This window comes from Neoarius graeffei, chromosome 17 (genome assembly GCF_027579695.1).
Source record: "Neoarius graeffei isolate fNeoGra1 chromosome 17, fNeoGra1.pri, whole genome shotgun sequence".
Taxonomy (NCBI): Eukaryota; Metazoa; Chordata; class Actinopteri; order Siluriformes; family Ariidae; genus Neoarius; species Neoarius graeffei.
The window spans coordinates 62,697,771-62,828,993 of NC_083585.1; the positions used below are offsets into that span (position 1 = coordinate 62,697,771).

General features: G+C 43.7%; 1 protein-coding gene and 1 long non-coding RNA gene across 2 annotated transcripts; both read left to right on the top strand.

Annotated features, from left to right (window-relative positions):
* The first annotated feature begins 42,323 nt into the window (after positions 1-42,323).
* LOC132864404 (uncharacterized) lies at positions 42,324-43,021 on the top strand. The gene is made up of 4 exons (XR_009650219.1): positions 42,324-42,355; positions 42,465-42,622; positions 42,713-42,800; positions 42,932-43,021. It is a non-coding gene; the product is annotated as an uncharacterized LOC132864404 (long non-coding RNA).
* Positions 43,022-45,321: 2,300 nt separating this feature from the next.
* Positions 45,322-106,458, top strand: LOC132864402 (tripartite motif-containing protein 16-like). Its single transcript, XM_060897824.1, has 6 exons — positions 45,322-45,921; positions 80,229-80,324; positions 83,748-83,981; positions 84,170-84,329; positions 84,819-84,878; positions 105,871-106,458. Exons 1-6 carry the CDS (start codon positions 45,322-45,324, stop codon positions 106,398-106,400), a joined length of 1,680 nt encoding a protein of 559 aa, XP_060753807.1. The 3' UTR covers positions 106,401-106,458.
* The last annotated feature ends 24,765 nt before the right edge of the window (positions 106,459-131,223 follow it).

A 131,223-nucleotide genomic window follows, 5' to 3' on the forward strand; every position in this document is an offset into this window, starting at 1 on the left:
CTGCGCTGAGCTGGACTCCGGTTAGCTGAAAGCCCGTGGAACGCTGCCTCTTGTTAATTAAACCTTATTTTGTTGGAAATCATCCCGTGTAGATACGACGGCATGTGAAATTGCCAGCTAGATAGAGTTTAATGTAACGAATGGGCTATAAATGGGGTGTTTTGAGGTTAGTCTGTTGCAAAACATTAAACTTTCGCTTAGACTGGATACTCTTCAAACAATTCCCTTGCTCAAGTGAAAAATGATAGGCCTGTATGAAAAGCGCAATTAATGAAAGTAGCCTAATAAGCCCTAAATGAATAAAACAACCTCTGTTTTATTGTTGTTGCTTACACGTTAAGATTTTGAAATCTTCTCGGTCCAGTTCTATATCCAGGGAACGTTGTAATCCTTTTGGTTTATCCGTAATAAACGTGTCAGCCCCCAGGTCAGATAGGCTAATGTTACGTGGTTGGGAGGGTGTCAATTTTTTTTGTAACATTCTAAATCGAGTACGGAAAGGACGTTTATGAAAAACAAGACAAAAAAATACACTGAAAAACTCACTGTACACATCACTAGTGGTGATGCTTCTATGTTCAGATTTTGGGAAAGCCATAACTCCGTTCTCATTGAGGCCCAGTTCCATCCCGTAAACAATCATTTTGGTTTATCAACTACCTGTGCTCAAACATGTCACAGGAGAGGCTCAATGGGCTGGCTATGCTCTCTATAGAGCGCAAACTTGCAAAGAAGCTGGACTTCAATGACCTTATTGACGACTTTGCCACAGCAAAAGTCCGGCGCATTGCATTTCGCACCTGAATAGCTGCAGACTAAGGAAATGTTCAAACTGTAAATATGTTGAAATGTTGAAATAAAATGGTTGACTGTTATAATGGGCTTGGAATACCTGTTATTTAAGGGTTGGAGTGAATGGAGACTATGAAAAGAGGGGTTGGGTGTGGGTGGTTGCTGTGTGGTGATGTGCGTGCGTGCGTATGTGTGTGTGTGTGTGGGGGGGCCCACTCAGATTATTTTGTCCCGGGCCCAGCCAAAGCTGTCAACGGCCCTGCTTCCAGATTCTGAAATTGCAGTAACTCAAAAGGAAGCACATGATGTATCAAATGTGTGAAAATAGTAAAAGTTGTGTGAAAATGAAGCAGTAGCACATAATTTTGATTGATTGTGTTGTTGTATTTTGGGTAGGTCATCCACTACAGCGAAATTCACAGCAACTTCAATGTCCGCTTTCTCTGTGTGATAATGTATTGCCCGTATACATACAGATGTTAGCCTAAGTCTAAGACTGAGTGTACCTGGTGCTAAAAATCAAAATAACACAAAGGAATGGACAACCAATCATTTGTACAGTGTAGGCCACATTTCGTGCGACAACCATGGCGCACTGGGGCGCTTGGCCAAATTATGTCCCCACCAATATCAACACCGTTTTTACGCCCTTGGAAGGACCAACGGGCTGACATTCGCCTTTTTTTCCAGACGAGTCAGACATGATGAGTCTGTCACAGAGAGTCACAGGCATGATGGAGGAAGGGAACAGACAGAGACCTGCTCTGAAGATGAACTGGTAAAGAGCATTGTATTACGAGTTCTTAAAACAACTTTATTTTTAACCTCATCATAGGCTGCATGTCATCAGTAGGCTAGTAATAAGAGCATACTGTCCTTTAATTAAATGTAAATAAATTAAATAAAATTATCATTTTGGTCAGTCATTATAGAGGGATTTCACTGATGTCACCCGAAACTGGAAGTAAACAGACCCTGCGCCATATTGGAAGACCAACAAACTCGTGATTAGGGGGAAATAACGGCAGCGGTATGTGAACCCACGAGAATAAAGTGGAGTGGCAAACGACTTAAACAAACAAATCTGAGCTGTTTTATTTATGATTTATTGGCCCAACAGTAGACTTGAAAGAAACCTGTGTGAGACTTGGCAAAAAACTGTAGATATAATGGATAAGTCTGTGCATGATCTGCGGACACTTTGAGGTAAGCAAACGCAAGAAATTCAGATTTAAAACATGCTAAACTGGCCCCAAGTTGATAACTGTATGAGGAGCAAGCCTCCCAGACTTCTACAATTTAATAATAATAATAATAATAATAATAATTTAGGATGGTTTGGGGCTTGCTCTCCCTCCTATTATATAAATAAAGCATAGTTGTTGTGTAGGCATATATCATAAATGCATATGTATAATTTGGATAAATTAACCTAAATTATGGATACCTTAATAGTAGCAAAAAGTATTAATTTTTCAACTGAAAAGATATATTATTAAAAGATAAATATCAACAAGATTACCTTGGCCATAACTATGTGTAGGTTATTCTTAACAACAGCTGTAATATCATGAACCAAGCCACTAACAACATAATTGTAAGCCTGTAGCCCTTTGTAGGCTTTCAAGTCATCAGCAGTGTAGGCACTGGGTGTAAACAACAAATAGTTTACAATGTCTGGGTAGCAAACAGATGGCAGAATTGGTGTCAGGTCCTCCTTATGTTTCCATTCTCCCTTGCCCCGAGTCTTATCATATGGGTCAAACCCATCAATCACAGCCAGTTTCTCCACATACCGTGCCCTTTCTGCAGCTGGTAATGTACTCACATAACCCGAATTATCAGCCATCGTGTCACTTCACTCTCGCTCATAGTTTGTTTTGTATGTATATACTTGAGGTCTTCCAATATGGCACCCTAACAAAATCTCGCGGTACGGTGACGTCATGCGGTAGCCCTCTATTCTTGAACACCTCCATATTTTTGGGCCATTTATTTAGATAAAGTCAATATATTTTCTACAAAGTTCTATGTTGTTTTGACCTATTAACCAGGGTAATGCTCCTTTCTATTGCTTTGGTAGCCATTTTTCTGTAGCAATTTGGCATTTCTGCATTTGTTTGAAATGTGTGTGTGCGCGTTTGTGTGTGTGTGTGTGACTAGCTCTGGTGTGACAGATTTTCATGCAATGTTTTACATGTTTTTTGTATGTTGTATTGCGTTACATGTTTTGCAGTTGCACATTCTGTTTTGTGTTTTGCCTGATACACAATAAAAAAAAAACAAGATATAAATGTTAACATGTTCATTGGTAATTGTATTCATCAAAACAATGTTCTAGATAAGCACATCTTTATCAATAGGCCCATATAAAAGTTGCGCTAAATGCACTTAAAAATATTTTGGGAAGGGCTCAAATTTGGACCCCCCCAATATTTATACCATGGTTACGCCCTTGAATGTTCCACAGTTCCATTCCTAGATGCCTGTGTCCACCAAACGCGCTTTAGCGCTGCAAGCGCCTATTCAATTCAAATCCTATGGGCTTCATTTATTAGACGCTGACAGAGCCGACTCAGCACTCAAGGCGTTGCGAGTTGATCCAAGAGCACAGAATCGACCCTTCCGGGAGCTCCGCCCTCCAGAGCAACTGTTGCTATGTCAGTCAAGCCAGCCGTCTGCACTTTTTTTTTTATTACAGATAACAAACAAGTACAGAATTGTATGAACGAAAGAAAGATACAATAACTTCACGCCAGGGGCTATACAGTATACACACATAAACAAAGCAAAAACACACATTTACAATACAATATTAAACTTCGCACACAGTTTCACAGTCTTGATAGCTTTTGTGTTAAGTGAGGCAGAAATGGTATTAATATAAATCTCTAGATCTTTAAAAAAATAAGTAAAGGATGGCTTAATTTTTATGACCTTGCACTTATGAATATGGAATTTAGCTAAAATAATAATTAAACTACAAAGAAAATATTCCTCCTCCAACTCCTTGCTATAAGTGGTAAAACCAAATAAAACATCTTGTAAACGTAACTGAAAAGTATCACAGATATGGTCAATTATAAAACGACAGATTTTACACCAAAAGTCTTTTGAGAAGTCACAAAACCAAAAGAGATGAATGAGTGATTCTGAATGTGTATTACAAAAGGTACAATTGGTATTAATATCTTTTCTGAACTTAGCTAAGTAGGATTTCACCGGGTAACAACTATGCACAATTTTTAAAAGAAACTTCTTTTACTTTATTAACTAGTAGAAATCTGCTGGGTAGCGTCCAAGTCTTGGCCCAAAATATATCTTGGGCAGTGCCATATTAAGCCAATGCGGTGCCCCTGGGCACTATACCTCAAGTGCCCCCCCACACACACACACCCTGCATGCACGCGTTCAGTAACCTCCTGCACACACTCACAAACCTTGCCCTTTGCTGTCAAAAATAGTAGCATGTACATAAACAATAGTACACACAAACAAGGTCATTCTTCCTCATTGAAAATGTATTAAGTAGGCTACATCAGCCCATCAAATTCACTGAAAACAACCAATGATATGCATGTAGGCATATTGAAATGTCTTATTCAAAAATGAGCAGCATATATTTGTGTGTCTCAAGGGGATCCTCGTCGTCGCCGACCCCTCGGCTAACACTGGCTGTGGTTGTAGCATCTCCCTGGCTAGTGCTAGCAGGGCATCTCCCTCACTAGCATCGCTGATTTCACTAGCTTCGGCTTCAGCGCTGGTAGTGACAGCAGTTGTCGATGTTTTTATAAAAAAAACGATCTAACACTGGAACATTTTTAATTGCAGCTACACGCCTGGAGTCTTTCTCTTTTTTAAATTTTCTCTTTGCACAACCACTCAATTGATGTCTGTCCATTTTTCATTTCTACCGCGGTTTTAAAAAAATTGATACATTCACCATAGGTGGACTGGCTCAACTGACAGGTTGAGGAAAGGGGGGTTAATGGTCACATAGGCCACTCTTGCTCAGAATTGATTATTGTTGTTGTTCTTATGAAATTAGTGTTCATAATGAATTATATATGACTATTTAACAATGTCAAGTGTATAACCATTTTAAGTGTACAAACATTCACGAAAAATATTTTTAAAGTTTCTGTCATGTGGTGCCCCCCCACTGGCTGTGAGTGGTTGGTGCCCCTGGGCACTGTGCCGCAGGCCCATATAGTTAATCTGGCCTTGATCTTGGGCATATCCACTCCAAGCTGAGATAGCACATGGTACTGAAATAAAGTCCTTTAGAAATAGATTGCGCACACATCGGTTATTATTACAGTTAGTGGACCTAAAGCATATTTCACCAACATATATGTTCTAAGAGGATCAAGTTGAGTAGTCACAAAAGAAGAAGAATATCCTTTCAAGAGCATGACCACTCCCACTGGAATTGCATCAAAAACAATGGCAAATTGTTTAGGAGTTACAGGTATTTTTACATTCTGAAGAAATTCTTAATAGCTGAAAAGATTACCCTGCTCATTAATAAGTTGGTTTACTAAAACAATTCCATTCCTAAACCAGTTATCAAAAAAATATAAATTTCTTTTTATAACATATATCCCTATTATTCCAAAGAAAGTAAGTATTTGGAGAGAAATTGTGCTTGTAAATAAGAGACCAAGACAAAAGAGCTTGCTTGTGAAAGTTTGACAACGATACAGGAAGCCTATCAATGTTGTAATTGCAAAGTAAAATAAACTTTAAGCCACCCAATTGAGAAAACACATGACAAGAGATAAAATTCCATATGGACGCAGGTTCTTTTAAGTGCTTTTTAATCCAATTAACTTTAAAGGTGTTATTCAGTATACTAAAGTCGATGAAGTTGAGGCCACCCTTGTTGTAGTCGTTCATCATAACAGATTTTTTAATATAATGTGTTTTGTTTTTCCAAACAAAATTATAGAGTAACTGGTCAATATGTTTACAAATTTTGCTATCCACACCCAACGCTATTGCTGCATATGTCAATCTGGATATGCCTTCTGCTTTTGAGAGTAGAATCCTACCCTTCAAAGACAAATCTCTCTGAAGCCACATATTAAGTCTTTTTTTGGTCTTATCAATTATGGGGTTAAAGTTAATGCTACACCTGAGATTCTGATCCTTAGTTATGACTATGCCCAAATAGGTAACTTGTTCCTTTACTGGTATATTAGAAATAGAAACAGCATTACAACCTTTTACTGCCATCAGTTCACATTTGTTCACATTCAAATAAAGACCTGACGCTAAAGAAAAAACCTGAATAACGTCTAACGCAACCGAGATCTGAGCTGAATCTTTTAAGAAGAGTGTAGTGTCATCAGCCAGTTGACTAATAATGATCTCTCTGTCTAACACAGACATTCCCTTTCAGGCTTGTGCAAAATTCAGAATTTCAGAATTTAATTCAATTCAGGAAGTGAATTTGAATTGAATTGGCTCCACCCCCAGAGGATATGGAATTGAATGTGAATTGGAATTACAGGAAGTGGAATTTTAAATTCATTGCAATTCAGAGAAATTCATTCTAACCACATATCAGTGAGAATGTGATACTTAGCATGTGTTTTTCTTCTAGATTGGAATAATTATATCTGAAACACAATAAATGCAATACAGAGACTATTATTAAGCATACATTCTTATATTGAAAAGCAATATTTTCATTTTAAAGTAATCAAATAACCAGCGCTCGAAACTAACGGTGTCCCGATGTCCCGGGGACCATAAAAAATGTCATCGGGACACAAAATTATCATATCTGGGACAATCCCGGGACAATGGAAAAAAAACAGATCTAGAAAAAAGTTCTACATTAATATTATTTACAAAGCCGTAACACATACGTAGACATTCACCTAATTTGTCAATTTTAATTTTAAAACGTTAACAGCGAAAATACATAGTAGCTACACTTTCGATGCACCTGCATCCGTAGGCTACAGAGCAGCGCATTCTGTTCTAGAATCTTCGGCCGGAGTCCGCGTTATATGGACTTGGAATGGAATTGCTACCGCACACGCTGCGCCGACTCTTGCCAGAACAAAAATGCTGAAGTGGTTGAAGCGGACCGACCGCGGGGAAGAAACTGAAAGCCCAGACATAACGTCTCCGGGACCTTCAGGATCCAAAGTGTCATCGCCTGGTCTGCAGGCAACGCTAGCAACTGAATGAACTGAATGAACACTGTTAGACACGTTATAAAATACAACAGGAATGCTGTGGATGATATTGACGGAAGATACCGTTCAACAGAATAAGTGAGTTTTCTTGGTGTCTTTCTAGTTCAGAAAGTTTAGTCAGTCAGCAGCACAACTAGGCTCGGACCTGCCACTATGCTGATGTTGCTAACATTTGCACCCACGCTTCGGCAGCGAAAGTTCATAAAAATGGATAACGGAAAGTTCATAAAAATGGATAACGGAAAGTTCATAAAAATGGATAACGGAAAGTTCATAAAAATGGATAACGGAAAGTTCATAAAAATGGATAACGGTAATGGTGAAAATTATAAGTTGGCCTTATAAGTACCAACAGATATTCAAGGTATAAGTAGATGAAATGAACATAAAAGGGGTCTTATTTTCAACTAAAGTGTACTGCAGATGTAGGGAGTTGAAACATTTTCTGAATGAGCTAGTTGGCCCCTTTAAATAAACGGGTATCTATTCATACAGTGAGATCGCCAAAGTTTAATAAACTGAAAATGCAATAACTGTAATTTTGAAGTAGATGATGTATAGGACATGTGTCGCTTGTGTCTTGTGACTTATTGTAAAAATGATATAAGGGGTTCAAAATCGCATAGTTACAAATATAATAGTAACTTCATATGATGGGCGGCACGGTGGTGTAGTGGTTAGCGCTGTCGCCTCACGGCAAGAAGGTCCGGGTTCGAGCCCCGGGGCCGGCGAGGGCCTTTCTGTGTGGAGTTTGCATGTTCTCCCCGTGTCCGCGTGGGTTTCCTCCGGGTGTTCCGGTTTCCCCCACAGTCCAAAGACATGCAGGTTAGGTTAACTGGTGACTCTAAATTGAGCGTAGGTGTGAATGTGAGTGTGAATGGTTGTCTGTGTCTATGTGTCAGCCCTGTGATGACCTGGCGACTTGTCCAGGGTGTACCCCGCCTTTCGCCCGTGGTCAGCTGGGATGGGCTCCAGCTTGCCTCGACCCTGTAGGGCAGGATAAAGCGGCTAGAGATAATGAGATGAGATGAGACTTCATATGATAATATTAACCACTGGTTATTTCAGAGAGGAAAAAAATGGGGACACTATTGCTTCCATTCGGGACAATACAACACAGAATTCGGGACCACTGGGGGACACAAAGAAAAAAAGTTAATTTCGAGCCCTGCAAATAACACAAAGCTGTGGTGAATGCAATTATTATTTTATTTACTTCATGGAGTAACAGTGTTGCATTTAATGATCATCAGCTCTTCAAACGTTTTATCATTGAGGCGGCATCACTCTGGTCGGAATATCTTTCCACCAACACTAAATACAGTGGGGCAAAAAAGTATTTAGTTAGCCACCAATTGTGCAGGTTCTCCCACTTAAAAACATGAGAGAGGCCTGTAATTTTCATCATAGGTACACTTCAACTATGAGGGACAGAATGGGGGAAAGAATCCAGGGAATCACATTGTAGGATTTTAATGAATTAATTGGTAAATTCCTTGGTAAAATAAGTATTTGGTCACCTACAAACAAGCAAGATTTCTTGCTCTCACAGACCTGTAACTTCTTTTTTAAGACGCTCCTCTGTCCTCCACTCGTTACCTGTATTAATGGCACCTGTTTGAACTCGTTATCAGTAGAAAAGACACCTGTCCACAACCTCAAGCAGTCACACTCCAAACTCCACTATGGCCAAGACCAAAGAGCTGTCAAAGGACACCAGAAACAAAATTGTAGACCTGCACCAGGCTGGGAAGACTGAATCTGCAATAGGTAAGCAGCTTGGTGTGAAGAAATCAACTATGGGAGCAATTATTAGAAAATGGAAGACATACAAGACCACTGATAATCTCCCTCGATCTGGGGCTCCATGCAAGATCTCACCCCGTGGGGTCAAAATGATCACAAGAACGGTGAGCAAAAATCCCAGAACCACACGGGGGGACCTAGTGAATGACCTGCAGAGAGCTGGGACCAAAGTAACAAAGGCTACCATCAGTAACACACTACGCCGCCAGGGACTCAAATCCTGCAGTGCCAGACATGTCCCCCTGCTTAAGCCAGTACATGTCCAGGCCCGTGTGAAGTTTGCTAGAAAGCATTTGGATGATCCAGAAGAGGATTGGGAGAATGTCATATGGTCAGATGAAACCAAAATAGAACTTTTTGGTAAAAACTCAACTTGTCGTGTTTGGAGGAGAAAGAATGCTGAGTTGCATCCAAAGAACACCATACCTACTGTGAAGCATGGGGGTGGAAACATCATGCTTTGGGGCTGTTTTTCTGCAAAGGGACCAGGACGACTGATCTGTGTAAAGGAAAGAATGAATGGGGCCATGTATCGTGAGATTTTGAGTGAAAACCTCCTTCCATCAGCAAGGGCATTGAAGATGAAACGTGGCTGGGTCTTTCAGCGTGACAATGATCCCAAACACACCGCCTGGGCAACAAAGGAGTGGCTTCGTAAGAAGCATTTCAAGGTCCTGGAGTGGCCTAGCCAGTCTCCAGATCTCAACCCCATAAACAAATCTTTGGAGGGAGTTGAAAGTCGGTGTTGCCCAGCGACAGCCCCAAAACATCACTGCTCTAGAGGAGATCTGCATGGAGGAATGGGCCAAAATACCAGCAACAGTGTGTGAAAACCTTGTGAAGACTTACAGAAAACATTTGACCTCTGTCATTGCCAACAAAGGGTATATAACAAAGTATTGAGATGAACTTTTGTTATTGACCAAATACTTATTTTCCACCATAATTTACAAATAAATTCTTTAAAAATCAGACAATGTGATTTTTTGGATTTTTTTTTTCTCATTTTGTCTCTCATAGTTGAAGTGTACCTATGATGAAAATTATAGGCCTCTCTCATCTTTTTAAGTGGGAGAACTTGCACAATTGGTGACTGACTAAATACTCTTTTGCCCCACTGTATCCTCTCAACAGGTGCAGAGGAAGCAGGTATGGCCAGATATTTGCATGCAAGTAGAGCAAGGTTTGGGAAACGATTTTGGTTTTCTTTCCAGAACAACAAAGGGTTGGTACCCTCTGCCAAACATGCGGCACTCAAGTAAACTGGGAGCTCATGTGAGGATGCATCAATTGGCATAGAAGGTGTTTGGGTATCCATGTAGGAAAAGAGTCTGGGGTGTTTGTGTGGTTGGGTATTCATGTCAGAAGTGGCTTTTGGACGTACAGAATCAACTTTTGCAGCGAGGAGGTTTCTTATTGTGTTCTGTTCTTCACTGTTACACCAGTCTAGCTTGAATCTTGGATCAAGAGTTGCAGCCATCTGGAAGCACTCCATATCTTCATATTTTCCAAGTCGCCTCTCGAGTGCGGTTTGTAAGGTGGACAGAAACTTCTTGTTCCCAGTCATTTTTGGCATCTTTAATGGCATGTCTCAGTCCTCTCACACAAGGAATAACATAGCTTGATGTTACAGCTTTCTCTGCCTGACAGCGGTCTGTGACCTCCTCAAAGGGTTCTAAAACCTCACAGAGTTCCTCAATGATTTTAAGTTCGTATGGTGATAGCTGAATTGGGCAGTGGAGCTCAGCAAGGACATCATTTGGAACTTTAAGAACTGACCTAAGCATCTTCAACTGGCTATTCCAGCATGTGGCATTGGCAGGCTGAAGTTTGTGCATTCCCTCCAGGGCCTCTGCAGCATGAGTGGATTTGTGGCAAAATGCAACAAACTTCTGAACCTTTCCTAGGAGTCTTTTTATGGAGGCAGCATCATCCAAAGCATCGCGCAGTACCAATTGGAGAGTGTGGGTAAAACATGGTAGTCTCTCAGGTGGAAAGTACATCATTTCCTCTTCTACATTGACCACCTCTACACTGGCATCATCATCCTCCTCATCTTCTCCATCACTCTCACTGTCACTCACATGCACTGGTGGAAAAAGACTGAAGGCCTTTACCATGTTGGACGCATTGTCCGTTATGATGAAAGACACTTTGCTCTGAATGTTGAAACTGCGCAGTACTTGATCATAAACCTGGCAAATATTTTCTGCAGTGTGCCTACCTTTAAATTGCTGACAGCTCAGCATCACACTTTGCAGGTTGTAATCATGAAAGAAATGGCCAGTCATTCCTAAAAATGACCTCATTGATCTGTTGGACCATAAATCAATTGTTAGGCAAATATGGCCAGCATTTGTCATGGCATTTGTGAGATGGTCTTTCACAGATTGTGCACGCTGTGGTATGAGGCTGTCTCTGAGAGCTCTTCAGGTAGGCACTGTAAATGCTGGTTGTGCAAGCTGGAATATGCCAATGAAGTCCTTATGCTCAACTGTAGAGAGGGGGAGGAGGCCACTGGAAATCAGACTAACAATGCTATCTGTCAGAGCCATTTGATTTGTATTGGTTGAGGACCACTTGGTTGATGTTGATGGACGGTCTTGATCTTAGGCCACATCCACACGACAACGGCAACGTGATGTTATTTAAAAAAAATATCGCCTCCAAATGGGCAACGATCAGTAGAAATCAGGTCCATATGGCAACGCAACGCAACGCTTGCTGAAAACGATGCAATACACATGCCACACCTCTAGGGGCGCTGTAAGACGGTCCCTTCGGACACACCAGAACAACCCATACGAAAAAGAACAGTAAAGAACTTACAAGAGTTTACCACTGTCTTAGTAGTAAATCCTTATAAATATAAATAAATATATATGCCATGTATGATTTACTCCTGAAAGTGGCCCATTTTGCATTTTCCTCATACAAATTTTTTATGAAAATCTAGTATGTATGAAGTGAATATTGTGCATGGTTTTTACAGATAATGTGTATGATGAATTACACTGTCTTTGTATGCTTCATGTAATGTTTGTAGTTTTAAATTATATTTTACAGTTTAAAATGTACATGCCTTTTATATGTAAATCCAACACAAACATATGTGGATTTACATATAAAAGGCATATACATTTTAAACTGTAAAATATAATTTAAAACTACAAACATTACATGAAGCATACACATTATCTGTAAAAACCATGCACAATGTTCACTTCATACATACTAGATTTTCATAAAAAATTTGTATGAGGAAAATGCAAAATGGGCCACTTTCAGGAGTAAATCATACATGGCATATATATTTATTTATAAATCCTTATAAGGATTTATCCTTATATTTATAAGGATTTACTACTAAGACAGTGGTAAACTCTTATAAGTTCTTCACTGTTCTTTTTCGTATGGGAATAGAAGTAAGGACGCATGCGCATAAACTATTATGCGCGAGACTTCATATTAGCCACAAAGTCAGGAAAATCTGTTCGTAAAATTACACTATAATGACCAAATACAATGAAAAGTATTTTTCCAGTCTCACCTGTAAGGTAATCCCATGTGATCTCGTTTGGACGGTAAACCTGTTGGTACAGTTAAACGCAGCTAATCTTTATTCTCCGCTTTGACCTTTCCAATATGGCGGCGAGGATGACGTACGCGGAAGGCGGCGTCTTTAATTGTCCGGAATAAATTGAATACTACACGTTGATGGATTAATTTGCTGTTTCTCACCTGTGAAAGGTAATCCCATGTGATCTCCTTTGGACGGTAAACCTGTTGGTACAGTTAAACGCAGCTAATCTTTATTCTCCGCTTTGACCTTTCCAAAATGGCGACGAGGATGACGTACGCGGAAGGCGGCGTCTTTAATTGTCCGGAATAAATTGAATGATACACGTTGATGGATTAATTTGCTTTTCTACGCCCTTTTTTGAGGAATGTATTGTAGGACTTAAACCATCATCTGAAGAGGTGAGATCGCTCCTTTTCCCCCCTTATTTTTGCTGGCGGGATTGACTCTGCCCTCAGGGCTATTCTCTCTCTCTCTCTCTCTCACTTTGCACCAGGCATTACACAATAAATATTCACAGTGAAAATATTTTGTAAGCGCGTTTCATGAACCAAGTTATAGGATTTCTTGACAACTCGCATCGCATCGCAATGAGATCATTGGCACTACTGGTGTTAAGAATCAGACCATTTTATAAATGAATATTTTGCTGTAGAGCTGCAGTGTTTGTACAATTGCATGTTTTTGCTTCACTATTACTGTCACTATTCTGCTTCTTGCATTACTACTGTGAACTAACACTGAACATAATAATAATAATAATAATAATAATATCCAAGCTCGTGTTTCACTCTCACTAGTGCTCTGTAAGGCTTTTTCCTGGTGATATTCGTTACACTTCTACCCAGCGTGAAGCACTCACAGTCATGTGGTTGTGACGTCATCGTAAACAAATCCGTTTTACTCATCCAGACGACTTCACAACGGCAACGTTGCCAGATCTTTCCACTCTGGAACCCGTTCTCAAAAAGATTGCGTTTTGGGCACCCAAAACGCCGGTGCCGTGTGGATGCCAGGCCTAAATGATAAGCAATTGTATCGGAGTCACCCGAATCCGTTGCCGTGTGGACAGGGCCTTAGTGTGTTTGACTCTGCCACTGCTGGATGCAGACCCCATCTCCAAGACTGCAGGGTGTTTCTTCTCAAAGCAGAAAAGCCAATGAATGTTTAAGAGTTTTTATTCTTTGGATCTGTATATTATGGTACAGTTCTGTATATTTCGCATAATTGTATCTGTATATATTGTAATCTGTATGCTGATAATTCCATATGTATAGTGCCATCTGTTGATCATCCTTCCCCCATTGTCCTGAGTGCATTCTGCTCACATAACTTATTTGTATATATGCTGCACACAATGACTTGCCATAATTATCCATACAAGCTGTAAAAATGTATCTATTCTGTAAATACTGCATTTGTTGGCAAATACTGTACATTCTGTACACATGCACTGTGACTTTTTGCACTTCTTATAAGATGGTTAACTGCATTTACTCTTGCTCTGCATCCTTAAATGTGGAATGACGGTAAAGTTGAATCTAATCTGAAAAAATCCAGTCAGCAAAATTGCAATACAATACTGTTACATCTATGTATTCTCTGCTTCTCTATAATGATGTGCCCAGACCCCTTATTATGTCATGGTCATAAAAATACATTAACAGATTACAAATCTGTTACTTTACCTGGAGGTGTCATTTGAAATTTGAGGCTGCCTTTATGGAACCACAGACTGGAGTACTGCAGTGATTGCAGATTGCTCTGTGGTTTCCATTTGTTGTAGGAATTGGCTCACCAAAATGAATGAGCACTGATGTCCTTTTAGTTGTGTTATCATTTTGCATGTTGCTGTCATCAGAAAACTCAAAAGTACAAACCAGCTATAGCCCTTAAATAGGGTAGTACACAACAGTCTACCCAAAACAAAATGTCCAAAATGTTTGGACAACCATTTTGAAGACTAGGATAAAGTAAAGCATTCTGGGAAACGAAGTCTTGTCTTTTCTAATTTCACACCATTTCAATGTTTACAATTTTAAGGATCAGTTTTATGGAGTATATATTTGTAGTGACAAATTGTGGTACAAATGGGCCTATTTTCTGTTAAAAAATATAAAAAATTGTGCTGTGGACATAAGGTAAGGCCCTATATTAATACACTGTATGTATTAAATACATGTTGCAATCATATAAGTCTGTACAGAATCATTGTTAACTGTACTTTCATTATCATGAATTTCTTTGAATTTCATGGAATTCCAATTCTACTTCCTGCAATTCGAATTTGAATTGCAATTCCACTTCCTGTTTTGAATTTAAATTCAAATTCATATTGAAATTCAAGAATTGAATTGGAATTTGGGGGTCATTCTCAATTCAATTCAGAATTTCGTACAAGCCTGTTCCCTTTAGACCACTGCTCTTAATATGATTAGTCAATAATTGGGTACACAGCAAAAATAAATACGGGGAAATGGGACAGCCTTGACGAATGCCACATTTTAATTCAAACCTGGAGGATGAGCCATTCTTTAATTTAATCGAGCTATTACCATTACAATATAGAGTTCTTATAGTTCTACAGAAAAAATCACTAAAGCCAAATTTGTTAAGTGTTTTAAAAATAAATTCGTGCTCAATTGAATCGAAAGCTTTGTAAAAATCCAGAAATAGAATGAAACTGTCATTCTGAATGTACTCAGGATAGTCTAGTATATCTAGCACTAGGTGAATGAATGTTATTTGAAATGTGTCTATTTTCCATAAAACCTGACTGAGTCTCATCTATGATATCAGGCAAGGTGGATTTTAGTCTTTTGGCAAATACAATGGCTAAAATCTTATCGTTATTCAATAGGCTAATCGGGCGCCAGTTGTCAATCATCAAATGGTCTTTTTTAGGTTTTGGCAATAGAGTTATTATGTGTCAGGGTTGCAGGAAGGGTGCCTTTATAAATACTTTCTTTAAACACTTGCAACAAAAAAGGGGCCAAGTCTTTGGCAAAGGCCTTATAGAATTCGGAGGTAATTCCGTCCACACCAGGTGATTTATTAACTTTTAGGCTTTTTATTGCATCTGTGATCTCCTTAATAGAAATTGGACAGTCACAAATGGCCCTTTTCCACTACCCTTTTTCAGCTCACTTCAGCTCGCTTCAGCTCACTTCATCCCGACACGGCTCGTGTTTCGACTATCCAAAAACAGCACGACTCAGCTCGCTTCAGCCCTGCTTAGCCCCCAAAACTCGCACGGTTTTGGAGTGGGGCTGAAGCGAGCCAAACCAAGCTGAGTGGGGCTAGGGGCGTGAGCAGACACTCCCCTGCGCGCTGATTGGTGAGGAGGAGTGTCCTCACATGCCCACACACACCCCGCGAGCATGCTGGGATCTGTAAACACCGTAAACCCGGAAGAAGGAGAGTTACAAATTACGAGAATTATGAAGCCTTATGCGCCTCGCCTCATCTATATGCTCTTGCCAGTATCTGTTGGCGTTGTCGGTGACAACAAGCCACAGCACCAAGACCAGCAACACTAACGACTCCATGTCCTCCATGTTTATTGTTTACTCTCCAGGTTGTGAGACTACCGCTTAAAAACTCACTGATCTCACTGTTTGCGCCGCCAAACAACATCACCTGACGTCCACCCACTTTCGCTAACTCCACCCAATGTGTCCACCCACTTCCAGCCAGCACGGTTCAGCGCGGTTGTAGTCGAAATGCAACTCAAACAGCCCCGCTCAGCTCGACTCAGCCCAACTCAGCACGGCACAGCTCAGCCGCGTTGGTAGTGGAAAAGCGGCAAAAGTTCTTTGTCAGTCTTGCTTATTGGGTTAACAACTAATGAATTCAGGAATGAGCTAGTACTGCACTCACAATATTGAGAACTATATAAATTTCTGTAGAAGTTAGAGCAAAAGTTTGCTATCTGTTTTGCATCATCACACACTGTATTCCCTATTCTAAGTTGGTGTATAGTGTTGTAAACTGATTGCGATTTTTCTAACCTGAAAAAATATGCTGAATTTTGCTCCCCTTCCTCTAACCAGCGCCTTCTAGATCTTACATAAGCCCCTTCAGCTTTAGCTTTATATAGATTATCAAGTTTACCTTGATAATCAAACAATGTCTCTTTGTCTTCAGGGGTTAGTTTATCAAGGCACAAAGAGGATAAGGCAGTAATTTTTGAAATTATATTTTCCTCTTCAATTCTTTTTGCTTTAACTAGAGAACTACAGTAACTTCTGAAAAAACTGCCCAACTTCAAATTTAAATAGTTCCCATTTAACTCCATACCTTTCCTCTACTACAGCTTCATTCCAAAAGACACGGATAAGTTCCTTAACCTTTGCTTTAACCCATGCATGACTCAGAACAGAGCTATTCATTTTCCAATATGAGCTTCTTGGGCAGTTCAAACTTGGGAGAAGAGAAATGTGAATCCTAATGGCCTTATGATCAGTAAGAGGAGTAGGGAGAATCTCCGTTTTTGTGTTGCTTTTAAGATTGCTAGATATTAAGCAGGGCGGCACGGTGGTGTAGTGGTTAGCGCTGTCGCCTCACAGCAAGAAGGTCCTGGGTTCGAGCCCCGGGGCCAGCGAGGGCCTTTCTGTGTGGAGTTTGCATGTTCTCCCCGTGTCCACGTGGGTTTCCTCCAGGTGCTCCGGTTTCCCCCACAGTCCAAAGACATGCAGGTTAGGTTAACTGGTGACTCTAAATTGAGCGTAGGTGTGAATGTGAGTGTGAATGGTTGTCTGTGTCTATGTGTCAGCCCTGTGATGACCTGGCGACTTGTCCAGGGTGTACCCCGCCTTTCGCCCGTAGTCAGCTGGGATAGGCTCCAGCTTGCCTGCGACCCTGTAGAAGGATAAAACGGCTAGAGATAATGAGATGAGATATTAAGCAAAAATCAATTCGTGATTGTCTAGATTTTGATGCATTACTCCATGTAAACAATATGTCAACAGGAAAATGTTCCCTCCATATATCTATTAAGTCAAACCTTTGCATGAGAGATTTTAATACTGCACTGGAGTTGCTTTGGGAACCTGGTGGCCATCTGTCAACTGCATTATCCAAAGTAATATTAAAGTCACCACCTATAAGCAGATGAGCATTAGGAAATTTAGACAGCCAATGCAGGATTCTACTCTCCACATCAGTGAGAAGATTATTGTTATCATTTACTGTGTTGTAACCATATATGCAAGGCGTTGCGAGTTGATCCAAGAGCAGAGAATTGACCCTTCCGGGAGCTCCGCCCCCCATAGCAACTGTTGCTATGTCAGTCAAGCCAGCCGTCTGCACTTGTCGTGTATGTAGCAGGGGCGATTCTAGCATCTGATCTTTGGGGGTGCTTAGCCCCCAGAGCTGACAGAGGCACCTGGCTTGAATGACAGTGTTTCCACGTTTATTCCGTATTTAGACTAGACTTAACTAGACAAGAAGACTAGACAAGACTAGACTTATGCAATGTTTTAACAGAAGCTGACCCAATAAACTATATCTACACATTTACAACCACTGACACAAATATTTACGTTATATTTTTAACTAAACAAGATCTACTACTGGGGCAGCACGGTGGTGTAGTGGTTAGCGCTGTCGCCTCACAGCAAGAAGGTCCGGGTTCGAGCCCCGTGGCCGGCGAGGGCCTTTCTGTGTGGAGTTTGCATGTTCTCCTCGTGTCCACGTGGGTTTCCTCCGGGTGCTCCGGTTTCCCCCACAGTCCAAAGACATGCAGGTTAGGTTAACTGGTGACTCTAAATTGAGCGTAGGTGTGAATGTGAGTGTGAATGGTTGTCTGTGTCTATGTGTCAGCCCTGTGATGACCTGGCGACTTGTCCAGGGTGTACCCCGCCTTTCGCCCGTAGTCAGCTGGGATAGGCTCCAGCTTGCCTGTGACCCTGTAGAACAGGATAAAGCAGCTACAGATAATGAGATGAGATGAGAAGACCTACTACTGCATTTGTAATGTTGGAGCTATTCATTTTGAACAGTGGTAATTGTTAATTAATGTGTTATTGTGTATTGTGTAATAATAGTGTGTATTATTATGATTTTACATTAGTTTATATTTTTTGTTATATTTGTTATATTTTGGTAGTGTTCTTTTGATAGTCATTTGTTTAAAATCCAAACCACACTCACTGTCCCCCCAGACAATGACCAGGGTTTGGATTTGTGAATGATAAGCAAACGTAAACGCTATGTTACATTAAATAAAATTGACTAACACACGGTGGTCTAGCACCGTAGCACTTGTACAGCTCTGCACAAAAGTATCTCGATATGGATGATAAATGTCGTTTTTATCATTCTGTTCATAGACCAGGGAACATCAATATTGCATTATGCATATTATTGTGTCGTGTTTAACAATTGTAACTCCAGTCCGTACCTTCACATCTCGCTATGCCAGTAATACTCAGGTGCTACTTCGAGTTCCTCATCGGCGTGGAATCCAGTTAAAAAAAACACCATGTCGTAGCAAGCACTCGCGCGGACAGGCAACCCAATCAGAGGGGACGCAAGGAGGAGAGGGATTTTACTGGTTATAGACTATCACGTAACAGGTGAATTCAAGAACACACACACGGCCGCGCACACATTCACTGCGCAGTGCGCAAGGGCACTTATTTCTGAAAATTATGTCCAAAAGCAGTGTTTTTTGGGGGTGCTTGAGCACCCCCAAAAATAGGCTAAACACGCCCCTGTCTCTAGCCGCTTTATCCTGTTCTACAGGGTCGCAGGCAAGCTGGAGCCTATCCCAGCTGACTACGGGCGAAAGGCGGGGTACACCCTGGACAAGTCGCCAGGTCATCACAGGGCTGACACATAGACACAGACAACCATTCACACTCACATTCACACCTACGGTCAATTTAGAGTCACCAGTTAACCTAACCTGCATGTCTTTGGACTGTGGGGGAAACCGGAGCACCCGGAGGAAACCCACGCGGACACGGGGAGAACATGCAAACTCCACACAGAAAGGCCCTCGCCGGCCCCGGGGCTCGAACCCAGGACCTTCTTGCTGTGAGGCGACAGCGCTAACCACTACACCACCGTGCCGCCAACAATAAAATATAACGGACAATAATAAACTGACAAAATTCTATAAACAATGATGAAAGTCAAAGACATAAATATGTGAACTGTAATTATCACAGAGTACAACTAGATTACAGAAATAGCACCAAAATGATTAAAAAAATTAGTTACTTACACACACACACACACCTGGGTTTGGAATTTACTCCATAAAAACTGTTTCACCTGTTTCTTAAAATTATCATGTGTTTGACGTCACTTACAATCCACGGTCGTATTCGATAAAATGGACCACAGCGCCAGCGACATTTCTTCACTGATTTCCTCGAGTATTTCGGACAATGACACGAATAATGATGAGGATCATGATAAACAACCATTACCGTATCAATTAGTTACACACAAGTGAACAATAGAGTTGTTTTAGTCAGTCATTACTGAGGCTTTTCTGAGAACACTGAATCAAAGCAAGACACCCAACAAACATCGAGCTGCTTAGCTACATCAGTAATTATTACATTTACACGCAAAGGAACTTAAAATAACATCACGCTTAATAAAAACTTAGGGAAGCCATAAAAAGTGTTTTCTTACCCTTTGAATTTCTCTTTTGCGGACTACTGACCGTGTTGTCTCGTTTGTAAGCTTCAAGTCTTACTCGCTATGCGGAGCTTCCATGTCTTGCACCCAAATGATGTCAGAATTGCCGGAAACGATCGGAGGGAATTTTCTGATTGGTTAAAATATTTTCAATGGCGGTATCCATGAACTCATCCATTCTGCATAACTGACTTTTGGAGATCTTTGTTGTGTGAGCTCCTAATTTTCAATTATTCACATGAATCGTTAGATTATAATATAAACTATCTTCATAGTTGTATTTTAAAAATGGATTTTCTTTTCTTTTAAACTACCACTGGCAAGATTGTTCAAGTTTATATGCCCTGCAGGAAACACACACTCACACACACTGTTTCAAATCTCTTCACACTGAATAGCAATTTGCTAACATAGCCAGGCCACGCCTTACACATTACAAAAAAGGAGCTCTCTCTCTCTAAAGCCACGCCCACTCTCTCTGCCACACAGCACCAGGAAGTTCATTTCAGGAAAGAGGAGGGAAGACATCTGAAGGGGGTGGGGTCATGGCATGCGGCTGGCTTGTGAATGGACATAGGATGGCAGAAGGTAGTGACGGATCAGGAAGTGAGCTGGGAGGAATGGATGAGGGTGGCGGGAAAGACGAAGGTTGGTGGACTGCAACTTTTAAAAACAGTTGTAAATGAAGGAACAGGAAGCAACGAGGGAAAATTTGAGTGTTGAAGACACGGACAGTGATGAAAGCATGGGAGCTGCAGGGAAACAAGTTGACGAGTATAAAGTGATAATTCAACTAACTCAAGAAGGAGCGGCATTCAGTGAGTGGAACCCGATTCAACTAACCAAAGCGATAAACAAACTGGTAGGTGATGTGAAGAGTGCCAAGATACTACGAAGTGGAGCACTTTTAGTTGTGTGCAGAGATAGTACTCAGCAAGGGAGGGCCATCAAACTGAATAAAATTGAAGACAAAAGAGTGCAAGGAACATTGGTCAAGGACAAGAAGTTTGTACGAGGAGTCATTTCAGGGGGACCCACAGCTGCATCAGTGGACCAGATTAAACAGAATATAGTAGGGACAAAAGCAATTGAGGCAAAACGACTGAGAACGACAAGAAACAGGGAGAAGTGTGATAGTTTAGCGGTAATGATAAAAATTGATGAGGAAAAGCTGCCAGCTAAAGTCTATTTAGGTTATATGATGTTAAGCCTTATGTTCCCCCGCCACCGAGGTGCTTCAAATGCCAGAAATATGGACACGTAGCAGCCATATGCAAAGGAAAACAGAGGTGTGGAAGATGTACAGGAGAACATGAATATAGAAAGTGTGAAAGTGGAGCCAAGTTAAAGTGCTGTAACTGTGGAGGGGAATAGAGCTCAGCCTCTCGCAGATGTGAGGCCAGTAAAAGAGCAGCAGAGGTGCAAAAAGTGAAAATCTCACAAGGGATAACACATGCAGAAGCAGTAAGGAGAGCGTTTGGTCAGACAGAGAAGCCAAAACAAAGTAACACAAAAAGCTACAAAACAAACCCATGTGAAGGCTGTGATAAAATAAAGGAGACGCTGATTGTAAGGAGAAATGATTTTGTGTTATTCATGGTGGAGGTGATCAACTGCTTAGCACAAACAGACAAGAAAACTGAGAAAATCAAAATAATAGTGAAGTCAGCAGAAAAATATCTTGGGGTTAAGGGTTTGTGTTGGGAATCGGTTGAGGAAGTGCTAAGTGGGGAAGGGTCCCCTAGTTCACAGGCCCCGAGGCTTGGTGATTCATGGCACTGATCATTCTGCAGTGGGATGCAAGAAGTCTCCTTGCTAATGGTCAGGAGTTTAAACATTTCTTAATAAATTTACAAGATAAACCAAACAATCTGCATACAGGAAACCTGGCTGAAACCAAAATGGGATTTTATTCTACATGGATACACTGCTATTAGAAATGACAGGAAATATGGTAAAGGTAGATGGGTGCTAATATTTGTACAGAATGGGATGAGGTACAAATGTAGTCATTAAAGGGAAAGAAGATGAATCAATAACAGTTAAGATCTGGACAGGACAAGAGGAGATTTCATTCATTAATTATTATAGCAGAGCTCCAGCGGAGCACCATACCTAAGAAAAAATGGTAAACCCATCAAGTCAATTTTTTGTGGTTTGTCCGTGTCCATGTACCACCAGTCATACACACCGCCTAGTGGCCAGTGTTAGTAATTACCAGTCACACACCGCCTAGTGGCCAGTGTTAGTAATTACCAGTCATACACACCGCCTAGTGGCCAGTGTTAGTAATTACCAGTCATACATACCACCTAGTGGCCAGTGTTAGTAATTACCAGTCACACACACCGCCTAGTGGCCAGTGTTAGTAATTACCAGTCATACACACCGCCTAGGCACGGTGGTGTAGTGGTTAGCGCTGTCGCCTCACAGCAAGAAGGTCCTGGGTTCGAGCCCCGGGGCCGGCGAGGGCCTTTCTGTGTGGAGTTTGCATGTTCTCCCCGTGTCCGCGTGGGTTTCCTCCGGGTGCTCCGGTTTCCCCCACAGTCCAAAGACATGCAGGTTAGGTTAACTGGTGACTCTAAATTGACCGTAGGTGTGAATGTGAGTGTGAATGGTTGTCTGTGTCTATGTGTCAGCCCTGTGATGACCTGGCGACTTGTCCAGGGTGTACCCCGCCTTTCGCCCGTAGTCAGCTGGGATAGGCTCCAGCTTGCCTGCGACCCTGTAGAAGGATAAAGCGGCTAGAGATAGTGAGATGAGAATGAGATGAGACACACCGCCTAGTGGCCAGTGCTAGCCAGGAAAGAAATAAAGCAAAAGCGACTGGCTATTAGTGATAGGGATCGACCGATATGTTTTTTTCAGGGCCGATACCGATTATTATGGAATTGGGATGCTGATAACCGATATGTGCAACCGATAAATGTAAACATTATAATTCACATGAAATTAAATATAGCACACACTGACACAGACCTTCATATCCATGAAATGTATGTTTAATTGTAAAATTGAACATGAAATTTTGTGCAGGGAGATGCCAGCAGCATTTGTACAATAAAGTCAAACATTAGTTAGAATAAAATGAGAAATAAAATAATAATAAAATAAATATTCACCAATAAAAAAAATAAATCACTCCCTACCAGGGGCGCCGCCAGAAATTTTGGGCCCCATGAAAGATTAGAATTTTGGGCCCCCCAACTTTGCCCACCCTCGTCACAATTGCACTATTGTCATTATTTGACTTTTGATAGCCCATGGACCTTGAGTTTGTGACTTTGTTATTACATTTTATGTATTAACCTACCAGGGACTCAGGGGCGTATCACCCGCGGGGGATGCGTATGTTTCATCCCCCCCCACTTTTGTTGAAACACAATTTCATCCCCCACACTTTTGTCAGATTAAAATGACATCATTATGGAAATTATACAGCTACTATAAAATGTGTAACAAGGAAGTAAACTATTGCCATAACGTTAGACAAAAAACAGCCACGCAACGGACTCAAAACAGTTTTTCTCACCCGACCAATCAGCAGTTGCGTGAATATAATAGCCAGTTTGTGTAGCGTGCCGAAAGCGCTCAATAATACAGTATCTGTCTGCAGCGCCAACACCAGTTTTACCGCTCCTGATTCACCGTTCCAGGTTTGACGTCGCATGCGGTGCTTACTGTGCCTGGCTCTGCGGCTCTGCACACAGACCCTTCTCAAAGCGCTTGCGATGCCATCGAGGCAAGTTTTTTATTACGAGTGTGTGTATTTTTGTACCAAGTCTACTTTTCATGCATTATAACTGCTTATCACTTTTTAGAAGAGTTTTTCAATTGAGATTTAAAGGCATTTCAAATCAAATGAATGTTCAATAATTGTTGTACAGTAATGTTATTTGGCCATTAAGTGTTTGTTGTATGTGTAGTCTATTGCATAATTTTCAAATTTTATGCATTAAACCTGATGTAATGCATGATGCAAACAAGTTTTGTACACGAGTTTGAATAATTAAAGGCATTAAAAGCAGGAACTGCCCCATCTTATTTGAATGCTATACTAAAGAGGTCCTTCCAAGATGCTGCGCTTCTCCAACATGAACTGATTAGCCATGCCTCCTGCTCACACAAAGCGATCCCAGTCCAAACTGTTATGCATGATGTATGATGTATGTATGTGTATGTATGATCTATACACTGTGTATGACTTCTTGGGCTATGTGAAGTTTTTGGTTTTGTTTATATCAGTGTATACCAGTGTAGGCAGCAATACTGACATCTCTGTTATAGAACAGTATCCTGTTACCTAGAATTATCACTCAATACTTTTTGCCTTCACTTACTGAATAATTACATAGCCCTGGCAGTAACAACACCAAAACCCAACATGATAGATCTCTGCATGAAATGCAGAACTTGGCTGGAGTCAACTGGATTTATAGGCTTTCTGCTGCTGTCCTCCCTTTCATTTGCATCCATGGACCATGGGTATGAAAAAGTTCAATATCGGTCATTGACAGTACATCACAGTGTACACGCCGGGCGTGTATATAGCCATAAACCGATTTCTAATGATATGGCTTCCACATTCCAGAACACCCCCACTTTTGGAAAGCTTGATACGCCCCTGAGCGTTGCAGTGATCAGGACACAGATTTAACGCATCGCGCTTCTACCAGAACTGGACCGTACCATTTCACAAAAGGGGGAGGGTTAAATGACAATATGTTGAAGAACTCGAGAAATAGACAACCTTGTTCAATTAGCTCATTTTACCAGATAGAATATTGTATTGTTGTTATTTCAAAAGTCTTATTAAAATCATTAAAAGCATATTATCAGCCCCTTAAAGGGCCCCATGGCAGTGCTGGGCCCCTAGAATTGTTCTAACCTTTCCCCCCCGGCGGCGCCCATGCTCCCTACTATATTACAGCTCACCATTTTCAGTAGAAAATAAATGAAAATACACTGGATTCTTTTACACTAAGAACTAAGTAAGACTTACCAACTTCAAGTAGTTTTTAAATAACAAATCAAGTGTAGGGAGCTGCCTGCAGCATTTTTTAAAAAGTAAAATCAAACATAAAGTAGGCTATCACTCCCTATTATGTAACAACTTAACAAGTAACCATCTACATTCTAATGCTTTTAATGCCCTCCCTACAGTATTACATAGCCTACTAACACCATATCACATCTGGCTTGTTTAAATGTTCAAATAGTACTTTATAAAGTTACCTAACATATACAAGTGCAATGCGCTTTTTGAGCACGAGTCATGTCATGAAGTTTACTCATCACCATAACAAATAGCCAATAGGCTTGCACTAGCCTACAGAACACAAACACTATGTTTTATTTTGTCTTCCCTTGACCACCTCTCTGTATGGCTGTCATTCTACTGTTCGAGTAGAACTACTGACACATTCACAACGTTTCCAGATGGGGATTTAAAAATGACTGCAGCCTACGTAATGCTGGGGACTGCTTACTATGGACAACATTACATGTAGTTTCAGCGAGACTAGTTGGTTGTAGGCTAATTCAAGTGCTTCCTTCCATAAGCTAAGTTTGCCTGGCTACACAAATGCAAATGGACAATTTTAACGAGTAGTAGATGAAGAATGTAAACATATAATGATGTTGTGCTTTTGCAACTTGTGTGTTTGTGACTTATTGCGGCAAAAGCAGCGTGTCCTTACCTTGAAGTGAGATCTGCTTCTGCCCGAGTGCCCATACGGCCACCTTGAAACAGTTCACAGCGTTTAGCTACACGTGTCGATTGGCTATATCTCTTGTGCCAAACAAATCAGATGTTGTGGTGGGCGGGACCGTGTTCTTGAACTCAGAGAGGCGAGTGCAGGAAAGGACTTGCAGTGACAGTCGCGTTAGGAACAAAATGGCTGCAAAAAGGCATGTTATCGGCATATAATTTACAACACCTGTGGACTGGTGTTGTAAATTAGCACTTGTGCTAAAACACTCAAACAATGCATCTGGTTTGTCCAATGTTATTGCTATGTCCATATCAAATAAACATTTAATAAATAAATATCGGTGGAAATTATGGCCGATACCGATAACCCTAAAAATGCAGAATATCGGCCCGATATATCGGCCAGGCCGATTATCGGTCGACCCCTAATTAGTGATGCACGGGTCAAGGATTTTTAAGACCCGCACCACCCCGACCCGTCATGACAGCCAAACCGAACTGCCTGACCCGCAAAATTATGCATCGATTTTTAACCCAACCCGACCCAACCCACTAAAACGGAGAGAGAAAAGAAAAAAAGAAGCCGGTGAGTCTACGTTGCGAGTTGCGATAGCCTAGAGAAAAAAATACATGGTAGCCTAGTCCTAGCCTACTTAATCAAATCAAGTTTATTTGTACAGTGCTTTTAACAATAAACATTGTCGCAAAGCACCTTTACAGAATTTGAACGACTTAAAACATGAGCTAATTTTATCCCTAATCTATCCCCAATGAGCAAGCCTGTGGCGACGGTGGCAAGGAAAAACTCCCTCAGACGACATGAGGAAGAAACCTCGAGAGGAACCAGACTCAAAAGGGAACCCATCCTCATTTGGGCAACAACAGACAGCCTGACTATAATATTAACAGTTTTAACAGGTATAACCCTCAACTGTCCTCATGGGGCCATCCTTCACAGGAGTGGGGCGATAAAACTCCGACCAGACACAGGGCACCAGGATGGATCAAGCAGGTCTGAGGGGCAGAAGAGGCCAGCATCTCAATCCCAGGATCAACATGTAACTCAGAGGGACAGATGGGGGGGGGGAGAGAGAGAGAGAGAGAAAGAAAACATGTTGTTAGGTATGCCCTAAAAATGACAAGTATTAAATCTGTGTGGTAGGCTCGCAGAGACGAGAGTCTTTACATCAGGCATGACACACAATGGCATGCCTGATTACAAGAGGAATTAGCTCACCTTGCATTGCTGTTTGGTGGTCATAATTTTTTATATGATGGGTGGATAGTCTACTCACGCAACTTCCACAATTCTATTGAATCTTAAATTAGTTATCAAGGAACGGCAAATGATCCAAAAAGATTGTTTTATTCTTGAAATACATAGGGGAACAAACTAAACATTTTAAACATAAGAATAAACGTACAGTATCTCTCCCTCTCCATCTCTCTCTCTCTCACTCACTCACACACAAACACATGAGCGCACACATGAACACCCCCAACACGCGCATGCACGCGCATAATAACGCCGGTCTGGACTTTTCATCCGTCATCACCGCCATCATAAACCACCATTTTTAGCACAAAGAACATTGACCAGTTGGCTGGCTGCACTCACTTTGTGAACACAAATACTAAAAAAAATGAATATGAAAGGGTTTACAATTTTGCTCCGCTATAGGACAGAAAACAAACTAGCCTAAGTTAGGCAGGCGCAAAATGTTTCACACAGAAGGAGCCGAATGCTCAGTTTTTCCCAAACAATCTCACAAACATTTGGCTAGACTATATCAGAACAGGTCAGTGGTGTAACATGGTAGCTTAAATTTCCCATTTGCGAACCAACAAAATAGACTCCCTCCCCATTATGTAGGCCTATTTTTGCCCGCACTATGGAAGAACAAAATGGAATCAACAGTGTCAGGGTTTAATCAGTTACGGCGTGCTTCCAGGACACAACCAGCCGAGCTGAAGGCCCGCTCGCTGGATGCGCTCGTTGCTGGAATGCAAAGGACCGCTTTAGCCAGTGTGGAGAGTAGAGGATATTCAAATTGGTGATCCCTCCAAAAATTAAGAACTCCGTTGTTTTTAACAGAGCAAAGCCCACTGGAAACGTCAGTCGTGTGTCTGCTGCAGAGGTTTAGAAAACTGTTCTAAAACCTGCGTGTCAAGCCCATAGAAATGACTTGGTTTTCTAACACATTCGTGTATATTTGCCATTTCCGACCATTTAGGCTGAAGCTAATAATACCGTTTATTTTAAATAATACTTTTCTTCCCTTAGCAGCTGTTGCCATCGGTAAACAAAAGTAACTAATGCAATATCAATGATCTAGCTCATATTTGGCTGATTAAAAATGGTGATTTAACTGCATAGTAACGTTCACAAAGCCAATGTATAGATATAAATAAATAAACATAGGACCAATTTAGCGCTACTTTAAGGCATAACAAATACATGGTACAACCCTGATTCCAAAAAAGTTGGGACAAAGTACAAATTATAAATAAAAACGGAAGGCAATGATGTGGAAGTTTCAAAATTCCATATTTTATTCAGAACAGAACATAGATGACATATCAAATGTTTAAACTGAGAAAATGTATAATTTTAAAGAGAAAAATTAGGTGATTTTAAATTTCATGACAAAAACACATCTCAAAAAAGTTGGGACAAGGCCATGTTTACCACTGTGAGACATCCCCTTTTCTCTTTACAACAGTCTGTAAACGTCTGGGGACTGAGGAGACAAGTTGCTCAAGTTTAGGGATAGGAAAGTTAACCCATTCTTGTCTAATGTAGGATTCTAGTTGCTCAACAGTCTTGGGTCTTTTTTGTCGTATCTTCCGTTTTATGATGCGCCAAATGTTTTCTATGGGTGAAAGATCTGGACTGCAGGCTGGCCAGTTCAGTACCCGGACCCTTCTTCTACGCAGCCATGATGCTGTAATTGATGCAGTATGTGGTTTGGCATTGTCATGTTGGAAAATGCAAGGTCTTCCCTGAAAGAGACGTCATCTGTGTAGGTACAGTCCGTCTAAGAACTACAACAGCCCGTCTCTTTAAGAAACTACATTTCCCATCAGCCAACTTCCGCGTTGACCTATGTCACGCGTGGGTGGGATCATCTACGTCACATCCTCCAGGAAGGCATAAGCCACCCAGAAACTCCTAGCTCCTCCTCTTTTGGTGCCGTGAATTCAACACGGACACAGGGAGGATCGCTCGCTCCGCCGAGCAAACCCAAGAACAGACGTCTTTTCTTTTCCTCAAAAACCAGAGTTTCGTGCTTTCCTCTCACCTTTGGCCATGGTAGATTCTCGGATCGCGGGATTTTAAACTCAGCTTGAGTTACAACCGGTTTTCAGTTATTCCTTATACGTACGTAAAGACTGCAGCCCAAACAGTTCAATTAAAAGTTGGGAGCGACCGGAATTCCTCCTAATTAAAAAAGCTGTGCACATTATTTTGATCAGAGACTCTCTTTTCATCACGAGCAACCACGTGTCGGACCAAGAAATCCTCTGCTTTCCACGGAATCAACTCACATGCTCCACAACGGTGAACCTCCAAAAGTCTCGGAACATCTCATAATCTCGCGTAGAGATGAGATACTGAAGTAAGACTGGCATTTTGGGCAAAACCTAGTCTTAGGAATTAGTTTTATGAAGCAGTGTGAATTTAAACTCAGGAACTGTTTAAGTGTGCACACTGATTTTGTGTTCCATAATTGTTCTATGTTCTCTCAATTGTTTAATAGATAGGCTTTGCATGCTCTCTCTCTCTATTCCTGGCTAACACTTTGATTTCATTATTACACGTATCTTGACCGCATCAAGATTTCAGTGGATTTAGTACTGTTATAAGCTAGTGAAATTAGCCTAATTCTTTTGTCCCATTAGCCTCTAGGGCTAAGTGTATTGTCTCAAGGGAACACGTGGCGGCCCTCCTCCACACTCACATACACACCTTTTGTTTTAACTCCACGAGGTAGGATCCTCGGGCCTTAACTAGCCACATACGGCTAATTCTTTTGTCTAATTAGCAATCCATGCTAACTCTGTTGTTCAGGCCACACATACATACCTACCTAGCACCCCACGCTAGCCTTTTGCTTAGGCCACAGGCCACACATTAGCAACACGTGCTAATTCTTTGTTTTACTTAGCAACACGTGGTCAACTCCACCACATGGCCACAGGCCTCACAAACACACCTTAGCTAGCTTTCCTTTGTCTTAGCTAGCAACACAAGGCTAATCTAGGCCTCCACCATGTGGACACACACAAACATATCTTAGCTAGCCACACAAGGCTAATCTTTGTCTCCACATGTGGTGACCCCCCCCCCCCACACACACACTACATGTTTCATGTTTAATTTCTTTTTAACACACACAAACACACACACACACTCATCAACCATATCATATTTGTATATATTTCAATTGACATTATTCATTTTTATCTTTGTTATAATAAATTCATTTATTATTGAAACTGTGTGTTTATTTTTGTTCCAATATTTTGAAGTAGCCCAATCTCAAAAGAATTCTAAAGGTGCATATGAGTTATGTAATACGGTAAGTGATCATAATAATTTGGAATATACCATAATTTAGCTGTTTGGTAATTTATTATTAAGCACCAAAATTAGTGGTACAATTCAGTGAGACTGATTCAATGAGAACGATTCAATGAGACTGATTCAATGAAAATGATTCAATGAGACTGATTCAATGATTTAATGATACTGATTTAATGAGGTTGATTACTAATTATCAACTGCACCTACATCTGGATGGGAGCATATGTTGCTCTAGAACCTGAATATACCTTTCAGCATTGATGGTGTCTTTCCAGATGTGTAAGCTGCCCATGCCACATGCACTAATGCAACCCCATACCATCAGAGATGCAGACTTCTGAACTGAGCGCTGATAACAACTTGGGTCGTCCTTCTCCTCTTTAGTCCAAATGACATGGCGTCCCTGATTTCCATAAAGAACTTCAAATTTTGATTCGTCTGACCACAGGACAGTTTTCCACTTTGCCACAGTCCATTTTAAATGAGCCTTGGCCCAGAGAAGACGTCTGCGCTTCTGGATCATGTTTAGATACGGCTTCTTCTTTGAACTATAGAGTTTTAGCTGGCAACGGCGGATGGCACGGTGAATTGTGTTCATAGATAATGTTCTCTGGAAATATTCCTGAGCCCATTTTGTGATTTCCAATACAGAAGCATGCCTGTATGTGATGCAGTGCCGTCTAAGGGCCCAAAGATCACGGGCACCCAGTATGGTTTTCCGGCCTTGACCGTTACGCACAGAGATTCTTCCAGATTCTCTGAATCTTTTGATGATATTATGCACTGTAGATGATGATATGTTCAAACTCTTTGCAATTTTACACTGTCGAACTCCTTTCTGATATTGCTCCCTTATTTGTCGGCGCAGAATTAGGGGGATTGGTGATCCTCTTCCCATCTTTCCTTCTGAGAGCCGCTGCCACTCCAAGATGCTCTTTTTATACCCAGTCATGTTAATGACCTATTGCCAGTTGACCTAATGAGTTGCAATTTGGTCCTCCAGCTGTTCCTTTTTTGTACCTTTAACTTTTCCAGCCTCTTATTGCCCCTGTCCCAACTTTTTTGAGATGTGTTGCTGTCATGAAATTTCAAATGAGCCCATATTTGGCATGAAATTTCAAAATGTCTCACTTTCAACATTTGATATGTTGTCCATGTTCTATTGTGAATTGTTACGACCCTGGTGCCAGGGGTCGTGTTTGTGGTTATGTGTGGGTGCGTGTTTTTTTTTTTCTCTCTTTCTCTCTCTCTCTCTCTCTCTCTCAGAGGTGGACGCCCCTCCCTCTTATACGCAGCTGTTCCCACTCACCTCATTGAGGGGCCATGTTAAAAGTGAGAGGGAGATGCCTTTCGAGGAGGTGTGAGAGCCGGTGGGCTGTGGCGGTGACAGTTAGGAGAGAGAGAGTTGTGAGCTGCATCTAGCGAGAGTGTGCTGCTCCTTTAAGGGGAAAGGAGCGTGCGTAATCCCGGAACTGTTTGGTTGTGGTTTGTTTATTGTAGTTTTGGTGAGAAAACCTGGCTCTTGTTTGTTTTTCCCTTGTTTGGAGACCAGTGACTTTAGTTGTTTTTTTTCCCTATTTTGTGAATAAAAACGGTTTCCATTTCGGCCCTGAGTCCACCTCCTTGTCCTCTTTTTCCTCCCGGGTCTTTTTGGTTTATCTCTGTTGCTTCCCCCCATCCCCTATTTGCCGCGGGGAACGTAACAAGTGGGGGCTTGTCCGGGAGTTTAACCCGGGACCTCTCACACCCGCAGCGAGAATCATACCCCTAGACCAATATCAGGCTACATCCACACGACAATGGCAACGAGATTTTTTTTTTTAAATATCGCATCCACATGGGCAACGGATCAGTAAAATATCAGGTACATATGGCAACGCAACACTTGCTGAAAACAATGCAATACACATGCCACACCACTACATGCGCTGTAAGACGGTCCCATCAGAGACACCAGAACAATAGAAGAAGTATGACGCATGCGCGGAAGATTCTTCCCTGTCACTGTCACATGCACACACCTTCTCACTCCCTATCCTATCCCTTTAAATCACATGCTCGTTTTTTAATGGAGACGCGGAAAGAGGAATGAATGGGGGTAGATGGAAGCCGCCAACATTCTGATATCCTCCAGAATTCTTTAAGGGTCCGGAATAAATTGAATGCTACACATTGATGGATTACTTTGTTCTTCTACGCCCCTTTTGAGGAATGTATTGTCAGACTTAAACCAACATCTGAAGAGGTGAGATCGCTCCTTTTTTTCCCTATTTTTGCTGGCGGGATTGTTTGATTTGTTGACAACTCGTACCGAGTTCGTTACACTTCTACCCGGCGTTAAGCACTCAGTCATGTGGTTGTGACGTTATCGTAAACAAATCCGTTCTACTCATCCAGACGACTTCGCAACGGTGCTGTTGCCAGATCTTTCCACTCTGGAACCCGTTCTCAAAAGATTTCGTTTTGGGGCACCCAAAATGCCGGTGCCATGTGGACGCCAGGCCGAAACGATAAACAATTTTTATCAGATTCACCTGAATCCGTTGCCGTGTGGACAGGGCCTCAGTTTTTACCTAGAACAATATCAGTTTTTGAGATTTGTAAATTTTTGCATTCTGTTTTTATTTACAATTTGTACTTTGTCCCAACTTTTTTGGAATCGGGGTTGTATTTGTAGTAAACTTATGTGTAGACATATGGATATACATATATAATTAATTAATTATATGATAAAGTCATAGAGAATTGATATCTGAATAGTTGAAGTAATAAATAATATACAGTGTGTATATATATATATATATATATATATATATATATATATATATATATAAGGAAGCTAAATAATCAATTTATATTAACTAAAGTAGAGGGGTGGGATTAAATAAGTTTTTACTTCAGCCCACTCCTTTTCGGACATGTAAACTCAAAACTGCTTAGCGTATTAGTGTATTTTTGTCTTGTTTTGATATATTATTATTACTTATTATTTAAGGTTTATTTTCTAATTTAGTGGCTTTTTACGTGTTCTTGTTGCAAATGTTGTTTTGCTTTTCTTGTTATTTGCTTATTTATTCATTGTTTATTTCGAACATGTAAACCAGGGCTTTTCAAAGTGTGGGGCGTGCCTCCCCTAGGGGGCGCCAGAGTCCTTCGGGGGGGGTGCAACATGAGGAAAAATAAACCAGAATAAGTTACTATTGCGGACATTTAGTGAACTTCAGCTAGCCTTTGCCAGAAACAAAATGGATCGATTTTTAGTACCTAAAGCTATAGTGAGTCAGGAGACAGAGTCTGGGCCAAGCAAAAAAAAAGAAGGAAGTATGACCACGATTATTTAAAGTTTGGATTTTCATGGACTGGAGCTGAAGATGCTCCACTGCCACAGTGTGTTGTCTGCCAAGAGGTGCTAGCTAACGATGCTATGAGATGTTTAAAATGTGTAAAACAAGATGTTTAAAAAAAAGCACAGATGTTTAAAATGTGTAAAAAAAAATGTTTTAAAAAGCACAGATGTTTAAAATCTCATCTCATCTCATTATCTGTACCTGATTTGTCCTGTTCTACAGGGTTGCAGGCAAGCTGGAGCCTATCCCAGCTGACTACAGGCGAAAGGCGGGGTACACCCTGGACAAGTCACCAGGTCATCACAGGGCTGACACATAGACACAGACAACCATTCACACTCACATTCACACCTACGCTCAATTTAGAGTCACCAGTTAACCTAACCTGCATGTCTTTGGACTGTGGGGGAAACCGGAGCACCCGGAGGAAACCCACGCGGACACGGGGAGAACATGCAAACTCCACACAGAAAGGCCCTCGCTGGCCACGGGGCTCGAACCCGGACCTTCTTGCTGTGAGGCGACAGCGCTAACCACTACACCACCGTGCCGCCCCAATGTTTAAAATGTGTTAAAAAAAAAAAGAGCTTTTAAAAAAGCACAGATGTTTAAAATGTGTAAAAAAGAGGTTTTAAAAAGCACAGTTGTTTAAAATGTGTAAAAAAGAGGTTTTAAAAAGCACAGTTGTTTAAAATGTGTAAAAAAGAGGTTTTAAAAAAGCACAGATGTTTAAAATGTGTAAAAGAAAAAAAAATGTGTACAACAACCATTTTTTTAAAATACAAATGGAACATTAAGTACAGCAGCAACAAAAATTGTAAGGGGAGGCACTGTTGTTTATTTGCTGTCTGAGGGGGGGGGGCTGACTCTCCCACACTTTGAAAACCCCTGATGTAAACAATCATCATCATCATCATCTTCTATCTTAATAGCATTAAAACAATGTGTTTCTGTCTTTGTTATGCCTTAAAGTAGTGCTAAATTGTGTCATTTTGCTACGTTTTGATGGCAGCACTGTGAATGGAAATATCAGAAGGTTAGCTGCATTCCATAGCTGCTATCTGAAGTGCTGTGTCCAGTGGGCGCCAGCCTTTATGGGCAGGAGATGCAGTCTCTTATGTGCGGCCTGCATGCATGTGAGACAGAGCAGGGAAGAGATGGGGAGAACATTTTCTCACACACCAATGAACTGATACATAACTCGAATAGGTAAAATGATTGAGATTTTGACCCAACCCGCCCGCAACCCGTGTTTTCCTCCTAAAAAACAACCCGGACAGCCTGACCCACGGGTTCTGGGTCAACCCGCGCAACACTACTGGCTAGGGTTGCCACCATTCAGAAATGAAAACAAGGGACGCCCACCACGGCTCCTTGGGGCCATGACCACCATGGGCACGACTCCCATGGGGTGGGGTGCCCGCAGCATTGCCCGTGGTGGTCATGGCCCCAAGGAGCCGTGGTGGGCGTCCCTTATTTTCATTTCTATTTTGTGTTTTTAGTAAAGGGGTGATCAATAATAATGATAATAATAATGTTGTGTGTTTTCTGATTGTCAGTGAATGTGTATAGTATGGGCAAGTACGTGGTTGGATGAGAAAGCGAGGGGCCGGGGTGAGTGTGGAAGACAGGGGTCCTGTGTGTGAGTGAGTGAGTGAGTGAGTGAGTGAGTGAGTGAGTGAGTGAGTGAGTGAGGTGCTGAGATTTAGTGAGAGCTTGATTTGTGGATCAACTCTGTCATCCTTTTTAACACGTCCAGTCGGACGGATGAATGATCATTAATTCAAACAAACAATCAATCAAACAAACGACAATCATAACATAATGTCCCATACCGTATCACTCTCAGGAGATGATTGGGGTATAAAGAACTGTGACACTGACGCTTGTGTCTTCTGTGTTCTTACATATCTGCAGTGTTGCTCTCCTGACGAATGCTGTCTAATGTCAGACAGCCCACCGTCCGCCACTGAAAACACTCGCCGACAGACTTTACAGTTTGCTCTGTAGTCGTCTCCACTCACGCTGTCCAGCCAAGGATGTGCCTCTTCCCACTCACGTCTGTACTTTTGTAAGCATTTACGCTTTTGAGGACGTGGTGGAGTCCCGGGTGCAGCAGATATTTTTAAAAGGCCTGGGTTTTTTGAGCAGCGCCGGTGTGTGTTGTCTGTCTCTAGGCAACCGTGACAGCGCCACACGCAGTGACGCAGGCAGCCAGGCACAGACGCACGAAGCGGGACACAGAGTGGAGGGGTTTGTGTCCTGGGTAGATCCCGCAACAGAGTATTTCCTGTTTTATTTTGTTCATTATTGTTAGATTTAGTGTTGATATGTGTGAGACAGACATCCCTAGTAACACAGAACGTTAATGTACCGTTAGCCTATGGTTCTCTAAAGGTTTGTTAGAACGTAACCAACAACTAACATTTAGAGAACGTTTCCTCATGGTTATGCATAAACCTAACGAAGCCAAACGTCCCCGAAACGTTGAGGTAACTAACCAACTGAAACGTTATCATTTGGTTACACTATAACCTCCACACAACGTTATGTTTGGTTGTTTTTTTGTTGTTCTGAGAACTATACTATCTGCTTTTCCTGATGCTGGCTAAATTATCTTTTAATCTTTTATTTCAACCTCTTTTGTACTTGTAGCCTATTTTTTTTTGCCATAGTAAACTGTCACATATAACTTTCCTTTTGTCATGCATTGTTATGTCGTGCCATTTTGGTTTGGAATCCAACCCTCACACATTGAAAACGCCATGGTCAACAGAACGTGTGCATACTAGGCCAGATAAATAGGCTAGTCTATGTTGAGTTGTGAGATATATTGCAAGGAAATTTTCACAAAAATAGGCGACAAACCCATGTACATTCCTGAGTAATGTGTTTTGACTGTCTAAAGCAGTGGTTGCCAACCTTTTTTGGCCTGGGACCCCATTTTTACATCACCAATTTCTCATGACCCCATACACATTTTTTAGATTTTATAGAGATTGCACAGTGTCACATATTCTATATTTTGATCAGCAGCCTAGCCTTCAGTTATGTGGATGTTTTCTTTTCAAAGCTGATATATAGCATTTTATTTGTAATATATAACATAATTAGTTGAACATTTTTATTTTCAGTATTTTCCTTCTATTGGTTATTTCAGGCGACTCCAATTCAATTCCAGGAGACCCCATTAAGAACGAAGGAAAGGAAGCATTTTGAGTGTTAAATGTAAAAGATATTTTACTGGGCAAGAAGGGAATGGTGAAAGCAAAATGGACAGGTTAAATGTTTTTCTAGTTAGTGCAATGTGGGTAGAGTGTGGCTGATTTGCAGAAATAAACTTATAGGCTAAATTTGTTTGGATTGTAAGTGGTGATGTTTTTTGTGGAATTCAAGTGATCTGTAATGAGCAGGCTGCAGCATATATCATATGAAGAGGGTGAACATGGTTTGGCAATGGGTCGTTGTGACTTGGTGCACAGTCTTGTGTGGTGCAAATTGGCTCCTGATAATATGGCAGAGCAGCAACAAAAGTTTGACCTTTAAGTTGTGGTCACACATTTCGCCCTCAAAACATGCTGCATTACAATAATGCCTACATTTTCTCATGCACATACTTCTGGTACATTATCCCTATTGTTGCCCCAACTCACTCACACCCAGCTCCATTGATCAACTTATTTGTACTTTGTCCCAACAACAACCAAATCCACCCTGTACCACTAACAAAATCTGCTGCAATACAAAAATCCACTTCTCTTCTCCTCTTATTTTCTAAAAATAAAAGTCCAGCTAGGTAGCTTCGATGCATCATCATCCTGCACATTACCCAGAATTCTCTGTGCTTTCAAACAGCTCTAAGGCAAATAACAAAATGGCGGACTTAATGGATGCTACGATAGCCCTTTTATTTAGCTATTTGAAAATTTCACTGAGTCTCCTTGTTGGATTTAGAACTACCAGCGCCAGTGTACGTTATCTGGATTTACAGTACGTGCGATCAGGTAATGTGTTATTTTATTCTGTATAAATGTGAATAGTATTCACCTAGCAGTTAGCTGCTATGCATGCAACCATCTCCATCTCCGGTCACATTATACGAAGTGAATCGTTGTTGGTATCTCTAAAACATGTCTTTTCCAGTCTCCCATCTGACAAAGAACTTGTACATAATTCTTTCACCTTTGTTGTGATTTAGCACGCTGATATAATGCTATGTAGCATACCTTAGCATGGCTAACACCATAGCGCCGAGGTTACGCATGATTACCCCATATCGATATACATGTCGTGTAGGTGACGGTGTTCTCTGTTAAAATGTCTGTGTATTTGTGCCTCAGAACGGCGGCATAACAGCAGTACGGATTTCCCCATGTATTATTTGACGAAATATAGTATGTTGAGTGAGGGCCTACTTTTGTAGGCTGCAAAGATCAGCAACACGTTTACTGCAGTACTCTGTTAGCCTAGCTCACTCAAACCACATTGCTTGGAGTTTAGAATATAGCACGAGACAAGCATTGTAGTTCAGAGGTTGCACAGAAAACGTAACGTAACTTTTACTGTCTGTTGAAAAACAACACTTTGTTGGTGTGAAGGGTTGTCATAAAAGTTAATAATCATCATGTATTAAATCCAATGGATAAGGGAATCTGAACTATAAAATAAGTAACTTATTTTATAGTTCAGATTCCCTTATCCATTGGATTTGTTCCCATGGGGTCTACAGGAAAAAACGAGACCTAGCCACTGTAAGTTGTTGATTGGTCAGGTTGCCTGACGCAACGGCATGTGACGCAAAACGAACACTCCTCATTGGCTGGACAGATGGATAAGAGGACGTAGGTGCGTGTAGTAAAGTCACTACCCGGAACTTGGATTTGGAAGCAAACGTCTCTGTTGGAAGTACTGAAGCCTGCTTCTGTTCAAGTACTCTACTTTCGAAAAGGTAATTTGTGATTTCTTTCTGGTTGTGGTTATACCTTAAAGGGGAATTCCGTCTGTTTTGCAAATATGTTTCAAACGTTTGTGGTCAAGGAAAGTTGCTAATGATGCCTTTGTTTTCACAGATGAGTTCACAGACAATGCTATTGAGGTTGTGCCATCTTCATGGCTTGGACACACTTCTGAGGTACGAGTCTTTTTTTTTTTTTGTCGATACATAGCAAATATGTATGCTTACATATATGCCTATATATTTTTGATAGCAAATATATATATATATATATATGCTTGTTATTTTTTTATATATATATATATATATATATAATATATATATATATATATATATATATATAATTATTTTTAAATTATATATATTTTTAGCATGGCATGGTCTGCTACTGGACGACACACAATGTGCGATTGCATGTTGTGAAGTGCCAAGCACCAAATACAACTTGGGCCAAACATCCCGTTAAGAAAACCTGGTACGAAACAGGTGAGCTATCGCTGCTATGCACTACATAGAATATACTGAATTGTTCTCTCTATGGCAGTACTTTTTTTTTTGTGCTACTGACTAAAAGTCATTTTCCATAGATTCATACGCCAAAGCTGAACAGAAGTGTTTGCAATTGATGGAGTCCTCAAGTGTTGAGACAGAGGATGATGTGAACACTTTTGCAATAAGGCAGCGTAAGCGCCCAAGGAGGTTTGTCTCCGAATCCTCTGATGATGGTAAGCTCTCTTCACTAATGACAACATTAGTTACTCAATTCAGTGTTCATTTTCAAGTCATTCATCTCATCTCATTATCTCTAGCCGCTTTATCCTTCTACAGGGTCGCAGGCAAGCTGGAGCCTATCCCAGCTGACTACGGGCGAAAGGCGGGGTACACCCTGGACAAGTCGCCAGGTCATCACAGGGCTGACACGTAGACACAGACAACCATTCACACTCACATTCACACCTACGGTCAATTTAGAGTCACCAGTTAACCTAACCTGCATGTCTTTGGACTGTGGGGGAAACCGGAGCACCCGGAGGAAACCCACGCGGACACGGGGAGAACATGCAAACTCCACACAGAAAGGCCCTCGCCGGCCCCGGGGCTCGAACCCAGGACCTTCTTGCTGTGAGGCGACAGCGCTAACCACTACACCACCGTGCCGCCCCCATTTTCAAGTCATTTACAAGAAATTTACATTGCACATTGTATGGTCTTTCCTTCCAGATGATTCTGCTCCAGTGGTAGCAGCAACCAAGAAGCAACCCAAGACTCTGACTGTGCCTGGAAGCCCTGTGTGTAAGTTAACAGTTCCCAAATCATCATTCATAGCTTGGAGCTAACATTCATGATGAATAACCGGTGCATATTACGTGACTGATCGGATGTTTGTGTGCTCTTTTCAGGTCAGCAGGACCCAATGCCCCTACCACCACAATGTAAGTGTTTTTCAATTTATTTGTAAATGTCTAATGTATTATCATAGGTTCTTCTTTTGTGAATACCATGTATAAGAACCCCCCCCAATAAATGACTTAACATCCATATGCACCATCTTTTCAGGGTCAACACCAGCCGGGACTGGAGCCAGTCCTCACCACCCTAGCCCAAGTCCTGTTGACCCTGTTCAAGGTACAGTTGCTTTCAAGTTCCCATTTACAGATGTTGGAATACAAAGTCACGAACAGGAAAACTAACATATTTTCTTTTTGAAAACTTCAGCCAGCAGCCGGGCACTACACCCAATTCAGTCAGCCAGGCACCTCCAAGAATCACTGGAAACCTCTTTTGACTCTGTTCAAGGTACAGTTGCTTTCAAGTTCCCATTTACAGATGTTGGAATACAAAATCATCTCATCTCATCTCATTATCTCTAGCCGCTTTATCCTTCTACAGGGTCGCAGGCAAGCTGGAGCCTATCCCAGCTGGCTACGGGCGAAAGGCGGGGTACACCCTGGACAAGTCGCCAGGTCATCACAGGGCTGACACATAGACACAGACAACCATTCACACTCACATTCACACCTACGGTCAATTTAGAGTCACCAGTTAACCTAACCTGCATGTCTTTGGACTGTGGGGGAAACCGGAGCACCCGGAGGAAACCCACGCGGACACGGGGAGAACATGCAAACTCCACACAGAAAGGCCCTCGCCGGCCCCGGGGCTCGAACCCAGGACCTTCTTGCTGTGAGGCGACAGCGCTAACCACTACACCACCGTGCCGCCCCCATTTTCAAGTCATTTACAAGAAATTTACATTGCACATTGTATGGTCTTTCCTTCCAGATGATTCTGCTCCAGTGGTAGCAGCAACCAAGAAGCAACCCAAGACTCTGACTGTGCCTGGAAGCCCTGTGTGTAAGTTAACAGTTCCCAAATCATCATTCATAGCTTGGAGCTAACATTCATGATGAATAACCGGTGCATATTACGTGACTGATCTGATGTTTGTGTGCTCTTTTCAGGTCAGCAGGACCCAATGCCCCTACCACCACAATGTAAGTGTTTTTCAATTTATTTGTAAATGTCTAATGTATTATCATAGGTTCTTCTTTTGTGAATACCATGTATAAGAACCCCCCCAATAAATGACTTAACATCCATATGCACCATCTTTTCAGGGTCAACACCAGCCGGGACTGGAGCCAGTCCTCACCACCCTAGCCCAAGTCCTGTTGACCCTGTTCAAGGTACAGTTGCTTTCAAGTTCCCATTTACAGATGTTGGAATACAAAGTCACGAACAGGAAAACTAACATATTTTCTTTTTGAAAACTTCAGCCAGCAGCCGGGCACTACACCCAATTCAGTCAGCCAGGCACCTCCAAGAATCACTGGAAACCTCTTTTGACTCTGTTCAAGGTACAGTTGCTTTCAAGTTCCCATTTACAGATGTTGGAATACAAAATCATCTCATCTCATCTCATTATCTCTAGCCGCTTTATCCTTCTACAGGGTCGCAGGCAAGCTGGAGCCTATCCCAGCTGGCTACGGGCGAAAGGCGGGGTACACCCTGGACAAGTTGCCAGGTCATCACAGGGCTGACACATAGACACAGACAACCATTCACACTCACATTCACACCTACGGTCAATTTAGAGTCACCAGTTAACCTAACCTGCATGTCTTTGGACTGTGGGGGAAACCGGAGCACCCGGAGGAAACCCACGCGGACACGGGGAGAACATGCAAACTCCACACAGAAAGGCCCTCGCCGGCCCCGGGGCTCGAACCCAGGACCTTCTTGCTGTGAGGCGACAGCGCTAACCACTACACCACCGTGCCGCCCCTGCAAAATCATGAACAGGAAAACTAATATTTTCTTTTTGAAAACTTCAGCCAGCAGCCGGGCGCTTCATGACGGACAGGGTGTCTCGGCTATCGCAGCCATGTTTGAGAGAAGTAAGTACTTTTATACACACTAACTAGTTCACTCACTCAGGAAAGTACATTATAAATTACAACTTCCATCACATTTGTCCCCATAGTCACAGAGGCCCACATGAGTCGCTGATGTGGAGGCTCGAGGCTAGGTTTGACAGGACCGAGGCTAGGTTTGACAAGATCGAGTCATTGGTGGAGACCAACGCCCCGACACACACGCCTCAACTCCAGCAAGAAGATGTGGTGTTGGCTAAATCATGCAGCATGGTGATGGAGCTGCTGGAGTTGGATAGGAGTCTGGAATAACCAGACAAGAGGAACAAGATGGTAATTCTATCTATCTATCTATCTATCTATCTATCTATCTATCTATCTATCTATCGTATAAGCTCGCTACAGTAATTTTCATTGTATAATTATTTTTTTTTTTTTACAGCAACATTTTCTTGAAACTGTCGGAGGGGCAGGTTTAGGGGCAGCCATTCACCGTATGCTACGCCGAGCGGCAAATAATGAGGTACTCGCCCAGTACAGCTTGCGGGGCAGACGGGCCAAAATGTCCTTTGATGTCCATTCTGTGCAAGATTATAAAGGGTAAGTGTTTATATATTGATCACATCACTTTTATGCCATGCTTGACTGACTAGGTTTTGATGTGTAACTTTCCTTTATTTTGCCTTCTAGCTGCATGTGTCAAAAAATTTCCCGGCCATACGGAAGCTGAAGTGGAGGAATGCCTTGGCCAGACTCTAAAATTTGCACCACACAGACGGTATACTTCTGCTCTCTAATTTGGTGCAATCACAGAAATTTCGTGGTTGGTAGTAGGGTGGTTTATCATGCTTTTGTGGACATGTGCTCATTGTTCTTGTTTTTAAACATTTTGTTCCTTTTTCTTTTCAGGTCAGCTGGTCAGCAGCAACGGGTGAACAGTGAATTTTTATTCTATTTTTGTGAACAGTGATTTTTATTCTATTTTTTTGTGAAGTGATTTTTTTTTATTCTATTTTGTTATTGAATGCACAGTTACACTTTAAAAAACTGTTATTTCTATTTTATTCTGTTTTGAATGTTTTATTGAATGCACCATTTCAGAAACTTTTCTATTTTATTCTGTTTTGTATATATGATTGTTTTATTGAATGCACTGTTACACTTTCAGAAACTTTTTTATTTTCAAACATTTTTTTATTCAAATTTGTTATTGATATTTTATCTCATTAAACTTTCAAGACCTGCCAAATTTGCCTGTTCATTCATCACTGAGTTTTCTCATGTAGATGTGCTAGCAGTTATGTGTTGATGTTGCTAATTAGTTGAAAGCAAAATCTAATCAAAACATAACATTCTACAACGTCAGGGGGACGTTAGGCTAACATTCAGGGAACCAAACATGCAACCAGCAAGGTTAGGGGAAGGGCAGGGGAAGGTTGTTGTTGTAACCAACAGGAAACGTTTGGGCAACGTCAGAAAAACTTTCCATGGCAACCACGTGGCAACCAAGTGGCAACCTAACGTATATGCACCATATAGGCAACCAAAGGCGTACGTGCCCAGAACGTTCTGGGAACATAAAATTGTTACTAGGGATGTGTATTGGACATTTATGAAAATACGGAACAAATCGCGTCCCGTATCGGTTCAATACGGGACACAAGATTTAATTGCCAAATAAAGGACGAATCCGTATTTTACGGGACGGGTGGCAACCCGACTACTGGCTATGATATAAGAAGATTCTACAACCCAGAAACAGATGGGAGCTCCGCTTTTAGGCAGTGCCTAAGTCTATTAGAATGTACTTACACACACACACACACACACTTTTCCCCTTCTGCTGTTTCATTTTATCCTTGGGCATTTTTTGATCATTTTATTTTTACTGCTTGACCATTTTGTAGTTTATTAGATTATTATGGTTTCAGAATGGGATCAGAAATTTAAACATAATGTAAGTAAACGATGTGCAGATATTACAACAAATTCAATATAAAAGATGTTTTTAATTACAGTTAGAGTAGAGTGGGGGGAAAAGCCCCCCTTAAGGAAAATTCAGTTTTTCTCCAAGTTGAAATGAACCATGTGTTTAGTTTTAATCATAGTTTTTGACAACAGTGACATGAACAATAATGCCACCTAAAGTTTGCTTAAAGTTAATACTTAATTTTTTTTTTTAACAAAAACAAACATTTTGCCAAGGGGGCCTTTTACCCCCCCACCCAGTGGGGTAAAAGGCCCCCTGAGGTGGGGCAATAGGCCCCCTCACTCAAAAAAAAGCTGTTTGGATAGCAAAAGTGTTTACTTAAGCCTATAATGTGAAAGAAACAAGAAAATATCCCTGAATTAATGAATAGATGCATTATTTTATTATATTTCGCATTTTAATTTCAATTTTTTTAATTTCAATTATTTTTAATATTAAGTTCAAATTACTTGCTTTACTCAACCAGGTAAGCGAGATGTTATTAAAAACTATGTATCTGCTATTCAGAAATGTATGAAATACAGTAATTATGATAAAAGGAAACGATGCCCCCTGGGGGCCATTTACCCCGCCATTAAGGGGGTGTTTTACCCCACAGACTACACTTTTACAAAAAAGGGTCTTACTTTCAAAATGTGATTCAACTTTTTATACCTAATGTATTTTTTTTAACGGACTGACTTGTCTACTCATACCACATACACAGCTGTGATATCTGACGAAATAGCAGCTATCTAAATACAGTTTTACTGATATCTGAAAATTATATCACTTACCATGAAATTTGATTTCTCTCCACTGCGTTGCTGATATGCAATCCACAGTGGATATTTGTATATCCCCGTTGTCAAGCCAGTCCATAGCAACAATAGAAATGTAACTTTGCACCATCTGGTGGTTATTTTGGGTAAAACAGGCCGGGGGCATATTACCCCACTCTACTATACAGATAATGGATGGATGGATGGATGGTCAGATCAATTAATCACTTCATAATCCTGTTCATGAGAGAGAGAGAGAGAGAGAGAGAGAGATGCATTCATTGTTCATTTAAACTATCACTGGTAAGATTGTTCAAGTCTATATGCCCTGTAGGAAATACACACACACTGTTTCAAATCTCTTCACACTGAATAGCAATTTGCTAACATAGCCAGGCCCCTACTTACACATTACAAAAAAGGAGCCCTCTCTTTAAAGCCACGCCCACTCTCTCTGCCACACAAAACACACAGAGAAACAGGAAGTTCATTTCAGAGAAAACGAAACTCAGCAGAAAGTTGTCTTTCTCTCTCTCAGTACAGGAAAAATGGCAGAGGCTGGTATTTCAGTAGATCATTTTTCTGTGGATCAGTTCAGCTGTCCAGTGTGTCTGGATCTCCTGAAGGATCCTGTAACTATTCACTGTGGACACAGTTTCTGTAAGGTGTGTATTAATGGATTCTGGAATCAGGAGGATGTGAAGGGCGTCTACAGCTGCCCCCAGTGCAGAGAGACTTTCACTCCAAGGCCTGTTCTGTGCAGGAACAACATGCTGGCTGAAGTGGTGGAGAAACTGAAGAAGACTGAACTCCAAGCTGCTTCTCCTGCTCACTGTTACGCTGGACCTGGAGATGTGGAGTGTGATTCCTGCACTGGGAGAAAACGCAAAGCCACTAACTCCTGTCTGGTGTGTCTGGCCTCCTATTGTGAAGATCATCTTAAACCTCACTACCTGTCTCCTGCCTTTAAGAAGCACAAGTTAGTTGAAGCCTGTGCAGAGCTCCAAGAGAAGATCTGCTCTGAACATGACAAACTGATCGAGATCTTCTGTCATACTGACCAAAGCTTCATCTGTTATTTGTGTATGATGGATGAACATAAAGGTCATGAAACAGTTTCAACTAAAGCAGAAAGAAATGAAAAACAGGTGAGAACTGGACATCATTCTTCTTTTCCAAATCATTTTATACAAATTCTATTTCTAATCTAATTTCTATTCAGTGGATTTAATTGGTTCTCTGAGTGTCATTCTCTGTGAAGTAAATTTTTATTTCCAAACAGTAATATGTAAAGAAATGTTAAAGAGGTCAGACCAGTTAGTCTGCTTTAAACAGCCAACACCCAACAACCTTCTTCCAGCATTTTACAGCTAAAGTGCTCACGTGACTGTGTTAAAAGCTCTGTAACTGGAGATCATATTTCATAACATTTAATGATCTACAGGTTAAAAAAAATTATTTTTCTGAATGTGAGTGGATTTGTGGTCCATTTCTGAAAACTTCTTTGGGATGAATGATCCCGATTCTGGAAAGTTCAAATCTCTGCAGAGATTTTGGTCAAAACTCGGTGTTAATGTGAACATTCACTAGATTGATGAAGTTCAATCCCAATGTTCACTGATGGTTCCTTTAATCCGGTGGAATTGAGTGTGGTTTTGAATGTACACACAGCACCTTAAAGAAGTAAACCTGAACAAATAAATAACTCCCATGAATCCAGATGTGCACTGTGCATGTCTCCCCCCTCTAAACTTACTGAGAAATAAAAGGGAACAGTGATGACGCACACTGCTCTCAGATCAGTCTTCTTCTGTCAGGTTTTATGGCAGTTTACAAGCAAAGTGTATTACCGCCATCTACTGGACTGAGGTGCAATCAAATGGATGTCATTTCAAAGAAAAATTGAATAAAAAGGAAAAACACCACAAAACAACAAACTAAATTCTATTTGCTAATTTTGTTTCTTTGATAAATGTTATCATAGCACAAGTGATGTTTTCTGATCTAGGCTCACCTAATAAGGTGTCTCATCTCATTATCTCTAGCCGCTTTATCCTTCTACAGGGTCGCAGGCAAGCTGGAGCCTATCCCAGCTGACTACGGGTGAAAGGCGGGGTACACCCTGGACAAGTCGCCAGGTCATCACAGGGCTGACACACAGACAACCATTCACACTCACATTCACACCTACGGTCAATTTAGAGTCACCAGTTAACCTAACCTGCATGTCTTTGGACTGTGGGGGAAACCGGAGCACCTGGAGGAAACCCACGCAGAGAACATGCAAACTCCACACAGAAAGGCCCTCGCCGGCCACGGGGCTCGAACCCGGACCTTCTTATTGTGAGGCGACAGCGCTAACCACTACACCACCGTGCCGCCCCCTAATAAGGTGTCTTAAAAAAAAAGGCTTTCTTGACTGCATTCACTTCCCTCTTCAGTTTTTCTCTTTGTCTGTAGAATTTTAAGCACCTTAAAAGAACATGATCTACATCCTCTCTCACTCCACAAAGTTCACATTTTCCAGATGGATGTTTGTTTACAAGGTATAAGCTGTTATTTAGACTTAAGTAAAGCCTTCAACACAGTTAATCATAATGTCCTCATGTCTAAACTTTCCAACTTTAACCTTTCCTCCAACACACTTGCATGGATATCATATCTATCCAATAGAAGGCAGTGTGTGAAAAGTAAAGATGCACGCTCCAGTTACCTGAGGAGCACAATGGGTGTACCTCAAGGATCTGTGTTAGGCCCACTACTTTTCAGCTTATACATTAATGACCTCCCACAGTACTGTCATGATGTAGAAGTGCAGCTCTACGCTGATGACACTGTCTTATATGTACATGCAAAATCAGCCCAGCAAGCTGCGACTAAATTAACCAATGCCCTGGTTGGAGTTGCTGAGTGGCTCGACCGATCCTGCCTTACCCTGAATGTAAGCAAAACAAAAGGCATGTTCTTCTCCAAAACTAACCTAAACATCTCAGATGTAAACATCTGCATCAATGGTGAACAGATTGAGACTGTCAGCGAATTTGAATATCTTGGTGTACTACTTGATCGAAACCTGAGTTTCAAAAAACACATCAAGAAGATGACAAAAACTATTAAATATAACTTGGCTAACTTCAGACAGATCACATCCTCTCTATCCACAGAGGCTGCAAAAATATTTCTGCATGCTCTTATTTTCTCACACATCTCATACTGTATCACCTGCTGGGGGCAGGCTAGTCAAACAACAATCAGGCCCTTAGAATCACTGTACAAACAGGCACTGAAAATATTTGACAAGAAGACACTTAGATACCACCACTGTGACATACTACATAGGCACAATTTCCTAACTTTTGATAATTTCAGATTTTTCTCAAACGTATGTAGTGTCTACAAAATCCTAAATGGCTTGGCTCCCACCTGTTTGCAAAAGTTTGTCTGTTACCGTGGCTCTGTAAGGTCCACTAGAATAGCTTCTGTACATAGCTGCACTGTACCCTTTCGCTAGTCAGCATTTGGACAGGCAGCCTTTTCTGTTAAAGCTATCACACAATGGAACACCATTTCAGACAACTTAAAAAACTGACATGCTTGGTGACTTTAAAGCAAACATAAACACCTAAAACTCTCGCAACAATGTACCCACTAACTGTGTGTGTGCGCGCGTGTATACATACCTGTGAGGGTACTTCCTTATTGTATTGTCTTCACTTGCTGAGTGACATTTTTTTTTTGTACTCTATGTCAATACTTGCTGAGTGATATTTGATGTTTTATCTGTATTGTTTTTATTTGTATTCTTCATGTCAACACTTGCTGAGTGATTTTTTCTGTGCCATTAAGTAGGGACTGCAGATGTAAATTAGCCTAAGGCTAACTCTGGTGCAATGCATCAAATGGCAACATTTATGTTTTTAATTGCACATGGACCCTTTCAAATAAAATGAAATGAAATTTAATCCAGTATGGCCTATTCTCAGTCTTGTAAACCAAACCTCCTCCTGTCTGTTTGGGTAACTAGGTTTGCTACTTGAGATATCTTTTTGTATATTATATAAGTGTCTACCTTTCTTTTCCTTATCCCATTCAGCTTGCCATGTTAACTTTATGTTTAATGAGTACCTTAAAGTGCATATCACGGGTAAATTCAGGAGCAAGATCAATGCAATTCTCCTATTTTATAATGTATAGATTTAGGCACTGCCAAAAAGCGGAGCTCCCATCTGTTTCTGGGTTGTAGAATCTTCTTATATCATAGCCAGTAGTGTTGCGCGGGTTGACCCAGAACCCGCGGGTCGGGCTGTCCGGGTTGTTTTTTAGGAGGAAAACGCGGGTTGGGTCAAAATCTCAATCATTTTACCTATTCAAGTTATGTATCAGTTCATTGGTGTGTGAGAAAATGTTCTCCCCATCTCTTCCCTGCTCCGTCTCACATGCATGCAGGCCGCACATAAGAGACTGCATCTCCTGCCCATAAAGGCTGGTGCCCACTGGACACAGTGCTTCAGATAGCGGCTATGGAATGCATCTAACCTTCTGATATTTCCATTCACAGTGCTGCCATCAAAACGTAGCAAAATGACACAATTTAGCGCTACTTTAAGGCATAACAAAGACAGAAACACATTGTTTTAATGCTATTAAGATAGACATTGATGATGATGATGATGATTGTTTACATGTTCGAAATAAACTAACAATGAATAAATAAGCAGATAACAAGAAAAGCAAAACAGCATTTGCAACAAGAACACGTAAAAAGCCACTAAATTAGAAAATAAACCTTAAATAATAAGTAATAATAATATATCAAAACAAAAGAAAACAAGGCAAAAATACAAACAAGGACACACTAAGCAGTTTTGAGTTTACATGTCCAAAAAGGAGTGGGCTGAAGTAAAAACTTATTTAATCCTACCCCTCTACTTTAGTCAATATAAATTGATTATTTAGCTTCCTTATATATATATATATATATATATATATATATATATATATATATATGTAACCCTGCTCTTCTGTCACTCCGCGCTCGCCTGCTGGCTCTCTGGCACTTCCACACGCCGATGGCTCTGCATTGTGTTATTGTGTAGTGGGCGGCTGACGGGGGCACAGCCGGTGGGAAGGACTCAGACACACACGGAGGGGTTCGGGATCGATGGGGTTAATTTATTGTTGCTTTTCTATAGGGTTGATTATCAATACTCGAATAAGTTTTCAAACAGTAAAAAAAAAAAAAGATGTTGCTACAAAAGGCTAATACAGCTCCATACAAATTCCCATTGCCATTAGCATTCATTTTCAGTCATAGTGTAAACCGTTTATAATACAAAAAATACAAGTGTTAGATTCACAAATCACTCAGCTCGTAAGAGCTTAATATTTCAACATACAAAATAACTCAACAAAACGAACTTTCATGGGGTCATATTTCAAATATTTTATAGTTTAAATCTGATGGAAAAGTACGTGGCTTACCTATAGGGTTGATTATCAATACTAAAGAAAATGGCGAATGAACTACAATCAGGTATCAACCCTACGGGGTAACAGAGGGACCAAAAAGCAATTCCAAAATATCGAACTCCTATCAAAACGTAATCCAACAGCGACACCTATTGGCGCCAGCAATACACTTACATACACTTAATACCTTACATCCACCCCTTCTTTAAGAGATGCCGTCCTCGCCATTAGACTCACCCAAACATATATATACCATACTCTCAGAGATTTAAACAAAAGATAAAAAACAAAATAAGTGTGTGGTGTGTGATGTGTGTAGTATTAAGTGCATACATGGGACTAGCAGTCATCTAGGTGTGTGCACTAGTGGTCCTAGATGTTTCCAGCCGCTCTTCTCGCTTTGGCTCTTTGCCACAATTTCCTTCCTCTCTCTATCTTCTCTTGGTCAGTCTCAGTTTTCACGATATGACACTTATATGACAGTTTCAGGGGGGCACGTCGATTCCTTCTCGGGTGCCTCCTTGGGATGTTACTCGTTTCAGAGGAAGCAGCTCCAGCACTGGTCACTGGGGTATCTGCCTGTGCCTCCACATTGGCCTGCTCCATACTTCACTGTTCCTCCACATCTGTCTCAGTTGCCACTCCATCTCTCACTGCTTGTATATTCCCACTCTCCATTTCCTCTTCTCCATCGGTCTCACACGGCTCACTATCTGACCGGCCCTCCTCCAAGACCACTCTGCTGCTTCGCTCCACCGGGAGGAACATGCACTGGGTAAGGAGGTTTTGGTGAACAACTCTCTCAGGACCTCCACTCTCAGGGCGCACCACGTAAACAGGTAAGTTGGGCTGCTTCTTCACAACAATGTATGGGCGTGACTCCCACCGGTCTCCCAACTTCTGCCTCCCCTCCACCTGACAAACCTTGACTAAGACTCTGTCCCCTGTGTCGAAGTCTTCACTCCTGGCCTTCCGGTCATAGTACTTTTTCTGATGTTCCTTGGCATGCTGAGATGTCTGGCTAGCCAGAGCATAGGCCTGCATCAGAGAGTCATGCAGCGTTTGGACGTAGTCACTGTACTCGCAGGGCTTATTAACGGTGGAGGACTGGAAGATCAGGTCAATTGGGAGTCTTGGATGTCTACCAAACATCAGGTAGTATGGGCTATACCCCGTGGAGTCGTGTTGTGAGCAATTGTAGGCATGGGTCATGGCATCCACATGTTTGTGCCAGCGGGGCTTCAAGTGAGGTTCTAGTGTTCCAAGCATGTTCATCAGGGTGCGGTTGAACCTTTCGGTTGTCCCATTGCCCTGGGGGTGGTAGAGTGTTGTGTGTGTTTTAGTGATGCCGGTACACTTGCATAGCTCCCTCACAATGGCACTTTCGAAGTTGAGCCCCTGATCTGCATGCAGCTTTGCGGGGAAGCCAAACAGTACTCTTGCCACTGTGCCCGTCTTTTGGTTTCTGGTGGGGTAGGCCTGCGCATAACGGGAAAAGTGGTCAGTGACAATGAGCACATTCTCCAGGCCACCTTTGGACTTCTCAACCGTCAGAAGGTCCATGCAGACCAGCTCCATGGGTGCACTTGTGTGGATACTGACTAGGGGAGCCCTGACGTTGGCCATGGGGGTCTTTCTCAGGCAACATCGCTCACACTGTTCACACCAGGCTTTGACCTCCTGGAACATTCTTGGCCAGTAGAATCTCTCCCGTATCATCTGCAGCGTTCTCTCGAATCCCAAGTGCCCAGAGTCATCATGAAGAGCGGTTTTTACAGCTGCACGCAGGCTCTCTGGCAGTATTAGCTGCTCCACCCATCCTCTATGGCAGTCCCGGACCCGGCGGTACATGACACCATTTCGCACCACCAATCTCCTCCACTCTTTTAAGAGAAGGCCCCCACTTGCGCTCACCTCCATCCTCTCACCACGGCTTGGTTTCTGGTTGCGGGTCTTGAAGTGCAGGACTGGGCCGATGGCTGGGTCTTCTTTTTGCGCTGCTCGGATCTCCTGTGTTGTCATGGCAGGCAGTGCCTCCATTCCCACCTCTGCATATAGCTCACTGGACTCTGGTGACTGACGGCTCTCAGGCTCCTCCATCACAGCAGCAATCTCCACAGTGGGGGACTCCACTCCCTGGACGACTTGTGCCGCATCATGCCTCTGCCCAGCGTTGATCACTTGCTGAGGACAGGTCTGCAGGATCTCAGTGACTTCCTGGTAAGACAGACGTGAGAAGGCATCGGCGTTGGAGTTGTCTTGTCCTCTCCAGTACTGGATGTCGAAGTCATATATTGACAGGTGAAAAACCCACCACTGGCCGGTGGCGTCGAGTTTGGCTGTGGTCATCACGTACTTCAGGGGATTGTTGTCTGTGAGAACCGAGAACTTGCGCCCATAAAGGTGGTCATGGAATTTGTCTGTGACTGCCCACTTAAGAGCGAGGAACTCAAGCTTGTGTGCAGGATACCTTGTCTCAGGAGGGGTCAAGCCTCTGCTGGCATATGCGATGACTCTCTCTGTTCCACCCTGGATCTGTGCGAGCACACCACTGAGCCCATCTCTGGATACGTCTGCATCCAGAACACAGCAGGAACGGTAGACTGCAGTCTGCAGCAGGAACGGTAGACTGTAGTCTGGATAGCCCAACACCAGTGCGTTGGTCAGCTTCACTTTCAGTGCCTGGAAGGCCTTCTCACATTCAACAGTCCACAGAAAGGGTTTTTCGGGGCGTGGACTTTTCTGGGCCCCTCTCTTCTTCATTCTGGGGTCCCCTGAGGTGAGGCGGTACAAGGGAGCAGCCAGACTGGAGTAGGACTTCACGTACCATCTGTAGTAGCCAGCAAACCTGAGGAACTGGAGTACTTCCTTTCGATCTGTTGGCCACGGCCAGTCCTTCACCCGGCTGATCTTCTCTGGGTCCGTCCTGATGCCATGTGCCGGCACCAGGTGACTGAGGTAGTTCACTTCCTTCCGAACAAACTGGCACTTTGAGGGCTTAAGCTTCAGGCCATGCTCCCTAAGTCTGTCAAAGACCCGTTGCAGTCTTTCCAAGTGTTCATCAAATGATGAGGAAAAAATTATCAAATCATCCAAATAAATAAGAAGTTGTGTGAAGTTCAAGTCACCGAAGCAGCAGGTCATCAGTCTTTGGAAGGTGGAGGGAGCATTTTGGAGGCCAAATGGCATTCTGTTCACCTCAAAAAGGCCCATGGGAGTGCTGAACGCGGTCTTGTGCTTATCATGTTCTGCAACTTCCACCTGCCAGTAACCGGAGGTAAGGTCAAGTGTGGAGAAGTACTTGGCTTGCCCCAATGACTTGAGGGCCTCCTCAATCCTTGGTAGAGGGAAGGCGTCTCTGGTGGTGCAGGAATTGAGTTTTCTGTAGTCAATGCACAGTCTCAGCGATCCATCTTTTTTGGTCACGACCACCACTGGTGAAGCATAAGGGCTCTTACTGGGACGGATGACCCCTGCTGCCTCCATCTCAGTCAGCATCTGCCGCACGTCTTGAAACTGGGATGGGGGTATCTTCCGGTACGGCAGTCGGAAGGGCCTGGAGTCCACCAGTGGAATCTCATGCTGTATGGTTGTGGTGTGACTGTAGTCCAGGGAATGCTGGGAGAACACATCTGCATTCTTGTCAAGCAGCTCTTGGAGGCAGGCACGCTGGTCTTTATTCTCCACAGCCGCTTCACTTACGTCCACTCCACAACTTGTCACGACTTGGCCCAAACTGAGGCATGCACCTTCATTGCCAGCTTCACCCTGTTTGTTCTCAGGAAACTCCATGACGCTTTGTACCAGGACTGCATTGGCCAGGTGAGTGTGGGGCTTGATGGTTATGACACGCTGGGAGAGATTCATCACTCTGACTGGAGCACACCCTCTCTGTACATCGGCAAGGACCTTGGCATCCAGGAGGTCCTGGGGAAGCCGCACCGAAGCCTGGCTTTCGATCAGGGCGGTGTAGGTCTTTCTCTGGGGGCCAGCTTGAATCTTGCACCTCAAATCCATCTCTTTCCCTGCAGGTATATGCACTTTGCGACCGGTGTACACAGCAGGACCTACGATGTCATGCATTTCACTCTGCTCAGCACTCCCCACCTTCAGCAGTGCTGTATACCACTCTGAGTGCTTCTCCTTCACCAGGTGTAGGAACTGCTGGCCATAGAACGCTTGGAGGTGACTGCGGGAGGCTCGAATGACATTTGTGCCAACAAGAAGGGGGACTGAAGAGCGGTAGTCAGAGTCAGGAACGACAAAGGTAGGCACAGCTTTATGCTCTTTTCCAAGGACATTCAGGTCAATATGTACAACACCATGGTAGGGAACAGCCTGGCCTGCTGCACCTTCGATGGGTAACTTGGATGGCTTTAATCGCAGCCCCTTTAAGACAGGGTGGCTCTGCCAGTAGCTGTGCATGATACTGGTTATCTGAGAACCAGAGTCAACGAGAGCCCTGCACTTCATGCCATTAACTTCAACCTCTCCCTCATTCCTAGGTCTGACTATGGGTGTTCCATTGTCTCCAGTGCTTTCGTTTCTTTGTGGTGAGTGGGGCTCTTGCTGGATGCCCATGGTTGCCCCGGCGACCACGGGCTTTAAGCGTTTAACGACTGGGCAGACTGGGGTGTGGGCCTCTCGGCAGGGGTGGTAGGTTGGGGAGTCCCAGCCGAGCTGAGAGGGGGGAGCACGGCTCTACAAACTCGGGCGGTGTGGCCAGGCTTACCATAATGGTGACAGATGAAGTTTGGGCGTGGGGCTGCTCTCACCGGTGCTGGCTGGGCTGCTGGTAGGGGGGCAGGGGGTGGTGAAGCTATTCTTAGCTCAAGGTGGGACAACTTTGCCATTTGTTCCTCCTGATTGCGAGCTAGCCTCTATATCATCTCTGTCAGCTCAGACAATTGAGAACTTTCCACATTTTCTCTTTCCTCTGACATGACATGAACTTGTGTTCCTGCCTTCTTTGTTCTGTTTTGGGGCTGGAACCTTTTGCTTTCTCTTACCATGTCGCGAAGCTCAGACTGCAGCTCTCGAAAATTCATAAGACGGGGTGTCATGGGTGCTATTCTCATATACACTTCTTCATCAGTGAGGCCTCTCATGAACTGTCGGACGAGTTTGCTGTTACGATCAGGGAAGGGCCTGCCACCCCTCTGCTTCTCTTCCACATCCCGCAATTTCAACTCTAGAGCTATGGCAAAGGAGCAGGCAGACTCACCGGGGTTCTGGCTCCACTCATAGAAGTCAGCCAATGGGTCTAGTGAACCTTGCGTGCCACCATACTCTGCTTTCAGTTCCTCAAAGGCTTTCTCTGGGGTCTGGGTATGGGCAGGCAGGTTTAGAACCAACTTTCGAGCCTCACCACTCAGGTGCCTCACCACCGTGGAAAAATGCAAGTGCAGAGGGAGCTCTATCACTTCTAGAAGGTATTGCATGTCACGTATCCAGTCCTCCACTAGGATCTTACAGTCAGGGCTTCCGGTGAAAACTGGGACATTTTTCACTTGATGAGTTTGCATGAAGCCACCATAGGCTGACACTGGGGGGACTTGGCTGGCCATGGCTTGAACAGGGATGACTGACTGCGGCACATGTGGATAAGTGTACAGACTGGGCAATGTGGTGGGGCCAGGATGTACACCAGCAGTGGTATGCTCTGACACTACTTGGGGGCTATAGGTGTTTGTGTTCAGGGCGCTCACATGAGGAGTGGGTAGAGGCAATGGACTCAGAGCAGTGTAAGAAAAATGCACTTGGTGGGCCGGCGTTGTAGTGGCGGGACTGCTGGTTGTGCTCACTGACAGTAGTGGTTGAAAACGTGGCTCGGCACCTGGGTAGCAGGGGTGGAGTGTGGGTAGCTTAGAAGCACCTGAGGGGTTGGTCTAATTGACTGGTGTGCATAAGGGTGAGCAACTGGGAAGGGCTTAGTAAACAGGTATGGAGCTACTGGTATGGTGCTGACACTAGAGGAGGTTATTTGCAGAGGCAGGGGGCCTGTGGAGCCATGTACACTGGGGTTGGGAAGAGTAGCACCTGCCAATTGCTCTGTTAAACTGCTGGGATTAGTGACAGGGCTGGTGTCAAGGCAGAGTGGGGGTACCAGTCCTGGAGCCCTGGAGCCGAGCAGCCTGGATGGAAGGGCTGAGGTGATGTGCTGATCCATGTAAGACGGGCGCATGAGGGGCGGGGTAGTGTGTCGCTCAAGGGGTGGCAGCACATCAGCAGCTGGAGGTAAGAGGCTGGACATCACAGTGGAGGGGGACTGCAACTCAAGTGCTGGGTTAGTGTAATTCTGTGTCATCTTGTTTATATGTAGAATGTGGAGAGCAAATGAAATGTCATAGCAATGTAATATGAATGTGGATATGTACTGTGTGCACAGAAAAAAAAGTTTCAAAACTTTTAGTGTGTGATTCAATACTAATAGAGTAAGCAATTATATCAGTTCCTTAAAGCAAGTAAAGTAAGTAAAATAAGTAATAAAAGGATGCTCAGCTAAATACTATCAGTTCACTTCAGTTTTAAGCTCAAAATGTCACTAAATACCAGTTAGCTGCATTAACAAGCATAGATAAACTCCAAAAGTTGTCATATATCATAAAAATTCAGTAATACCACTTAAATGTCACTCATAAATACTCAAAATACGCAGAAAAATTCTCAAATTGCAATAGAAAAATGATTTAGATTCATAAAAGTCATTAAAGGATATAAAGGGATGAAGATCACAAAATCACTGGCAAAAGTCCATTCATCAGATAAACAGTTCACAGTTCAATATTCGATACCAGTCTGGATGTATGATATCCTCCTCAGAATGCAACGCCACCATCCGGGTCACAGCACCAAGATGTAACCCTGCTCTTCTGTCACTCTGCGCTCGCCTGCCGGCTCTCTGGCACTTCCACACGCCGATGGCTCTGCATTGTGTTATTGTGTAGTGGGCGGCTGACGGGGGCACAGCTGGTTGGAAGGACTCAGACGCACACGGAGGGGTTCGGGATCGATGGGGTTGATTTATTGTTGCTTTTCTATAGGGTTGATTATCAATACTCGAATAAGTTTTCAAACAGTAAAAAAAAAAGACGTTGCTAGAAAAGGCTAATACAGCTCCATACAAATTCCCATTGCCGTTAGCATTCATTTTCAGTCATAGTGTAAACCGTTTATAATACAAAAAATACAAGTGTTAGATTCACAAATCACTCAGCTCGTAAGAGCTTAATATTTCAACATACAAAATAACTCAACAAAACGAACTTTCATGGGGTCATATTTCAAATATTTTATAGTTTAAATCTGAGGGAAAAGTACGTGGCTTACCTATAGGGTTGATTATCAATACTAAAGAAAATGGCGAACGAACTACAATCAGGTATCAACCCTACGGGGTAACAGAGGGACCAAAAAGCAATTCCAAAATATCGAACTCCTATCAAAACGTAATCCAACAGCGACACCTATTGGCGCCAGCAATACACTTACATACACTTAATACCTTATATATATATATATATATATATATATATATATATATATATATATATATATATATATATGCTGTATATTATTTATTACTTCAACTATTCAGATATCAATTCTCTATGACTATATCATATAATTAATTAATTATATATGTATATCCATATGTCTACATATAAGTTTACTACAAATACAACCCCGATTCCAAAAAAAGTTGGGACAAAGTACAAATTGTAAATAAAAACGGAATGCAATAATTTACAAATCTCAAAAACTGATATTGTATTCACAATAGAACATAGACAACATATCAAATGTTGAAAGTGAGACATTTTGAAATTTCATGCCAAATATTGGCTCATTTGAAATTTCATGACAGCAACACATCTCAAAAAAGTTGGGACAAGGGCAATAAGAGGCTGGAAAAGTTAAAGGTACAAAAAAGGAACAGCTGGAGGACCAAATTGCAACTCATTAGGTTAATTGGCAATAGGTCATTAACATGACTGGGTATAAAAAGAGCATCTTGAAGTGGCAGCGGCTCTCAGAAGGAAAGATGGGAAGAGGATCACCAATCCCCCTAATTCTGCACTGACAAATAGTGGAGCAATATCAGAAAGGAGTTCAACAGTGTAAAATTGCAAAGAGTTTGAACATATCATCATCTACAGTGCATAATATCATCAAAAGATTCAGAGAATCTGGAAGAATCTCTGTGCGTAAGGGTCAAGGCCGGAAAACCATACTGGGTGCCCGTGATCTTCAGGCCCTTAGACAGCACTGCATCACATACAGGCATGCTTCTGTATTGGAAATCACAAAATGAATCTCATCTCATTATCTCTAGCCGCTTTATCCTTCTACAGGGTTGCAGGCAAGCTGGAGCCTATCCCAGCTGACTATGGGCAAAAGGCGGGGTACACCCTGGACAAGTCGCCAGGTCATCACAGGGCTGACACATAGACACAGACAACCATTCACACTCACATTCACACCTACGGTCAATTTTAGAGTCACCAGTTAACCTAACCTGCATGTCTTTGGACTGTGGGGGAAACCGGAGCACCCAGAGGAAACCCACGCGGACACGGGGAGAACATGCAAACTCCGCACAGAAAGGCCCTCGCCGGCCATGGGGCTCGAACCCAGGACCTTCTTGCTGTGAGGCGACAGCGCTAACCACTACACCACCGTGCCGCCCGGAAATCACAAAATGGGCTCAGGAATATTTCCAGAGAACATTATCTGTGAACACAATTCACCGTGCCATCCGCCGTTGCCAGCTAAAACTCTATAGTTCAAAGAAGAAGCCGTATCTAAACATGATCCAGAAGTGCAGACGTCTTCTCTGGGCCAAGGCTCATTTAAAATGGACTGTGGCAAAGTGGAAAACTGTTCTGTGGTCAGACGAATCAAAATTTGAAGTTCTTTATGGAAATCAGGGACGCCGTGTCATTCGGACTAAAGAGGAGAAGGACGACCCAAGTTGTTATCAGCGCTCAGTTCAGAAGCCTGCATCTCTGATGGTATGACGGTTGCATTAGTGCGTGTGGCATGGGCAGCTTACACATCTGGAAAGACACCATCAATGCTGAAAGGTATATCCAGGTTCTAGAGCAACATATGCTCCCATCCAGATGACATCTCTTTCAGGGAAGACCTTGGAGGATGTGACGTAGATGATCCCATCCACGCGTGACATAGGTCAACGCGGAAGTTGGCTGATGGGAAATGTAGTTTCTTAAAGAGACGGGTTGTTGTAGTTCTTAGACGGACTGTACCTACACAGATGACGTCTCTTTCAGGGAAGACCTTGCATTTTCCAACATGACAATGCCAAACCACATACTGCATCAATTACAGCATCATGGCTGCGTAGAAGAAGGGTCCGGGTACTGAACTGGCCAGCCTGCAGTCCAGATCTTTCACCCATAGAAAACATTTGGCGCATCATAAAACGGAAGTGTGGCAGCGGGGGCGTGGTCTAGCATCGGTCTGTGACAGGAGGGTGGAGTCAGGGAAGTTAAGTGGCAGAATCACTACACCTGTTGTTAATTGATGTGTTTGTGTGTCTTCCCAGTGACCGCGCCCTTCTTAAGGAGAGAGAGTGAGAGCAGAGGGAGTCTCTCCACAACCAGACAGCTGATGTGTGTGCGTGTGTCTGAGTGTGTGTTTGCAGCTGAAAAGCTGAATAAAGAAAGTTTTTGTGAACTCAGTTCTGTCCTGCCGTCCTTCTGTGCTCCACCCATTTACACGAACTGCCACAGTGGTGCCGAAACCTGGAAATGAGCAGAGAAGACAACAGCCCCATGGAGTCCTCCACCTTCGCCGACCTGATCCACGCCCTCGCCACGGCCCAACAGAGCCAGCACCAGGTGCTGCTCGCCCTCCAAACGGAGCAAGAACAACGGTTCGAGGCCCTGGTGCTGGCGCAACAGGAAGATTGTCGGGCGTTCCGGCACCTCCTCGCGTCGGCGGGGTCCACCAACTCCACCGCCGCGGGCCCTTCCCCCCTCACCCTCACGAAGATGGGCCCGCAGGACGACCCCGAGGCATTCTTCACGCTCTTTGAGCAGGTAGCAGAGACCTCGGGGTGGCCGGTGGAACAGCGCGCGGCGCGCCTCCTCCCCCTGCTAATGGGAGAGGCGCAGCTGGCCGCGCTACAGCTCCCCGCCGACCGCCGGCTGGCCTACGCGGACCTTCGCCGGGCCGTCCTCCAGCAGGTGGGACGCACCCCGGAGCAACATCATCAGCATTTCTGCGCTCTGAGCTTGGAGGAAGTCGGCCGGCCGTTCGCGTTTGGCCAGCAACTCCGGGACGCCTGCTGGCAGTGGTTGAGGGCCGACAGCTGCGACGCTGAGGGACTCATCGACCAGGTGGTACTGGAACAGTTCGTCGCGCGTCTACCAGCGGGAACCACAGAGTGGGTCCAGTGCCACCGCCCGGCGTCGCTGGATCAGGCAATCGAGCTGGCGGAGGATCATCTGGCGGCTGTCCCGACGGCAGGACAGCAGACGACCTCTTCTCTTCTCTCCTCTCTCTCTCTCTCTCTCTCTCTCTCTCTCTCTCCCCTCCTCCTGTGTCTTCTCCTTGCCCCATTCCCCCACCGCGGAGACGGGGGCCGGCGCCACCTCAGCCGGCCCGCAGCACCTGCAGTGCCCTTCCGTGTCTCCCTTCTGTGTCTGTCTCTCCCCCCCCTCAGGTGAGTGAGCCCCAGAGCACTAGTGCAGAGAGGAAGCCCGGGCCGGTTTGCTGGCGCTGCGGGGAACCGGGCCACCTCCAACAGCAGTGCTCGATAATGGAGGTGGGCGCAGTGGTTCGGATCCCCAACGCGCCAGGAGCCGCCCTCGATCGGGCCGGAGCATATCGCATACCGGTGAGTATCCAAGGGGATACATATCAGGCGTTGGTGGATTCGGGCTGTAATCAGACCTCAATCCACCAAAACCTGGTGCAAGACGAAGCATTGGGGGGAGCACAATTGGTGAAGGTGTTGTGTGTGCACGGGGATGTTCACAACTACCCTTTAGTGTCGGTCCACATTATTTTCAGAGGGGAAAAATTTATAGTGAAGGCGGCGGTTAATCCTCGCCTTACCCACTCTTTAATTTTGGGGACTGATTGGCCGGGATTTCAGGGTTTAATGACACACTTAGTCAAGAGTGGGTCCTGCCATTTGATAGGGGGAGGTCCCGGTGTCGCTTTGGCAGGAGCAGCTGTCACAGAGCCGTCTACATCATCTCCGCGCCAGAGTGAGGAGCCGCCGGCTCCTCCTCTCTCTATTGGGGAATCCCTCGCGGATTTCCCATTAGAGCAATTGTGAGATGAGACTCTGCGGCATGCTTTTGACCAAGTGAGAGTAATCGATGGTCAAATGCTCCAGCCGAACGCCACCCCGTCCTTCCCCTACTTCGCGATTATGAAGGATAGATTATACCGAGTGACGCAGGACACTCAAACTAAAGAGCGAGTCACGCAGCTTTTAATTCCAAAGAGCCGCCGGGAATTGGTATTCCAGGCGGCTCACTTTAATCCCATGGCTGGACACTTAGGGCAGGATAAAACACTAGCCCGAATAATGGCCCAATTCTACTGGCCGGGGATTCGCGGTGATGTCCGTAGGTGGTGTACGGCATGCCGCGAATGCCAGTTAGTAAATCCAGCGGCCATTCCAAAAGCGCCTTTGCACCCTCTACCATTAATCGAGACCCCGTTCGAAAGAATTGGGATGGATCTCGTTGGGCCATTAGATCGGTCAACACGAGGGTACCGCTTTATATTAGTTCTGGTGGACTATGCAACGCGATACCCGGAAGCAGTGCCTCTTCGCAATATCTCAGCACGCAGTATTGCAGAGGTGCTCTTCCGCGTCATCTCCCGAGTTGGAATCCCGAAAGAGATTCTGACTGATCAAGGCACCTCGTTTATGTCACGAACACTGAATGAACTGTATGGGTTATTAGGTATTAAGCCGATCCGCACCAGCGTTTATCACCCACAAACTGACGGCTTAGTGGAACGGTTTAATCGCACCCTTAAAAACATAATTAAGAAATTTGTAAGTGAGGACGCGCGTAACTGGGATAAATGGCTCGAACCCTTGCTCTTTGCAGTGCGAGAGGTCCCCCAAGCCTCCACGGGGTTCTCCCCGTTTGAATTATTATATGGGCGTAAGCCGCGCGGCATTTTAGACGTGCTCCGAGAAAATTGGGAGGAGGGACCTTCACCAAGCAAAAATGAAATTCAATACGTTATTGACCTGCGTGCAAAACTCCACACACTCACACAACTAACTCAGGAGAATTTGCGGCAGGCCCAAGAACGGCAAACCCGCCTGTACGACAAGGGTACGCGCCTTAGAGAGTTTGCACCGGGAGAGAAAGTACTCGTACTGTTGCCCACATCGAGCTCTAAATTAGTCGCCAAGTGGCAAGGGCCCTTTGAGGTCACACAGCGAGTCGGGGACGTCGACTATGAGGTGAAGCGAACGGACAGGGGTGGGGCACTACAGATTTACCACCTCAACCTACTCAAACTCTGGAACGAGGAGGTCCCCGTGGCGTTGGTGTCGGTGGTTCCGGAGAAGGCGGAGCTGGGGCCGGAGGTTCAAAAAGGAACATTAGCATCACGTCCCTCTCCGGTCCCCTGTGGAGACCACCTCTCCCCGACCCAACTCGCGGAGGTTGCCCAGTTGCAGACCGAGTTTTCGGACGTGTTCTCACCCCTGCCCGGCCGCACTAACCTCATAGAGCACCACATTGAGATGCCCCCAGGGGTGGTAGTGCGTAGCCGCCCTTACAGATTACCCGAACACAAGAAAAAGGTGGTTCGGGAAGAACTCGAGGCCATGCTCGAAATGGGCATCGTCGAGGAGTCCTACAGTGACTGGAGCAGCCCGGTGGTCTTGGTACCCAAGGCCGACGGGTCGGTCCGGTTCTGTGTGGACTATAGAAAAGTAAACACGGTGTCTAAATTCGATGCGTACCCAATGCCTCGTATTGATGAGTTGCTCGATCGGCTAGGCATGGCTCGTTTTTACTCGACACTGGATTTAACAAAGGGTTATTGGCAGATCCCCTTGACTCCATTATTCCGTGAAAAAACGGCCTTTTCCACACCGTTCGGCTTACACCAATTCGTCACACTTCCTTTTGGGCTGTTTGGGGTGCCTGCTATGTTTCAGCGGCTGATGGACAGGGTCCTCCGCCCCCACACCACCTATGCGGCCGCGTACTTAGATGATATCATTATTTATAGTAATGACTGGCCGCGGCACCTACAACACCTGAGGGCCGTCCTTAGGTCGCTGAGGCGGGCAGGTCTCACGGCCAACCCGAAGAAGTGTGCGATTGGGCGGGTGGAAGTACGGTATCTGGGCTTCCACTTGGGCAACGGGCAGGTGCGTCCCCAAATTAACAAGACTGCAGCGATTGTGGCCTGCCCGAGGCCCAAGACCAAAAAGGGGGTGAGACAGTTCCTGGGGCTGGCTGACTATTATCGTAGGTTTATACCTAATTATTTGGACGTCACCAGCCCGCTGACTGATCTGACTAAAAAGGGGGCACCAGATCCGGTCCAGTGGACGGAGCAATGCCAGCGGGCTTTTTCTAAGGTTAAGGCTGCACTGTGTGGGGGGCCACTTTTACACTCCCCTGACTTTTCTCTCCCCTTTATGTTGCAGACAGATGCGTCGGACAGAGGGCTGGGGGCCGTTTTGTCCCAGCAGGTGGAGGGGGAGGATCGCCCTGTCTTGTACATTAGCCGCAAGCTGTCGGTGCGTGAGGGGTGCTACAGTACCATCGAGAAGGAGTGCCTGGCGATCAAGTGGGCGGTCCTCGCCCTCCGGTACTACCTGCTGGGACGCCCTTTCACCCTCTGTTCGGACCATGTGCCCCTCCAGTGGCTCCACCGCATGAAGGATGCCAATGCGCGGATCACCCGTTGGTATCTGGCACTCCAACCCTTTAACTTCAAGGTGATCCACAGGCCAGGGGCGCAGATGGTCGTGGCGGACTTCCTCTCCCGTCAAGGGGGGGAGTCGGCTGCGGGCCGGACGGCTGCCCGGCCTGAGTCGGGCGGTGGGGGTATGTGGCAGCGGGGGCGTGGTCTAGCATCGGTCTGTGACAGGAGGGCGGAGTCGGGAAAGTTAAGTGGCAGAATCACTACACCTGTTGTTAATTGATGTGTTTGTGTGTCTTCCCAGTGACCGCGCCCTTCTTAAGGAGAGAGTGTTCAGAATTGCGGTGCCAGGTCTTAATTATTTTGACCTTTAAAAGTAGTAAACAGGCACCCTTGTCAGACATAGTGGCTCCCAACTCGTTAGTTGTCAGGGCATGTTACAACACGCCAACTTCAGACAACCTGGCGCCACTGTCCATCACACGCCAACTTCAGACACCCTGGCGCCACTGTCCATCACACTGTGCTGCGTGGACTATATAAGATGCGCACAAACATCGAGGAAAACACAGCACACATCAGACGGGACTCCATGCAACACCTGCTTCTCATCAGTGAATATTTGGATCCGTTTCTCTCTCTCTCTGTTTCATTTCTTTCTTGCTTTCTGTCTTTCTATCGCGGACGTGTCAGGATCCAACGTCCATCATTTGTGCCGTGTGAGCATTCCGTGCGTCCTTGAATGTAAGTTGTTTATTGTTGTGTAGCTACTGTGTTATGTGTGTACTCGTTATCTGTAACTGTTACATGTGGCGGTAAGGCTAGCGAGTATTTCTTCTCTTTTTCTCTCATCCTGTGTCTGTCTATTTTCTTACGTGTTTGTTCTGTTCTGTTCAGTAGCCATGTAATGATAGCGCTTGTTTTCTCGACCACGGTTTGTTATGGGAGCACATTTCATTATTAGCCATTGCCGTGTTGGGAGTGTAGTGGTGGTATGTACAGTTCATAACCGCGCCACATATTCTAACCTTCTATGCGCAATACAGCGCGGGGCAGCGCTTAAAGGAGCCATGCTCCCCTTCATTCAGCCGACACACTCTGTGTCTTCATGCGGGTGTGACTCGCTGTAAGCAGTTGCACTACGCACCTTGGTAATGATAGCTGCTGTAGGCAGCTATCCTCATCCTCCGTGTACGTTGTACACATTGTACATATTGTGTACATATCGTGTATATAGTCAGTATCTAGTGTGTTGTGTTATTTATTATGGGGTGTAAATAGCATTCATTGGGCTTTACATTGTTTTACTTATATAGTATTCATTTGTGTGTTTTACATTTGTATTACATTGTATATAGTTATTATTCATTTGCGTTAATATATATTTAATGCGATGTGTATTTGTATTTATATCATTGTCATTATTTACATTATTGCTTGTGTGTATATTATTGCTCATGTCTTGTTGTATTTGTATTTTATTCTGTTTTCTAGTAAAACCACGGTTTACACGGTTTCTCGTGAGTGGATATCCATTAATTCCTGTTCTAACCGGACAGCCTGTGTAGCTTGCTGTATACCCGATCCAGTGTCCCCCTTATACAGTCCTTTACCCTGTCCATCACCGGACACCCATTTTTATATGGTCCTTCGAGCCGGATACAGCATTCTACACAGTCAGGATGTCCACTCATGATGGCAGTGCCCGTCCTCGCCGTGAGCCCCACCACCCCAGGCACCTGGATGACTACGTGGTGACCCAGGCTCAGCGACGGCTGCCACAGGACGGCGCACACACCCAGGATGATTCTTCCCACGTGGGAGACAGCAGGCCCCGGGAGCCATCACACACTCCCCCTGCTGGGCAGACTCCCCTGGACACGTCAGCAGCTATCCTCCTCGCCCTTCAGCAGATACGGGAGGACAATCGGCAGCTGCAGCGGGATGTGCAGTACCTGTTGCAACAACAACACTATGCATCACCTCCACGCACTCCAGCGAGGGACATCCAGGTTCCAGCCGTCACGCCTGGAACCCCCCCAGCAGTCCTATCATCACCACTGCAGCATGACAGAACATACAGCCCTGCTGACTCAACCAGTGGACATCGCCGCGCCCCGGTGGCAGAGCAGTCGTCACCTCTACCTCGGCTACACATCGCAGGAGCTGAGGCAGCGACGTCCACACCGCCACACGGAGGAGCTCCCCATCTGCCAACACTACTGACGGCAGAGCTGACAGAGCACCTGAGGAGCATGAATCTGCCACGGGGTCACTCATTCACGTCGTCCTCACCCTTTCCTGCCACCCCACAGTACTCAGCGCCATTCAGCCCATGGCGCCCTTCGTCTGCTCAGAGACAGCGGACGTCATCACCGGTGTCGGCCGGTCAGAGGGCAGTGGCACCAGATCATCACAGGCTGTCACCTGTCCCACAGCGACTGACATCTCTTCCCCCTCAGGAGCTGACCTACCGCGGGCCCAAGATGCGAATCCCAGCGTTCACCGAGGACGACCCACGGCAGTTCAACAGGATGCAGCTGGCGCTCGACAACGTCCTACCACCCGACGCGACAGAGCGCTTCAAATATCAGATCCTGCTGGACCACCTGAAGCTAGAGGATGCTGTCCTGGTAGCGGATGCTTACTGCCACAGCAGCTATCCCTACAGTGATACGATGGCAGCCCTCACGAAGCTCTTTGGGCAGCCCCGCAAACTGGCACTCAGGCAGATCAACCAGGTCCTGGCTGAGCCCCCTGTCAGGAGCGGTGACCAGAGAGGCTTCAGGAACTTCGCCCTGAAGGTGCAGTCCTTGGTGGGGATGCTGGATAAGATGGGGACCCAGGAACAGCTTGAGCTACGGTGTGGTTCGCATGTGTCTCGGTTGCTGCCCAAGCTGCCTCACGAGCTGCGTACTGCCTTCAGGCGGTACATCGACCCAGACCGTGTGCCTGTCCCCACACTCTTGGACTTCGCCGCATGGTTACAGCATGAGGTTGGTGTGCAGCTGGACGAGACCAACGACCCGCCAAAGGCAACAGCGAGCCAGGCAGAGCGGCAGCGGAGCACCAGAGGCAAGCAGCCAGCAGCCACACGCTCCACCACGGTCCTGCTGGTAGACCCCCCAACCAAGTCAGCTCAGCAGCCATCAAAGTCAGCTCCACGCACACCCGCCAAGGTGGAGCCTCCAAAGAAGTACTGCCCCTTCTGCAACAGCACGGAGCACTACTTCAACCAGTGCACTGCGTTCAAGAGTATGTCACTGGAACCAAGGCTCCAGTGGATCAAGACCGGGAAGAAGTGCTGGAGGTGTGGACGCGACCATCAAGCAGCTCAGTGCTACCTCAAGGCACGGTGCCCGAAGTGCAATCGCCTGCACCTCGAGGTACTGCATGAGGTGAATGCACAAAGCAGGCCGGAGACTGCGACACTGTCTTCACCCAGCCAGCCATCCACCTACTACCTCGACCCAGCACGGAGAGGTAGTTGTGTGCTGCTGAAGATGGTGAAGGTGCTCCTTCACCACGGGGGCAAGAAGATGGAGACCTACGCCATCCTCGATGACGGGTCAGAGCGCACCATGCTCCTCCCCCAAGCAGCGCAGCAGCTTGGCCTCAAAGGACAGAGTGAGAACCTGGCCCTCCGCACCATCCGTCATGACATCAGAACGGTGCCGGGGAGGTCAGTGTCCTTCTCTGTGTCATCCCTCAGTCAACCGCAGCAGCGGTACAAGATACAGCGGGCCTTCACATCACCCGAACTGGGACTGTCCCCTCATTCACACCCAGTTGAGGCTCTCCAAAGGACCTACCGCCACCTCAGAGGGCTGCCTCTTCACTCCTTTACTCAGGCCCGTCCGCTGCTCCTCATTGGGTCTGACTACCCAGACCTTCTCATCCCCATCGAGCCTGTGCACATAGGCCCACCAGGTGGACCCATTGCCCTGAAGACACGCCTTGGGTGGACACTTCAAGGCCCCGCCAAGGCTGTCAAGCGTCGGTCTTCCACCTCAGCGTGCCTGTTCATCAGTGCACCGTCACCATCAGTGGAGCTGCTGCAGGACGCCACCGAGCTGCGGAAGTCCCAGTTCTGCGGCCACATCACCGTGACCTCTGACCCTGCGTTGCCTGATGCAGGGAACTTCAGTCAATATCCAGAGCTGCTGGAGGCCACAGTCAGAGCGCGTCACGGGGCGACCACACCCGCCATCACAGCTGAGGACTACAGGCAAGCGGAGATGGCACTCCTCAGGAAGGCACAGAGTGACTCCTTCCCCGAAGACCTCACCCTGCTCTCAGTGGGGAAGCCAGTCTCCACTGACAGCAGGATCCTCACATTGTCCCCGGAGTACGACGCTGAGACACAGCTGATCCGGGTCGGAGGTCGTCTGCGCAGGTGTGACACGGTTGAGGAGGAGACTCTACACCCCATCCTGCTTGACCCTCAGCACCCCATCACACAGCTCATCATCCGAGACTTCGACAGCCACCTGGCGCACCCAGGACCAGAGCGAGTGTTTGCTGAGCTGCGCCGGCGGTACTGGATCATGCGTGGGAGAGCGGCTGTCAAGAAACATCAGCACAGCTGTCCAGAGTGTCAGAAGTGGCGAGGCACACCAGTGATCCCCAGAATGGCTGACTTGCCACCATCAAGTCTGCGCTTGCACAAGCCAGCCTTCTATTCCACTGGAATGGATTGTTTCGGGCCGTACCTCATCAAAATCGGCCGACGCACTGAGAAACGGTGGGGCATCGTTTTCAAGTGCCTGACAATCCATGCAGTGCATCTAGACCTCCTCACCAGCATGGACACTGATGCTTTCTTGATGGCCCTGCGGCGCTTCATCGCACGCCGAGGGAAGCCACATGAGCTGCTCTCCGACCAAGGCACCAATTTCAGAGGGGGTCAGTCTGAACTGCAGGAGACGTTCAAAGCCCTCAGCCCAGAGCTACAGTCCCACTTAGCCAGTCAACAGATTGACTTCAAGTTCAATCCTCCACATGCTCCGCACTTCGGTGGTTCCTGGGAACGGGAGATCCGTTCCATCAAAGCTGCCCTACACACTACACTCGATGCACAGACAGTCACTGAGGAGGTGTTGAGGACAGTGCTGATCGAGGTGGAAAGCATCATCAACTCCAAGCCCTTGGGTTACACCTCGTCAGACATCGCAGATCCAGATCCCATCACTCCAAACATGCTGCTGATGGGGCGGCACGACCCCTCCATACCACAAGTGGTCTACACCGACTCCGACATCCTGAGCAGGCGCAGGTGGAGACAGTGCCAGGCCCTTGCGGACCAATTCTGGGCTAAGTTCATCAGGAACTACCTGCCCTCTCTTCAAACCCGCTCCAAGTGGCAACGAGACCGGGAGGACCTCATCGTTGACAGCATCGTGATGATTGTCGACCCTCAACTCCCACGTGCCCTGTGGCCTGTGGGCAAGGTCACTGCTGTCATCCCTGGAGCAGATGGCAGGGTACGTACTGCACAGGTGCAGGTCAAGGACCGGACCTACACACGCCCAGTCTCACGCCTGGTGAGGCTCCCTTCACTCCCTCAGGACACCTCTGCCTGACATCATGGACACAACTTTGTTCCACAAAGTTGGGGGCGGCTGTTCAGAATTGCGGTGCCAGGTCTTAATTATTTTGACCTTTAAAAGTAGTAAACAGGCACCCTTGTCAGACATAGTGGCTCCCAACTCGTTAGTTGTCAGGGCATGTTACAACACGCCAACTTCAGACACCCTGGCGCCACTGTCCATCACACGCCAACTTCAGACACCCTGGCGCCACTGTCCATCACACTGTGCTGCGTGGACTATATAAGATGCGCACAAACATCGAGGAAAACACAGCACACATCAGACGGGACTCCATGCAACACCTGCTTCTCATCAGTGAATATTTGGATCCGTTTCTCTCTCTCTCTGTTTCATTTCTTTCTTGCTTTCTGTCTTTCTATCGCGGACGTGTCAGGATCCAACGTCCATCATTTGTGCCGTGTGAGCATTCCGTGCGTCCTTGAATGTAAGTTGTTTATTGTTGCGTAGCTACTGTGTTATGTGTGTACTCGTTATCTGTAACTGTTACATGTGGCGGTAAGGCTAGCGAGTATTTCTTCTCTTTTTCTCTCATCCTGTGTCTGTCTATTTTCTTACGTGTTTGTTCTGTTCTGTTCAGTAGCCATGTAATGATAGCGCTTGTTTTCTCGACCACGGTTTGTTATGGGAGCACATTTCATTATTAGCCATTGCCGTGTTGGGAGTGTAGTGGTGGTATGTACAGTTCATAACCGCGCCACATATTCTAACCTTCTATGCGCAATACAGCGCGGGGCAGCGCTTAAAGGAGCCATGCTCCCCTTCATTCAGCCGACACACTCTGTGTCTTCATGCGGGTGTGACTCGCTGTAAGCAGTTGCACTACGCACCTTGGTAATGATAGCTGCTGTAGGCAGCTATCCTCATCCTCCGTGTACGTTGTACACATTGTACATATTGTGTACATATCGTGTATATAGTCAGTATCTAGTGTGTTGTGTTATTTATTATGGGGTGTAAATAGCATTCATTGGGCTTTACATTGTTTTACTTATATAGTATTCATTTGTGTGTTTTACATTTGTATTACATTGTATATAGTTATTATTCATTTGCGTTAATATATATTTAATGCGATGTGTATTTGTATTTATATCATTGTCATTATTTACATTATTGCTTGTGTGTATATTATTGCTCATGTCTTGTTGTATTTGTATTTTATTCTGTTTTCTAGTAAAACCACGGTTTACACGGTTTCTCGTGAGTGGATATCCATTAATTCCTGTTCTAACCGGACAGCCTGTGTAGCTTGCTGTATACCCGATCCAGTGTCCCCCTTATACAGTCCTTTACCCTGTCCATCACCGGACACCCATTTTTATAGAGAGAGTGAGAGCAGAGGGAGTCTCTCCACAACCAGACAGCTGATGTGTGTGCGTGTGTCTGTGTGTTTGCAGTTGAAAAGCTGAATAAAGAGAGTTTTTGTGAACTCAGTTCTGTCCTGCCGTCCTTCTGTGCTCCACCCATTTACACGAACTGCCACAGGAAGATACAACAAAAAAGACCCAAGACTGTTGAGCAACTAGAATCCTACATTAGACAAGAATGGGTTAACTTTCCTATCCCTAAACTTGAGCAACTTGTCTCCTCAGTCCCCAGACGTTTACAGAGTGTTGTAAAGAGAAAAGGGGATGTCTCACAGTGGTAAACATGGCCTTGTCCCAACTTTTTTGAGATGTGTTTTTGTCATGAAATTTAAAATCACCTATTTTTTCTCTTTAAAATTATACATTTTCTCAGTTTAAACATTTGATATGTCATCTATGTTCTATTCTGAATAAAATATGGAATTTTGAAACTTCCACATCATTGCCTTCCGTTTTTATTTACAATTTGTACTTTGTCCCAACTTTTTTGGAATCGGGGTTGTACCACATATTTGTTATGACTTAAAGTAGCGCTAAATTGGTCCTACGTTAATTTATTTATATTTATACATTGGCTTTGTGAACGTTACTATGCAGTTAAATCACCATTTTTATCAGCCAAATATGAGCTAGATCATTGATATTGCATTAGTTACTTTTGTTTACCGATGGCAACAGCTGCTAAGGGAAGAAAAGTATTATTTAAAATAAACGGTATTATTAGCTTCAGCCTAAATGGTCGGAAATGGCAAATATACACGAATGTGTTAGAAAACCAAGTCATTTCTATGGGCTTGACGCGCAGGTTTTAGAACAGTTTTCTAAACCTCTGCAGCAGACACACGACTGACGTTTCCAGTGGGCTTTGCTCCGTTAAAAACAACAGAGTTCTTAATTTTTGGAGGGATCACCAATTTGAATATCCTCTACTCTCCACGCTGGCTAAAGCGGTCCTTTGCATTCCAGTAATGAGCGCATCCAGCGAGTGGGCCTTCAGCTCGGCTGGTCATGTCCTGGAAGCACGCCATAACCGATTAAACCCTGACACTGTTGATTCCATTTTGTTCCTCCATAGTGCGGGCAAAAATAGGCCTACATAATGGGGAGGGAGTCAATTTTCTTGGTTCGCAAATGGGAAATTTAAGCTACCATGTTACACCACTGACCTGTTCTGATATAGTCTAGCCAAATGTTTGTGAGATTATGTTTGGGAAAAACTGAGCATTCGGCTCCTTCTGTGTGAAACATTTTGTGCCTGCCTAACTTAGGCTAGTTTGTTTTCTGTCCTATAGTGGAGCAAAATTGTAAACCCTTTCGTATTCATTTTTTTTTTTAGCATTTGTGTTCACAAAGTGAGTGCAGCCAGCCAACTGGTCAATGTTCTTTGTGCTAAAAATGATGGTTTATGATGGCGGTGATGACGGATGAAAAGTCCAGACCGGTGTTATTATGCACCTGCATGTGCGTGTTGGGGGTGTTCATGTGTGCGCTCGTGTGTTTGTGTGTGAGTGAGTGAGAGAGAGAGAGATGGAGAGGGAGAGATACTGTACATTTATTCTGATGTTTAAAATGTTTAGTTTGTTCGCCTATGTATTTCAAGAATAAAACAGGATCATTGGATCATTTTGCCATTCCTTGATAACTAAGTTAAGATTCAATAGAATCGTGGAAGTTGCGTGAGTAGGCTATCCACCCATCATATAAAAAATTATGACCACCAATCAGCAATGCAATGTGAGCTAATTCCTCTTGTAAGTAGGCTAGGACTAGGCTACCATGTATTTTTTTTCTCAAGGCTATCGCAACTCGCAACGTAGACTCACTGGCTTCTTTTTTTCTTTTCTCTCTCCATTTTAGTGGGTTGGGTCGGGTTGGGTTAAAAATTGGTGCATAATTTTGCCGGTTGGGCAGTTTGGTTTGGCTGTCATGACGGGTTGGCATGGTGCGGGTCTTAAAAATCCTTGACCCGCGCATCACTAATAGCCACTCTCTTTTGCTTTATTTCTTTACTGGCTAGCACTGGCCACTAGGCAGTGTGTATGACTGGTAATTACTAACACTGGCCACTAGGCGGTGTGTATGACTGGTAATTACTAACACTGGCCACTAGGCGGTGTGTATGACTGGTAATTACTAACACTGGCCACTAGGCGGTGTGTATGACTAGTAATTACTAACACTGGCCACTAGGTGGTGTGTATGACTGGTGGTACACATACACGGTCAAACCACAAAAAAAAATCGACTCGATTGGTTTACCATTTTTTCTTAGGTATGGTGCTCCGCTGGAGCTCCGCTATTAAACTTTGGTCAAATATCTGTAGCATTCTGCATTCTCTGCATTTTTTTTTTACCTTGTGCAATACCAGAAAAATTCAGTTGAAATCAAGCCATTTGAGGCGAATTGGTCCGCCTCTGAAAAAAAAACTTGGCATTTGGATTTGGATTAACTTGAAATCAAACCAAACTCAAGTACCTAACAATATTAACTTGCTCTAAGGACTGGTTATACAACTTAAGCTCTAGTGTGGGACTTACTCTTTTCATTGAAAAACAAATAAGTTGAGTCTTTTCTACAGACAAATGAAAACCCCACTCACATGCCCATTTTTCTGCCCATTGTTGATAGTTAACTGCATTTTAGTTCTAATATCAATATTTCGTCCTTTTCTCCACAAAGCTCCATCATCAGCATATAATGCTCTAGGGTCATTCCACGTCAATTCAACTGGGGCCCGCGCACTTAGGTCTCAAAAAATTCTGAAAAAATCACCAGATGTACCCATGTTACCTATGAGAAACACTGTAAATTTATTAAATATATAATATAAGGGAAATATATATATAATATAAGGGAAAAAAATCAAGAGCCTATGTTGGGTAAAAATATGTCTTCTGAAGGCCTAAACAGAGCACAGCCAAAAACTCCAATAAAATTTTGATTATCTTTGAGGAAGTGCTATGACCATGCAGGATCATCCAGACCCAATATGACAGTTTTGCTACATACTATTCCTATTTATGTACCAGCATGCAAAATTTGAGCCTCCTACATGGTTTAGTTCTTGAGCTATGGGCTTGTGAACTTTGACAAAAAAATAGAGTCTGAACAAAATTGACACCCTCCCTCCCCCAGTAAAACTGGCTGTAATATGGAAAGTATACATCTTACATTCAAATAAATTTACAGTGTTTCTCCTAGGGAACATGGGTACATCTGGTGATTTTTTGAGACCTAAGTGCACGGGCCCCGGTTGAATTGACGGGGAATGACCCTCTATTGATTCTAATGTCGGGGCGGCACGGTGGTGTAGTGGTTAGCGCTGTCGCCTCACAGCAAGAAGGTCCTGGGTTCGAGCCCCGGGGCCGGCGAGGGCCTTTCTGTGCGGAGTTTGCATGTTCTCCCCGTGTCCGCGTGGGTTTCCTCCGGGTGCTCCGGTTTCCCCCACAGTCCAAAGACATGCAGGTTAGGTTAACTGGTGACTCTAAATTGACCGTAGGTGTGAATGTGAGTGTGAATGGTTGTTTGTGTCTATGTGTTAGCCCTGTGATGACCTGGCGACTTGTCCAGGGTGTACCCCGCCTTTCGCCCATAGTCAGCTGGGATAGGCTCCAGCTTGCCTGCGACCCTGTAGAAGGATAAAGCGGCTAGAGATAATGAGATGAGATGAGATGATTCTAATGTCATCTATTTTATTAAAAACATCATTAATGATAATGTTGAACAGTACTGGACTGCATACACTACCTTGAGATGTTCCATTTTCTATTGAATCAATGTTAGAGAAGTTAACCCCAACTCTTACTTCTATTGTTCTGTCCTTTAAGAAGTCTCTAATCCAGTTAAACATCTTGCCACCAATGCCCATCCTATTCAGCTTAATTAACAACCCCTCCTTCCATAGCATATCATACGCTTTCTCTATATCAAAAAATATTGCTAAAACTGATTATTGACTTGTGCTTTCCTTGTTTCATCTTCTAAACATGCAATAGGATCCACTGTAGTACGTCCACTACGGAACCCGCTCTGGTGTGGGGAGACAAGACCTCTTTTTTTCAATTTCATAGACTAGCCTTCTAGTGATCATTCTTTCCATAATCTTACATAAATTAGATGTTAATGCTATTGGCCTATAACTTTTAACTTCAGTTTTATCCTTCCCTGGTTTTCCAATCGGAACCACTACAGAATGTTTCCAACACAAAGGCAATCTACCTTACTTCGTTAATCATTTTATAACATATGCCATCTTTCCCTGGTGAAGTGTTCCTAACCCCATTTAATGCTCTCCTAAGCTCAAATAATGTAAAATCCTTATCAAGTACACTCTCACTTATTACCTGCTTTACCAGTAATCCTTTATTCTCATCTATTACTTTAACTCTCCAAGACAATTCTTCATCAGTTAAGTTCTGTGAACTATGAACCTTAACAAAACTTTTTGCAAGCATCTCTGCTTTCTCTTGATTAGTTACTGCCTCCACATCATTGTTTTTAATCACAGGTAAGGAAAACTCCCTTCTAATGCCTCCCATCTTTTTAATCACACTCCAAATATCATCCACTTTAACTTCCACCCCTATTTTAGAACAGAAATCATGCCAATATTTCCTTTTAGCTTCTCTCTTTTAACCTTTGTATGTGATTTTTTTTTGTATTCCATTAAATTGGTATAGGAATGGTTTGATTGAACAATTTTGAAAGCTTTATATTTCTAGCTTTAATTGCTTCCTTACAATCATCTGACCACCAAGGTACCATTCTCTTTTTCCTCATCCTAGAAGATTTGCCAAGAATCTCTTCTGCTGACTCACATAATATATTTGTAATGATTGAGTTTAACTCATCAACATCATTACTCATATCTGACATTATTCCCATCAGCCTACCGCTTGCCTTCATGCTATATAACCCCCAATTTGCTTCTCTCATTTTCCATTTTGGAAACCAATTTTCTTCAAGGCATACATTTTGATTTTGATTTCTAATACTTAACCAAATAATATAGTGATCACTACCAAGAGAATTTTCATTAACCTCCCACTCACTTACCCCTGCTATCTGATCAGATACTACTGTAAGATCTATTGCTGATTCTGTTCCATGAGATGCATCAAAGCTAGTGTTCCTTCCATCATTTAAACAAACCAACTTCTAATCATCCATAAACTCCTCAATAGTGCTCCCATTTTCATCCACCTTAGCACCTCCCCACAGAGTGTTATGTGCATTAAAATCTCCACACAATACTAACTTTCCATTTATCCCCTCACACATACCATCTAGCATCTCTCTCAAGATTATTTTACCAGGGTTATAAAAATTGATCATTTTAATCTTAGTTTTACCGACCCAAATCTCAACCAGAACTGCTTCAACCTCTTTATCTATATTTAAAGCTCTGTAATTAATCCCCTGCTGAATAAATGTGGCCACTCCACCTCCTGCAGTATCCCTGTCTTTACGCACTGCTAGGTATCCATATATTATTAAATCAAGTGATGGTTTTAACCAGGTTTCCTGTATACAGATAATGTTTGGTTTAACAACTTGTTCCTCAATAAAGTGTTTTAGTTCCTGACCATTAGCAATTAAGCTCCTGGCATTCCACTGTAGAATAAATAGTCATTATTAACTGCCACTTGGTGCTTGATTATCAGATACCCCTAATACCATATTGTGAATGGAATCAACTGACAATTCATGAATCTCTAGATACTTTTCCGCTGCTTTTTTAATTATTTTAATTCTATCAATTCTACTTGCTACTTGGGCTGAGCAATTAACCACTTCCACCATAAAAGCAATGAATTTTTTTTCTTATCCACAATTAAAGTCTCTTCAGTTACTTTACAGCATTTCAGAGTCGTTTGAGTTTGACTCGGGGGTAAAACTACAGGAGTCATACTTCCTTTAACCCTTGATTTTGCTTGGTTTTCTTTGTCAACTTTTTTAATAGCTTCGGCATAAGTAACGCTCTCTTTCACCTTAACACTTTGCACTTGAATTGCTCTTTTATACATCTCGCACCCTTTATAGGCTGCACTGTGTTCACCTCCACACTTACAGCACTTGATTTTTGTTACTTCCTCACATTTACCATATTCATGTTCGCCTCCACATCTAGCACACCTAGGTTTTGACTTGCACACAGAAGAAATGTGTCCATATCGCTGACATTTAAAGCATCTAATTCAGGGCTTCCAACTTTTCAAAATTCCTTGGAGTGAGATTTTTTTTTTGGGGGGGGGGGGGGGGGTCGACGGCAAAATTTTTCCGCACACCACGCAGTAAGTGGGAATTTTGTATTCAGTTTGATATTCACTTGTCCCCCTGCATTCTGGTGTTTTGTTTGTGGGTTATCCAGCTGGAGATGGACAGTGAAGGGGGGGGGGGGGGGGGGTTGAGATTTTGGATTTAGTAGATGTTCCTGCATTCTGGTGGATTTTTGGAGTGGCCTGCTGTGCCATACCTACATTCTTACACACCCTGACTTGCCAGGCCTTCAGCTTGTGGCCAACAAAAGCACCAAGTTTTGGCTTAAAAGCCCCCACACTAGAAAACTACAGATGACTGCCAATGTTCCTGTAGCCCTATAGACCTCATCTCATCTCATCTCATTATCTCTAGCCGCTTTATCCTTCTACAGGGTCGCAGGCAAGCTGGAGCCTATCCCAGCTGACTACGGGCGAAAGGCGGGGTACACCCTGGACAAGTCGCCAGGGCCCTATAGACCTGTGTTTCAGATTTAAAGGCAAGTTCATGTTTGAAAATATTTCATCAGCTAAGCCTAAACACCTTCTGAATTGAAACTAAATGTTAAGTTTTTAATAACTGTTGCAAAAATAAGATTGTCCCTCACTGACTATTCCTTATGCATTTAAGGGCTTTCCCCACCACTGGGTTCAGCAGAAGATTGGCACGGGGAAAAATATCAACAGCAAAAGAACAAATAAAATGCTTAAACAGTAAGCAAAATGTGCATGTGCTACAAGAAACATTAAAATGATTAAGTTTGAACAGTATTGAAACACAAAAAGCTGAACCTTGGCCATAGGTGGGAACGTGCACACAAAGCTGGGCTTAAAAATTTTGGTCATACTTAAATAAGCTATATTAATATATTTCTTATTAATTTATTTCTTATCTATGTTTCTTATTAGTAATAGAGCATTCGTCAGGGCCTGTTATCTGACAAATATTCTCTACCTGTCTTGCCCTCTTTGAAACCCTGTCTCCTCAGTATATTGTTCTCTGTCTTTTTTTTTTAAATTATTCACAACAAGTTCAAGTTCTTTGATATTACAGGTGACCATACTTAATTTACTTTAACTGAGCAATTACATACAAATAATTAAAAATAAATACCCTGTAAATAAACAATAGGTATGGTGGCTAATGGCTCTTCTTGCATTTGTAATATTATCTCTTACTTGCTTTATTTTACAACATTTCCAGTATGGCTTCAAATAAAGTCATAAAGTATGATAACATACAGTAAACAAACTAAAAATGTGCCTTAATAAATGTGTGCTAAGGAGGTGCTCTCCTGTGCTGCTTGTTGGGGAAGATAGAGGCTGTGGCACGGCAGTAGGCCTATAATGATTTAGCATGCCTAGTACACAACTCTCGATATGGCATTATATATTCTCACAACACACATAGGCTAAAACGATTCAGAAACTTTATATAAGTTCATAATTACGCCAGTAACGCCACACATTGGCGTGCATATGTACAAACCTGTCTGAGACACCCGTCTTCAACTTGGATACCTTCTTCTCCCTCCTCTTCCTCTAAATTGATGGTAGGCAATGATCCAACTTCCGGCGAGTGCAGCATCATTAGATGCGCCACCTACCATAGGGGAGTGTGTACAGAAGCGAATGCCTCTCTGCCTGTTTAGCCGTGCATAAGGCAAAATTGATTGATTTTTTTCTAGTGTGAGAAATCGGAGGTATGGCGTGTGAGTGTGTGAAGACAGTCAAATGCATGTGTCTCACACTCATTGCGTGAGAGTTGGCAGCTCAGTCTAATTGGTGGGGGGATGTAAGGCCTCATCATATAACTTAAATATCCAATCATGATCCACTCAGGCATCTTAACCTCATCCAACACTAACAAGACAGACAAACTTGGTCCTTTAGTTCCATTCCTAATTACTGGCAAACGCTTGACTTTGTTGATTTTAACTCCTTTAACATTGCTTTTAATATCGTCCTCGAACAAGTCAGTCGATACACCTGATATCACCGCCATTACTTTACCTCTTTCTTCCCAGTCTTGGGCTTTAATGTGTTTCCCCAGTAAAGTTTTAAGCTTCATTAATCCCATTCTCTGATCTCTATCTTGACAAACAACTAACAGGTTACCATCTTTTAATGTTGTGACATAGTGAACTTCACCTACTTGCCTATAAATGGCTTCACTGACTTTCAATGGGTTTAGTATACAAGGGGTTTGAAATCAGATCACAACTTTAACATCAGTCCTCGATCTTTTCGCTTCATCTTGTTTAGCTTTCACCTTTCTTTTCTTCGATGCTCTTTTGAACCAAATTCCATTTACCTGACTTATCTTCACCTTCACTTTTATAGTACTCTCACTGTCATTCTCTTCTGAAAACTCCTCCAAATCATTAGTTTCACACTCATCTAGAACTCCTTTCAATCCATGATCGCACCCCAGTCCACCAAACGCCAGTTGCAATGAATCTGGCGACTCGCATTTCGGGAAACACTCATTTGTGTTTTTTCTCAGATCAGTCTGTCTGTAAATCCCATTGAAAGGCACAGCTGCCTTTTGAACAGTTTCACTCCAGAGAATATTGCTGAACTACCTTGATGTTTCTGTCACACAAATAACATTGAAATAACAATCAGTTGACATTTTCACAGAAAACTAAACTTATTATATCATAAGTGCTGCAAACATATGAAGATGGAAGTCACTTCATTTTGGGTGTCTTTTAATTTTAGTTATTTCTAGAGGCGATATTTCTAGTTTTCATTGAAATGTTTTTATTGACTTTTTTAGTTTAGTTTTTTTTTTCTTTTTGGTTATAATTGTGTAGAAGATGATGAAATGTATTTAAAATGAATGTTATTTGGTCTCAGAATGAGCTAAAGGAGGAGCAGATGAAATCCCAGCAGAGGATCCAGGAGAAGCAGAAGGAGTTGCAGGAGCTGAAACAGGCTGTGGACACTATTAAGGTGAGGAGTGAAGAGTAGCTGTGTTTCAATTAACCTGCTTAAAGGAGATACGCAGAACCATGGCCTCATTTTTTGGTTATAAATGCCTTGAGACCCCAAGAATGGCACAGGAATAGTTTTAAGCATTAACAATAAATCTAATATCGTAATATTTATGATTAAAATGATTCATATAGGTAGCGGCCTGGGGCGGCACGGTGGCGTAGTGGTTAGCGCTGTCGCCTCACAGCAAGAAGGTCCTGGGTTCGAGCCCCGGGGCTGGCGAGGGCCTTTCTGTGTGGAGTTTGCATGTTCTCCCCGTGTCCGCGTGGGTTTCCTCCGGGTGCTCCGGTTTCCCCCACAGTCCAAAGACATGCAGGTTAGGTTAACTGGTGACTCTAAATTGACCGTGAGTGTGAATGGTTGTCTGTGTCTATGTGTCAGCCCTGTGATGACCTGGCGACTTGTCCAGGGTGTACCCCGCCTTTCGCCCGTAGTCAGCTGGGATAGGCTCCAGCTTGCCTGCGACCCTGTAGAAGGATAAAGCGGCTAGAGATAATGAGATGAGATGAGGTAGCAGCCTGAGTCAATGACCTTGACGTCTGTAACATCACAGCAGGAAGGCTATCGGTCTCATCGCCATTTCCGCTATACTAAAACAGAGCTAACTGCAACTTCCAGCTTCCGTTTTGAGCTAATTTATTGCCATGCCACGTAGATGTGTTGCTGGCCGGTGCAGCAACATGACAGAAGGTGGATTTATGTTGCATTCATGGCCCAAGAATGTTCAAGCTGCAAAGATTTGGATGCATTTTGTGAGAAGTTCACAGGCACATTGGGCGTCTACGAAGTGGTCTCTCCTCTGCACATTTTACTGAAGACTCGTACAAAACCTCTGATCTGTTGAGGAGCGTTGGCTATAAGCCCGTACTGAAAGAGGGTGCATTACTAACAATTAAATAAAACTACAAGAAAGGGAAAAAAATAATAATAATAATTAAAAAAAAAAAAAAAGGAAAGTAAGTTCAGTGGCACCAGCTCTCCCACAGTTTGAGCCGAGGGTTGTTGGTAAAACCCGGGATGGAACAGGACGTGACATATTATCACTCAGGCAGTGACCTGCGGTTGTTGCTAAAACCGGCGATGTCCCATCCCGGGTTTTAGTAATTGCCTGAGCCGAGCAGTAATGGTGGAGTACTCAGTATGGAGAAAATGGAGAATGAGTTGAGCAGCCATCTGTTTTCTAAACTGGATATTGTTGTCATCTTGCCCTTACGTGGAAGAAGCGAATGAATGGAGAACTGAATGAACAACTGAACGTCAGATTGTTTCAAAACAATCGGCCACAAGATTGGTCTTCAAGAAGTGAGAACGCAGACGGGTAAGCTCCGACTCTCATTTGGATAAAAACAACAAAAACATGTTGTTTACCTGCAGGGACATGCACAGGATTATAGAGGGGCAGGGGCTCAAAGTCATAAAAAGGACAGCAAGTGCATGATTTTTTTTCCCGGTCCTTTCCAAAATATGGAAATGTAGAATTAAAATTAACGTACTAATAGGAAGGTAAGTACTTAGCTATGTGTCCTGTGTTGGTTAAAGTGATATGCAATTGCCATTTCTTTTGTGTCAGCAAAATTGTCACTCACATTATCATAGGCTTGGAAGACATGCAAAGTAATAAAACACTGGTGCATTATTAGGCTTTTTTATTGTTAAAGATTTAACATTGAACAGTGAAACCTGAACTTTGAACAAATAAGTAAATAGCCTAATGGACAAAATGATAAAAATCAGTCCTTCCTCTCATAAGGTAGAAGCCTAACATTCCAGGGGCCTTAAAGCAGTAACCTTCTGGGGGCCATGTCCCTGTAGATATTAATGACCTCATTGTGATTTATGGGTATGTCTTTTTCAATCGAGAGGAGAAGGAGATCAGAGAGCCTCTCTTCTTTGTATAGGCTTCTGAGTACATTTTTCGCAAGCTTTTGTTTTTGTTTTTTTCTGAAACATAACCCACATTTGATTTGAGCACGTTGTGGAAGAGGTCGACGACTAGTTACAGTATATATACAAGAGGAGAATGTAAGCTTTCTGACAATATATGATACTTGCATGTACACTGAAGCACGGCCGAGGCAATCGATTGTGAACAGTAACAGGTCAGGTCACGTCAGTTAACAAGCAGATTATTAAACTACAGAGACTTAAATTACTCGTACAAATGTCAGTAGCACTACAAACGCCCACATGTCATGTACATTCAGTTTGAAAGGGCTAACTGTTAGACCATAACTCATGTTCAAGCTGCCTCACTGTCACGTCTCCTCTGTTATCATTGTGGCAGCGCGCGCAGCGGCTTCTTCCCCCTCTCTCAGTCCGCGTGCCCCCTCTCTCTGGCCGCGCGCCCTCTCTCTGGCCGCACTCGAGGGGAGCAGCAATGGACAGAGAAGTGGCAGCTCAACGTGCACAACCACCCTGGATTACAGGAACACTGGTAGATTGCCGTGGAGTTTTTGTACCGCCGTTGTTTTAAACTTCTAACAGGACTGTATTATTTATTATTAGGATTATTATTATTTTAAAAGGGCAACATTTAATTCGAGGCAAAAAGGACAGGGGCTCAAGTACCCCTAAAGCCCTATGTGTGCACGTGCCTGTTTACCTGCATTTAGATTAATCCATGTAACTTGTATTGTGTATTTAAGTTACCGGTCTTAGATTTATTTAATTTGCTTCAGAATGTGATTGTCTCAGTTCATCTGATTATTTAATGAGCCTTTTACGTTTTATCAGTGAAAATGCATGCATGTACATGTATGTTGCATAAGTTATAACACCTATCCTGTTTTAATGAGAGTCAACCCACAATCAATGAAGTCAAATCAGTCTTAGTTGAGCAAGTCGGTAACGTTATTTCTTAATTTCACCATAAATTTTTATTTATATGACTTTGGTCTATAACTGTCAAAGGCCTCGGCCTTAAAACCGGTTCCCGCAGTGACGTCACGCGCTCAGGGCTGGCTGGCTCAGCGGGGCAGCTCCAATGCCAAATTTGCGGTCGAGTTTAACTCTCAAAAAATATTTTTTGATTCCCATTTATGCAGCATACAAGAGTCAAGGATGGAGATACTATCCACTCAGAAATGTATTTAAAAATAAAGGTTCTGTGTATCTCCTTAAAATAGTGAACTAAAAAAAAACAAGGAATGAAAACTCAGGGTTTAACAAAAACAACACACACAGCAAATTCCTCAGTGTTGAATTAACACTTTCAGAGTTAATTTGTGTCCAGTTGGACCTATATAAACACTCTGGGTGTTAATTCAACACTGGGAATTTTGCTGTGCAAATATCTCGAGAGAGAGTTTATTTTTTTTACAGAGTATCCCATTAGACCTCCATTTTGTGTGTGTGTGTGTGTGTGTGTGTGTGTACTAACAGATGCATTATCAGGCAGCAGTAGATGACAGTGAGAGGATCTTTACTGAGATGATCAGCTCCATGGAGAAAAAGCACTCGGAGGTGACGGAGCTGATCAGAGCTCAGGAGAAAGCTGAACTGAATCAAGCTGAACGACTCCTGAAGCAACTGGAGCAGGATATTGCTGATCTTCAGAGGAGATTCACTGAGCTGGAGCAGCTTTCACACACACACGATCACATCCACTTCCTCCAGGTAACACTCACTGTCTGATCTACAGAGGGCGCTGTTCCTCACAAAGTTTCCTCCTAAAAGCTCATTACAGCAACAATAAATGTTCCTGTCTGAGATCCCAAGTGTGTCTTTGGTCTGATTCAGTCTGAGATTCATTCGTTCCTCTCCTACACTTTTCTCCTTCTCTATTCTGTGTTTCCTCTCTGTAGAGTTTCCCGTCTCTCTGTGTTTCTCCTGGATGTGACGACTCACCCAGCTTCACTGTCAATCAACATCTCTCATTTGATGGAGTGAGGAAATCTCTCTCAGATCTGAAAAAACGAGTCAAGGAAATCTGTGAGGAGGAATTCAACAAAATCCATCCACAAGGTAAAAAAGCAAACATTTGTTCTGTATCACAGTAAAGAGAGCCATAAAATTCATATAACAGAAATAAAACGTAAGCAGGAACAAAACTGCATCAAATCACAAAGCATTAGTATTAGCCTCAGAAATTACATGTGCAAATTACAAATAAATTTCCCAGATAAACAGGACCTTAATCACAAATCCACAAACTAATCTTATTGAACTTTACACATAACAAATATGCTGAACATTAGATCAGAACCGAGGCCTTAATTCCTCCATAAAATCCATCAGAAAGTAAAAACACACACATTGTCAGAGCTTCAGCTGGGAAAGGTTTTTTGCTTCTCATGATTCTTATATTCAAATGCTGCACAGTGTGATGACATTTTGGCTGATCTCTAAATCGTGTCTGACTGAGAGCAGTGAGGAATCTAAGTTTTCATTTTCCTGGTTTAAACTGTTTTCGTGTCATTTTTCAGTCTCCATTTTGTCTCTGTGTCTCTACAGCTGCAGCAGTTCACATGATTTTACCCTCAAAACCAAAGAGCAGAGAAGATTTCCTGCAGTGTAGGTGTAAAACACACACACTTCAACTCCGAGGAGGACCGCCCACTTGATGGCCTTTTCTTTCTTTCTTTCTTTCTTTCTTTCTTTCTTTCTTTCTTTCTTTCTTTCTTTCTTTCTTTCTTTCGACCTACAATACACAGAATGTGTATCAATAATAGTTTATTTATATCACACACAGAAATCGAGTTACACACACACAAATCTAATTGAGGTATTTCACCTGACGTCACAGGGTCACGTGACGCCCCGGTGTCCGCCATTTTGGACGGCAAGCTAGCTAATGTCAACAACAGTAGCTGGTATGTTACTGTAGCAATGTTTACGTTCAGTCATTTGGATGACTGTTAAAACCTTTCAGTCTCAAGTTTTTCCTTTACTGGATTTACTAGTTTACTGGGCCAGCCAGCCCCGGAGCGCGAGCTAGCTAGCGCCAGCCAGCCAGCTCGCCAGCCCCGGAGCGCTAGCTAGCTAGCGCCAGCCAGCCAGCCAGCCAGACCCAGAGCGCTAGCTAGCTAGCGCCAGCCAGCCAGCCAGCCCCGGAGTGCTAGCTAGCTAGCGCCAGCCAGCCATCCAGCTCGCCAGCCCCGGAACGCTAGCTAGCTAGCGCCAGCCAGCCAGCCCGCCAGCCCCGGAGCGCTAGCTAGCTAGCGCCAGCCAGCCAGCCCGCCAGCCCCGGAGCGCTAGCTAGCTAGCGCCAGCCAGCCAGCTCGCCAGCCCCGGAGCGCTAGCTAGCTAGCGCCAGCCAGCCCGCCAGCCCCGGAGCGCTAGCTAGCTAGCGCCAGCCAGCCAGCTCGCCAGCCCCGGAGCACTAGCTAGCTAGCGCCAGCCAGCCCCGGAGCGCTAGCTAGCTAGCACCAGCCAGCCAGCCCCGGAGCGCTAGCTAGCTAGCGCCAGCCAGCCCGCCCCGGAGCGCGCTCAGTAAACTAGTAAATACAGTAAAGGAAAAACTTATAACAGGCCATGTCTCAACAGACTAAGAAGTTATTTCAATGACATTTAATAACATTTTGTTTATCCTGAAGACCGAAAGTAAAAGAAAATATGAACAAATCTTAGCTGTCAGTGAACAATCCTGGTGGAAGCAGTTAAACGTCATTCTCTAAGCCTGCTAACCTCAATTTTTGCAAATACCTCTCCCTCTGCTCGCCCTGTAAATGCCCTACGTCGCTGGATAGTGAAGGTGTTTTCTGCATCTCGCTCCTTTTTCTTTTATGTTTTTCGTTTGTCACCTTCCTCGCATTCAAACTGATTCGAGCCGTGACGTCCAAAATGGTAGCGTCACATGACTTGGTCACGTGAGTGAAATACCTCAATACATACGAAGGATAAAATGCTGCCTAGAAATAACTAGTAATCTAATCTCACGAGGCAGAAAAAAATAATGGATTACTATTATAAAGAAGAAAGCTAGTCGCACAGAGGCACAATGATAAAATACAATATTTCAACAAATACAAAAAACAATAAAAAAGAGGGAAAAAATGAAATGACAGTGTGAGGAAAAGAGAAAGGAAGCGATAATCGTACTTTTGATAGAACGCTTGAAATTGCTGAAGCTAAGACTCTGGAAAGATTCATCAATACTGTTCCAGAGTGTTAGGGTTTTGCTGGGATTCAAACCTGGTTCGCTGGTGTGATAATCCAGCAAACCCCCACTAGGCCACCAGGTGCAGAGGTGTGAGGTGAAAAGTGCAGAGGTGTGAGGTGAAAGTAGAGTATCAAAAACAGTTTATTTACATTATATACACTATTTACAATCCAGGGCAAAAACAAAAAGTATAATCCAGAGGTTCTGGGGCAAAAAACAAAAAGTATAATCCAAAATGCAAAACACTCAGAAGATCAATCAAAAAAGAAAATCCAAAAGTTCAAAGACCAAATAAGAAAAAGGCAAAAATGTAAACGCTCAGAAGATACCAAAGGTTAAGTGAAAAATCCAACAAGAAAACAAAAGGCCAAAAACACAAGGGCAAAAGCAAGGACACGGGACAGACGTTCTAACGAAAAGCATTACAGCACAAAGACTCCGTGCCTCAGGACCAAACTGAAGAGGTATTTATACACAAACTAAAATAGGACACAGGTGACACTAATGAGGACTAGGCGGGGCACAAGACACATGGAAAACAACAAACATAAAACACAGAAACAGTGGCGGCCTCTAGAGGCCAAAACAAACATGACAACTAAAGGAATAACAGCGGCCTCTAGAGGCCAAGACAGTCCCCAGTCCTAACAGGACCCCCCCCCTCAAGGAGTGTCTCCTGACGTTCCCAGGGCGGTCCGGATGGGCCGAATGGAAGTCCCGACACAGTTCTTTATCTAAGACGTCCCGAGCAGGAACCCAGCAGCGCTCCTCAGGGCCATAGCCCTCCCAGTCCACTAGATATTGAAGGCCCCCGCGGACCCGGCGGGAGTCCAGCAGGTGGCGCATGGTGAAAACAGTCTGACCCTGGAAGATGCGGGGGGGTGGGGGATTCCTAGGGGCAGGGGCATACGTGGATGTCAGTACGGGCCGCAACAGGGAAACATGGAATGTGGGGTTGATCCTTAGAGTCCGGGGCAACTGGAGCCGGTAGGCGACAGGGTTCACCCTGCACACCACCTTGAAGGGGCCAATGTAGCGAGGAGCAAGTTTGCGGTTCTCCACCTGCAGCGGAAGGTCCTTGGCAGACAGCCAAACCCGCTGCCCAGGGCGGAAAATGTGGGCAGGCCTTCTATGGCGGTTGGCCTGAGTCTGATTGGTTCTGGAAGTCTGAATGAGAGTCCTCCTGACCTTGTTCCAGGTCTTGCGACACCGTCTGATGTACTGGTTGACCGAGGGCACCCCAGTGTCCTCCTCCTGTTCTGGAAACAAAGGTGGCTGGAACCCGAATTGGCACTGGAATGGCGACAACCTGGTGGCCGATGACTGCAGGGTGTTGTGGGCGTACTCCGCCCAAGGCAGCCAGGTGCTCCATGATGTCGGGTTATCCTTCAGCAGGCCTCGCAGGGTGGTTTCCAGGTCCTGGTTGAGCCTCTCTGTCTGACCATTGGACTGGGGATGGAACCCAGAGGAGAGGCTGGCAGTGGCCCCAATGAGCTTGCAGAACCCGTGCCATACTCGTGAGGAGAACTGGGGCCCCCGGTCTGAAACGATGTCCTGTGGGAGACCAAAAACTCGGAAGACATGAGTGAACATGAGTTTGGCAGTTTCCAGGGCAGAAGGGAGCTTGCACAGTGGTATGAAGCGGCAGGCCTTAGAGAATCTGTCTACTGTGACCAAAATGACAGTATTACCTTGTGAGTCTGGAAGGCCAGTGATGAAGTCGACCGCCACATGGGACCAGGGATGCCAGGGAATAGGCAGAGGATGCAGGAGACCCTGGGGATGCTGTCGAGGGTTCTTGGTTCTGGTGCATACATCACAGGACAGGACGAATGACCTTACTTCCTTTTCCATGTTTGGCCACCAGATGCATCTTTTCAGGAAGTCCAGGGTCCTCCGAGCTCCCGGGTGGGCGGTGAGAGGGGAGGAGTGACCCCACTGGAGAACCTTGGCCCGGGCTTGTCGAGGGATGTACAAGAGGCCCGGTGGCCCCATCCCAGGACCGGGGTCCTGGCGTTGAGCTCGTCGGACGGCCTCCTCGACACCCCAGCGGACAGGGGCCACAATCCGGGATACAGGGATAATAGGTCCAACCTCACTCTCTCTGTTGGTGGCAGAGAACAGCCTGGAAAGCACGTCAGGTTTGGTGTTCTTAGAGCCGGGGCGGTACGATAGGGTGAAGTCGAATCGACTGAAAAACAAGGCCCACCTAGCCTGTCGTGGGTTCAGTCTCTTCACTTGCTGGAGGTACTCCAGATTCTTATGGTCCGTCCACACCAGGAATGGATGTTGCGCTCCCTCCAGCCAGTGCCTCCATTCCTCAAGGGCCAGTTTGACCGCTAGTAGTTCTCGATCCCCCACATCATACTGGGACTCCGTAGGGCTCAGGCGGTGGGAGAAGTATGCGCAGGGGTGCAGCTTCTCTTCCGAGCATTGAGAGAGCACCGCGCCAACACCACTGTCCGAGGCGTCCACCTCCACGATGAATGGTTGGGAAGTGTCCGGGAGAACCAGAATGGGTGCCGTGAAAAAGCGGTGCTTAAGGTCCTTGAATGCCTTTACCGCCTGAGGGGACCAGACATAAGATCCACTGGTACTTTTGGTGAGATCCGATATGGGTGCAGCTATGGAACTAAAGTTCCTGACAAATTTGCGATAGAAGTTTGCGAATCCTAAGAACCGCTGGACCTCTTTAATGGACTTGGGAGTTGGCCATTCCCGGACGGCCAGGGTCTTGGCTGGGTCCATTTGGAGTTGTCCCGTCCACACAATAAAACCCAGGAAGGAGACCTCGGGGACATGAAACTCGCATTTCTGGGCTTTAGCAAACAGATTATTCTGTAGGAGTCTCTGGAGGACTTGGCGGACATGGTGGCAGTGCTCCTGTAAGGTCTTAGAAAATATCAGGATGTCGTCGAGGTAGACGAAAACGTATTGATTGATCATATCCCTCAAGACGTCATTGATAAGGGCCTGAAAAACAGCTGGTGCATTGGTGAGTCCGAAGGGCATCACCTGGTACTCGTAGTGCCCTGACGGGGTGTTAAAGGCGGTCTTCCACTCGTCTCCCTGTCGGAAACGGACGAGGTGGTATGCATTCCGTAAGTCCAACTTGGTGAAGACGGTGGCGCCTTGGAGCAGGTCGAATGCTGTGGACATCAGTGGAAGGGGATAGCAGTTGCGCATGGTGATCTTGTTCAGGCCCCTATAGTCAATACACGGTCGGAGCCCCCCATCCTTTTTGTCGACAAAGAAGAAGCCGGCACCAGCGGGTGAGGTGGAGGGTCGAATGAACCCAGAGGCCAAGGCGTCCTTGATGTACTCCTCCATGGCCTTGCGTTCTGGCTGAGAGAGGGAAAACAGTCTGCCACGAGGAGGGGTGGTCCCAGGGAGCAAGTCGATGGCACAGTCGTAGGCACGGTGCGGAGGAAGAACGGCGGCCCTGCTCTTGCTGAAAACCTCCTTGAGATCCCAGTACTCTGTGGGAACTTGAGATAACTCGGTGAGATCAGGAGGCTCGGCAGGAGACACAGGAGAGCTAGAGAGCAGACAAGAGGCATAGCAAGCAGGACCCCACTCCACAACCTGGCTAGTGACCCAGTCTATACGAGGGTTGTGGCGGGTAAGCCAAGGAAGACCTAGAATAACTGGGAACTCTGGTGAAGGAATCAGGTGCAGGGATATTTCTTCCTTGTGACCTTGAGACTGGAGGAAGACTGGAGAAGTTACTTGGGTGACTCTTCCGTCACCTAAGGCTTGGCCATCCAGGGCAGACACAGACAGTGGGACTTCAAGAGGTGCAGTCGGGACATTGATACTTTGGGCGAAGTGAACATCCATAAAGTTTCCAGCCGCCCCGGAGTCTAACAAGGCTTGACAAGAGTGGACGGACTCACCCCAGGAGATGGAGACCCGGATGTAGACTCCTTGGCCAGGGAGTTCAGGAGAGAGGGTAGGCCCCATCACAACCCTCCCTCAGCTGGACGGGACGGTCCTTTTCCCGAGAGCTCGGGACATGATGCTCGGAAGTGGCCAGGCTTGCCACAGTAGATGCAGCACTTGTCCCTCCTTCTGCGCTCCCTTTCAGCTGCGGAGAGACGAGTACAGCCAACTTGCATGGGCTCTGGACAGTCACTGGAGGAGGTAGACGGGCTCCAGGTCGAGGCAGTGAGGCAAGGGGAACTCAGGACTTGGTGGCGCTCTCTAATCCGGTTATCGAGACAAGTTTCGAGGTCACCTGCTAGAAGCCAGGCCGTCTTTGATGGGGTCAGACAAACCATGGTGAAAGGCTGAAACCAGGGCTGCTTCGTTCCATCCACTTACTGCTGCGAGCATCCGGAATGAGATGGCGTAGTCTGCGACGCTTCCTCTTTGCCGGATGGACATGAGCTTTCTGGCTGCACCTTTACTGATGTCTGCTTGATCGAAGACACGAAGCATCTCCTTCGTAAACAGCTGGAAGTCAGAGCACTCAGGTCCCTGTCTCTGCCAGATAGCTGTGGCCCAGGCTCTCGCCTTACCAGCTAACAAGGTTATCACAAAGGCAATCTTGCGGCGATCCGTAGTGTAGGTGGTAGGCTGGAACTCAAAGGTGAGTTGGCACTGGGTAAGGAACTCCCGACACTCACTGTGCTTGCTGTCATACCTCTGTGGTGCAGGAAGGCTGGGTTCGCGAGGTGAATGAGGCAGCATGGCAGGAGGCACTGGAGCAGGAGAGGATGGTGGAGCAGGAGCAGAATCAGGCGCAGGAGATAGGGGCAGAGAAGTCAGCTGTGCCAGGGTTTTCCCGATTTGCTGAAGCAGTACCTCATGGCGAGCAAGGGTCTCACGTTGGCTTGTAAGAGTCCGTCCATGAGTGTCCATGGTGGATCCAAGGCGTGTTAACATGGCCATCGTTCCCTGAAGGTTAGCCAGGTAGACAGTTGAAGAAGCCTCTGCTGAGTCGGTCATGACGGAGTCTTTCTGTTAGGGTTTTGCTAGGATTCGAACCTGGTTCGCTGGTGTGATAATCCAGCAAACCCCCACTAGGCCCCAGGGGGATGACTCAAGTGCAGAGGTGTGAGGTGAAAGTAGAATATCAAAAACAGTTTATTTACACTATATACACTATTTACAATCCAGGGCAAAAACAAAAAGTATAATCCAGAGGTTCTGGGGCAAAAAACAAAAAGTATAATCCAAAATGCAAAACACTCAGAAGATCGATCAAAAAAGAAAATCCAAAAGTTCAAAGACCAAATAAGAAAAAGGCAAAAATGTAAACGCTCAGAAAATACCAAAGGTTAAGTGAAAAATCCAACAAGAAAACAAAAGGCCAAAAACACAAGGGCAAAAGCAAGAACACGGGACAAAGGTTCTAACGAAAAGCATTACAGCACAAAGACTCCGTGCCTAGGGACCAAACTGAAGAGGTATTTATACACAAACTAAAATAGGACACAGGTGACACTAATGAGGACTAGGCGGGGCACAAGACACATGGAAAACAACAAACATAAAACACAGAAACAGTGGCGGCCTCTAGAGGCCAAAACAAACATGACAAGAAAAGCAATAACAGCGGCCTCTAGAGGCCAAGACAGTCCCCAATCCTAACACAGAGAGCAGCAGCTTTGAAGCAAATATTAAACTTGCCATCGTTAGTTCTGGCTGAAGGAACACAAAATGAAGATCTCAAAGCCAGTCAAGTTTTATACTTGTGCCTTGATGCTAAAAGTGTCAAAAAGTTATCAAAGGCAGGCAGCAAATTAACTAGAATGAAATTTAAATGTAAAAATACTGTTTAAGTAATCTATAAAATCAGAGAATTTCATCGTCTCCAGCTTTTTAAAAATAGGAGGTGTGTGTTCATTAAAAGAAGCTAAATTAATAATTCTGACAGCTTTCTTCTGGAGTACAGTTATCAGTCGAAGGGCAGTCTCATAAGTATTACCCCAAACTCTAACACCATATATTAAAAAAGAATAAATAAGAGAGTAGTACAGCTGAGTTAGAATACTTTGAGAAACATAGTGATGAAGCTCAGCAATAATTCCAAAGCCTCTGGAGATTTTCTTGCTCTACTGGTGGATGTGTTTCCTCCTGATGAGGTGAGAGTCGAAAACTACTCCAAGATACCTGATGTAGTTCTTCTGTTTAATCAGCTTATAATTAATTTTCAGGAAATGGTTCTGCTCAATTTCTTTTGGGGTGGATTAAAAAAGAACAAAATTTGTTTTGTCAACATTCAGAGAGAATTTATTTGCAAAAAGCCACGCGATGATATCAGAATTACTTTATTAATCCCCGGAGGGAAATTCAAATTTGCAACCAAGCACCCGAATATTGACTAATTCAGAATTTACCCTGGTTTCTAGAGAATCTAAAGATGAATCTGCCAGGAATAAATTTGAGTCACCTGCAAAAAGATAAAAATCAAATATATTGGAGCAGTTCATAAAATCATTTATGGATAAGAGAAATAGAAGGGGGCCACGAAGCGAATCCTGTGGTACTCCACATGAAATTGGCAAAGAGCTGGATGAAATGTTACCGATTGAAACAAACTGAGGTCTATTTGATAGATATGAGGCAAACCAATCATGGACAATTCCACGGATGCCATAAGAATATAATTTTTCTGACAAAATATGATTTATGGCATCAACGGCTTTACTCAGACAAAGAATGATACCACAGGAAAATTTGCCATCTTCAATTGCTCTTTGGATTTTATCAGCAATGAGTACAAGTTCATGTTCTGTAGATCTGTTGTCACGGAAACCAAACTGACCAGAATATATTAAATCAAACTTTTCTCGATATGTATTCAGCCTATTTTACATGAGTTTTTCTAATATTTTTGATAAAAATTGACAAAAGAGAAATTGATCTATGATTAGACGTTAACAGTTGAGCTTCTGCTTTAAACATGGGTCTGACACGAGCAAGTTTAAAAGAATCAGGAACAGTACCAGAAGTAAAGGAGAAGTGATGTAGGATCTCCACAGGCTTTGAGATTGAGTTTAATATCTTGAACAGGGCTACAGAAATACTAAAGGGGCCACAAGCCTTTCCAGACTTGAGCTGGAGAAAAATGTCTTGAATTTCTTGTGTCCATGTAGGGCTAAGAAGAAAGCTGTCGCTTGTCAGAGAAACAAGAAAATCCAAAAATATTTTGTTGACCTTTGGTATTGCTTGGCTGATACTTTTACCAATGTCTGCAAAATAAACATTGAACTCATTTGCTAGATCCTTTTACCTATAGGAGTCAAATGATTTAGTTTATTTCTCTACACTTTGTACTGAGCATACAGGCACTGATTTCTCGTCTTGATCGATTTTTCTATACAATTTGATTTTATAATTCATTGTTCGAAGACTGAGGGGAAATCCAAGGTTCAGATTTGAGTTTGATTTCCTTCCTTGACATGGTTTTTCAGAGGAACATGAGCGGTAATAATTTCATCAGAGTTTTCAAGAAAGCTGGAGAATGTCATGAATATCAGGCTCACCATCAGACTGGCTAGAGCAGTCAATTTGTTGAAAATCATAAATGAATGCATCTTCATTGAACCATATGAAATCTATCCATTACCGCTTATCCTGTGCAGGGTCGCAGGCAAGCTGGAGCTTATCCCAGCTGACTATGGGCGAGAGGCAGGGTACACCCTGGACAAATCACCAGGTCATCGCAGGGCTGACACATAAAGACAAAAAACCATTCACACCTACAGTCAATTTAGAACCAACAATTAGCCTAACCTGCAGATCTAGGAAACTCACGCAGACACAGGGAGAACATGCAAACTCCACACAGAAAGGCCCCCATTGGCCACTGGGCTTGAACCCAGAACCTTCTTGCTGTGAGGTGATAGTGCTAACCACTACACCACAGTGCCACCTGCCATAGGAACTCTCTTCTCTAAACTTGCTTATTCAATGGGGAGGGTGAATTGAGTCAATAGACAAAAAGTTGGGAAAATGGTTAGTTAGGTCATTACAAAATATTCCAATTATATGTAGCATATTTAAGTAATCCGACCATCCATTATCCATAACCACTTATCCTGTGCAGGGTCAGCTGGGATAGGCTCCAGCTTGCCTGTGACCCTGCACAGGTTATTTAAGTGAATTAAAATACATATCATCAATAAACATGGTTGAAAAGAATAGGAAGATAAAGTATTGATAAATTCACCTGTAGGTATCCGAGTGTCTGAATTCATCAGATTTAATTTAGGTTGCTCACAAAAATACAAAGCTTTGACTCCTCATGGATTTTATCAATTATTATTGAAAGCTTATCCAGAAATGGCTGAAAAGAACTGCTTCAGTGTCTGTATCTCACACCACAAACTGTGTTCTTACTGCCTTCATTATGGAGCTCAACAGAAACTGATTCGTCTTGATGAGAAGTATTAAGGTCATCTCTTAGATTATAACTTCAGGAATTTATGAAGAGTCCAATTTGGAGTGTTGGGAAATGTAATTAAAGTCAGGTAAGTAAAAATTGACAAAACTATCTTTGAGTTGAATGCCAGGTTTCTGAAAGGCAAAGGATCTTCAATAGATGATCTAAAATACTGAGTATGTCTTGAAATTCATCAAATTTAGCTGAGAGGCTCCTGATAATATAGTGAAGGAAAGAGAACAACTTGTCAGATAAACAAGAAGATAGAGTCATCTATATCCCCCACCCTACATACCAACTATATACCAAGTTTCAATATATTGTCACGTTTTTGAAGTTCTGCTGCAGGAAACCAACCGTACCTCTTTACACTGACCTCAGCAGCCCATGACATAAACCCACCGGACCTTTGGTCCAGGTGAGCTAAAAATTAAAATTTCACATTTCTTAGTATCAAAAGGCACATATACATTACTTCATCAACACATATACCAACTTTCAAGACCAAACCACTCATAGTTTTCAAGTTCTGCTCTGAAAACCAAACCTACCCTAGAGACTAAGTCTGAAATTGTTTCCATGGAAACATGAAAAATTTGTCTCGTCTCATCTTGTCTTGTATTCTTCCGCTTTATCCGGGACCGGGTCGCGGAGGCAGCAGTCTAAGCATGGAAGCCCAAACTTCCCTTTCCCCAGACACCTCGGCCAGCTCCTCGGGAAGAACACAGAGGCGTTCCCAGGCCAGCCAAGAGACAGAGTCCCTCCAGCGTGTCCTGGGTCTTCCCCGGGGCCTCCTCCCGGGGGGACATGCCTGGAACACCTCCCCAGGGAGGCATCCAGGAGGCATCCGAAAAGTTGCCCGAGCCACCTCAGCTGATTCCTCTCGATGTGGAGGAGCAGCAGCTCTTCTCCGAGCTCCTCCCAAGTGACTGTGCTTCTCACCCTATCTCTAAGGGAGCACCCAGCCACCCTGCGAAGGAAACTCATTTCGGCCGCTTGTATCCGCGATCTTGTTCTTTCGGTCATTACCCAAAGCTCATGACCATAGGTGAGAGTCGGAACGTAGATCGACCGGTAAATTGAGAGCTTCGCCTTTTGGCTCAGCTCCTTCTTCATCACGACGGACCGGTAAAGCGACCGCATCACTGCGGAGGCTGCATTGATCCGCCTGTCGATCTCACGCTCCATCCTTCCCTCACTCGTGAACAAGATCCCGAGATACTTAAACTCCTCCACTTGAGGCAGGACTTCTCCACCAACCTGAAGAGGACAAGCCACCCTTTTCCGGTCAAGAACCATGGCCTCGGACTTGGAGGTGCTGATTCTCATCCCAGCCGCTTCACACTCGACTGCAAACCACCCCAGTGCATGCTGAAGGTCCTGGTTTGAAGAAGCCAACAGGACATCATCATCTGCGAAAAGCAGAGATGAAATCCTGTGGTTCCCAAACAAGATTCCTTCCAGCCCCTGGCTGCGCCTAGAAATTCTGTCCATAAAAATTATGAACAGAACCGGTGACAAAGGGCAGCCCTGCCGGAGTCCAACATGCACTGGGAACAGGTCTGACTTACTGCTGGCAATGCGAACCAGACTCTTGCTCCGTTCGTACAGGGACCGGACAGCCCTTAGCAAAGAGCCCCGAACCACATACTCCCGAAGCACCCCCCACAGAATACCACGGGGGACATGGTCGAATGCCTTCTCCAGATCCACAAAGCACATGTGGACTGGTTGGGCAAACTCCCATGAACCCTCGAGCACCCTATGAAGGGTATAGAGCTGGTCCAGTGTTCCGCGACCAGGACGAAAACCGCATTGTTCCTCCTGGATCCGAGGTTCGACTATCGGTCGAATTCTCCTCTCCAGTACCCTGGAGTAAACCTTCCCTGGGAGGCTGAGAAGTGTGATTCCCCTATAATTGGAGCACACTCTCTGGTCCCCTTTCTTAAAAAGAGGGACCACTACCCCAGTCTGCCACTCCAGAGGCACTGTCCCCGACCGCCACACGATGTTGCAGAGGCGTGTCAACCAAGACAGCCCCACAACATCCAGAGACTTGAGATACTCAGGGCGGATCTCATCCACCCCCGGTGCCTTGCCACCGAGGAGCTTGCAAACCACCTCAGTGACTTCGGCTTGGGTAATGGATGAGTCCACCTCTGAGTCATCAGCTTCAGTCTCCTCAATGGAAAACATGATGGTGGGATTGAGGAGATCCTCAAAGTATTCCTTCCACCGCCCGAAAATGTCCCCAGTCGAGGTCAACAGCTCCCCACCCGCACTGTAAACAGTGTTGGCAGAGTACTGCTTCCCCCTCCTGAGGCGTCGGACGGTTTGCCAGAATTTCTTCGAGGCCAACCGATAGTCCTTCTCCATGGCCTCCCTGAACTCCTCCCAGTTCCGAGTTTTTGCCTCCGCAACTGCCCGAGCTGCAGCACGCCTGGCCTGCCGATACCCATCAGCTGCCTCAGGAGTCCCGGAGGTCAACATGGCCCAGTAGGACTCCTTCTTCAGCTTGACGGCATCCCTTACTTCTGGTGTCCACCACCGGGTTCGGGGATTGCCGCCACAACAGGCACCGGAGACCTTGTGGCCACAGCTCCAAACAGCTGCATCCACAATGGAGGTAGAGAACATGGTCCACTCAGACTCAATGTCCCCCGCCTCCCTTGGAAGCTGGGAAAAGCTCTCCCGGAGGTGGGAGTTAAAGACCTCCCCAACAGAGTGCTCGGCCAGACGTTCCCAGCAGACCCTCACCATCCATTTGGGCCTGCCAGGTCTGTCCGGCTTCCTCCTCCGCCAGCGGATCCAACTCAGCACCAGGTGGTGATCAGTTGACAGCTCAGCCCCTCTCTTCACCCGAGTGTCCAAGACATAGGGCCGGAGATCAGATGAAACGACAACAAAGTCTATCATCGACTTCCGACCTAAGGTGTCCTGGTGCCAAGTGCATTTATGGACACCCCTATGCTCAAACATGGTGTTCGTTATGGACAAACCGTGACTAGCACAGAAGTCCAATAACAAAACACCACTCGGGTTCAGATCGGGGAGGCCGTTCCTCCCCACCACGCCCCTCCAGGTGTCACTGTCATCGCCCACGTGAGCATTGAAGTCCCCCAGTAGCACAATGGAGTCCCCAGCCTGAGCACCCCTCAGTACCTCTCCCAGGGACTCCAAGAAGGCCGGATACTCTATACTGCTATTCGGCCCGTAGGCACAAACAACAGCAAGAGCCCTCTCCCCAATTCAAAGGCACAGAGAGGTGACCCTCTCGTTCACTGGGGTAAACTCCAACACATGGTGGCTGAGCTGGGGAGCTATAAGCAAGCCCACACCAGCCCGCCGCCGCTCACCATGGGCGACTCCAGAGAAGTGGAGAGTCCAGCCCCTCTCGAGGAGCTGGGTTCCAGAGCCCAAGCTGTGCATGGAGGTGAGCCCGACTATCTCTAGCCGGTACCTCTCAACCTCCCGCACAAGCTCAGGCTCTTTCCCCCCCAGCGAAGTGACATTCCATGTCCCAACAGCTAGCCACTGTGTCCGGGGATCAGGTCGTTGAGGCCCCTGCCTTCAACTGCCACCCAATCCACACTGCACCAGTCCCCTACTGCTACCTCTGTGGGTGGTGAACCCGCAGGAGGTCAGGCCCATGTCACCTCTTCAGGCTGAGCCCGGCCAGGCCCCATGGGCAAAGGCCCGGCCACCAAGTGCTCACATACGGGCCCCAACCCTGGGCTTGGCTCCAGGGTGGGGCCCCGGCTGCGCCATACCGGGTGACGTCACAGTCCTTGGCTTTCTCTCCATAAGGGTCTTGGTGAACTGCTCTTGGTCTGGCCTGTCACCTGGGACCTGTCTGCCTTGGGAAACCCTGACAGGGGCATAATGCCCCCGACAACATAGCTCCTAGGATCATTCAAGCACACAAACCCCTCCACCACAATAAGGTAGCAGTTTTCATCATCATAGGCTGTCCATCGTAAACGATGATGACTATGATTTTTGGGAATTTACGTGGAGCAATACCGTGCGTGGGCTGCAAGGCCAGCTTTAGATCTGCATAGTTTCCCACAGAATGGGCATTCATGAGCTGTATCTGTCCACTTGCTATGTCTAACTGCATGTGCTCTGAGATATCTTGCCTTTCTATCCTTTTCAACTGAGATCTTGGCCTGGTGTTTGATTGCTCGCCATTTAGATCTATCAAGAGCATTTTCTGTCCATGTGGAGTCATTTATAGAGCACATCTTCATGTGGCGCTTTAGTGTATCTTTGTATCTTAGCTTTTGGCCACCGTGGTTCCTCCTGCCATAGCTTAGTTCTCCATAAAAGATGTTTTTTGGGAGACGGGTGTCAGGCATTCTCACTAGATGTCCAGCCCACCTGAGCTGTGCGGCCACAATAAGAGCTTCAACACTTTCTGTGTTGGCTCGTTCAATGACTTCCACATCTGGCACTCTGTCCTTCCAAGATATCTTCAGTAGCTGTCGTAGATGTCGGAGTTGTGTGGCTGTGAGTTTCTTGATGTGTCTGCGGTACAGGGTCATGCAGTCTGTACCATACAGCAGAGATGGTAGAACCACTGTGTTGTAAACATTTATCTTTGTGACAAGTCTAATGTCATGTCTAGACCAAAGCTTCTTCTTGAGTGCTCCAAAAGCCTTGGAAGCTGCTTGGATCCGTCTATCAACTTCTGTGTCTGATGAGTTGTTGTTAGTCACTGCACTTCCCAGGTATGTGAAACAGTTTGTAGATTTGAGTGGTTCATCATGGACTTTGATATTAGGTGGAACACTTTCTTTGTTCTGAGGAGGAGGTTGAAAGAGCAGTTCTGTCATGGAGATATTGATCTTGAGCCCAAAAAGATCTGCAGCTTTTGCAAAAGCATTTACAATTTTTTGCATTGCAATAGGATCATTTGCGAACAGAGCTGAATCATCTGCATAGAGAAGCTCTCGGATGCAGATCTCTCTGGTTTTTGTTTTTGCTCAGAGTCTTGGCAGGTTGAATGGGTTCCCATCTGTTCGAGTGCATAAATAAATGCCATCAAGACCAGTGGGCATTGTTTCCAAAACAGCTGATAGGAACATGGTGAAGAGGGTTGGTGCAAGGACGCAGCCTTGTTTTACCCCATGATTGACTTTGAAAGGTTCACTGAAGTTACCACCTACTGTTACTCTTCCCTCCATGCCATCGTGAAATAATTGGATGATCTTAATGATTTTCTGAGGACAGCCATAGGCCTGCAGAACTTTCCAGAGTGTTGCTCTATCAACAGTGTCAAAAGCCTTTGAGAAGTCGACAAATACAATATACAAAGGTTGCTGTTGTTCTATTGCCTTTTCTTGCAGTTGACGAAGTGAAAAAATCATGTCAGTTGTAGATCTGCCGGCTCTAAAGCCACACTGACTCTCAGGTAGAGGGTTTTTTTTTTCTGATATATGCTTCAGTCTGTTGAGGATGATCTTGGCAAATATTTTAGCTGTGACTGACAGAAGAGATATACCCCGATGGTTTCCACAGTCACTTCTTTCTCCTTTCTGTTTGTATATTGTTACAATTACAGCATCTTTGAAATCTTGTGGAAGACAGGATCTTTCAAAACAGGTGTTGAAGAGGTCAAGCAACACAGCCTTTAGCTTTTCACCCCCATGCTTCAGTACTTCAGCTGGAATACCATCCTGTCCTGATGATTTACCACTTTTGGTGCTTTTCAGTACTTTCTCCAGTTCATCCATGGTAATTGGGTCACATAGATCATCACGCACCAGGTGTTTGGTCAATCCATCACACGCATTTGGTTTTGCTGATCCTTGTTGGTTGAGGAGGGTACAAAAGTGCTCCTTCCATCATTCAGTAATTTCACCTTTGTCTGTATAAGTTTTGCTACCATCTGCAGATTTCACAGGAACAACTGTGTTTGTTTTTGGACCATAGATGGCTTTCAACGAAGAAAAAAGTCCTTTAGTATCATTTCTATCAGCCATGCCTTGCATCTTCTCTGCCAGCTTTGACCACCAGTCATCTTTTAGTCTACGAATTTCCTTCTGTACTTTGGCTTTCACAACCTTGAAGTCAGCTTTACTCTTTTCCGAGTTCACGTTCAGGTGTTTTTTGAAAAGCACATCTTTTTCATTTAGTAGCTTTTGGATTGATTCTTCATTATCCCTAAACCAGTCAGGGGATTTTCTTTTCGAGTATCCTAGCAAATCCTCTGATACTTGGAATATTATGTTCTTGAGTTGTTTCCATTGCATTTCGACATCATCACCTTGGGAGATCATGGTGTTTTCTACAAGTGCGCTTGTAATCCCATCTGCTAGTCTAGATTGATGTTCTGGATTGGAGAGCTTGGTACAATTTAATCTTCTAGGGGATTTACTAGCTGTTTTATGTCTCTTGCAGAGGATCTTGAAATTGAGCTGAGATCGTACTAAAAAGTGGTCTGTCGAACATTCAGCACCTCGCAATGCCTTGGTGCAAAGCACATCTCAGAGATTTGATCTTTGAGTTAATACATAGTCTAAGAGATGGGGATGTTTGGATCTTGGATGTGTCCAGGTGAAGTAGTTCTTGTCTGGTTGTTTGAAGAAGGTGTTAGTGATGCATAGATCAAGTTCAGTACAAATATTTAAGAGCAGTTCTCCATTTTGGTTTTATTTCCTTTGCCGAATTTACCAATGACTTCTGGATATGTCACATAGTCACACCCAATACGTGCATTGAAGTCACCAAGTACCAGGAGTTTATCTTCCTTTGGGACTTTTTCTAAACAGTTCTTCAGTTCTTGATAGAAACTTTCTTTGTCTTCATCAGAGTAGGACATGGTAGGGGCATAGTTGCAGAAAAGAGTCAGATGCCGAGACTTTCCAATGTAAAGACGTAAGCTCATAAGTCTCTCTGAGAAACCTATCGGTAATTTGGACAGACTTTTTGCAAGGTTGTTATGAACTGCAAAGGCTACGCCTGCATCACGTCGACCTGATGTTTTCCCAATCCAGTAAAAAGTGTAGTGTCTTTCCTGGAGTTGTCCTTCTCCTTCCATTCTTGTTTCTTGTAGAGCAGCAATGTCGATGTTGTATTTGCTGAGTTCAATGTCGATCAGTGCAGATCTCCTTTCTGGTCTAATGTCGTTGTCCAACATTGTTCTGACATTCCATGTTGCCACAGTAAATTTGTTCTTTTGTTTCCTCTCGCTGTGATGAAGGCCCGCTGACCACGAGTTGCCAGCCAGGTTAAAATCTGAGCAAGCTTTGTTTACCCACACCTTTTCTAGGGGCTTCCCCAGTTGGGGTAGGCAGTGCTGTCCCTGAAAAGGGCTGCCTAGGCACTCATATAGCTGCCGATATTTGCCTTTGCTCAGGGTTGACAAAGTAACGACCATCTAACATGAGTCGCCTGTGTGCAGAGGCTTCGCTAGTAGCTACCAGCTTCTCAGGCCTGCTACCGTCACGGTTCCTTCCATTGCCACAGGACTTTCTATTTTCTTCGTAAGCTCATCCCAAATCATGCCTTGCACGGTAGAATAAGGCCTTCGGTGTCGTGCCCCCAACGAGAAGCCTCTCTGGACTGCAGTATCTGACCCTAAGTGGTACACAAATGCACAACAAACCTAGGAGATAAAGAGGTTGCCCCGCAGTGACTACTAACTAGTCAGTGCTGCCATTCATTGGCCAACCAGTGGCTCTTCTGTATGCCAGCTGATGCCTCTGCCATTGACCCAATATAGGTTCATCTGCCTTTGGCATCTACCAGCGCCCTGCTGCCAGTGCTTTGACCTGTAACCCTAGGTAGGAGGGCAAGAGGGTACTATCACTTGCCCAAGGTGAACCCTTGGACTGGTGGAGGGAAGGAGTCGTCCTACTTCTCCATTCTAGACCGGCCCCAAACAAGGTCTAGCCACTGCCCAAGTGGCAGTTCTAGGAGGGGCATAAAAAATTAAAATGTTCGTTTCCGGAGCATATATCCAAAACTATTCATGATACGGATTTGAAACTTGGTATACATGTTAACAAGGCAGTTCTAGGAGGGGCATGAAAAAATAAAATTTCTTAAATTTCTTAGTATGAAAAGGCACATCTACATCACATTGTTAAAATGTATACCAAGTTTCAAATCCGTATCATGAATAGTTTTGGATATATGCTCCGGAAACAAACATTGCTCAAAGTCAAAATCTATTACTATGTAAAAATTTGAAAAATACTTTTTTCCAAAAATCAAAAATAGCAAAAGGCTCCAGTTCACATGTTGCTTGATATGTATACAAAGGTTCATGAAGATATCTTCAGTAGTTTTAAAGATATGGCCCAGAAACGAAAACGTGACCAGACGGATGGACGGACAGAACCTGTTTCTATATCCTTCTCCAACCTTCATTTGGGTGGGGAATAATTATGAAGTTCTTGAAAAGAATGAAATTCGTGTGGGGAATAGTACCTAGAATTAATATGACAAGTATTCATGTCAGGATTGAAATCATTTAGGTTTGGTGATAATTCTAATCACCACAATTAATCTCATAATAATTCTAAGCAGGAACAACATCAGCTTGATTCACGCACAATTATACTGACAAAGTTAAGGTCAAAACAGAAAAAGACACCACAATACAACACTAAAGATTGAAGTATTTTGTGTGTACAGAATGCTGAGGGAAAAGGGAGGAAAAGAAAAAAATGGCTGAATGTGAAAACTGTTTGGAGTGGTTCCATCAGGAATGTGAAGCGACCCCAGGGCCTGTTTTTCACAATGGGGGGCAGCAACTGCAGAATCTAAAGGGGATGAGGTGCAGTGGGTGAAGACGGACCACCAAAAGCAAGATTTTGTTCAGTAACTTGGTTATGAATGCATAAACAACATTTTTTTTTCTTTCTTTCAACTCAACTTTCGTGACATGCGTGGATTAAATGTACATTATCCTCGATGCGTCAAGTTGGAGCTTAATCTTATTTTTATGTAATAAAAAAGGGCTTCATATTTAACAACAAATGCACTGGACTTGGAAAACTGATCTACATTCCTCCCCACAGTTTATTAACACATCAGCACCATCTTTTAAACTTGAATGGTCTTCAGAAGTCACAAATCTAAGTTTGAAGGTTGATTTTATAGACATGGGATCTACATTTTAAGCTGGGATTTTATAAAGCTCATGAGCTGACATCGTTACTGCTGAGAATTATGGTGATGACACGATCAATCTCAGAATTCCAGACATGATAAAGAAAAGTACAACACTTATTCAGAAGGTCATTAAAGGAACCGCCTCGATCCAAACACAGTGAGGAGAAATCCTGTTCCTCAATAAAAATCAATAAAGGTTCTCTGAAATGTTACTATGGCTACAGAAGGACTCTGAGTCCAACACACACACACGTTATCCTCTTCATGTTTATCTAAACCTATTCCTGCGCAAACACAATTATACTGAGCATAAATTCATACAGAGACTGTGTGTGTGTGAGAGAGAGAGAGAGAGAGAGAGAGAGAAAATAAGAGTACTGAATAACAAAGGTATATAAAAAACTAATGTCTATAAGTTATTTTAAAATGGAAAACTGTGTGAATAATAATGTTAAGTGTCAGAACACTGTTGTGATGTAGGAATTAAAACATGCTGTACATTTCTCTGAACAGTAGGTGTCACTAGTGAACTCTGTTGAATGAGAGTCCGAGTCATGAATCTTTTCGTGAATCACAACCATTGAGCTCTATATAAAACCTGGAGGGCTCCGAACCCATTCCCCTCTGTAGAGACGAGTGAAGCCATCTGGACGCCATCTTACCACTCACATTGCATGGATTTGGTTTGTGTGTTAAACCGTCGTCTCATCTTATCTCATTATCTCTAGCCGCTTTATCCTGTTCTACAGGGTCGCAGGCAAGCTGGAGCCTATCCCAGCTGACTACGGGCGAAAGGCGGGGTACACCCTGGACAAGTCGCCAGGTCATCACAGGGCTGACACATAGACACAGACAACCATTCACACTCACATTCACACCTACGGTCAATTTAGAGTCACCAGTTAACCTAACCTGCATGTCTTTGGACTGTGGGGGAAAACGGAGCACCTGGAGGAAACCCACGCGGACACGGGGAGAACATGCAAACTCCACATAGAAAGGCCCTCGCCGGCCACGGGGCTCAAACCCGGATCTTCTTGCTGTGAGGCAACAGCGCTAACCACTACACCACCATGCCGCCATGAGAGATAATAATAATAATAATAATAATAACAACACAAAGGCTGTACAATACTTCCTTTCTATTTAGGACAGCTGTTGAAACAGGATTATTTTCTCATGTTATTTGCCATTTTCACTTCATTCTCACAGTCATGTCTTAACAGTATTTATTCATCACATAATTCACTGTCATTTTAGACACAAATGATTCAATTTTGATGCTTGTTCTTTTTAAGACGACACAGTGTTTAGCAAATGGGGTAACTTTTAACGTGGTAAACAAATGTAATAAGAAATACAGCATCTGACAGTATGGATGCCGGATGCACCATCTGGCCAAATGCTTCAGTGAGATGACGACTGGACTGAACCCACACTCCACAAGCAGTTAACAAAACTCATCTTGCATAGGCGTGAATTATTTTATTTTCCAATGCATACATCATTCATAATTCTGATTAAAGTTGCATTTGTTTACCACATTAAAAGTTACCCCATTTGCTGAACAGTGCGTGGGCTTAAAAAGAAAAAGCTTCATTCTCACATGTTTTAACAGTATTTATTGGTCTCAATTTTGCTAATTGAATCTTTTGTGTCTAAAATGTGACCAATAAATTATACTGTTAAAACAGAGGGGAATGGGTTCGGAGCCCTCCAGATTTTATATTGAGCCGAGGCCTCGTTCGTCATCTGTCACGTGGTTTCGTCTGCCACGCCCCCTTCTACTCCATACGTGCTTCGGAGCCTCACGACAGACAGGTGTCTCACACACACTTCTTATAAATCCTGTGATTAACATCTAACCTGTGGATATTTTATTGTTTTAGATTTCTGTTATCTGACTCTGGATCCAAACACAGTAAATCCTTACCTCATTCTGTCTGAGAACAGAGCGGTGACACTCAGTGGGACAAAACAGAGATACTCTGATCATCCAGAGAGATTTGACTCCTGGCCTCAGGTGTTGTGTAAGGAGAGTGTGTGTGGACACTGTTACTGGGAGGTGGAGCGGAGGGGTGCTGTGGACATATCAGTCTCATATAAAGAGATCAGCAGGAAAGGACGGGGTTTTGAGTGTGGGTTTGGATGGAACAGTCAGTCCTGGAGTCTGCGGTGTTTTTCTTCCTCTGTCTGTTTCCGACACAACAACATTAAGACTGATCTCCGAGGTCCATCATCCTCCAGAATAGGAGTGTATGTGGATCACAGTGCAGGAACTCTGTCCTTCTACAGCGTCTCTGACCCGATGAGGCTCCTCCACAGAGTCCACACCACATTCACTCAGCCTCTATACGCTGGGGTCAGGATGTGGGATTCTGACTCATCTGTGAGGTTTTGTGATCTGATGAAAAAATGAAATGTTGGTAAAAGTTGAAATGTTTAGTAAAATTATAACTGAGATGTCAGATTGAATTTCTCCCTGAAATACAAAGACACTTTTGTGTGCAGAAACTGTGGCACTAATGAATTATTATTTTCAGAGTGCATCTGTTTTATAGATTAATAAGAAAATAAGTTACATAAATGTCTTAATGCAGAATATAAGATGTTTCTAGAAGAAAATTCAGACTATTTCAAATGTCTGCACTATTATGAGATTTATTACACTGATATGAAAGTTTAGAATGTCTCAAATTCTGTTTTTTCTTTGGCAAAATCTGTTTCTTCAGAAATAAAACTTCCTCAAACTACTGTGTCTTTCTGTCCTGCTGCTGGTGGAAACACACCCTACTGTGTGTAAGAACATTTTTAACAATTTTGTGTCTTGAACCATTTTCTGTTCAAAAAATAATAATTACACTCACTGTATTCAGACCCCTTCAAAAAAAAATTTAAAATATGGAATAAACACAGACTCATTTTGCAGGTTTTGGAATCTATCCATATAAAGATTATTTACAAATCATTGTTTTCAGTTTTAATTTCAATTTCCACATACAATATCACCTTTTTCTGATTTGGGGCTGTTTTTCCTCTCAGATGCCTGATTTAATGTCAGTGATGTGTCTCTCTCCCCATGTTCTAAACTCATTTGTACTAGTTTATTGTAATTTAAAACTAATAGATGATGTAATCAATTAAAACAATAAAATAGTGTTAATTTTAATTACCAGGGCATAAAAACTCCCTTTTTGTTTCTACTTTTCTATTTCCATTTAAAGGCCAAATGACGACTATTAATCAAACTCAGGTTTATAAAAGACGCTTCATAAACTCAAGATCCAAACACTGTGTCGAAACAAAACTTTATTAAACAGAGATCAGTTTAAATCCCAGAGGGAGCGCTCGTGTCTCTCTCCATCACTACACACTGGGAACTGCACACACTTCAGGCCTCACACACCACACACTGGTTTCCTGTGAGGCCTTCACTAATGTGCAGCTCCACACGTGCGCTAGCGTACGGGAAAAAACCACAAACACCACCGATCCAGTATCGTCAGGATTCTCTGTTCAGACACAAATATACAGTACAAAAAAACAAAAAGCAAAATACAACTACAGTTTCAGATGGAACAGCTGGAAAAGGGCTGATGATCAGGAGAAGGACGCCTGGGATCCAGTCCTGTTCTAAAGGAATGCCATAATTAGGTGTAAATCATGATATGATGATGAGACTTAAGATCGGCCCACGCCTAGTCGAAACCTGAAGAGGTGAATTAAACAACAAGGTGGAAAACGATGAAGTGATTTCATTATGAACTTTGTTTGGATGACTAGAACATTAATTCTTCTTATAAGTCTTCTGTAACTGTTCAGGTATTTATAGATTTTATTTTTAGAATGTAGTTCTCACACACACACACACACACACACACACACACACACACACACACACACACACACACACTCTCCCTCTTCCCCTTCTGCTGTTTCATTTTATCCTTGGGCATTTTTCTGATCTTTTTATTTTTACTGCTTGACTATTTTGTAGTTTATTAGATTATTATGGTTTCAGAATGGGATCAGAAATTTAAACATAATGTAAGTAAATTATGTGCAAACATTACAACAAATTCAATATAAAAGATATTTTTTAATTGTCCAGTCATATGTGACACAACAAATAAAATAAATGACAAAAGAAAAGTACACATGGGGGAAAAGTGTAAAGGAATAGCAGTGTTTGGTCAGATCAATCCCACAGTCCAAAGACATGCAGGTTAGGTTAACTGGTGGCTCTAAATTGACTGGAGGTGTGAATGTGAGTGTGAACGGTTGTGTGTCTCTGTGTGTCGCCCTGTGATGATCTGGTGACTTGTCCAGGGTGAACCCCGCCTCTCACCCATAGTCAGCTGGGATAGGATCCAGCTTACCCACGACCCTGCACAGGATAAGCGGCTACAGAGAATGGATGGATGGATGGATGGATGGTCAGATCAATTAAATCACTTCAGAATCCTGTTCCTAAGAGAGAGAGAGAGAGAGAGAGATGTGTTCATTGCTCACTGAAAGGAATAGAAAATGTAAAGTAAATACATGCATGGGTTGGTAGCTTGTAATATTGAGAGCCTGTAAGAAAAGTTGTTTCAGGCATGTTTGACCATTTATAAGAAAGCTGTGAGGGTTTTTGTATTGCTGCTCTAATGCCACCAGGAGGCCACCATGTTGCCTGTTGGAAGGGCGATGCGTGACGTCATTTGGGCGCAAGGCTGAGTGCAGCTCTTCAGTACTGAAGGAGCAAAGCGAAAGGTCTGCTAAGGTGAGAATGTTGATTTTTTCACTATACATCTGAAATAGTGTATTAATGAGCTGCAACCCTGACTTTTGGACAAACCTGAACTCTTTACCTGTAAAACGAGGCTGAAACTGCGTTATACTACTCATTAGCACGCTTAACATGCTCTCAACTCATTCATGAAAAACTTCATCAAGATGTCCCCAGGCTAGCTGACCGTAATTACCGTGGTAGACAGTCCAACTCCCGCAGCAACGAAGAAAGAGGGTAAACAAGCACTGCTTTACTATACAGGATTCATCTGAACATTACAGCAGGATGCACTTGTACGAGAAAAGGCAGAAATATTGCCAGAAACCCCCGAGCTGCTGGTATGGGATGGATTTATCTGGTCAAATTCATACATGTAAAGGATACAGTATAAATAGCACCGAGGACAACACAAAGTATAAAATACACTTATTTCCAATGTGGTCCTCTTGATGACAGCAGGAAACAATAAAATATACCAGACAATAATAAATTGACAAAATTCTATAAACAATGATGAGTCATAAACCAAAGTATGCTAACTGTAATTATCACAGAGTACAACTAGATTACAGAAAAAGCACCAAAATGATAAAAAAATTAGTTACACACAAAACTGGGTTTGGAATTTACTCCATAAAATTTAAGAAACAGGTGAAACAGTTATCACGTGTTTGATGTCACTTACAATCCACGGCCGTATTCGATAAAATGGACCACAGCACCAGCGATATTTCTTCACTGATTTCCTCGAGTATTTTGGACAATGACACGAATAATGACGAGGATCATGATAAACAAGCATTACCATATCAATTAGTTACACACAAGTGAACAATATTTATAGAGTTGTTTTAGTCAGTCATTACTGAGGCTTTTCTGAGAACACTGAATCAAAGCAAGACACCCAACAAACATCGAGCTGCTTAGCTGTATCAGCAATCATTACGTTTATGCTAAGGTGACCAGATTTCTGGGAGAAAAATTGGGGACATTTTGGCGTTTGGCGGGGAAAATAAAACTAGAACCTCAGTTTTTTTGCTCTTAGCATTCCTGGTTTTATAGTCTGTCCATAAATAGCATAAGAAGCAAAGGCCTGTATATTTTTTTCCTCTCAGTATATTAGTTTATTGAATAGTCCTATATCAGACACAACTGGGCAAAGCAAAATCTTTTGTAGGCCTATGAGATGACTCTTAAAATAAGTCAGCTGCAGCATAAAAACTGCTTTAAAAAATTAAATCCCAAACCAATGGCATTTTACGAAAAATGCACCCCATGACATCCCCTCCAACCAATTAAATTAAAGGTTAGCCTATTTGATTTATCAGCAGCATTTGTATGAAGATGTGAAGGTGATAAGAGCACACACTGTGAAGGATGCACACAATTTTAGAGCTATTTTAAACAAAAAAAACATGTAAAGAAATAACTTACAAAATTATTAGGCTACCAGATAGCTCTAACTGTTTTTTTTTTTTTAATTTTCAAGTAATTTCTTAAGAATATTTCCATAAAATATAGTCTTTAAAATCTGTAAAATAAATAAATAAACATGGTATCAGGTATAACTGATGAAGTCTGATGAAGGGATAGAAATGTCTGTAGTTCCTTTATAAGGATAGTGGGTTAAGACCCAGAGTGACATATATGTAAGATAAGATAACTTTGCAGTCTATCCTTTCACGTTTCAGCATTCCCCACTAGAAAACAGACTCAGCGCATTATGCATCCGAAGTGTCGCAACAGTTCAGTGTGCATCTGCGCCGGCTGATGTTCACTGTTGTGCCCGAAATGCAGATCACTGACCGCAGAGAACGCATTGTTTTCAATACCACTGTATATAAATATTGTTTGTGATTTTTCGATTACGTTCATTATGTCTTATATTAAATATAGTTAGTTTTTTTTTTTTTCTCTTTTTTATCAGACATCTAATTTTTGGGTTTGTTTACCTGACATGTTTCGACGTACAACTTCCGTCTTCCTCAGAGTGTCACCGGATGTTAATTGGTGACGCATCTTTTATCAGCTGCTGTTTCTGAAGGCGTGGCCTTCCTGTCTGGTTTGACAGGTCGGTCACGCCTTCTACTGTCTGTTTGTCCCCTGCAAGATGGCACTCCAGGTGTGGGAGAGCATGTATGCTCCCTCATCCCGGTTGATGGTCCTCGGGCTTCGCTTACGGATCTCCATGGCCTCCCTGATCCAGCGCTGATGTTTGTTATCTTCTGTGCGGATGACTCTGGCATTCCCCCAGTCCATAATGTGATTTTCCCTTTTACAGTGATCTGTTATAGCTGACTTATAATTTTCCTGTTGTGCCTTTTCTTTTATTGTTCGGGTTTGTCTTGTAGCTGTCTCCTTTTCGCACTCTTTCTTATGTTCATGTTTTCTTGTGCTGAAACTCCTTCCTGTCTCCCCAATATAAGTTTTATTGCATAATTTACATGGAATCTCATATATGGTGTTGCATCTGTTGTCCGGATGTATTCTGTCTTTGGGATGAACCAGGATCTGACGGAGTGTTGTGTGTGGTTTGACAGGTGTGTTAACATTGTGTTTCCTCATTACTCTTTGAATGCGTTCAGTTATTCCCCTGATGTATGGTAATGTAACTACTCCCCTGTGTTCTTGTTTGTTAGTTTGTTTTTTCTCTTTCTTCTCTGTTTTGTTGTTTTTAACCTGTTCCGCCCCTTTGGATATTGCCCATTGTGGATATTGACATGCCTTCAGTGCGTGTTGTATATGTTGTTCCTCCTGTTCTTTGTCCTGTGGATCTGTAATTATTGCTGTGCGTTCATGTAATGTTCTAACTACGGATATTTTGTGCATTATGGGGTGTTCGGAAGTCCAGTTTAAATATTGGTCGGTGTGTGTGGGTTTTCTGTGTACTTTTATTTTGATATCCCCATCTTCTGTGTGTTGTATTTTTAAATCCAAAAATGCTATTGACTGCTCCGTTTCTTCTTCATGTGTGAATTTTATATTGCCGGTATTGTCTATGGTGTTGAGATGGTCGGTGAGTTGTTGAGTGTGTCCCCTCTTTACTTTTTCCAATATGTCGTCCACATACCGTTTCCAGAGTGTTGGTCTGTATTCCGCTGGTATTGTAGTGAGTGCTTTCTGCTCCAGATCCTCCATGAAAAAGCCGCACATGATGGCTGATAGTGGGTCTCCCATGGCAAACCCTTCCTTCTGTCTGTAGATTGTATTCCTGAACTGAAAGTATGTGGACGTGGCGATGAATTGAAGGAGCTGAGTGATGTCTTGTACGGTGAGGTTTGTGCGTTTCCTGAGCGTCCTGTCTGTTTTTAATTTGTCTTGTACTATCTGTATTGTGGCTTCCGTGGGTGTTCTGGTGAAAAGAGATATGACATCATGTGAAATGAAAACTTCATCTTGCTGCATTTTGATGTTTTTTAGTTCTTCTGCCAGATGTTTTGAGTTTTTGCAGTGTTGGTCTGTGAGTCCTAGTAATGGTTTAATTATTTCGGTGAGTGCTTTTGATAAGTTGTATGTGACCGAACCAATGCTATCTACTATGGGTCGAAACATGTCAGGTAAACAAACCCAAAAATTAGATGTCTGATAAAAAAGAAAAAAAGAAAAAAAAACTAACTATTGTTTGTGATTGCGTGAAGAAACTGTCAGAAATCCAGACAAACGCCTAAAATGAGGATTAGCCTATTTCATGATCGAGACAGAGGGCTGGAAAACCAGAATGAATGGCCGCCCCTACACTAACGTCTATTTGAAAATGTGTGGCTTTTAAAACTTATTTTGACCAGTAGCCTACTACTGCAATGGTAGTAAAATCATAGGCTAAATGCACTTATAATAGCCATTATCAGTCCCCCCAGGATTCCGCGGGCCTTTTTTGTGATTGTTGCGGGCTAAAATGTCTGATGTTGCGGGGTTTTTCCAAAAAATTGCAATGAAAGTTGCGGTGTTTTTTAGGTTTTTGTTGCGATTATATTGCGGGAGGAAGTGAAAGTTGCGAGAAATTGTTGCGATTTTCTCTTTTTGTGATTAAAATTGAGTGATATGTTAAATATTAAGTTATTACTGAAAAACTATTGATTAAAAAAACAAAGACACTGAGAAATGGTCCTATAAACAACTTTACCAATATAAAAGATTACCAGGACTACAAAAATGCAGAAAAATAGGCTTTACTTATCCAAATGCACCTGTTGGTTCAAAAGTTAAAGTGCATAGAACCTCACAGCACAACATGAAGTTACCTTAAAATATAATATAAATGCCTCAGCTTTCATGTAAGAAAAAAAACTATTAATACTAGTACTGTGTGCAGGCAGTCTCTCCTGAAGACTAAATTAAACAATAATGATAAACTAATAAAATAAATGGCTCAGGCTTCATAGAAGAAAAAAAACAATTTGAACAGAATCTCACAGTATGATGCTGAAGCTGCCTAAACAATGGAAAATAAAATACCATTTTGGCAAAAATTTTGGCATCCATTAATTTCTTGTATTAAGTAAAAAAAATAATGTAAAGTGCACACAGTCCTTCACTGTAAACATAACACACTTTCAGTAACAGAATTTAAGCCTATATAAACACTGACTCGCACATCATGCAGTGTTGCCAGATACTGCTGGCGTTTTCCAGCCCAGAATGTGTTCAAAACCCGCCAAAATGCACTTAAAACCACCCAATCTGGCAACACTGCACACATGCTGCTTCTCTTGAACGTATAGAGGATGTGCAGTCACGTGACCCGTCTGTGTTTACTCCGCCTACTCCACCATATTGGACGGCTTCAGGATTGTTTACCTTGCGCGAGCGTAATGGATCCAGGGAGTAATCCCCAAGAAAATCCGGAAAATACCCCATCTACATCGCGCGATAACTTGTCTAAGTTTGTTCAGCATCTTGAAAGTGACGTGAGGCAGCGTTACGTGGAAAAGTGTTCCAGGTTGGGGATTGCAGATCCGTACAACTTGCCGCAATCCTTGTTCAGGGAAATTCGGAGCTGCGGTGCCGGCGATTTGCCTGATCTGGCCTACCACGACATTTACAATTTTCTTGTTAATCGTGAATCATGTTACACTGGCAAAGCCCTCAAAGCTTACAAGAGCCTGGAAGCTTATAAATATTTTGTTGCGGGATGGGTATCCCAACTATACCTCTGGAAGGTTCCGAAGAAGAATGTCTACTTGATAACCTCACGGGTAAGTGGCATTAAGATGTTTATCATAAAGAGACTATGCAGGACATTTTATCGTAAGAATGTTCGAAATCTAAACTCAGTTCCAGATAATGACAGCGTTGTAAATATGTATCTAGACACTGTACTGTCTAATTTCTAAGTATGCAGTTATCATTCAATCTGAAAATCAACTTAACAGATGTACTAGGAGTATTGAATTAGAAGATTACACCTACCTGATATGAAGTGTTCACTACAAATTCGGCTGGTAGAACTGGGGTACCAGTTTTCTCTTCGCACAGCGGAAACCCATTTTGCGCGTCTCTCCTCATCTGCAGGGAATCTATAAAATGACAGGCCCTCCTTTTGGCCCTGTCTATTGGTACAACCAAATGCTGAACAAGATATAACCATTCTCGAAAGATCTACTCCCACACACTTGATAATTAGAACAGGTTTGTCTAAGTTCTATGCGCGGCCATGCCATCCAAGATGGCAGATAAACAAATATCACGTGACCTCGTGACATCACGTGCATGCTCTCTATACACGGAAGTAAGGCGGAAGGTAATTTGTCGACGTCACCTCAAGACGACGCCAACGATTGGTCAAATTTGAGGGAAAGTTGCGGTGATTGGATATAATTGTAACACCGCCCTGAATTCGCGGGGATTGGTTGAATTTGCAAATCACAACATCCTGGAGGGTCTGCATTATGTTGTCTACAACAGACAAGACTTGATTGAACTTAATGAGTGCTCAGGAAAAATGCCGAGACCAAACAACGCAGTCCTTCCAAGACGTAGCTCTTCTCGTGAACGACCTGAATGGATTGGTTTCATTTAATCGATGTCGGCTATGCCATGCTTTGTGTCATATGGAAAAAAAAAGAGAGATTGCAAACGCAAAATAGACACTCACGAGAAAAGCCACTGAGTCACCTACCGGTCTATGAAGACAACCTGTAACTTATACCAGGATGACGAGGAGCCGAACAAGACGAGGATCTCTAGAAGCATGCGGTTCTGTCAAATGTTCTTAAACATTATCTGATGTAATGATCACATGGCATGATCCACCTATAGGGGCACTTGAAAGCCAGTGTCGTTCTGAAATAGGATTACTGTCAAAGCAACCCACGCACGTCTTCTCCTATAGGTTACTTTCAAAGACCTCTGTCACTCGATCGGAACTGGGGGTTCGTCGCCAAAATCGGGGACGTTTTCGGGGACAGGTCATTAAAATCGGGGTCTGTCCCTGGAAATCGGGGACATCTGGTCAGGAACTCAAAATAACATAACGCTTAATAAAAACTTAGGGAAGCCATAAAGTGTTTTCTTACCCTTTGAATTTCTCTTTTGCGGACTACTGACCACAGAGCATTTTTTAAGGATTTTCCACTAGGAGACCACCTGGTCTGGGCAATACAATCACAGGCCCCACAGTCCATGCGGCTGCACCGCTGCGGCTGCACCGCTGCGGCGTATTCTGTGATGCAAATTGCCTCATTACGAATCCTTGTTTCAGCCAGCATAATATCAACATAGTTAATGCAGTGCCAAGTTACCATAACTTCATCATAAGTATGGTAAAATACTAAAATTACACTGAGTTTAAGTTATTGTTTTATCAACTTTCATCATATTATGTATTTTAAGAAACAGTGAAAAATAAGAAATAAGAAAATCTTCAATTTTATTGCTCAATGTGAAACATAGTATCAAATAACTGTGTATATTTAGTCTATAATTTGGAAATTGGAACAGTCTTGACAACCCAACTTCAATATTTCTTAAACATTCCAATCCAAAGAAAACAGTCTTATGAATTTGGACCAGCAATTCAAGCATCTCCCATAATCCCATTTCAGTTTTACCTTTCAGCATCAATCTAACATAACTTGGTTTAAAATTTGGTCTCCCAGTGAAGCTGTTTTGGCATTGACTAGGAGACCAAATCTGGCCACTGGGAGACTATTTGGTCTCCCAGCCTCACCATTTGGTCTCCTAGTAACTATGTTAAAAAATGCTCTGAGTTGTCTCGTTTGTAAGCTTCAAGTCTTACTCGCTTTGCGGAGCTTTCGTGTCTTGCACCCAAATGATGTCAGAATTGCCGGAAACGATCGGGGGGGATTTTCTGATTGGTTAAAATATTTTCAATGGTGGTATCCATGAACTCATCCATTCGGCATAGAAACTGACTTTCAGAGATGGAGATCTTTGTTGTGTGAGCTCCTAATTTTCAATTAATCACATGAATCGTTAGTTTATAATTTCTTTTATAAAAAGATGGCGGCGCGTGCAGACACAGAGGCTCCTCTCTGTCCCGATAATGTGGTGTTTACATGTTTGTCTTCGTCGGGGTGCTCGAGTGATGGTATGTTTTCGTCGTGTTTGTCCATCCCGAGGTGCACATACAGCCGTGGGACTCTTTTTGACATTGGCAACACTTTTTTCTGTAAGTTAAACCCGGCACACGCTAAGGAGCTACATGGCCTCGGCCTACTCCGGCGGCCCGCTTTGACATCAACCCCCACTACTGCTGCACGCCCGCAGAGGAAGCACCGTAGGCGGTGCGAGAGGAAGCAGAAGTGGGGAAAGTGCGCAGGTATCCGGGCCAGGCTAATGGATAATCCACACAAGCCGGCTATACCGTCCATCGTACTTGCCAATGTATGCTCCTTGGATAACAAACTAGATTATATTCACCTTTTGAGAGCGACCCAGCAGGCTGTGAGAGAGTGCTGTGTTTTTGTGTTCACGGAAACATGGCTCAACGACAGCATACCGGACTCCGCCATCCAGCTCGACCGGCTAATATGCTATCGAGCAGACAGAGCCCTCATTGAAGGAGGTAAGACCTGTGGCAGCGGGGTCTGTGTTTACATCAGGGATGCTTGGTGTCAGGACGCTGTGGTAGTTTGCAGACACTGTTCACTCCTTGTGGAGTTTATGATCATCAAATGCCGGCCCTTCTATCTATCGAGGGAGTTTTCTGCCATCCTGCTTGTTGCAGTTCACATTCCTCCCAGCTGCAACACTGTTCACTCCTTGTGGAGTTTATGATCATCAAATGCCGGCCCTTCTATCTATCGAGGGAGTTTTCTGCCATCCTGCTTGTTGCAGTTCACATTCCTCCCAGCTGCAACAACAACGATAGGGACAAGGCACTGAGTGAACTGTACTGCGCCATCAGCGACAAACAGACAGCCCATCCAGAGGGACTTCTCATCGTAGCTGGGGATTTCAACCACGCAAATCTCAAAACAGTGTTTCCTCAGTAACATCAACACATTGACTTTGCAACACGGGGAAACAACACACTGGACCAAGTTTACACTACACTGATGGCCCTTTTCCACCAAAGCAGTTCCAGGGCTGATTCGGGGCCAGTGCTTAGTTTTGAACCGGGTTTTCTGTTTCCACTGACAAAGAACTGGCTCTGGGGCCAGAAAAAAACGGTTCCAGGCTAGCACCAACTCTTTGCTGGGCCAGAGGAAAGAACCACTTACGTCAGCGGGGGGGACGGAGTTGTTAAGACCAACAACAATCGCAAGACCGTGAAAGGTCGCCATTTTTAAGCGCAAAGAAGCAGCAGCTGTACAAACGCGGTCATCCATTATTATTGTTGTTGTTGTTGCTGCTGCTTCTTCTTCTCCGTGTTGTTGTTCCTTCGATATTTGCACCAAGGTTTATGCAAACGCAGCAACGTAACTGACGTATACAGTGACGTAACTGACGTATACAGCGACATAATGACGTGGCTCCCCTTAGCACCACGAGCTATGGAAAAGCAAACTGGTTCTCAGCTGGCTTGCAAGTTGAACAAGTTGTGAACCAGCACCAGCACTGGCCCCGAACCAGCCCTGGAACTGATTTGGTGGAAAAGGGGTATGAGAAGAGCATGGCCTCACCCCTGCCCCATCTCGGTGCTTCAGACCACATCACTGTTATGCTAATGCCAGCATACAGGCCGAAGGTCAAAGTCACCAGACCGGTCCAGAAGCAGGTACGGGTGTGGCCAGAGGGTGCTTCCTCAGCACTTCAGGACTGCTTTAACATCACAGACTGGGACATGTTTAAGCAGGCAGCCACTTGCAACCACCAGATCAACATCCAGGAGTATTCAGACACTGTTACAGCCTACATTAGTAAATGCGCTGATGATGTCACAGACATTAAGACCATCACAGTACGGGCCAACCAGAAACCATGGCTGACGGGGGAAGTCTATCGGTTCCTGAAAGCCCAGAACGCTGCTTTCAGAGCAGGTGATGAGGCTGGTCTGAGATCAGCAAGAGCCAACTTGTCCCATGGCATCAGACTAGCAAAGAAGCAGTACAGTAGCAGAATAGCCCATCATTTCACTGATGGCAGAGACACAAGGAGCCTGGGGCAGGGGATACAGACCATCATGGACTATAAACCTCAACCACAGACCTGTGACAAGGACATCACTCTGCTGAACAGTCTAAATAACTTCTTTGGATGGTTTAAAGCCAACAACAGCATGCCTGCACAGAAAACACCACCCCTTCCAGATGACCAGGTGCTGTCCCTGTCTCCAGCCAGTGTGAGGAGATCCCTCTCCAGGATCAACACCCTCAAAGCTGTAGGACCTGACAACATTCCAGGTCATGTGCTAAAGGACTGTGCAAAGGCGCTCACAGAAGTGCTCACAGACATCTTCAACACCTCCCTGAGCCAAGCTGTTGTTCCCACCTGCTTCAAGAGCACCACCATCATCCCTGTTCCAAAGAAGGCCTCTCCATCCTGCTTCAATGACTACTGCCCTGTGGCACTGACCCCCATCATTATGAAGTGCTTCGAGCGGTTAGTCATGCAGCACATCAAATCCATCCCCCCGCCCTCCATGGACCCGTACCAATTTGCATATCGGGCCAATTGGTCCACTGATGATGCAATCTCCACCGCTCTCCACTCAGCTCTCACTCACCTGGACACTAAGGACTCTTACATGCGGATGATGTTCTTAGACTTTAGTTCAGCATTTAACACAATCATCCCTCAGCAGCTGATACAGAAACTGGACTGTCTAGGACTAAACGCCTCCCTCTGCAACTGGCTGCTGGACTTCCTGACCGGAAGACCACAGGCAGTCCGGGTCGGCAGCAACACATCCAGCACCATCATACTGAACACAGGGGCCCCCCAAGGATGTGTGATCAGCCCCCTTCTCTTCACCCTGCTGACCCACGACTGCACACCAACACACAACAGCTACCTCTTCATCAAGTTTGCAGATGACACGACTGTGGTGGGACTCATTAACAACAATGATGAATCATACTACAGGGACGAGGTGAGCCAACTGGCCGCATGGTGCAGAGACAACAATCTCTCTCTTAATGTGGAGAAGACAAAGGAGATGGTTGTCGACTTCCGGAGAGCCTCCACTGACCATCAAATTTCTGGATGTTTGTCATGTTAATGAGATGGTAAGATATTTTGTCTGTCTTCCTAGTTCGTTCCACTAAATCAGATATAAGGAATATCGGAAAGTGATCCGATATGTCTTTTACCATAATCCCAGCCGTGTAGTCGATGTTAAGTGTGTTTGTGTATATGTTATCAATTAAGGTAGCAGAGTGTGGGGTAATCCTGGTAGGCTTGTATACAAGAGGGAAAAAGGAGTTAGAGAAAACGTTATTAATATGTGATCAGTAGTAGGGGAATGTGAGGTTTTAAGTAAGTCTATGTTATAGTCTCCAAGAATGTAGCAAGTACTCTTTTCTTTGTTGATGTTATTCAGGCGTTCTGTCAATTGGTTATTAAACTGTTGGATGTCTGTATTAGGAGGACAGTATACGCAGCCAATGGCGACTTTTTCCCCTCATTACCATTTGAAAACAGTTCAACAAAAATACACTGCATGCCCGATTCATCAATTTCAAATTCCAAGTTGTTTCTTTCTGTATAAGATAAATCATTTATGTTTAGAGAACCCCCCCTACCTTGTTCAGTCTACAGTGATGAATGCTTTTATACCCGGGTATGTTATAATTGTGGATTGTATTTTCAGTTAGCCAAGACTCTGTGAGAGCAATTACTGAGAACCTGTTTTATAGAGTATAGGTATTCATTGAGCTCCTCAAAGTGGCGCAGAAGGCTCCTTACATTTAAATGAAACATAGAGAGAGAATTGCTTTTTCTCGATTTGCATGTACTGATGAATGAGTCAGTGTTGTAATACTGTGACGTGCTTGTTAGGGTTCACCCAGTTGGAATGGTCAACTTACTTCTTGGGACCCCCGCCCTCGTGCTACCCAGATGTCTGGGACGGAACACCACAAAAAAAACAGAGAACCAGAGATCGGTTTCACTGCTGTTTATTCACAGTTTTCTCACCAAAGATGAAATATTACAAACACCTTTTATAACAAATTATAATCTCTCTAAACGGCTATTGTGTCTGTCGAATGTGTGTGTGTGTGTGTGTGTATCTATGTGAGGGTGTGAGTGAGTGACATCATTTTGATATCTGTGTCTATGTGTGTATGAGCAGGTCACATCTTAATTACATCACTGTTCTGATGGAATGTTCAGATGGGCAGGTCAAATAATCTCCATCAGTGTGTGTGTAAATCATAACATAATGACATATTTCTGATGATATGACATGATAGCAAGGTACAGACAGATTTTAAAGGTCATTGCTTACGTACTCCCCTTCAGGTCAGATATAACATAGGGCAATATGTACTTAAGATGGTGATGGAATTTTTCAACACAGATAATATGTCCAGTCTAAGAAGGTCAAATACATCAGAAATTAATGCCAAGTTAAACAGAAATAGTTTAAAGGATGAAAAGCTAAAGGATGAAAAGCTAAAATATTATATCATAAATTCTTAACACATGAATGTGTCTTGTGCTAAGTCAGCAAATTACATCTTGATTTCATCAATATGTAGTAAGACCATCATAAGCAAAATAACAAATAAGAATATGTCTTTAACAATGTTAAACAAAGATATAAGAAAGTAAACAAAAAATAAGAACAAACCTAAACAAAGACAGTCATACGAAACAAACAAAGAAGTGCTACATCAGGAAGGTCAAACAGGATTCAGGATTAAACTCATAAAGTCTTAACATTAGAATCATAAAGTCTTAACAATCCTAAATTATATTCTGTAATTATAAAACTAACTTAAAACTATAAAACTAACTTAAATCACTAAATGCATCTTAGATCTAACAATTAAATCTAACATACACGTTGGATATGCAGCTGTGGGTGTGTGTGGCATCATTGCAGACCTTGGCACCGTTCAGACACATCTCTGATCAATAATACACATTTCATATCAAAATAAGCAAAATGTTCCCAAACAATGTCCAGCTGAGACAGAAGGTCATTTCAACTAAGAATATAATTTTGTCACAAAAATAAATTGCTGCCTTCTTGGTCAAGAATTACAATTATTTATAAACCTACATCAGTGGTCACCAACCTTTTTATGCCCGAGATCCCTAACCTCTGCCTAGATGGCAAGCAAGATCTACCCCTTGAAGCGTTGACAGAAAAAGAAATCCAGACTAGACTGTTTCAAGTTGAGGCTTTTTATTTGGCCTTATTTTAACTGAATAAGATTTAAGACTCTGGTCCAACTTTTTAATTTCTTGTGAGAGCTGACTAAATGACTTAATTTCAGTACAACATACAATGGAAATTAACTATACACAAAAAATATATAGGCCTATATCGGTAGTGAGCAGAATGAATGAACCACCAATGACTCAGATTGTTATTAATATCAATTAATAATATTGTAATGAGAAAGCTGAACTGTTAACATCAGTTGCACTGTCTTGTTTGCATTGTAACACTAAATTAATTAATTTCACAGCAACATAAAATGGAAATTGTCAACTGAAATTACAACACAACAGTGATGATATATCACAAATTGTAACTTAAGTGACAAAATGACAACTTCAATTCAACATGAACTGATTTTCTTTAACCATGCACACACAATAAAGACAAATATGAACTTGCAGTGATGCTACTACCAATGACTGCTGTCATGCTACAGAGGTTACAGTTCATCACACAACTCAAGTCAATGTGATGGCTGTGACTGAACACGGTCAGTGAGTGCCTTATAGTTAGGTTCATATCACATATCATATTACAGCAGGAACAAGCAGTAGGAACATCCATGACCTTACGCTTAAAGCTCGACAAAGGAAAAACTTGACAGCAAGCTAATTAGCATTTGTTAGCGGCTACAGTCGGTACTCGGCACGTTAAAAGTGGGTCAGCGTTGTAACGACATAACGTTACTGTACAAGCAATGCTTATTTAACAGTAACAAACTTAAGCCCTATATGTTGAAATTCCTCTCTTATTCGTTCGTTAATTTATCACACAGTCTTACCTCAGTCAACTTCTTCCCTCCTTCTGTGGAAATTCAACGTCTCAGACGCGGACACGAGTGGGCGGGGGATGCGTTTGATTAAGTCTCCTGATTGGCTGGTGATAGATTGGTGGGCGGGGGATGCATTTGATTAAGTCTCCTGATTGGCTGGTGATAGATTGGTGGGCGGGGGATGCGTTTGATTAAGTCTCCTGATTGGCTGGTGATAGATTGGTGTCATTATAGCGTGTCGGAGCGGTTCATGCCAGGCTCGAGTCCGATCCACCACTCCGCGGAAACACTTCAAGAGCTACAGTAACACTGACAGTCAGGTTATATCCTCACGGTTTTATAGGCAATATCATGCTTCCTTTTGTAAAGGGGCAGCAGAAATTAAACGGGGGTGGGAATCACAGAAAGGGGGGCGGCCCGCACCTCTAAAACCCCTCGTGGAGAACCCTGTACTGTATTGCGAGGCTATCACCATGGTGACGACACTCAGAGACGTAAGACGTAAGCAGCAGGAGTTAAAAAAAAAAGAACCCTGCGACACAGAGGGAGAAAGCTGTAGTGGGCCTATCGGAAGACATGTAATATGAACGCCAATCAGATATACGCAGTGTATTTCTGTATAATCTTCCAATTTCTTTCCTCATCCCCCAAGATCGACTGGGAAAGCCTCCGAGATCGACCAGTCGATCGCGATCGACGGGTTGGTGACCTCTGACCTACATAATAATAAAACCTAACAGTGCTCTTAGAAGAACTATAGTAGTTATTAAAGGAATTTAAATTAGGGTCGAGAGATGAAGTGTGATTCACAAACATTTTTATTTAAGTCAAAGGGGTTAAAAACTAAAGTACTTAAGTCACTGTTACTTGTTTTTGAAGGTAGAGATGGCTGTTGTTCAGTAGTGGAGTTCATGAGGTTTGATTACCAACGATGACTTAGTCGAGTCTGGTTTCTTCATGTGTTGTCCCTCCTTAGTGTGTCTCTCAGTGGGTGCACGACCAGCCGATCGTACCTTAAGTATGCCGCGTTTCCGGTAGGAGTTCTTTCCTCTTTTGGCGTACTGCTTCTGAAAAGTCTTCGTTGATGCGGATGTTCGATCCTTTGAGGTACTTTGCTCTCTGCATGATGGCTTCTTTGTCTTTGTATCGGAGAAGTTTCGCAACAATGGGTCGTGGCTGGCCATCTTCCTGGAATTTTCCATTACGATGAGAATGTTCGATTTCAATCTTAAGTGGGTCGAGCTTGAGTTTGTCCTTGAGGATTTCTCTGACTTTCTGTTCACATTGGTTCCAGTTCTCTTGTTTGTTGTCAGGGACGCCGTCGATCAGAATGTTATTACAATGAGACTGGTTCTCCAAGTAATCGGATTTATGAAGGATCGTGTTGATGTCAGCTCCTAGACGATCTATTTTCGTCTCAACTTCCTTGATATTGTGGCTCTGGTCATGTTGTTTTGCTTTACCGTCTTGGATTTCCACCTGGGAGAATGGTAGACTGTCCTTTATTTCCTGCACCTCGCGGATGAGACTGTCAATTCTTTTGTTGTTTGTATCCATTCCTGTTGCGATGAAAGACTGAAAGGTGGATTGTTGTCTCATCAACAGGTCCTCATATTTTGCCCTTTGTTGATTAACATTTCTTTCAGGGTACCAAGAGTGACTATGTCCTCATCAGTTTGTTGTTTTTGTCCTCGAGTAGGCATGGTTCTGAAGAAGGTCCGGGTTCGAACCCAGCGGCCGGCGAGGGCCTTTCTGTGTGGAGTTTGCATGTTCTCCCCGTGTCTGCGTGGGTTTCCTCCGGGTGCTCCGGTTTTCCCCACAGTCCAAAGACATGCAGGTTAGGTTAATATGGGATGGCCTTGGGCTGAGGTGCCCCTGAGCGAGGCACCGAACTCCCAACTGCTCCCCGGGTGCTGTTAGCATGGCTGCCCATTGCTCTGAGTATGTGTGTGCACGCGCATGTGTGTTCACTGCTTCAGATGGGTTAAATGCAGAGAGGAAATTTCACAAGTGTGTGATGAATAAAGTTGTGCTTTCTTTGTCAAATGCTTTTGTAAATTTGATTTACATATAAAATAACTACATCATGAATTAAAGCCCCTCCTTCACAGATGAGTGAAAATATTGAATAAATTTCCTCTTTGATTGCTTGGGTTAAAAATGCCAAGTTATGATGACGGAATTGATTATTCACTTAAATATGAATAATAAGATACATTTTGGGTATTTGATATGGCGAAATAGGACACAATGGAAAAATCAAGAACACACCGGAAAGATGAGAATAACGGCGGTGGTAAAAGAACAGCGACTGTACCGGCTGAAGGTCGCGCGGGTCTCTGCTGTGGCGCACGAGCAACGGGACATCACGACTGCACCGGACAGAGCGCGAGGCAGGGGTGGGGCAAAATGACTGGCCGTAGATTCTATCAAAAGTTCGATCTAAATTGACCATGGTTGCAAAATATTGGCCAAAAATACGCAAACACTACGAAATACAGTACCAGTTAAAAGTTTGGAAACACCTTCAAATTCGATTTTTTAATTTTTTTCCTACATTGTAAATTAATACTGAAGTCATCCAGACTATGCAGCAACACGTAAGGAATCATTTGGTAAACTTTAAAATGTTAATCAAACCAAAATATGTTTTAGATTTTAGATTCTTCAAAGTAGGCACCTTTTGCTTTGATTACAGCTTTGCACACTCTTGACATTCTCTCAATCAGCTTCATGAGGTAATCACTCGAAATGGTTTTCCAACAGTCTTGAAGGAGTTCCCAGAGGTGCTGAGCACTTGTTGGCTGCTTTGCCTTCACTCTGCGGTCCAACTCATCCCAAACTTTTTCGGACTGACTGACCTTCATTTCTTAAAGTAATGATGGACTATGGTTTTTCTTTACTTAGTTGAGTAGTTCTTGGCATAATATGGATTAGAACAGTACTCAAATAGGGCCATTCACTGTATACCAACTCTACCTCTTCACAACACAACTGATGGTCTCAAACACATTAAGAGGTCAAGAAATTAACTCTTGACAAGGCACAGCTGTAAACGGAAAGCCATTCCAGGTGACTACCTCGTAAAGCTGAATGAGAAAATGCCAAGATGTGCAAAGCTGTCATCTAAGCAAAAGGTGCCTACTTTGAAGAATCTAAAATATAAAACATATTCTGGTTTGATTAACACTTTTTTGTTTACCAAATAATTCCATATATATTTCTTCATAATGTCAATGACTGACTTTAGTATTAATCTACAATTCAGAAAATTTTAAAATGATGAAAAACCACTGAATTAGAGGCGTTTCCAAACTTTTGACTGGTACTGTATGAAAGTAAGATGAAAAAGAAACCATTCTATTACCTTATACTGCAAGACTAAAACAAAATAAAACTATCAAAACTCACCTTTGCAGTGATAACATCCGAACAGATCACCCGCGTAACAGAAAGACCGCAAATGGAAGCATGATCAACTTCTAACTGTTGGAGTGGAAAATTCCATTCTACACATGCAAATTGTTAATGTGTGTCCTTCCCCACACACAAATAACATCAGTGTCGATGATGCTCTCATCTATATGCTGCAGAGAGCATATACACATCTGGACACCTCTGATGCAGCTGTAAGGATTACATTCTTTTACTTCTCAAGTGCATTCAATACCATCCAGCCACAACTCCTTGGTGAAAAGATGAAGATAGAGGTGGATCCATCGCTTGTATGGTGGGTCCTGGACTACCTTCACCTCAGACCACAGTATGTGCGCCTGCAGGACAGTGTCTCCAGTACCATCTTGAGCAGCACAGGGGCTCCACAAGGAACTGTGCTGGCTCCATTTCTGTTTACAATATATACAGCAGATTTTCAATATAATACCAACAGCTGCTTTATGCAGAAATTCTCAGATGACACTGCTGTTGTAGGCCTCAAAGGGGGCGATGAGTTGGAGTATAGAGCCACTGTGGATGACTTTGTGGAATAGAGCGCACACAATCACCTCCTGCTGAACACCACAAAAACCAAGGAGATTATTGTGGACTTCAGGAAAGGGAGGAAAAGGACTCAACCAACACCAATCACCATCAGAGGCACTGAGGTGGAGGTGGTTGCCAACCATAGGTACCTGGGAGTGCAGCTGGATGGTGGGCTGGACTGGAGGAGTCATATGGAGACTGTGTATAGGAAGGGCCAAAGCCGACTTTATTTTTTAAGAAGGCTGCGATCTTTTAATATCTGTCAGCCCTTACTATGCAGTGTCTACCATTCAGTGGTGGCAAGTGCCCTCTTCTTTGCTGTTGTATGTTGGGGTGTGGGAGTCTGTGTTGCTGACAACAAAAGACTGGACAAGCTAATTAGGAAGGTGGGATCAGTGATAGGGACTGTTTTCCCAACAGTTCAGCAGGTGACAGAGGCTAGATCCCTGAGTAAATTGAGGGCAATTTTGGACAACTCTCAACACCCACTCCATGCCCTGAAAGTGGTTAACAATAGCAGTTTTAGTCAGAGGCTGATTGCACCAATATGTAAAACAGAGAGATTCAGGAAGTCCTTTATACCAGCTGCTATAAGGTTCTATAATGCACAAAAGTAACTGCACTCCTTCTGCTTTAGTATTATTTTTTAAATCTATTTTAACCTATTAATAGTAGTATTCAATTATTAGAGTTATTGGTGCGGTAATGTGTGATGTGATGTCTGAATGTTGTGCTGCTGTGACACTGTAATTTCCTGTAAAGGATTATTAAAGGATCTATCTATCTATCTATCTATCTATCTATCTATCTATCTATCTATCTATCTATCTATCTATCTATCTATCTATCTAAATAACACGCTACGGTAAAAAATAGACCACAACTCATTTTATAGCTCAGAAATTCATACAAGACCAGCTACCATTGTAACATATTCTGTAAGAGACATATTCTATACCTCTCAGCTTTCGTTTTAAAAAACAAAATTGCAGATTTATAACTAAATTTTTATATGGCATAGTGATTTTAAGTTATTACTTTTGCTGAGGTCATGACCTTGACCCTGAGGCTTTCCATTTAGATCAAAACACATGATCGTATTGGTTTTCAGTTTGCGGAAAATGGAGTTACAACGGCGATCAAATATTTTGCATGATGTTTTATTACGGTTATGATTATTCTGTGAGCACACCAATCCTTAGGTGGATAAAGTTACAACTTAAAATACAATTAGTGATAACTGTAGACTTTGCAGTGGACGACAACCTTTTTAAGGGAATGTGATGTAGTCAACCATTTATCATGTCCCAGATCAAGCTGCCATTTTTCCACAAATTTGCAGAATTTTTGCCAAATTCTGAAGAGTATTCACATCAAAGATTTAATTTTATCTGTATTATTTCTTTCATAATTTTATTTCAAATTAAAACCAACATCACCATTCAAAACCGGATAGTTTACTGAGTGTGAGTATATTTAGTGGGGTACCCCCACAGTACCCAGTTTCTGAGACGGACCCAAATATCAATGGGGATACCAAGGCGGAATTTCAAAGAAGTCAACTGGGACAAATTTCAAATATTAAATAAAATAAGATGTGAAGAACTGGTTAGGGAGGATATTACTGGTGTAGATGAGTTTAATAATAAGTTGGTGACAGCAATCATACAGGCAGCAGAGGAAACAATTCCAAAGGCAGTAGGAGGCAGAGAGAATGGGATGAAAATTGTAGAAAAGCTGTCAAAAGAAGAAATGGAGCTTTGACAATGAAAGAAACATCATTCATTAGAAACATTAATTCAGTATAAAAGCAGAGGTGGAAAAACTGGATTGACAAAGTAAAAGTCCTGCTTAGGTTTTCCTTCTGCCTGTGCTCTCAACACAGGTGATTTCACCAATTAGCTCATCAACCTGGCTTAGGGGATGTGGTAATTAGGATCAGCTGGTTCATTGAATTGGCTGGAGCAAAAATGTGGCAGGGTTTTTACTTTCTGCACCCGGGTTTTTCCACCTCTGTATAAAAGAGCACAAGCAATAGTTCGAAGAACTATTAGAATAACAAAATGTAAATACTGGAGACACTACTGTAATAGCATAGGCAGGGAAACGCAGCGGTCAGATGTCTGGGGAACGATCAGACAAATGAGTGGTATAAGAAGGTATGAAATACCAATGTTAAACCAAAATAATAAAATAGCAGTTACAAACAGACAAAGCAGAGCTATTGGCACAAACGTTTGTTAAAATTCATAGCTTAGAGAATCTGTCAAATACAGCTAGACAATCTAGGGATAATACACTGGCATTAAATCCAGGTGTTGAGGTGAGGAAAACTACATTAGGACGATGATGGTCTAGATTTACCCTTCAGTCTATTTGAGATAAATAGACCCATCATGAAGGTAAAGCAAACTTTCCCAGGGAAAGATGGTATTAGCTATAGCATGCTGGAACATCTGGATAATAATTCACGTGATGTAGTTTTGAGACTATTTAACATGGTTTGGGAAACAGGAATAATTCCAACAAGCTGGAAGCAGTCTACTGTATCACTGATGTGTCATGCACAGTAGTGAATCAGAAGAGCCAACTCCCATCGAGTGAGAGCCGGCTCCCCACTTTTTTTTTCCTTTCGCTGCTCAGCTCTCACTCTCAGTGGCTCAGCTCTGCTCACGGCAGAACTCTGTTTTGATTGGCAGCATGGCGGCCTTGTGGCCAATCACATGTGAGGATATAGGATCATACCATTATGTGAAAACAGAGAGGGGGACAGACGCGACAGTCAGGTGGAGCGTCTGTCCGTCCCCGTCAGTGAGTGAGACAGTAGACAGCGGTGAGGAGGACAGTGCGAGTGCGGTGCAAAAACACATAAATATGACTGACACCCGTAAACGAAGCAGCATCTGGCTGCAGTTTAAAGATATTGGGAAGAGCAGAGCAGAGCGCCTTCACTGTAAAATGAAAATAACAGTAAGAGCAGGTTCCACCACAAACCTGCACAGACGCATCAGAACTGTCCATCCCACAGTGCAGTTGGAGGAGAGAGGGCAAGCTGGCTCAACGTCTACTGACCCTGGTGTGTCTGGTCCCAAACCAACAACTGCTGCAGCAGCTACTAGTAGTGCAAGTATAATAACCCCTCCTACTGCACCTCAATGCAAAATGTCAGTTTATACCAAAGCAGATGACCCCAAAGCAGGGATAGATTAGGGATAAAATTAGCTCATGTTTTAAGTCGTTCAAATTCTGTAAAGCTGCTTTGCGACAATGTTTATTGTTAAAAGCGCTGTACAAATAAACTTGATTTGATTTGATTTGACCCCAGCCAAACAGCACAGTATTGATGAGGAGTTGGCTAAAATGATTGCCACTGATTTTCAGCCCTTTTCCATTGTGGAGGACAAAGGTTTTAAAAGTTTTGTCAAAGCCTTAAATCCCACGTACACTCTACCCAGTAGAAAAACACTGTCCCTAACGATGATCCCAAAACTATATGACACAGAACATGCATTATGGCAAGACAGGGTGAAAAAAGCTCCATCAGTTTGCCTGACAACTGACTGCTGGACCTCTAGAACCACCTGCTCTTTCATGTCCGTCACTTGCCACTTTATTGAAAATTACAAGATGACATCTTGCCTGCTGGACTGCTTTGATTTCACCGACAGACACACTGCAGAAAACTTGGTAGAGGAGCTATTAAGAGTGGTAAATGAGTGGCAAGTACAGGACAAAGTGGTGTGCTGTGTGAGTGATAATGCTGGAAACATCACCAAAGCCATAAAAAATCTGAAGTGGACCCACCACCCATGTATAGCGCATACATTAAACCTGATAAGAGATTCCCTGAAGGTGGTGAAAACAACCGTGGGCAAGGTAAAGGCTATTGTGGATTTTTCCCACAGAAGCACAGGAGCTGCAGAGAGGCTGAAGTCCACACAGTGCCAGATGGAGTTGCCCGAACTGAGGCCCAAACAAAAGTGTGGTACCAGGTGGAACTCAACATTTTATATGTTGAAATGCATTCTTGAAACAAATGATGCGATCATCTCCAGATGCCAGGTTCCCCCCCCCCAAATCTGTCCCTCTGAGTTACATGTCGGTCCTGGGATCGAGATGCTGACCTCTTCTGCTCCTCGGACCTGCCTGATCCATCCTGGTGCCCTGTGTCTGGTTGGAGTCTCATCGCATCGCTCCTGTGGAGGGCGGCCCCATGTGGACAGTTGGGGGTCACGCCTGGAGGACGCTCTGGACTCTTGCAGTAGTGCTTTTGTGGCTGGGGACTGCAGTTGACTTGCTGACTTAAGACTGTGGTTGTTGTGAACGGTTTTGTGCTCTGGTTTCTGTTGGTGGGAGGTTTATAGCATCAACAAAGCTGACTTTATGTTAGGACTGTTAATGTTATAGTCATGTTGTCTGTTGTTGCCCAAATGAGGAACAGTTCCCTTTTAAGTCTGGTTCCTCTTGAGGTTTCTTCATGTCGTCTGAGGGAGTTTTTCCTTGCCACTGCAGCCACAGGCGTGCTCATTGGGGATAGATTAGGAATAAAATTAGCTCATATTTTAAGTCGTTAAAATTCTGTAAAGCTACTTTGCGACAATGTTTATTGTTAAAAGCGCTATACAAATAAGCTTGACTTGACTTGATCTCCACCCTGGCCCTCATTAATGCACCTGTTGATACGTTCAGTGAAGAGGAATGGGAGCTGGTGAAAGAGGTCTGCACTGTCCTGCAACCATTTGAGGAGGTGACTGTGGAGATAAGTGCAGACAGGTACCTTGGACAATTGTTTTTTCTCTACTACTATTCAGTCACTATTATACATTGCAGAAACAACACATATGATTGACAAAACTAAATTGGAAAAAGCAATATGCTGCATAATTTTTAAAAAGTCTAATTTTAAAAGTTGCTGT

Excerpts from the sequence above, each read along its gene's own strand:
- LOC132864402 (XM_060897824.1), top strand. The coding sequence starts at position 45,322 with ATGGCAGAGGCTGGTATTTCAGTAGATCATTTTTCTGTGGATCAGTTC. Across the intron at positions 80,325-83,747 it reads AGGCTGTGGACACTATTAAG|ATGCATTATCAGGCAGCAGT; the intron begins GTGAGGAGTGAA and ends GTGTACTAACAG. Across the intron at positions 84,330-84,818 it reads CAACAAAATCCATCCACAAG|CTGCAGCAGTTCACATGATT; the intron begins GTAAAAAAGCAA and ends GTGTCTCTACAG.